The 131239-nt window shown below is 41.9% G+C and overlaps 3 protein-coding genes across 5 annotated transcripts; all 3 read right to left on the bottom strand.

Annotated features, from left to right (window-relative positions):
- Nucleotides 1-18277: 18277 nt before the first annotated feature.
- DUT (deoxyuridine triphosphatase) lies at nt 18278-32839 on the bottom strand. Of its 2 annotated transcripts, XM_065412363.1 has the most exons (7): nt 32581-32839; nt 31915-32047; nt 30758-30849; nt 27064-27108; nt 20053-20127; nt 19143-19213; nt 18278-18392 (listed from the first exon to the last, which is right to left on the bottom strand). In XM_065412363.1, exons 1-7 carry the CDS (start codon nt 32837-32839, stop codon nt 18336-18338), a joined length of 732 nt encoding a protein of 243 aa, XP_065268435.1. In that variant the 3' UTR covers nt 18278-18335. The 2 variants fall into 2 exon arrangements, with proteins under 2 accessions (XP_065268435.1, XP_065268436.1); XM_065412364.1 differs by lacking the exon at nt 32581-32839 and having other exon boundaries at nt 31915-32098.
- A 6364-nt stretch (nt 32840-39203) lies between these two features.
- Nucleotides 39204-102560, bottom strand: SLC12A1 (solute carrier family 12 member 1). 2 transcript variants are annotated; one of them, XM_065412665.1, is made up of 26 exons: nt 102150-102560; nt 90927-91061; nt 90646-90721; nt 84613-84708; nt 82950-83089; nt 82472-82582; nt 81169-81280; nt 80521-80645; nt 76765-76849; nt 74653-74804; nt 73878-73985; nt 73215-73338; nt 71654-71755; nt 68912-69067; nt 66757-66856; nt 66555-66666; nt 64414-64554; nt 62294-62400; nt 61108-61190; nt 56767-56910; nt 53777-53908; nt 53153-53264; nt 49408-49494; nt 46557-46692; nt 43537-43604; nt 39204-39339 (listed from the first exon to the last, which is right to left on the bottom strand). In XM_065412665.1, the coding sequence occupies exons 1-26, from the start codon at nt 102558-102560 to the stop codon at nt 39204-39206; spliced, it is 3291 nt and encodes a 1096-aa protein (XP_065268737.1). The 2 variants fall into 2 exon arrangements, with proteins under 2 accessions (XP_065268737.1, XP_065268738.1); XM_065412666.1 differs by lacking the exon at nt 84613-84708 and adding an exon at nt 83822-83917.
- A 6557-nt stretch (nt 102561-109117) lies between these two features.
- On the bottom strand, nt 109118-109366 carry CTXN2 (cortexin 2). Its single transcript, XM_065412743.1, has one exon. The coding sequence runs from the start codon at nt 109364-109366 to the stop codon at nt 109118-109120; it is 249 nt and encodes an 82-aa protein (XP_065268815.1).
- Between the last annotated feature and the right edge of the window lie 21873 nt (nt 109367-131239).

The following is a 131239-nucleotide window of genomic DNA, read 5'->3' as shown; positions in this document are numbered from 1 at the left end:
TATTCTGGGACACCCACCTAAAATTCCTGATCTGGTTGCCCCTGTCTGTCTTTTGTGCAGGGCTCAGACCCCAGTAGGCATACTTGGAAAACGCCTAATGGATTGGGCCCCACTAGAGAGACAGGCAGGAAAAAGTCTAGTGTGTGAACCCCACTGGGGCGTAGGCTGAGCAGCTCAGGCCCATCAAGACTTAGGCCGTTTTGTACATTCCTGTTGGCAGGCACTGAGGCAGCTAGGGAATTTTACTGGGAGGCACTAAGACATCTATGGCATTTAGGCTCACACAGGGTTAGGCAGCAGCTGAGTAGGGTTTTGAGGATCTCGGTGGTGCCTAATTGTTGATTCAGGTGCCTAATGTGGCAGTTAGGCACCTAAGTCCCTTTGTGGATCTAACCCTGCAGGGTGTAATGTGGCTTTTAGCCTGAGCTGTCAGTAGGGTGTAACACAGAGCCATGTTGCCCCAGTGGGAGCTCTGGGAGGCAGGTTTGAAACACCCAGGCTGTCACATAGGGTGTGCTTGCTACTCCCCTGTAGGGATGCCTGTAAGGCTGACCTGCTCTGTCAGGGATCCTTGGGTCTAGAACATGCTTCCTGGCTTGGTTCCTCAGAGCCCACGTTAGAGACCCTGCAAAGATCCACCTGTTTTCCAGGCTCTTCCTCTGGCAAAAAGCAGCCAGCCTATGGGGAAGGATGTCCATCACAGCAGCCACATAAGTGGGCAGGAAAGGGTGGGCTCTGTTTAATGCAACTAGAGAATGAGAGGCACAAATGATATTCCAAAATGTATATAGTATATTTTGGGCACCTGAATTAAATGAACCTTGTTGATAACTCTGGAATCTATAGGTAACCATGGGGGATGCATACAGGAAATATACCCTAAAAGCCACCTGAAAGCATGCAGCCTTTCAGCAGCCCTTGTGGCCCTAAGTACCCTGCCTGATTATAACTGACTTCTGACTATTACCAAGCTTTCATTGACCCCCATCACAAGCAATGCTCCTACCTGTTCCTGCAGAATGGGAGTGAGGTGATGTTGAAAAGATCACTCTTGCCTTTGTTCAGTATGAGTCAGTTATTTTGGGGGAGACCCTCCCCAGAACATGCTTTCTCCATTGACTGAATACATTGGGCTATAGAAGCAAACCTAGCGACCCTTTTCAGATGAACAAAGATTACCTAGTGTAGTGAATGTAAAACTACACTGCTGGAACTAAATCCTTCATGGATGAATATGCAAATTAAGCTGAGAAAAGCCTGATGTGATTGCAATACATGTAGCCTACCAGACCCTAGGCAGCATTTGTCAGTTATGCCAGCTTTCTTAGATAAGATTTTGTAGGTGAGGATTTGGGAGACTGCTTCAGAAGAAGAACTGTACAAAATAGATCAGTAACCCTAACTGTAAGCAAGCAGCCTTCTTTAGGGCACATGGGCTGCAGCACATTGGCTAGTATGTTTCATTGCTTGGTCTATGCATGATGTAGAAGATTTTATGTGGTACAGCTTGTGTGGATTAGGTGGAGTTTGATACTACAAAAGGTTGAGACATGGAAGTTTGTTATACGCAGCTGGCTGGAAGGTGTATGTAGCAAATCTGATGTAATGAAGGATGCTGCTAATGTGCCCAAGATTTCAAGATGATGAAGAAAAGGTAAGTAAGCCCTGCTGTTTCCAAACCAGAGCAGCTGATGTAGCCAGAGTCCCAGATCTGCAGCTGAGCTAGGTCATTCATAGACTAGTAGGGATGAGTGAACAGCAACTGTAATGGTTTGAAACCTGGATTCAGCAGTAGCTATAAGAAATCCAGAGCTTAAGAAGTGAGGTTCATTGATTGCCTCTAGCATGGAGTGAGTCAGCAGGTGGGGAAGAAGGAGCTGTGCTCCTTAAATGTGAATTGAGTCAGCCTCTCACTCCACATGCAGAAAACAAAAGTGAGAAGGAACAATACCTGACATCAGTCTAATGCTCTGCCAACCCCCCAAAGTAAGGCCATGCAATGTGTGGTCTTACATGCTAGTCTTATCTTGACCTATGCTTCCCAGTGGCAGCCACACAGATGGTACATAACCTCACTGACTGATTTCAGGGCCTTGCAAGGTTTAGATACAACAGGCGAGTTAAAGACACTGGAACCCTTCACCGTGAATTACCTTTTGTTTTGTACTGTACATGACTGTCAGACCATTTGTCTCACTGGGATTTAATATTTGCATGTGTTGATATCTAAAGTACTTCAGCAATAAAGAACAAATCACCCTTCCCAGGAAATTACTCATACTACAGCTTCACCATCCTTAGTGAGTCAATTTGAGGCTAGCCCAGTAATATGATAGCCATGCATTATGTAGTTATGGGAACTCTGGTTTCTGGAACAGACTGAGGTTCCCAAGCTCAGCCCCAACAATACTAGGGTGGGTCATCCATGTAACGAACTCGGGGTAGAGAACAGGCTGTGAGGCTGCAGTATCTAGCACATTCTGAGAGCCTTCACAGCTGCAATATTGCACTGAGGTAAGCTTGAAAATGACTTCTCTTTAAGCACAACACACACAAAAATGCCGTAAGGAATAGAGAAATGGTGAAACATACAGAACTACATCTATGCCAGGCACTCAGTTGGAAACAAACTGACTCAACATGGTTCCAGGTCACAGTGCGTTTTACTACCAGTTTTGCAGGTGGCTATTACCTATTGTTGATTTAACTAGAGAGAATGTATTTGTATGATTCAACTGCACTTTCTATACCATCGTACAAAGAAACCAAAACTCTTTGCCTAGGATAGAGGGAGAATGTTTTACAGAACTGAATATAGCTGAGGGGACAAAATTATTTCAGTGTTCAGAAGAAGGATGACTGAGGTATCATGGGATAGAATGTGAAAGAGTATCGGAGGGGTAGCCATGTTAGTCTGAATCTGTAAAAGGCAACAGAGGGTCCTGTGGCACCTTTAAGAGTAACAGAAGTATTGGGAGCATAAGCTTTCGTGGGTAAGAATCTCACTTCTTCAGATGCAAGTCAATGTGAAAGAGGTTAGCCCTGGCATAAGGCACTGTGAAGGAATGGTGCCCACAGACACAACTTAGTCCAGGATGCAGAAAGTGTTGAGATACCATCATCAAAATCTCAACCTCAATGTGTCTTTCAAGACTGAAGGCATAGGTGCTGAAACTAGTAGTGTGGGCACCCCCGGCTTGACGTCTTTTCCATTATATACTGTACACAGTTTACAGTTTGGTTCAATGGCTCTCAGCACCCCCACTATAAAAATTGTTCCAGCACGCCTGACTGAAGGAGGTTAAAGGACCCGCTCTGAGGTTTTATACCTGTTACCAAAGGCTCAGTCATGCAGTCTTTACTCAAGCAAAACTTCCATTTATTCCAATGGGAGTTTTGCCTGAATAAAGCACTGCAGGATTTAGCACCAAGCATCACATTCAATCAACCAAGAATCCCCATGTCAAGACACAGTCCTGTTTCCACTGAAGTCAATGGCAAACTCCAAATGATTTCAATTACAGCTAAATCAGGGCCTCTCCATAGGGGGGGAAGGATTTCACCCCTTGAAGCCAATGGCAAAATCCCATTGACTCCAGTGGAGCCAGGATTTCACCTGCAATTCTTTTGAAAACACTAATGCCCTCCATACTAATTTAAGAGTCTACAGATCTGTCATTCTGTCTTTTTACAGTGACCTGGTTTCAACTTCGCCCTTCCAGCTGCCTCAGTAATTTACAGGGACAAAAATCAGGTTGCAATAGAGCAATACAAAGCTCACTGAAGTCCTAAGAATAATGTGAAATTAAAATGACACAAATATGGCAAATTCTAGCCTGCCTTAAGTACTTTTGCCACCTATTAGCTTCAGTACAGTGGCTGAGTATAGGCTTAGGCAGAATATTCCCCTAAACCTTCATTGCAAGAAGGCTTCTCCATTCAGCAGCCATTTTGAAGCAGACAGAAAGGTTTGGAATCTAAGCCATGCAGTGTTTTGTTGTGTTTTCCTGAATACCAAAAGACAGCTATATTTTTCCATACAAGTAGTTCAAAAGTTAGACAAGTGCTCTGATACTCTGAAAGGCCTCATTTTCTAACCTTTAGTTTGCCATTAAAGAATATCTACATTTAAAACCACCTGGCTTTCCCATCTTAGCTTACGCTACCTTTCACCTTTTACATTGCAGCAATATGTGGCTTTAATGTAATGCTCATTTCCATAAGTAAATGAGACATATTTCAAATGTATTTCACATAAGAGATGTACAACTGTATCCAAAATTGTTGTATCAAACAAGTATCTTTCAGAGCCAACCCTCTTGCAATTGGAAGGCTCTTAGAAGCTTTGTTTTTATAGTGTATGAAGCAGCAATGGGATCCACTTGTTAGTTAATCATCTGATTAAACCAGGGACACCCAGATTTGCCCAACTGAAGTCTATATTGGGGAATTAAGAAAATCTTGATGGCCAGGGATCACATGTGCATAAAAGAGACCAGATGTAGCCACTCTCATCAGGAACTCAAAGGCATGGCCTACGGAGACATGTAGCGCTTGTGTTGTGCTTCATGCTAGGATCAGTCAGAGCCCAAAGGGAAGAAACTCCTGCTCAGTGACTGAGAGGCTGATGCTGGAGGGGTGGGCACGAGGTCAACTTGTTGTTGATAAGCTGAGCATTTCTTACTGATAACGGTGCTGGAATGGTTTCTGGGTGAATTCCTGCCTCCAGTGCAAAGGGAGCAGGGGAGGTCTCCCTGTGAGACAAGGGGTGGGAGTAGGGAAATAACTACCATTGAGTGGAGCGCCCACCCAGCATCCAAATAGCATATTGGGAAATGAACATGTTCAGCACTTGAGCACTGTATCTCCCATCCAGGGCAAATCTTTCTTCTCCAATGTAATACGTTGATAACAATTGCAGAGTGTACAGTTTCTACAGGGGGAAGAGAGAGCTTCAGGAAATGCAGATTCCTGGGGCTAAGGGGTTTTCTGAGACATTCAGCAGTGTGGGCTGTTATGCACTAGGAGAGCATTGGCACTCTCTTTACCTGTCAGCTCATACCAAAGTTACTCATCAGGGTTATTAACTGTGCCATATTCGAAAGCAAACCTTGACTGATGTTTCCAGTAAAGCAGCAGTATTGTGAACGGGAACAGGGCCTTCAGGCATGAAAATCATTTAAAAGATCTGTTAGGTCCGGATTGTTCCCTGTTCTTCTACTTTGTCTTGTCTGGCTTTAAATGCACCAAGCCAAGGGGTTTCCACTACTTCCCTCAGGAAGCTATTACAGAGGCTACTTGTTGTCACCATTAGGGATAACAAACTTGATTCTGTGAAATAATAAAAGTAAACTGTTTAATTCAGGTGGACAGAAAATAGGTGAAGGACCCTAGTCTTATGACTGTACTGTATCTCAAATTTAACCTTTTTATTTTTGCATTCAGATCATATGAGGCTAACAATGTCCCACCCCACAGCTGTCTCTTTCAATAATTATTCCTTGGACATAGTTATAAGTCATCCGGCAGCAGCAAGCAGCACATAAAACCCCCCAGACAATTGCATTTAATTTGGCTAATGCTCAGAATTTGCCCTGTCACATGTACTATTCTCTCTGACTCTAACTCCCTTTAACTGTGCCAAAGTTCTTTGGCTATTAGTAATGGGATGTCCTCGAAACCTACTGAAAAATAATCACTCCGGCATGTTTCTGAGGTGAATAAAAAACACTTAACAGATGTTTACTGACGAGATGTTTACAATGAAATATCCCTTCTGCTTTGTCCAGCTATTAAGACAACTAATTTTATCTGTCAGGAGCTCTACAACTACACCGTTAAAAACCCTTAAAATTGCTCATATTTAAAGAGCAAAGTGAATGAGGCAGCTATATAGTTAAGGCTCCCAAGAGTTTCCATTCTAACCCCCCCCCCCCCCTCTTCAGACCCTCTCTTCATTCCATCACCATAATTTTCTGTAACTTTAATCTTTTCCAATGAAATTTTCCAGACCTAGTCTTTGTATAAAGGTGTGTGTGTGTGTTGGGGGGGAGGGGAACAAGGAGAGAAATTTGAATGAATATGGGTCAATTATTTTTGAGCCTGGAGAGACAAAGAAATACACTTTCCATGTTACAGAAATAAAACAAACCACTCTTTGAGCTTTTTTTTTTTTTAACATCTCTAGAGTCAAAGTATCCAAGGTAAATAAATAAGAGTCGTTGAGTGATCGAGTGAGAACTGATATTGGTTTGGCTGTTATCACACACTGAAAATTGTTCTGGGCATGTGCAGTAACTTTAACAATACAGTGCCATACTTTTAAGTTCCACAGCTATAGAAGGCCACCATGAGTATCCTTGGGTAACTATCATAGCTAAGAACGGGAGGTGCACACTGAATGAGGCAGTATCCCGGAGAAAGGGTATAGTTGGAACCATGAATATCTTGTAACGTGCATTGTGGGACCTTGGCTTCTTCCACTTTGCTCTTTAAATATGAGCAATTTTAAAGAGTTTGGGAGGTTTTTTGGAGGGGGGGGATTGTATGATGCAAAAGCAACGTGGCAGGAATCCTCTTGCCCATTGGGCATCTGGGGCTATTTACTCACACAAGTGGTCCTATTGACTTCTGACAGGACTACTTGTGACTAGATTACTCATGTATTTGCAGGTTAGGCTATTGATTGTAGCATGAATAGCTAGATGGTTGGCAGAGGGCAATGTCAGGCTGGCTCTAGGCCAGTGTTTCCCAAACTTGGGACGCCGCTTGTGTAGGGAAAGCCCCTGGCGGGCCGGGCCGGTTTGTTTACCTGCTGCGTCCGCAGGTCCGGCCGTTCGCTGCTCCAGGCCAATGGGAGCTGCTGGAAGCGGCGCGGGCCGAGGGACTTACTGGCCGCCGCTTCCAGCAGCTCCCATTGGCCTGGAGCAGCGAACGGCCGGACCTGCGGACGCAGCAGGTAAACAAACCGGCCCGGCCCGCCAGGGGCTTTCCCTACACAAGCGGCATCCCAAGTTTGGGAAATGCTGCTCTAGGCACTTACAGCTTCTGTGGCTGCAGGAAGACTCCAGTTCCCAGGGTGCCTTCAGTGGTAGCAGGGATACAATTCCCTGATCTTTTAGCCAGAAACGACCTGTGCCTGCCGTTGTGGATGGGGGGTAGAGCAAGGGCAGCCGGCTTCAGCAGTGTTACTGACCGTGCTCAGTACAATCCAAGCAGCAAATCTGGGGGGCCACGTGACCCTGCATCCTCAGCCCTGCCCTCCCATCCCCCTCCCGTCCCCCCCCATCCCCGCATGCATCACCTCTGCCTTTAGCAGTTGAGTCTCTTTATCAGAGTCCACACAGGGCTCCGTGTGCCCTAGGTCCAGGCCAGGCAATATGACGACAAGAATGGGTCACCAACAGTCTCAGGCCAGTGAGACCCCTATGGTGGAATTTCTTAAAGGGTTGGACTTGAAGAGACAACCAGGCTATTAAACTAAAGGAGGCCCAACAGAAATGTTATCCTTGTGCCCTTCTATTGGACTGCCCTTTGGAGAACACAATTAAGGTGAAATGTGTGTGTTTCTGATCACCTTTTTCTAATTCCCACTATAATATGTGCACCTAATTTATAAGCACCTTTTCCTTTCCACAAGCCCTAGTAAAGCCTGAAGATTCCTCTTCTGTTTATTAGAAAGGAGTATGTTTTATGGGCATCTACCAACTAATTATTCAAGAATAGCATCTGAAGCACCTATGACTGCCTTCTCGCTCATGTGTCATCTGGCATGATAAAAAAATAAAAGGTTTGGTGAACCAAGACACAGTGATTGAGAAACAGATTGTGTAAGGTTGGTAGGCATGTGGGAGGGTGATGCTATTATAGGACACTATCTAGATATGGTACTTTTTAAATACATATACTGGTTTATAACTTTCTGTTTGTACAGTCACTATAGTGTTTTGTTTGGATTTTGGTTGTGGAGCAATTTATAATAAATGCAAACCATGTTCCCAACCTCATAGTTAAATGCCCATACCGGACCAAGTTACTATCATTCTAGACAGCACTACGCCAGTCAGCTAGCTCCAGTTTTACAGTACATTGTTACATCTATTTCTACCCTGCAGCTATGGTGCATGTGATGCTTTCCAAATTCTCTGTTCTAATAATAGCAGGCATACCAGTTCAGTAGATGTGGACTTTCTTTACATGTAAGCAATTTTTATTGGAATGTAGCTTTACTAGCAAAAAGTTTTTAGCTGAGTTTATTTTGTACTACACCATAATTGAACTATAAAAGAAACAACTGAGAACTATAAAAGAGACAACTGACTTATCAAGACAACTGAGAAAATCAAATGCTATTTTAACACATGCAAAAAGGATCTCAGATTTAACATTTATTATTATTTAGTGAAAAAAAATTAGCAAAAGCCCACAACCCATTTGTTTGCTTAGACACAGCAATATTAATCTAAAACATTAAACTTTCCCCCACTTAGGCTGAGCCTCTTCTTAATACTTCTAGCAAGAAACAGAAAAATAACTACCTCTATGCAAACCAGTTACATGCGTAGCTCCCACTGTTCTGTGTTCATCATAACTTCATACATATTTGTATTTTCTTCTCAAATGTCTGCCCTTAGAATTAATATTTCAGGATATTTTGGTAGCAGGTACTGTATATGCAATTCTTTAAAAAAATGAGGTAATTGCGATACAAACCAACTATCAAGAAATGAAACAATCTCAATCTCACTAATCACTTGCATGCTCTAAAAATATATACCTTTGAACATGAACTCTTAACATTTGAATGGCAAATTTAAGCAGTAGGGTATATAAGGAATCCCATTTATTATTAGATTCTCTATTAGTCTAGCCCATCAATATCTTTCAAGTAAACCGTTAGCAGCAGAAAAACTCAGATTAAAAAAAGCAGTTGGCAATCGTATGTAAATAGGAACACACTTGAAAAATCCACTCTTCTGTGGTGAATAGGAAACTTTTTCCTAGGAAAGTGAGATTAATTCTGCAGAATCTTAAATTTCATTAAGAAAAAAGCTGCTAGTCCTCATGGCTGCAAAGAAAACCTTCTAAATGTGAACCAAATGCAAACTGATGCAGTGAAGTCTTTCCCCAGTCAGCAGACACACAGCTCCAGTGCTTCTGTTGCTGCTCAGAACTTTCCCAAGATAGAGCAGTGAAAATTGGGAGCTTAAATTCATAACTTTGCTAGACACTAAAAATCATGATCTTAATAAAGACATTGGATTTATGGCTTATTACAACAATCTGTAACCCACATACTCCCCTTTTAGTCCTACTACTACAGAGGTGTTAATGGGCCACTTCTCCTTGAATGTCCCTGAGACTATATGCTAACTACTTATGCTAAACTATCTGTTCAATCTTGAATTTAGCTGTAACACTTTTAGTACCTTTCCTAGTCCTGAGGAAAGCCTATGTGTGGCTAGAAAGTTTGTCTCTCTCACCAACAGAAGTTGGTCCAATAAAAGATATTACCTCCCCTACTTTGTCTCTTGACTGATGTTAGTCAGATTCATTCTGTTGGTACTTAGGAAAGCTATGAGCAATGGCAGGGGAAGGCATTAGGGAGGAGCACTCAAAAACAGAGGCTATGTAAAAGTAGACAAGTATAGAAGGCACTCACACCATAGCCAGGAAACTCTGGTCTACAGGGCAGAAGGGAGGGAGAGACTATGCCAGGGGTCGGCAACGTTCGGCACGCGGCTCGCCAGGGTAAGCACCCTGGCCGGCCGGGCCAGTTTTATTTGCCTGCTGACGCAGCAGGTTCGGCCGATCGCGGCCCCCACTGGCCGCGGTTCGCCGTCCCGGGCCAATGGGGGCGGCGAGAAGCGGCGCGGGCGAGCGATGTGCTGGCCACGGCTTCTCGCCGCCCCCATTGGCCCGGGACGGCGAACCGCGGCCAGTGGGGGCCGCGATCGGCCGAACCTGCCGCGTCAGCTGGTAAATAAAATTGGCCCGGCCCGCCAGGGTGCTTACCCTGGCGAGCCGCGTGCCGAACGTTGCCGACCCCTGGACTATGCTTTCACCTTTCCAGCAGCCAGGGAAATTTGAAGCCCCCTTCAAAACCATCAGACTTCTACTGACAAGAAGCTGATATGAAAGATGGAGTGCCTTGAGTTTAGTTCTGGGACAGTATCTTAATAGAAAGACCAGCACTTTCCTCCTTCCCAGATAACGATTTGGCTTCACTTGACTGTTGCCTGTAGACAGGGAATCCACTCAGTTTTTCCTAAGAAATTTTAGATTTTTTTTTTCTTCCCCACAAAAAGTCAGTTTTGGATGGAAAAAACAAAATGAAAACTGAAAGATGTTTGGTTTTCATTTTTTGTTTTGTTTTGTTTTTTTGTTTAAAACATAGAAAATTTTGAATGAAACAAATTTTCTAGAGTCCCTTGTAGTCTAAAAATAAATTTGGATGGTATGGTTTCAACCTACTCTACCCATCACCTTTAAATAAAGCAATGGGTGGTAAATATCAAATAGAAACAGAAATGCAAACAAGATGCTGCTGCTATTTGGGGGAGATGGTCAGTTGTATCAGTCCTGTAGAGTGGTAGAGGAGCTGTTAGTTTATTTGTATTGTTATCGGTGTGGCTTGGCATGTTCTCTCTTGATATCCTTACTCTCCTGGAAGCCCAACAAAAATAGACCTAGAGAAGATGATCCCCTTATACAAGCAAAAAGGGCTTGAATAGTCCTGGGATTAAAACCAAGATGATGATGTGGACCCAGAAAAGGAAGTCCCACTCCATCCATCCTGACATAGTTGTCCCTCCTCCTCCTGTCAAGGGATGGTAGTGAACTCTAAATTGCCAGACCTGACTTCCTACCTTTGTTGCATCTCCTTCCTCTTTAATAAGTTTTGATATGTTGGCTCTGTCCAACCCGGGGAACAAGGGCTCCAGCTGAAACTTTATACCTAACCTCCCTTTCACAAAAGCTGTTCCCACCTTTCTTTGACTAGTGCCAGCCTGCTTATCCCTGACCCTGACACACCCCTTTCACAAAAGGGAGGAGGGGAAAACCTCTTATTTCTCCCAGGCCAACTTTTAATGGCCTGAACAGTAGCACCACTTGAAGCTTGGCTGATTGCAGCAGTACTCCCACAGGGAGATATGGGAAGCTTTGTTTTCTTTTAATGGGAAGGCATAAACAATGGGTTCCCCTAACAAGGATTGTTTCTATCCTGGAGGGAAAGAGGCTATAATCCATCTGCTGAAAAACACCGTGCAAGCTAGCACAATCCTGCATTGATTGCAGGGATGTTTTGGTCAGTCTTTAGGTGCAGTAGCAGAGCTGCATGGCATATTATGCTTACTGCCTTGCTCGCTAGAAACTGCATACACAATCAACTTAGTTGCAAAGGAAAGGGAAAGGTTTTCATCCAAGTAGGGCACATGGTTATTTTGTCTTGGACAGTTGGAGACAACCTTTCTGACTGGCTAGGAATCTGTAAACCACAAAATGCTCATGTTAAAAGAATCTGGCCCAAGTTTCTTCTTTTATGAATGTTTGGTTTTCTTGCTTCCCTTTTTCAAACTTTATTGTAATCAACATTAAGCAAGATAAATATTTGCTTCAGTTCAAACATATCCGCTTTAATTGCTAACAGGGCTATAAACAATATTTATTATGGTACACAAGAAAACCTAAACAGGTGTTAACATTTAAGTACAGAATCCATAATTAGATGTTAGTCTTGTAACATCATTGAAAAGTCATCAAAACCTACTGAGAAAAATAACAGGTACCTGTACAGCTAATGCACCTTTATTCTTTCTTAAGTTCTTTAAGTATTAAAATTAAGCAGTTACTATTTGGTTGGGGATTTTAAATTACAGACTCAATTTGTCAAATATTCAGATCAGACTGCTTAATCAGCTGTGGGTGGTTGTTTCCTAACTGATACATGTTATAATGGAGCGAGGGGGTAAGGGGTATCATAAATTCAGTTGTAAAACACTAAATAAGCACACAATTAATGAAATAGCAGTTTCAAAGTAAATAAAATGAAAAACTACATTAATTCGGTTCAAAATTAGGGTCAGATCCTGTGGCCTTTAGTCATGCAATGAGCCTTTTACCCAGCAGTAGTCCCAGGCTTGTATTGTGCAGAATTGGATCTTTATGGAGGAAGAGGTTGCGAAATACTTGCTAGCGAGGCAAGGGCCTTTTGTGCCAATTCTATAAATCAATAAGTTAGTACAGTCTGTCCTATATATTCAGAGATTGGGCATCTTATATAACTAGTTACAAAATTATCCCATTTTTAGCTCTGATCCTTTCGTATGGAAGTGCAATCATGTACAATAAGGTGGAATAATTATGCTGATAATTATTCAAAAACTACAATGACCCGAAAAGTGGGCACTTTTCTTTTTTAGGCAGAGACCATGCGGCACTGAAGCAAGCATTCACTTTTCTTGCACTTAAGGTCACAAACTTATGTAAGTCAAAAATGTTGGGCCTGCCAAAAACATCATGCTGCACTCTCCCAAATAAAAGGACACTGTTATTCTTACAAGGAAAGGTTTGACAGGACAGGAAGTAGGCAGGGTCAGAGAAGTTTACTTAATACTGAAACTTATTTAACCATCTTGAAGCCAAAATACAATGGCAGTTTAAAACAAACAAAAGACAGATGCAGAGTACCTGTAAACTATTACAGGAATTCCAGCCAATATAAAACCTGGAGAACCTTCCTAAAAATTCCCATAATTCTGCCATGTTACTGTATGTCATCTGCACTTTACTAAGTGAAGTGTTAAGTATTTTTTAAATTTATGTTCAGAACTCACAGCAAAAGGCAGCCAAATTAGACAGCCCAATAAAGAGTTCAACAGGCTCAAAACTAGCATACATTATAATGCAATCATTAAGTAAATTGCATTTCCACTGAAAGTAGGGGATTGGGGAAGGGAGGAGAGAGAGAATATGAAAGATAGAAAAAATGTTGCTGTTACAATTTTTCCATTTTTTGTTTTTGTGGTTGTTGTTGTTGAATCACAGCAGGAGAGCAAAGCCACAGGCTTCTCTACTGTTCTTGTATGCCAGGAGGGATTATGCAAACACCCAAATCTTATTTAAATTATAGTCATTGTTCCCTTTTTAAATGGTCATACTTTTGCCTGCTTTCACTCAAATATTGCTGCATCTTGCTTTCTGCCAGCACAGCCCCATTGGGAGTCATCCACTCTTAATTATAGATGAACAATTTGAAAAATATCTTGCAAAAAAAGATACAGGATGGAAAAGCAAACTTTAAGTGCCACCTAGTGGCTAATTTATTGAAAACATTTGAAAGGGCCAAAAATAATTCCGAGACCTGAAGAAGAGCTCTGTGTAAGCTCTAAAGCTTGTCTCTCTCACTAACAGAAGTTGGTCCAATAAGAGCAATTCTCTCCCCACCTTGCCTCTCTAATATGCTGGAACCAACACGGCTACAACGATTCTGCATACAAAAATAATTCTGAGCATACCCCAGGGCAATGCATTTGTTATATCTATGCTTGGGCTGTGGAGGCTGTGTTCAGATTCACAGCTAGGCTACAGGATTCAGTATGGTGTGGAATAAGCTGAAGGGCTTGGATTCAATGGTATCAATGATTTATAAGCAGTCCTTGTAAGATTTTTGGCCCCGAAATGTAGATATTGAATGGTGGAACTCTCATGGCAATAATCTGTTCCTTCAGGAGTTTCACATCTTGTAAAAATATTTATTGTTTCAAGCTGTCAGCTGCATTTCAATTCAAACTAGAAAACAGTCTCCTGGGAGTAAAATCACAGGTATGGATTTGGAGCCAAGCATCTGAATTCAAAAGCCACCCTGCCCATGCAGATTGATTAGGGTTTGGATTTGAGGTTCAGTTTTCATCCAACTCTAGTTATAACAAGATCATTTCTTAAACAGGACACCAGATCTTATTGTCGTAATTGAAATTGTTGTAATTTCCCTTTCCTTTCCCTGAGGGAAGGGTCTTCATTGACAGTGAGAATTCCCATCAATCTTTACTTTTCTCTCCATGAAGGCACCAGATCCCACTTATTCATGCTGAAGAGCCCTGGTGAAGGAGCCATCCCATCTTTGCCTGCTTTGTATTCATCCCTAGGTGTCCACATCAAACATCTTTCTCCCCTCTGGGGATACAGCACTCCCTCTAAAGCAGTCCCAATGGTTGATGTTTTAAACTAAATCAAGTTCAGACTAAACTTGCTGAAGGGAGACGGGGAAAAATTTTCATCCCGCATAAACATTTTGATTTAAGTGATTTTATTGTGAATTAAGCAAGCGAGCCTCCGATTTCTTGGCACCTTTCACCTTTGCTCCTCTCCCATCCCCACTTAGCAGGCCTTGCCTACTTAACACTTTGAACTTGGGCCCTGAAAGCACTTAAAATTGAAGTAATTTATTTTCCTCATAGATCAGCCATCCTGTAGTAGGTATGGCAGATTTCAAACAACCTGTCCACTGCCCTAATTTGGAAAAACTACTAGCTAGGTGAAAGTAACAGCTATTCAGAACAGTCCTTAGCTTCTCCTGAACTGTGGTGGCCAAACACATGGAACTACACAAACTAGTTTCATAAACTTGTACAGCTAGTTTCGGTCACTACAGACCGAAAACCAGGTTTCAGCTGATGTAACAGCAACACAGCAAGCAAGCACCACTGTGCTGTCCAGCCTCTTGTTCTTTTTGAAAAGCTAATTTGTACTTAATTTGAATGGTTTCAAAGAAAACATGTTGACAATAGCATTTATATAGACGGTTGTGATGCAAAAGCCATCCCCCATTAGTTTTGTTCAATCAGGGCAGTAAATGTATTTATCATTAAAATGGGATTCAATCTGTACACTAACATTTTTAAAACACTTGCTCCCACACATCCCAGATTTTTAAACTGGCTTGTAAGGCCCCTTTTCCTCATTGGCCTAGGTTCATGTCCCTGCTCTGGTGGGAATAATATTTACATAAATACAAACCAAAGCTGGTTAGCAAGGTGGGGTGGGAAATGAATCCAGCTGAACACTGCATGGCCAGACTGGAAAGACTCAGAACAGCTATTCTGAAAGGCACTCTCCTTGATCCTTGCAGGATTTCAGTCAGAAATTCCAATGGGATTTAATGGCCAGTTTCACCACTAACTCTTGTTCTGTGTTGTCTGTGTGTAGTGTTGGAGGCTCAGCTGGATGGCAAGTTACAATATGGCCCCATAGCAAGTCATAAAGAGGAAACGTAGATTACAACAGAAGGGCAGAACCTCTGTGTCAGCGTTCTTAAATCTATGGGCCTCACAGTGCAGTTGGTAGAGAGGGGATGTGACAGTGCCAGCAAACCCTTCTCCCAGGTGGGAAGAGATTTACTTCAAAAACAGTAACTATTTTTATTAACTTTTCCCCTTCCTTGAAGGGAGCCTGTAGGCCTTAATCTACAGTTAGTGGGCCTTCTACAGTAAATGTTAAGCCTACAATTCATTATTTTGCAGTTAAATTGTTTATTCTATGGTTCTTTGGGTTACAGAAGTTAGGTGCTTATAAGAAGTAACTCTCCTCTTCACAAGAGAATAAAGTTTTGCCATTCAAAACTATAATATTGAACCAGATACACAGCTCCAAAGCCATGGTGGGGGATGGGGACTCTCAGTAAGTGACTCCAGTTGAAGAGTTCTCCTCAGCACTGTGGTTTGATTCACACAGGGAGGAATTCAGTTTGTCATGAACTAAAAGGCAGTGTAATTTCCCTTTGAAGTGGGTGGACTTTTCCCCAGATCCTTATTGGCATGAGTCCTGCAGCTTCACTTCAGCTACATACTGACTTTTCTGAATAGGTAGTGAGAAATGGACTATGGAAGTAAAACATTTCAAGTTTTTCTGATCCTCTGCCAAGGATTCACAATGGTCCACATATGTAGGGAGTTGTTTTACAGTATGTGCATAACCAACCACCTCTATAAAATATCATAGTTATTGCATACACCCTTTCTTGTTCATGAGATTACACTCTAAAGCTGTTTTTCTACTGAGAGTAGGCTCACTAAACTCCCCCCTCTCCTTTAACATTTGCAATATTTTAGGTATTCCTCGATGAACAGGAAATGCTGTATGTAATGGGATCACTTATCTAAAAGTACAATAGCAATCATTTATATTTGTAAGTTCTATCCTAAAACAGAACCTGCCTTCACAAGCTTTGACAAGTGCAGCTGCTTTAGCAGGTCACAAAGGACAAGATAACCAAGCGGTCTTGGACCTCACTTTCTAACCGTTGTAAAGAGCAGGGCTAGCACTTTAACATGGATTCAAAAGTAGGTCACTGAGAAATGCCCTCCTCAAACTGTCTCCTCAGAAATGGGCTATTTCATGGTGAGCCAACTTCTAAGGCCTTCGTGATCAAATACCTTAAGCGTGTTGCAGAAATAAAAAGCAGTCACTACAGCTAGATGTACATCAGAAAGTTCTCTATCCTGGCCAACCACAGAACTCTGGTCACTTGGTATTTAGGTTCCAAATTCCAACAGACACTAGGACAACTACAAGATGCAAGAGATGAGTGGCATTTGAATACTGAGAAATTGGCATGGATAACAGTGCCATATACAATACTAAGAGTCTGGATCTTCAGCATTATATGATTTAAACCTAGAAGAGACAGGACTAAAAGCACTTGAGCCACAAAGCTTGAGACAGGAAGGTCTACATTAGTGCTTACTTGGATATAACTTAAGTTGCTCAGGGGTGTGGAAAAAGCCACGCCCCTGAGCAATGTAAGTTACGCTGATGTAAGCATTGGTGTGGCCAGCACTATGTCAGCGGGAGAAGCTCTCCCACTGACATAGCTACGATCGCTCAGGGAGGTGGAGTAATTCTGCAGACAGGAGAGCTCTCTTCCATTGGCAGTGTGTGTGCACTAGCAGCGCTGGCTGTAATAATTCTAGTGTAGACCTGTAGAGGAACATACACTCATCATAATCCTATAGACCCCTTACCTTTCTCAGCAATGGGAAGTTGTAAAGTACAGACATCCTTAAATGAAAGTTTCCACAGATCTGCAACGTTCGCTTAAAAACTCTTTTCTTATTATTGATGTGCAATACAATACAGGCAATTGCAGGAAAGTTAATCAGTTCTTCCTCTGGGTAAAGTTTTTTTTTTTTTTTTTTTTTTTTTTTTTTTAAGATTTCCTCAACTCTTCTAGCCATTTTACAGAAAAGACTACTTCACGTTCCTTCCTCCTTACCCCTTTTTTTAGTGCATGCTCCTTCGCCTGTATGTTAATAGATCAGTTAAGCTATAGATCTCCTACACTAAAAAATAATCAGGTTTGGGATAGACTCCAAAACAATGTTCTGCTAATTGGTGGAATGACTGTTACCTAAAAGACTACTCTGGATGGACCATTCCAGTAATGATTCAGAGTCCCCTTTCTGTGAAGTATTTATTCACACTTCACCCTGTATGAACTGATTTTGTTGACATGGCAATTCTGTTCTTTGCATGTACTGAAGCCACCTATAGGTGAAGGATTGTATTTACAGATCAAACTGCAACTAAACAAACCTTGTTTGTTGGATGTTGAATGACAGTTTGTCATCTTTACAACATTTGAGGATCATATTTCTCCAACATAACTGTCTTTTGAACATTATACTGAAGTCTCACAGGCTTATTTACATGAAAGACTTGAGTGTTTAAGCATCTTTTCAATGTCTCATTATAATTTGAGAAGGTCACATTTTTACCAGAAAGACAGACTGACCGGACTGCAGAAGTACTGATTCATTGACAAGTTTTGTATTAAGCAGTCTTTACACCAGGCAGTATCTGGGCATAAGATAAATTGTTAGTTTCCAAAAAAGAGAGTTATGTTTTTCTTTAATCTGCTGCAAGATAGCTTCACACACTTTTCTCTTGCAAAAGACTACTTATCTGAAGATGTCAGAAAATCTAGCTTGCACAAAGGTGAATGTAATTAGTACCATTAAACCTCTATCTCAATAGAAACACTGGTTCAGGATCTTAGGAGTTAACAAAAAATACTTTGTCAAATCTCTTGTGCAGATTTCTCTGTACTGCAAGCCAGCATGCTGTTCAACATCACTTGCTATCAGTTTGGAACTGGACAAGAGGGCAGAGATTTGTAGACGCTTGTATAATGCTTGAGTTATGAGTCCCTTACTTTCACAGATCCTAAAATCCCAACTCCCCTTTTTGAAACAATTCTTGAAAGACTGTTTACAAAAAGAACCTTTAATCAATAAAATCCAAATACAGTAAGAATTTATTACATCTAACATCTCTCTTCAATTCTGGCCAGTGGAACCGAAGCCACCTGTACCACGTTCAGTGTCATCCAGAACCTGAAAGAGATTAATAAGGTTAGCTTTTTAAAAACTTATGCTTGTAATATATACTCATTTGTTTCTTGCATACTCTTCATCTTCCCCACAGAAAAATCAGTACATTTTCTTTTATAGAGGAGATCTTTATTGCACAAGCATAAATAAGCTTCAATTTTTCAAGCTAAAATTAAGTTCAGGAGTCAACAGAACACACTTTAAAATATATTTTTACAATATCTTACGTGTCCAAAATAAAGATATGTCAGTCTGCCATGTTTTCAATAGTTTAAAACTGTAAATTGCTCATCTCCAAGAAAATTGCATCTATCTCTTCAGTTTATTTCTTTAAAGTGGTTGTTTCAGGATGGGATTATCAGCCCATTCCTTTTCTTGCATTGACATGGGCAAACTGCATTGGTTGTCATAAATTATAGAACTGTAAGCAGACATGTCTACAAACTGAAATTATTCCAGATTTCTAGTAAACACCAAAGTTTGTTTGTAATTCTTATATTTAAGAATCACTGATTTTCAACTCTTCACATCCCCGACCTCCCTAACAGGCTTGTAAAGACTTAGAATTAAGTGTTAAACTGCAGACATTTTCCTTTTTAATTCAAACAATGATAAAAATTTACATGTTGTTATAGGCAGCAACGGAAGTAAATAACTTTTTGAAAAGCCCAATTGTTCTCTGAATTTTGAGAGATTAAATACAGCTCTTCCATACACTCAGACTAATGCAAGTGTTTCATTCCAGTAACTTACTTGAACTTCCTCCAGCTCAGGATAGAAGATGCGTTCACAGATCAGCTGAGCAATTCTGTCTCCTTTTTTAACTTAAGAGAAGTTAATAGGTTATTTTTTTAAAACAAGCCCAATACAACTTTAACCTCCATATTTAAGACTCCCATAAGACATTGTGGCATTAGCATTAAATTTGAAATTTAAATTATGTAGGCATCTGTAGCAATTTGAGTTCAAATTTCTGAGCATAACCTGCATTTTAAGCAAGACTAAAACTCACTCAACTACCCACTAATCACTAAATTTAGTTTAATAACGCCAGACACAAGTTTTCCAGAAAAATATTTATTAACTTTTTGCAGACTATGCATAAAGTGCTCCCTTTTTGAAATGCAACCCTGGTTTCCTCACCTTTCATTGAATTTCTCTAGATAGATAACAACTGTCCCCAGAATCAAAATATATTCTGATTACATCTAGGAGCACAGGGGAAGTAGAATAGTAAAGTATTGGAGGGGTGGACATCTTTGTGTTTGTGGGGAGGGAAAGGGGAAGGTCTTCATCATTCCTAACTATTGTCCCAGTTGGGTCCATTAAACTGGGACTCCTCTCCTGGTGAACCATAGGGAAATTTGCCCAATGAAACAATTGCCACTGGGCAGAGCTACTAGCTCAGTCCTGGAGCTACAAGTCTTTCCATGCCACCTGATCTATTGAGAGCAGAAGACTTCATGGTTGCCTGTTGCAAGGCATGGATGAGGACTTAGTTGATTTTCCATATGTTTACTGGTCGAGGAGGGAGGCATATTCTTAACCTTGGGTGAACAGTTAAGGATTATTTTTTCCTTAGGGAATACGCAAATATCAAGTTTAGGTGGCTGACTGCAACCTGCAACCTCAAATACAGATTTTCCCCCAATCTAACACTTACCTTCAAAATCTTCCTTGCCGAAATTAAAAAGTACAACACCAACATTTCCTCTGTAATCTTCATCAATGACCCCAGCTGTAATAAAGGGAGTAATTCAGAACTGTATCTACAATTGATGGAGAGATGTTAATATCATGGAAGAAAATAATTCATGAAATACTAAGTTAGATTAGTAGTTTCACTTAATGTGCTGAAATGTATCCATCCATCCTCTAAAGAGAATAGATATTAAAATACTGGAATATCCAAATGCAAGTCTAATTTGCAATGATTACGAACTAAAAAGACCCCATCGCATTTTTCTAGAGTATTATTTCTAAAATTTAACCTGCATATTTCAACAAGCATTTAATACCGCTGTTAAGTTATATGATGGTTTCTTTTGGCTATCCCATATATAAGATTAAACAAATTTAGCTGAGAAAGGGACTGCATCAAATTGGTTGTCTAGAACAATAGATTTCTTCTGGATTTAAAATTGACATTATTGATGGGAAACGTAGTCTGGCTGTCATATATGAAGTTAAAAATATGATTGGCTATCTTATATTCTTAGCCTTACTGAAGTTCTTTTTTAAATAGAGCATCAGCTAATGCGGAGCATTTTCTGAATGGAAGCAATATGGTAGGAGGGTTGAAAGCACATACAGTCCACACAAATAAGCTTCAAAATACTTACTAAAAATCATTAAGGCCCAGATATTTAAAGGTATTTAGGTGTTGCTGCACTCAGCATAGCAGTGCATAACTGATTTAAGAGCCTAAATCCCATCAACTGCCAATGGGTGCGGCAACAGCTAAGTACCTTATCTGACCAAGTATCTGACCTAAGCATCTGAACTATTTAATTAAGACATTTATTGTCAAAGTGTTTCTGTTCAGCTAGAAGTACATTTTTTTCCTGTCCCAGCATGTGAACTAGATATTGCTACTTATTACAAAGACTGAGAATGGAACTTGCTAATTTAGCATAATCAGAGCTAGTTTTACTTTCAAAAGTAATATACAAAATACTCTTTAGTGGTTCAACTTTGCGTATTGATGGATTACTACAGTCCTAGTATTTTTTAAAAGCTCAGTCATCCTCTAAAGTTTTAAGTACAATGGAGATTTAGACAGCCTGCTTAGATATATACATACAAAAATCTAAATTTAGTGCTGCTCTTTGGTTAAAGTTTGTGTCGGAAATCCGTAGAAGAGAAGAATCCTGGCAATTTCAAACATTCTAATTAAAGCATTAACTCCCATACACTTAAATAAATTCTCTTCCCATGTAATGCCGAAGCTATGCTTGCAATGCTGGTTTAGGTCACACTACAGCAGAGTAGTTACTACTAGTTTACTTTCTAAATCGGTCAGTACTGGTATTATTTTCTGGGAAAACAGACAATTCATACAGCTCTGCATACATGACCCTCAGGCCTATTCTAGCAATAAAAAGTGGCACTCTTCTGTATTGTGCATACTGGAGACTAATTAACTCTGTAGTGAAGTTCATGTTATTCTAAGAGTCTGGTTATATAGACAAAACCACTGTGGTTTTTAAAAAAATGGTCTTAATTGTGAATCTGATTATTCTAAAATAAATACCACCAGCCTCTAACAAAAATTGAGTCAAAGTGGGGAAAAAAGTGAAAATAAGATTAATTGGCTATTTAGGAATCTGCAGTAAACTAAAAATAAAGTTACGTTTAGTGACATTCACCTTTTGCTTTACAAAGAAAAGTTGAGAGGGTCAGCAATGCGCCTTAGTGCTCATAAAAATAAACTAGTTAAACTCAGGAATAATGAGTAGGGAGGAAACTAGTGCCACCGCATTAACTAAGATGGCTGGGACCATCAGCTAGACCTCTCTCCCCGTAGCATCCTAACAGGGATGGTGGAACAAAGTCACAATAGTTAAGGGGCAGGTCTCCAGCTAACGTAAGCTGGCATAGCCCCATTGAGTTAAGCCCCTTTAACGGTTTGTAAAGTGAAATGCCAGAGTCATCATTTTACTTTTTACAGTTACTTTACTGTAGGTTAAGTTTTAAATTCAGAGTTGTTATAAATTGTTGTTTTATTTAGTGACAGACTCCAATTTTTGTTGGGAGGAGCAGTGGAGATAGAATGATTAAATAGAGGCACCCATAATTACACATGGGTAAAGACAGGGTTTGAGGGGTAAGAACTATCACAATGTTAGTGTAAGAGCCACCTACAAATCTGCAAAATTTGATGCAGGTATTCGGACTTGGCAGAGCCTAATAAATTGTTTGTGCTGATCCAATTGCAGGACTAGCAAAAGGCTGGTAACAGTAAGTACTCATCTGCTGGTACACACTAGAACATATGGGTCTTGAGAAAGAATTGATGTTCAAGGCCCTGGAGGAGGCAAAGGAAGGCTCTGTATGGATTAGGAAGTCCTTTCCAAATGCAGCAAGCAATGTGGAAGAAGGTACAAAAGCTAGCATGTTGGAGGCTGATTTACACTAGTTGAGGAAGTTCTGGCCTGAAGTCTTTCCTTTACCTTTTACTGGCTGGGCCTTTGAAAGTAGGAAAGCTTCATAATGCTGCTTCAGTAACCCCATCTCAGACTAGTACTGTAGCTTAGTCACTATGACATGCTGAAAATGTTTGCTGTAAAGTTGCCATCCAAATATTTTCCTTAAAGAACAGGCTCCTGCTTTTTCTGATCACCCCCTCAAATGTTGCCATGGAGATTTGGCATTGATGTGCCATCTCCATTTCACCACTTCCCCGAAACAAACAGCACATGTAACACAAAATAGCCTCCGAGTACTGTTTCTTGCTGAGTTAACATTTAACAAACACAGCTTAGGTCTGTTTAATAGATACTCCAACACCTGGCTCCCTAGTACCCAAACTTAAAAACAGGTATCTTGTTCCCAAGTTCTATACACCAATGTGCATGTGCAACTCCAGATGAAGTCCACAGGACTTGAATGCATATTTTAAGTAATGTTCCAAAAACATCAAATTCAGTCACAGCAAGTTTACCTACACAGAAGGTAGTATTAGTAAACTAGTAGAAACCCTTCCTGAAGATGACTAGACTTGCCTTTCATAAAAGGTGTTATGCACCATTTCTCTCAGTCATAATCCACCCCATTTACTGATTCATTAAGTCTTAACATCAAGACCCAGATTATCATATCCACCTATACAGTCAGAATTCCCAGGTTACACAGAAGTGCTGCCTATGAGCATCATCTGCTCCCTTCTCTCAGAAACTTCTCTACAGGATTGTTCGATAAGGGTGAAGCATTGAACCAACCACCCTCCATGACAGTCTGTATAGTCTTATGTGATTTCTACACAGAAGTAGAGTGCTTGCAGCAGAATTAACTGCCACTGGGTCTCTTCAAGCAGCACCAGAGGACTCAGCCAGTGACAGCATGATTCCATGTACTGACTGAGGAAACGGGAAGGAGATCCACCCTATCTGGGGACACCATCACACCAATCCCCCAGGCCCTGAGTTTGGAGGTTTTACTCCCTGTAGTCAGAGCTCTCTTCAAACTCCTACTTAAGGGGAATTTCCTGATTTTTTTTTTTTTTTTTTTTAAATAAGATAGCTTCGCTATTCAGTCCCTCTTGTCTTCTGCGGGTGGGGAAGAGAAAACTATCCTCCCCATGAGTTAAAGGCTACATCTGATAAAAGCCAAGTTAAGAGGGGGAGTTCAGGCACAGAAATCTGTCAAAACCAGTCCTACTAGTAAAAGAATAAACCACTGAAATTATCATTACACTAGATAGAACCAGTTTCATGATTTACCACCACCTCCTAGGGTGAAATTATGAACTAGACAGAGGTTATAATGATTCTGTAGCCTGATAGGATATCTTTTTTTAATAGAGCCAAGAATCAAACTCAGGCTATGCAGTGTGTGTGAAAAGTTCTCTTTTTCAGGATGGAATAGAGAAAGATGACTTCTGCCCTGAAAGCATACATGCTATAGGCTGGATCTGCCCTTGGAACCTAAATCTAAGATGTGATAAGCAAAATGATTTTGGAATATGCTGCAGCTAACCTAGTGCTGTGCAGAATGAAGTGGCAAAAATGCTGTCAAAGCTATGCTAGTTTCAAGCTCCATTAGAAACACAGCAGGGTAAGGGTTTGCCAAATAGAAAAAGGGTTGGTAAGGAAAGAATTTAAGGAGTATTCCAATAGTGGGGGTTTTTTTTTTTTTTTTTTAAAGTGCACCACTGAGACTGACCTCCATTTGGTGTTCAAACTACATTGTCCGTATCACAAAATGTAAAGTACTTGGGGCAGGAACCTAAAACATCCTCTGTTCTGTATAAGAGGCACTCCATTTAAGTAATTGGTATGGATTAACAGGAGGTAGCAGGGCAGAAGTTTGCTCTGCTTAAGGTTAACATAACAGACCTCTTGGGATTCTATTATTCAAAAACATCAAGTTACAACAGTTATACACTCTCTTGAACACTAGGACACTTTTCTGCATGATCTACTTTGGGTGGAAAGCATCTAAATCATTACTGGAAAAATCATGCATTGGAACTGGCACAGTGAAATACTGACTTCATGCAAAAGCCCTTACTCTGTCGAGACTCTGGCATGTCACTTGTTGGAAAACCATCCACGCCTAGCAGATGTGGATTCTGAACAGAATCCTGCATGCTCAGTTTTTTCCCCAGGCCCCTTATTTACAGCTTGGGACCGCTGACAATACATTTGTATTGAAATAAAACATTTCTCTGCTATGTCAAGTGTGCTTATGCGAGACACTGAGATCCAAGAAAACATCTGTCTTATTTTTCATAAGAGGCACCCTATCAACTGTCATGATTATTTTCACTTATGTTGAACTGTCACCTTTTTCGAATGCTGAACACAAAAGTTAAACATAAGATTACAGTTAAAGCACTCAATTCAGAAAATACCAAAGTTACTCTACCCCCACTCTTACCCCTGTGTATATGCACTGATAGAAAAGAATTGTGATCATGTAATAAGACTACAACCTTAGATGCATAGATCTTATTCTACAATACACTATGTATACCAGATACTCCAGGAAAATATTTCAGTCACATCTTGTCCCGGTTCCTTTTGTTCGATCAGACACATATAAAGAGAAGAGAGCTGTCCTGAGGTCAACATAGGATTCCCCAGAAGGAAAATCCCCTATGACATTAGGCTGGCATAGTGAATATATCAGGGGTAGAGCCAGCCCTGAATAAGTTCCAGTGATCCTCAGCTGGTTTACAGGGTCTGTAAGATGTTCTAAGTTATACTGGGAGTGGTTTCAGCTTTGGCTCCAGGATCAGGGGAGGGAAACAAATGGCTTAGATCCATCTTCCCCACCTTCATGGGTCCTGTGCTGGCTGAAGGATCTGGATCTTCATATATAATGACTTGTATTGAGTGTGATTGATGGGAAGGTGGACCAGCTGGAGCTTCCCTATAACCTACTTATTTTACGTATCCTATCTACTGCTATAAGGGAGCTTGTCTGGCAAGTATCTGTAATTACAACTGATATAGATTCAGAGGAAAGTATCACATAGCCTCACTATTATTCAAAACCACTCTGATTTTACTAGATTTATACAAAGGTTGAATAATGAGCGGAGTCTAAAATTTAAGTTACCATTCTTTTTCCAAACCATTTTTTCCTAGAATAATAAAGCAGAAATCTTATCTTTCAAATTTGCCTCTGGGATTCCTTATCATTATTTCCCACCAAGTTTTGATTAATAAGATGTAAAACCATAGTATCCTTTACTACGTCAAAGCTAAGTCATCTTAATTAGCCATTTTCTGATTGTGAAGAACTAGATATGGAAATATATATAAAATTTTCCTTTGCTTATACTGTTAATACTCAGAAATAATGATTTCTTATACCCATTAAAAATTATATGCCAACAACCTTTAAATATTAATTTTTTTGTAAGGGTGAAAATGGGCAAAGAAAAAGATTAATAGTCAAATGGAGGAAACTGGCTGTAGAAATGAGTTACTCTTGAAGCCAATATTTTGGTTCTTATAATTAATACTAAGTAGCCGCTAAATAACATGTTTAAGACTATTTCCAAGGCATAAAAAGAAGACATGGAGTACAAAGAACAGCAATAAAAGGATGACTAACAGAAGCAAGGACAGTCACAATTAAGTCTGAAATTCTGGGATGATGTTTATAGCTTTGTGTTAAAGTTCAGGGCAGAAAAATAAATAGATAGGGAAGAATGAAACAATTAGTTTTAATCCAAGAAAACAGAAACAATAGGGGATTCAGATCTAACAGGAAAAGTAGTCAATAGTTAGCTGAGTGTGCAAAACAACAAGCCCTTTTAGAAAGTTTGAGTCTTACTGAACAAGACAGAAAAATACAAGAACAACAAGGAAAAAAATCATCCCTAGTACTTACCTACAGTTTACAGTAAACCCCAGAACTGCAAGAGGTTATGAAAAGGTCTAAAGTCAACCCTACTGTAAATGAGTTCATGGCAGAGTTGAATTTGGCCCCAATGCTTTATCTAAACTTGAGAGATACAGAGGAACATATGTTGTACTTAGTTCAATTATCATCATCATTTGGCTGATGAATGTTTGTTAAACAGGCATTTGGCCCATTAAGCACTGGCTACATCAGGCATTACTTCAGAGAGAATGTTATTTGGTTACTATTTTCTGTATCTGAAAAAAAATCAATATGCAGATTAGAAAAGAATTATGGCTTTACTGGAGCCCAAAAATGTGACCTAAACTTTCTTCTTACCAGTCCAAATCAATCTGAAAGACTGGTAAGAAAATGAAAACCTTAATTAAACACGATTCAGTTCAAAATAGAGTTTGGTAACTTAGATACTGGTATATGATTCAAAATCTTAAATCACAGTTTCCATTTATTTTAACGAAGCCCATAAAAGTAATGTTATTAATGAAGCTGAGTTGTCACTTTATAGTTTTAGTATCTACATTTCACTTTGAGACATAGAATAAAGATTTACAGACTGTGAAAGAAACAAACATCTTACCACCAACATCTATGAAGTGTTTTGCAGCTAATCCAGAACGTGGGGCTAGAAAATGAAAAACATTTTTCAAAGTTTAAGAAACCTTCTGAAAATGAATTTTAGTATGTATTCTATGCACGATAGAATCAGTAAGTCCCACCACCAAAAACTCTGACCTAGCTCCTACAAAATGTACAGCAAGTGTCATTACATGGCTGCAATAAGTGACAATATCAACTTGTCACAGGCTACAGTAAGATTGCAGGTTAAGTGAATTGGGTGTATGATTATTTAGAGTAGCTGAAATGCATTGTTTTACCTTGAAACAGCACTAAAAGAAAGGTTGTTCAGACTGTGGCCATTTATATTACTCCTTGGCCCTTCTTCACGTTACCGTTGAAACACCTGTTCCATAGTAATCACCACAAAGAATTCAGGTATAGTGCAATGCACTCTATTTACACAAAACAACAATACACCTAGCTCACTTAAAACTGCAATTCTGGTGTAGCCTGCAACCTATTAACAGATTTTAAATGACAGTTGCTAATGCAAGTTAATTGTTGCTAAGGCTTTACTTCAAGCTGCTTTACTATGGGGATTACATGTTACCTTACTAGCTTTATCTATTTCCAAAAAGATTTTAAATTGGCTGAAGATGAGAGAAATGTACAATCTCCTTTTTTGGAGAATTTTAGTAGTAAACAGTGATGGAAACACTGTCATTTTCTTAATTTGGGATGGTTGCTGGTCCTTTATTATTTCATTGAATATTTGAATACACTACATTTAGAACCCAGGACAGGCTTCCCCCTTTACCACTTGTAAATTTAAGTACACATAATAATTACAAAGAATGAGAAGTAGTAGCACAAGCCTAAGAAGTACCTCAATTCTTACCTGGAGGAACCACCACTAAAGAATATAGTTGAGACTACAGCCATTTTATCCTTGGCCTTTCTTGAGATTACCAAGAAGAGGAAACTAGTGCCAATTGTAGAAGTTGTTTTTGTGATAAGACAATCATTATTGAAGTACTTATAACCCTCCACAACGTAGTATCAAAGCACCTCAAGTATTTAAAAACAGATACAGCCTTTTCCACCCAGCCTGTGGAAGAAATGGCTTGATTAGTTTATATGAGTTTTCTATGTCTAGAACTTGGTGGGGAATCTAAATCAGGGAGCTTTTCATTTAGTTCTGAAAGAGACCATGTTCCAATAGGAACTTGACTAAAATACCATTTAAGTTTTCATAAGCCGGCCAACAGCAATCTGAGTTATTTCCACTAGGGCAGGGGTCTCAAACTCAATTTACCTTAGGGCCAGTGCCAGTCCTCAAATCCTCCTAGCAGGCCAATAATGTCACTGAAGATGGTGTTCAGAAAAGAAAACGTTTATATTGTATTTTTTACTTCAAATTTCTTAGAAATAATAAAACCGTCATACAACTTTATACAATTCTTCACCTGCCAGAGAGTTTAGTGTTTGCCAGACACCTGGCAACATTTCAGTTCTGTCAGTTTATTGATGTCTAGCCTCAGTGACTGAGCAGTTGAAACCTTCAGGCTTGCAGCAAGGTGTGCATCAGATAGTTGTGTTCGGTATTTTGACTTGTTTATATTCAGTGTGGGAAAAAAGTGATGCTGCCTCCACGGCTGCCTCTGCCCGACAACTAATGATGCTGCCTCTGCCCCGCAACTAATGATGCTGCCTCCATGGCTGACTCCACCCGGCAACTAGTGATGGTATCTCTGTCCCTCTCCCCCAGCCAATGGGAGCTGCAGGGGCAGCACCTGTAGACATTGCCGGTAGCGCAGAGGTGGGCAAACTACGCCTTGCGGGCCACATCCGGCCCGCGGGATCGTTCTGCCCGGCTCCTGAGCTCCCGGCCAGGGAGACTACTCCGCGGCCCCTCCCCTTCAGCCATGCAGCCGCGCAGGCAGCGCTCTGACCTGCCGCTCCTGCCGGGCTGCGCAGCTTGTGCCCGCCCACCTCCCAGGCTTTCCAATAAGCCAGTCCTGCCACTCTGAGCGGCATGGTAAGGGGGCGGGGAGTTGGATAAGGGGCAGTAGGTCCTGGGGGTAGTCAGGGAACAGGGGTTGGATAGGGGACGGTTAGGGACAGGGAGCAGTTGGAGGTGGTGGAGGTTGGGGGGGCAGTTAGGGGACAGGGGGTTGGATAGGCATGGGAGTGCCTGGGGGCCTGTCAGTGGGCGGGGGTGTGGATGGGGTTCGGGGCAGTCAGGGTGGTTGGATAGGGGGTGGGGCCCAGGGGGTGGTTAGGGGACAGGGAGCAGTTGGATGGGGTGGAGGTTCGGGGGGGGGGGCGCGCATCAGGGGACAGGGAATGGGGTTGTTGGATAGGCATGGGAGTGCCTGGGGGCCTGTCAGTGGGCGGGGGTGTGGATAGGGTTCGGGGCAGTCAGGGGACGGGGAGGTGGGGGGTTGGATAGGGGGCGGGGCTCAGGGGGTGGTTAGGGGACAGGGAGCAGTTGGATGGAGTGGAGGTTCGGGGGGGGGGGGGTGTCAGGGGACAGGGAATGGGGTTGTGGGATAGGCATAGGAGTCCTGGGGGGGCCTGTCAGTGGGTGGGGCTGTGGATAGGGTTCAGGGCAGTCAGGTGATGCGGGGGGACGGGGGGGGGTTGGATAGGGGGCGGGGTCCCAGGGGGTGGTCCCAGGACAAGGAGCGGGGGGGATTGGATGGGTTGGGGGCTATGAGGGCAGGCAGTCAGGGGGCAGGAAGTGGGAGGATAGGGGGTGGGGGCCAGGCTGTTTGGGGCATCACAGACTTCTCTACCTGGCTCTCCATACCATTTTGCAACCCCGATGTGGCCCTCGGGCCAAAAAGCTTGCCCACCCCTGCGGTAGCGTGTCTGCATGCGTCTCTCCTCCGCGAGCCGCAGTGGGGAGGTTCTCGGGCCGCAGACGTTGAGACCCCGTGCACTAGGGTGTGCTAATTAAGTTGTACTCTACTTTGATAAGAATATTGGGGGAAAAAACCTTAAGAGATTTAAAATATTTTAACCAGATCAGCTGCTTTGTCCTACAGCTACTACACATCACTATGCAGTAGAAAAATCCAAAAATTTTCATATATGTAGGTTCTATAATACTTCAAACAAGTTATACACATTTTTATTAGCAAAGTATTTTACATAGTTTATTATGAGTCATCCATCAAATCTTCAAATATTTTCACCAAAAGATGTGGTAATAGGTAAGCACCATGTTACCTAATTGGAGTACCAGATTAAAGATAATTTAAATTAAGTCACAATCAATGGGCTGTAGTTAAAAAGGAGTCCAGTAAGGTGCAGTCTATAAAGAGGAATTACACCATTTAACCACATTCACTTCTCCAAAGATTTTACTTTAATGGGTACAACCCTCCTGTGCAGTCACTCAAACTAGCTTAAGAGCATCCTTGCAAAGGAATGGCACCCATTTAACTAAATCAATATAGAAACAGACTTGGCTAAATGGTACAATTTCTGCATGTAGACTAAGCCTCAGGGCAAGTGAACCTGTTTCAATGAAGTATCAGGAGGTAGCTGTGTTAATCTGTATCCACAAAAACAACAAGGAGTCCGGTAGCACCTTAAAGACTAATAGATTTATTTGGGCATAAGCTTTCGTGGGTAAAAAACCCCCACTTCTTCAGATGCATGTTGTTTTTGTTTCAATGAAGCTTTTCTACAGTCTGCTAACTTACCTACTCTTCCATAACATCCAGAAGGGAGGGAGATCTGAATGTCAGTTTTCACTATGGCCTTTTCCATAGCAGGAATCACATAGTGATAGGCACTAAATAAAACAAACATGTCAACAATTACTTTAAATGTTTTGGGTACTTTCTTCTTTGTAATAGAATGACTAAATAGAGGCACCCATAATTACACATGGTAAAGACAGGGTTTGAGGGGTAAGAACTATCACAATGTCAGTGTAAGAGCCACCTACAAATCTGCAAAATTTGATGCAGATATTTGGACTTGGCAGAGCCTAATACATTGTTTGTGCTGATCCAGTTGCAAGACTAGCAAAAAGCTGGTAACAGTAATTACAGTGACCTCATCTGCTGGTACATGCTAGGACATGTGGGTCTTGAGAAAGAATTGATGTTCAAGGCCTCGGAGGAGGCAAAGGAAGGCTCTGTAAGCATTAGGAAGTCCTTTCCAAATGCAGCAAGCAGTGTGGAAGAAGGTACAAAAGCTAGCATGTTGGAGACAAAGCAATGGTAAGGTGAGCAAAGGGTTAGGGCAAGAGGAAGCCCGTAGGAAGCCAATGAAAGGATTCAAAATGCAGCGTGACCTAGCCAAAGAGGAAGATGCAGGCTGCTGCACGCTGGGTGCACTGGAGGAGAGTAGAAAGGGGAAAAGAGAGGGACCAACGTGGAGGGGCTGGAGAAGTGATGAGAGTGGGACCAACGTGGAGGGGCTGGAGAAGTGATGAGAGTGGGGCCGCCCTCGCGGGCAAACCCCTGCAGACACACTTATTGCGACGTGAGGGGCTCGTTTCCCTGTCGCTGCAGCCAGCGTGTCTACACAGAGCACAGCGCTGGGTTAGCTCACCCGGCTGGTGTCTCGCGCCACGCTCCTAGGCCAACGAGCCCTACAACGGAGGGAGGCCGCAGACCCCAGCGCCGCTGAGCAGGGGCTCTGCGGGCCCGCGACAGGGGAAGCGGGAGATGGGGGCGAGCTCCGCAGGGCGCATGGCAGCCACTCACCCTCTACCCAGGAGAGGCTGCTCCGCTCACCGGGCGCGCCCTCGGGGCTGTTGAGTCCTAGCCGGGGGGCCTACGGGGGCTGATCCCCGGGGCAGCAAGGGCGGCGGGCTCTCGGGCAGGGCTCGGAGCGGGCCGCCCCTCACCTGTATAGGTCGTAGCCAGCTGCGCGGGCCGAGCCCCGGGACGGGGCGGACGCGTTCTCGGAGAGCTTGGCGAAGCGGAGCCGCAGGTCAGGCTCCGAGGCCTTGAGCCTCTTGCTGGGGGACACGGCGGGGTCTGCTCCGGAGCACGGCATGGGGAGAGCGGGTGATGGAGACAGAGTTGAGCGAAGGGGAAGCGCTGGCGTTTCCCGCCCGCGCCATCCGAACCGTTACCACGCCCCGGCCCGGCCCATGAGGCGGAGTCAGGTCCGTCCCCAGCACAGAATGGGCTCTCCCGGCCCCACCCCTTGAGCCGGCGCGCCCCGCCCCTACCCAGGAGAGGAGCCCTCTGGGGCCGGGCTCGTCGCCCGGCTCTCGGGATTGCTGCTGGGCTCCCAGTCAGGGACCTCGTCGCCTCTCTCATGGGCTGTGGCCAGGCCGGAAGCTCCACAGGGACACCCCGCCAGCCGCGCGTCCTGCAGCACCGGAGCCCTGCTATTCTCCCGCCCCTGTACAACGTGCCATCTTCTTCCCCTCCCCAACCACCACCCGGGCCTGCAGCACCGGAGCCCTGCCATCTTCCCACCACCCTGCCGCCGCCCCCCATAACCACCGCCCGGCCCTGTAGCACGGGAGTCCTGCAACGCAGCCCTGCCATTTTCTCCCCACCGCCGTGCAAAACCTCTACCCCGCCCCTCAGAGCCTGCCGCACTGGAACCTGCAACTCCCCCGGCCCGGCAGCATCGGCGCCCTGCAACCCCCGCCTTGGTCCTGCAAAACCAGGCTGCAACTCGCTTCCGCACCCCGGGCCGTACTGCCCCTCTCCGGATTGTGCTGCGGCGCCAGGGTTAATATCTCCGCAGCCCCTCGCTCCCCTCCCCTTACTGTGTCTGCGGAGGAGCTGCCCGAGGAGGCGCTTGGCCAGCATGGCGCCTGCTGCAGCTCGGGTGAGGGGGGAACTAGCTGCTTAACAGCCGCAAAGGCCGGGCTGTCTTGTGCCTGGCTGTAGGCCTCGCTTGGCGCACGCAGCCGCCCCCGGTAATCACCGGCCAGTGCAGTGATTGCAGGCGCTGCCTGCAAAGGGACCGCTTTGTACCCACCCCAAAGGCATCACCTCGGCTGTGGTCTCCGCTCATGAGCTGGAGGGAGGTGGGAGCCGCCCAGGAAAACTCAGGGTGCTGCAGGTAGCGGGGTCGGCTTGTTCGGTAGGCAGCTTCCGCTCCTGCACAGGGCAACTGTGAGGTACAGCGTCTCAGGTGAGATGTAGAACTAATGTCATGGGTCAGCAAAGATCCCGTGGTACTTTCCACAGGGATCAAACAATATCTCTAGTGTGCTGGCTGAAATTCACAGTGAATAATTACTTGTATGGTCCTCTAGTGCTTCACTGTGGTAGGCAGGTATCTCCAGAGAGGGGGAGCTGAGATAGAGACATTTAGGTCACTTAGGTAAGTGAGGAGATATCTGTGGTACAATCAGGAATTACAGCTTTCTGGCATGAACCCTAGTCCAGCACCTTAACCACAAGATCATCTCTTCAATTCATTATACAGTAGTAAACCAGAATCAGCTAGAAGTCCTTGATAACACTGTCACTTCTAGTTTACATAATTCTGGAAACATTTTAAAGATAAAACAAAACACTCTCTGTCAGATGAAGGCAAAAAAACCCCTCTCACCCATAAGAACCTCCAAATCCAGTCTGCAAGAAAAAAATATGATCAGTGACGAACTCCTTGATTTTCATGAAGAGGATCATATACTTCCACTACCACTTTAACCTAGTCATCTTGTTTCTGCTTAAGTATAACATTGTTTGATTCTACCAGCACATTTGGATGCACTTTTTTCACCATGCTCTGTAAAATAATACCTCCTTATATTCATACATAATATTCCCCTAGATCGGGGTGGCCAACCTGAGCCTGAGAGGGAGCCAGAATTTACCAATGTACATTGCCAAAGAGCCACAGTAATAAGTCAGCAGCCCCCCCATCGGCTCCCCACCCCTGCTGCCAGTGCCTCCCACCCAGCAGCAGCCCCGCTGATCAGCACCTCCCCCTCCGTCCCCCGCACCTCCTGATCAGCAGTTTTGTGGCGTGCAGGAGGCGAAGGAAGGAACGAGGGCACAGCACGCTCAGGAGGGGGTGAGAAGGGGTGGAGTGGAGGCAGGGCCTGTGGCAGAGCCAGGAGTTGAGCAGTGAGCCCCCCCCAGCACATTGGAAAGTTGGCGCCTGTAGCTCCAGCTCTGGAGTCGGTGCCTATACAAAAACAACAAGGAGTCTGGTGGCACCTTAAAGACTAACTGCCACCAGACTCCTTGTTATTTTTGTAGATACAGACTAACACGGCTACCCCCTGATACTTGCCTATACAAGGAGCTGCATATTAACTTCTGAAGAGCCGCATGTGGCTCCGGAGTAGGGTGACCAGATGTTTTTATAGGGACAGTCCTGATTTTTGGGGCTTTTTCTTATATAGGCACCTATTACCCCCCACCCCCGTCCTGATTTTTCACACTTACTGTCTGGTCACCCTACTCTGGAGCCACAGGTTGGCCACCCCTGCCCTAGATCAAATTTACGCATACAAAACTACACACCCACTTTTACACGTGCATTCTTTTGTGCACAGAGTCAGAGCTTTGGGCTAAAAATGGAGTCTTCTAAATTTTTGTCTAACAAAGCTTCCACTTACGGATTTGATTAAAGATATTTCAGTAAAAATCAAAAGATATAAATGGGACTGTGTGTTGCATTTTTTAAAATGCAGCCACAAGGCATCCGTTGGTGGCAGAACTATTGCTATTCGCTTTAACCCAGTCATGGAAAATACATTTTTGTATATGCTTGATTTGAGGTTTGTTTGTTACTGGTATTAGATACTTTCTGTTTCACAAGTGTTGCGCTGTTTTTGCATGAGGAGGAGTGGTGAATATTATAGCCCACTATACAGAAAATGTTAAAATACAATACTTTAGATTTATTTTTTTTTTTTTTACAAAGGTATGTATACTGAGGAAAAGGGTAAATTAAATCTATTTAGAAGATTAGCAGTCTAGGTTTTTCTGTAGCTAACCCCAATTGATTGCTTTCACAAACAGACCTGTACAATACCCTCTAATTAACACAGCAACGGACTATTTTATAAATAGTCTGTCCCCCATTTTGAATTCTTCTTCACCAAGGAGTCACCGAAAAGAGATAAAAAGATAGCAGGAAAGACTTCCTAACTGTAAGAACAGTAGGACAATGGAACAGACTACCTAGGAAGGTTGTGGAGGTTTTCAAAAGAAGGCTAGCATCTGTCTGGAATGATTTAGAACAACAAATCCTGCATCTTGGCAGGGAGTTAGACTAGATGACCTTGCAGTCCTTTCAAACCCTATGATTCATGTGAAATCTTAAAATCACGTGAAAGTGAAAAGAGCATAAGGAAAAGGGGTAAATACAGAAAGAGAGAGAATGAATGTTGTAGAAGTGTGCATACTCTTTCCAGCTTATGGACTCTCAAGTTATAAAATAAATAGCAAGTAGTGAAACTAAATCTTTGTCTAATTAGGCATTTTCTAGTCCTCCCTTTCATACCATGAGGGAAAAGAGGAAATGCTACTCCTGGGGGAATTCTGTGCCACTGCACACTGCCAGAGAGGTGCTGCAGTTACGCCTTTTGCCCACCATGGGCTGCTGTGGTGCCAGAACAGAAGGCAGTCAGCCCTGGAGAAGCTGTGTTCCTCATAGTGCCTTGCCTGCCGGGCCAGGTGAGAGGCACAGGATGTGGGAGGGGGCACAAGGGGCTGCTCATGGGTCACATAGACAGGTTCAGAAGGGCAAGTTTGGGGGACAGACTGGTATGAGCTGAATGGGAGTCAGGGTGCAGAGACACGGGGAAGGGTGTGGCTGAGTGGGGGTGCAGGGACACGGGGCAGGGGATGCAGGGACACATGGGAACAGGAGGGGGTGACTGAGAGGGGGTGCAGTGATACATGGGGATGGGGGAGGAGGGGTGGCTGAATGGGATTACAGGGACACATGGGGGGACTGGGCAAATGTGCCTAATTGAATGGGAGAGGCTAGGGATCAGCCAGAGTCTGCATGAAGGTTCCCCGACTCCCTAACAATGCCTCTTCCCCTCCCCCCAAGAAAAACAACTGTTCCATACTTCTCCCACTCACACCCACCAATCCTCCAGGTTCACTCCCAAGCTCCTTCCCAGCAATTACTTCCCTCACCCTCAGCTCCTCCATTACCCCTGACTCTCCCAAGCCCTTGCAGTGCTTCTGAGGGGTGCAGGAAATACATTTCTGTATTGTAGTTTAAATGAATTATTACTCAGAGTTTTGTATTAATATGCCTAGTAAGGAACCTATTTGTCAAAAAACATTTCCTGAATCTTCTTTTGTTGTCTCTATTGCTACAGACATACCTGCTGACAGATATTTTGAAATAAATTACCAAAATAATTGAAACTGGTATGATTATATTGTATTATTTTGACAACTAAACTGTGCAGAATTTTGCAGAATTTTAAAATATTGTGCTCAGAATTTTTAATTTTGGGGCGCATAATTCCCCCACAAGTAAAATGCTTGCATACTTGTCTTTTCAAGTGTCATTTGTAATTAATTAAAGTTACTATAGAGACAAGATGGGTGAGGTAATATCTTTCATTGGACCAACTTCTGTTGGTGAGAGAGGCATGCTTTTGAGTTTACACAGATCTCTTTTCCCTGACCATTGTGTGTTCTGTAATCTGGGGGACATGGCTCCTTCTGGGGTGTCTGAGCCTCTCTCCATGTGAGCTGGGATCTGGGGGAGGGCTGAAGGTAATGCAAATTTAAACATCTGCAGTCCAGAAAACCAATAGTTAAAGTACAAACACCCCAGGAGGTGAGGGGGCAGGACTGGCCATAGTGTGTGTGGGTCAGGGGCCTGGTTTAAAAGGGGTGAACTGGGTGAGCCTGGGGCATGGGTGAGGAAGCCTGGCTGAAGCAGGGGCAGGAGTTGCAGCTGCAAGTGAGTACTGGGAGTGAGGGGTCCAGCTCAGGGTGCTGCTCAGGCTACATAACCAAGGTAACGTGTGTGTAGCCCTCCAGTAAGCTGCTGGCTGTGTTGTGTACACAGCAGCAGAAGGTAGGAAACAGCAAGGAGCAACATCTTACATGTTAATGGCTGCTACAGTGGCCACTAATAGCTTAATGGGAAGGGGAGGGCGAGCTGAAAATGTTGGGAGTCGGGGGCTACATGTTGCAAGGAATGGTGGGGAAAGGGGGTAAAGAAGGAATGAGATACACCAGTCTTCTCACATGCTTAAAGTTACTGTAACCAACATGTTATGAAGCTGGGACATAGACCATGGATGAAATTTCTCTCTCCGGTCCTGTTAGCAGATACACACTGCAAACATTTCAAAGTATGACCATTATCCCCAGTCCACTGTAACAAAATGTACAGGAGCAGCACTTAAGAATCACATAGCAACCATGTAGCCAAGGGCAAAGACCACTGGCCTGGAACTATTCTTAGCTCTGCCACTGGCCTGCTGGGTGACCTTGGGTGACTTGCTATGCCTCAGTTTCCCATCTGTAACATTCTTTGAGATCTACTGATGAAAAGCACTATATAAAAGCTAGGTCTTTTGATTATTACCTAACCACAGTAGCATATCAGCTGCAAACCCAGGTGAAAATTACAAATGCCTAAATGAGCACTAACTCCTACCAACAAACATTTCCCTTTCTGTTTAAAAAACAAGGAAATTAAATGGCAATACCTTCATTAATGCAGAGTTAAGGTTGCCCAGCAATAGCTTGTGCCCTTTCAGAATGTCAAGTTCAGAAAACTCAGACTTTAGAAAATGAGGAACTACAGAGCTAAGGTGTATGTCCATGTAACCTTAACTCTGCCCTCTTTGAGTGATGCCTCAATATGCCCATACTCATGCACTGCTTTAAAGTGGGAAGTGATTGTTAAATTTCACAAGTGTGGTATTCTGTCAGCAGAGTAGGCTAAGTGTTTGAGTGTAGGGCAGGTGCAGGTAGCTCCTTTTCTTTACAATGAAAAGACACAGTGCAAGGATGTGTGATAAGGGGTTTGGGGTCATTTGTTTAACTATACCTTTTAGTAATTTGTAGTTTAAATATTAATTATACATATATTCTCTCTCTAATGGAAATAAGAGCTTATTTTTAATGATAATGCATGAGATCATATAGTACTGTAATATTCCAGAATATACTATAAAAAGAACATGACACACAGATAGTTTAGTGGACTTCAATTATTTATTTCAGGTTAAAATGTTTAACAGATGTTCTTTAGAAAGCCTAGCAATTAAAGGAATAATCTCTTTTGACCAGGAAAATTAAGACATTCAACTAAAGAGTAAATGTTATGTTTATTTTATTATAAGTTGTTTTGCAATTTACCAAATCAGTATAAAATGTGATCCTCTAAATCATATGAGAGTATACATTTGGGAAAACCACAATGTTCATAACAAATCTTAACAGAATGTTACTTCACTATTTCATTAACTTCACTTTGAAATCTATTTCATAACCATATGTGATTATTGCAATTATAAATTTAATTTGGTTCCATACAATAGTTTTAAAATTCATGATCAGCTATTATAATTTAGAAACTAATTTTCCATAAATCTAACTTTTCTGTTTGTCAGTTAGTTGGTTAGAAACTGTTTGCAAATAATGTCTTATGAGTAACTGGCAAATATATTTGGTAGGTGTCTAAGATAGATGCATACATTCAAAGAGACAGCATATGTGTTTGGACATAGTACATTTTTATATAGTCAGTAATTTGAGAAATGATATAATTGGGAAAGGCAGCTTAAACAGACTATTTTAAGGTATATATCTATATTACATTAAATTATCATTTTTAGTCAAATGCAGTGAAACTTTAGAGATATTGACAATATGATGTTATTGTCATTCTTCATGTATAGGAATCAGCAGCGATGTCAGCACAGTTCTGAAAGTAGTGTTTGTTTAAATAATTTCTGCCCCTCCTGTTAACTGTCTCTTCAGTAACAAAGCCCAAAGCATTTTAGATTCTATATAAATAGTATCTGTCACCAAAAATTTAAAAAGCTATGTGGCACATAGTTGTTTCTTTAAAAACAGGATATTTATGATTTGGAGGACATTCTCCATCAGCAGGTAAAATTCTGTGTCTAAACTACTCAATAGTGTCTCTTTAGTATGGCTTTGTCTTTAAAAATACCTGTGTTGAAATCAAACATACTGTATTCTAGGTATTTATATTTTTCTAGGAGTAAAAAGTTAGTACATTTTTGTGGTTGCCCCTGACCAGTAAGATTGGAGGCAGGTTCTTTGAGAGAATTTCTAACCAAGCCATATACAGGTGATCAGACACTACTCCTTTTCTTGCCACTGGCAAGCTCCTGTTGAAGTAAAAAGAGGAGTAACATTAATGTTATAAATATAGGGTAAACCTGATAATATGCTTTTCAATAAATACAGTCTTGAGTAGAAAACTATAACCAATCTACTTAAAACAACCATACAGCCTAAGCATGAACATTCAAAATGTTAATCTTATAATATATGGGGTCAAGTATCAGAGGGGTAGCCGTGTTAGTCTGAATCTGTAAAAAGCAACAGAGGGTCCTGTGGCACCTTTAAGACTAACAGAAGTATTGGAGCATAAGCTTTCGTGGGTGAATGCCCACTTCATCAGACATAACTAATGGAAATTTCCAGAGGCAGGTATAAATCAGTATGGAGATAACGAGGTTAGTTCAATCAGGGAGGGTGAGGTGCTCTGCTAGCAGTTGAGGTGTGAACACCAAGGGAGGAGAAACTGCTTCTGTAGTTGGATAGCCATTCACAGTCTTTGTTTAATCCTGATCTGATGGTGTCAAATTTGCAAATGAACTGGAGCTCAGCAGTTTCTCTTTGGAGTCTGGTCCTGAAGGTTTTTTTGCTGTAAGATGGCTACCTTTACATCTGCTATAGTGTGGCCAGGGAGGTTGAAGTGTTCTCCTACAGGTTTTTGTATATTGCCATTCCTGATATCTGACTTGTGTCCATTTATCCTCTTGCGTAGTGACTGTCCAGTTTGGCCAATGTACATAGCAGAGGGGCATTGCTGGCACATGATGGCATATATAACATTGGTGGACGTGCAGGTGAATGAGCCGGTGATGTTGTAGCTGATCTGGTTAGGTCCTGTGATGGTGTTGCTGGTGTAGATATGTGGGCAGAGTTGGCATCGAGGTTTGTTGCATGGGTTGGTTCCTGAGTTAGAGTTGTTATGGTGTGGTGCGTGGTTGCTGGTGAGAATATGCTTAAGGTTGGCGGGTTGTCTGTGGGCGAGGACTGGCCTACCTCCCAAGGTCTGTGAAAGTGAGGGATCATTGTCCAGGATGGGTTGTAGATCACTGATGATGCGTTGGAGAGGTTTAAGCTGAGGACTGTAGGTGATGGCCAGTGGAGTTCTGTTGGTTTCTTTTTTGGGCCTGTCTTGTAGCAGGAGGCTTCTGGGTACACGTCTGGCTCTGTTGATTTGTTTCTTTATTTCCTTGTGTGGGTATCGTAGTTTTGAGAATGCTTGGTGAAGATCTTGTAGGTGTTGGTCTCTGTCTGAGGGGTTGGAGCAGATGCGGTTGTACCTCAGCGCTTGGCTGTAGACGATGGATCGTGTGGTGTGTCCGGGGTGGAAGCTGGAGGCATGAAGGTAGGTGTAGCGGTCGGTGGGTTTTCGGTATAGGGTGGTGTTAACGTGGCCATCGCTTATTTGTACTGTGGTGTCTAGGAAGAGTACAAATAAGCGATGGCCTTGGGAGGCAGGCCAGTCCTCGCCCACAGACAACCCGCCAACCTTAAGCATATTCTCACCAGCAACCACGCACCGCACCATAACAACTCTAACTCAGGAACCAACCCATGCAACAAACCTTGATGCCAACTCTGCCCACATATCTACACCAGCAACACCATCACAGGACCTAATCAGATCAGCTACAACATCACCGGCTCATTCACCTGCACGTCCACCAATGTTATATATGCCATCATGTGCCAGCAATGCCCCTCTGCTATGTACATTGGCCAAACTGGACAGTCACTACGCAAGAGGATAAATGGACACAAGTCAGATATCAGGAATGGCAATATACAAAAACCTGTAGGAGAACACTTCAACCTCCCTGGCCACACTATAGCAGATGTAAAGGTAGCCATCTTACAGCAAAAAAACTTCAGGACCAGACTCCAAAGAGAAACTGCTGAGCGCCAGTTCATTTGCAAATTTGACACCATCAGATCAGGATTAAACAAAGACTGTGAATGGCTATCCAACTACAGAAGCAGTTTCTCCTCCCTTGGTGTTCACACCTCAACTGCTAGCAGAGCACCTCACCCTCCCTGATTGAACTAACCTCGTTATCTCCATACTGATTTATACCTGCCTCTGGAAATTTCCATTAGTTGCGTCTGATGAAGTGGGCATTCACCCACGAAAGCTTATGCTCCAATACTTCTGTTAATCTTAAAGGTGCCACAGGACCCTCTGTTGCTTTTTACATAATATATGGGGTTTCTCTTAGGCCCTGATCCTGAATCACTTACATATGTATTTAGTTTTACTAATGTGAGTAATCCCAATGAAATCAATGGGGCTGCTCATGATAGTAAAGTTAAGCATATAAAGTTAAGTGTTTGCAGGATTGGGGTAATAGAAATCACAAATTAGTTATATGTCTAGCTTGATAAGAATCAGAGGAGAGAAAATATAAAACTGATAAGTCATACATTCCATCTGCTTTGTATCAATCAAGGTCTGCTCTAAATTATTTTATGATAGTTTATTCCTGAGAGATCTGGGTTGTTACAATATAGAGTAATTTTCCATATACCTGTATACTGCAAATGCAGTTTCTGCCTCCAGGAGATTGTGTTAGTAGCAGAGTCAGAGAGGCTTATCAAAACAAAACAGTAACTGAAGCTTATTCAAGCACTTAAAGTGTGGTTCTGCTCTAAAAAGTGGCTCTCTTAAAAATAGCTTCGTGGTTCCATGTGTATTGGTTATTCTATTTGTCAAGTAACCATTTTTTCTAATTGCCATTCCTGCACAATGATCAACCTGGACCCTAAAAGTACATATTTCTGATTCTTAGATCCTCACCTAAAGATTCTTCAATCCAAATTATACCCCGAGTAAAACCTTGGCAATTCCTTCTCTGGGGGAATTCTGTGCCAGTGCACACGCGCAAAATTTATGTCCCCTGCAGATTTCTGTGCTTCCCCGCAGAAATATGACCTTCTGACGGGGAAGCCACAAGAGCGGCAGAAAGGTAAATCACTGTGGTGCAGGGGGCGGGACTGGGGAAGACCTGGCTCCCTACCCTGCGCCGGGATCAGCTGCTAGTCCTGGCTGGGCTGGAGAGGATGGGACTTCCTCTTCCCTTGCACAGCATCTGGGGCTGGGTCAGACCCACCCCGAGATTTCTCCCCCAGCTGCAGGAAGCTCTGCAAACTCTCCCGCCACTCCTGCCTCCTGTACCCATCACTCTTCAGCTGCAGGGGAAGGATCCCTGTACAGGGAGCTGCTCCCCCATCCACCCAACCCCCGTGCATCCAGAACCCCTCATACCCAGACCCTCTCGCTGATCCTCACCTCCCCCCCACCCTCAGAACCCCCCATGATGAGCCCCACTCCCCCTGCACCTGGACCACCCTGACAAACCACCCGCACCCAGATCCCTACCCCACTGAGCCCCAATCAGCCGCACCTGGATCCCCACCCCACTGAGCCCCATTCCCAAGCATCTGGACCCTGCACCTGGCATGGAGGAGGGGTGTTTCTGGGGCAGGCCCAGTCCTTGCTCTGTGTCAGGGTTGGGTGCAGCCTCACCACTGAGTCCGTGTCTGGGGTGGGGGGAGCTGCACAGTGATCTCCCACCTCTGTGCAGCCAGTGGCCAGTGCTCCCCAATGCCATGCTGGAGCCTCCACATTTATTTGGCAAATAAAATTTGCAGAATTTTAAAATACTGTGCTCAGAATTTTTAATTTTTAGGCGCAGAATGCCCTCAGGAGTAAATTCCATTGTCCTCACTGGGTTTCCCCTGGGAAAAACAGATTGGTCCTGCAATTTGAACCTAGCTAACAATTCTGGTTATGAAGCATAAACCAAAAGAAGAATTCTCTCTCTCTGATATCAGTTGACTTCGCAATGTTAACAATAGTAAGAAGATTTATTTTTGCCACGATAGTAAGCAGATACAACTCTGCATATGCAGAGAGTAAATTTGTTGGGTAGGAAGATGCCATTTTCATATAATTCTTTTTCAGAGTAGAACCTCATTTTAAGATGCAAAGAACTGTTAACTAAGAGTGAGCTTCAGCTTCGTCTGGAGAACCAGCATGAGGCTTGTGCGCTGCTTAAGTCCCACAAAAGTCCTCAAAATAAGCTTAAAAGGGACTTAAATGATACATAGCCCTTGTGCTGGACCTCTGGACAGAAGTGAATTTCACTCTGAGTGAATTAACATACATCTTTCTGTTGCTTGTATCCAAAAAAAAATACCTATATACAGGTTAACTTATTCATTTTCTGAGTTAAAATTGTGCAACTTACAGGACAATGAGATTAGCAGCCCTAGAGTGTTCCTGTAAGAGTTCATTCAAACGGACCTGACGGTAACTCTGGGGGGGGAAATTAGATTCCATTAGACAATACAGTTTCCTGGGTGTGGAAATTACTCTATGTGTTTGAGACAGAATGTACCCCCTGTATTCACACCCTACACACTATTGTAATAATCTTTGTACAAAGTATGCCTTCTAAGGTATCTTTCAAAAACTCATCATTTGCTGATCAGTATCATCCTGATAAAATATGTGTGGCAACATTGCATGTGAAATTATAAGATTCCACTGTATGGTGTTATTAACACATGTTCCAAACTGAGGTTGGCAAACAGGTCTATCTTAAACAAAGGAATGGGTGCTCTGCTTAATTTGCATTTAGGCAGTAAACAGAGTCATCAAGCAGGAAGGGAAACAAAAGAAGCTCAATCAGATGAGGAAAAAGCAGGGAACATCCTTCCACATAGACTTTTTGTCTGCTGTTACCCAGCTGGAAATGTTTTTCAAGAAGGGGACTGAAACTATAAATAGGAGGGACAAATGCCCCAAGGGACACCTCTCTCTCTCCCTGCCCATCACATTCACTGCACCTGAAGCAACAGAGGAAGCCTTTGTTGGACTCTGAGAGAGAAGGGATCCTGATTTAAGATGCTTGGTCAGTACAACTGCTGAAAGCATGTGGTGAGAAAATTTTGCTTTGAATTTAAAATAGTTTGTTAAATTAGGCACCAGTAGTGTTTTATCTTTATTTCTCTTGTAACCAGTTCTGATGTTTATGCCTCATTACTTGCATTCACTTAAAATGTATCTCTTTGTAGTTGTTGAACTTGTTTTATTGTTTTATCTAATCCATTGTGTTTAAATTGAAGTATCTGGGAAACTCCATTGGGGTGGCAAGTTGTGTGCATATTATTTCTATTAAAGAAATAACAGACTTAATATAACTTGTATTCTCCAGGAGGCGGCTGGACAATACAGGACATACATTTCTGGGGGGAATCTAAGACTGAGGGGGTGTTGGAGTCACCCTGCAGTATAACCAAGGCTGGGGAGAGCCAGAGTGTAACCCAACTGTGGATGACAGGCTGCAGTTGCACAATGACACTCAGGGTGTGGCTTGCATGCTGGCAGGCTGTTTGTGAGCAGCCCAGGTGGGAACTCCTTCAGCAAGGCATCCAGGGTTGCAGGGCAGGGGACACAGGTGCTCATTAGTCTGGATTGTATCCTTGTATGTCACAGTGGTAACATACCAGAGCTTGAGAAGCCACGGGTTATTTTGGTCAAATATTTGACTATGGATTATGGCTGTCATATATTTCTTTGACTTTGGATTATGGCAGTAGATTACTTATTATGGCTGTTTGGGGAAACTGCTGTCTGTAGTTGCAGTTTAATTTGTTACTACATTTAATTTGTCAGGTGCCATCTCAATGGGTATAAAAATAAGAACATATAAGAACTTAAGAACGGCCATACTGGGTCAGACCAAAGATCCATCTAGCCCAGTATCCTGTCTTCCGACAGTAGCCAATGCTAAGTGCCCCAGAGGGAATGAACAGAACAGATCCATTCCTTGTTGCCCATTCCCAACTTCTGGCAAACAGAGGCTAGGGACACCATCCCTGCCCATCCTGGCTAATAGCCATTGCTGGACCTATCCTTGATGAATTTATCTAGTTCTTTTTTGAACCCTGTTATAATCTTGGCCTTCAGAACATCCTCTGGCAAGGAGTTCCACAGGTTGACTGTGCATTGTGTGAAAAATTATTATGTAAATAAATAAGCCACCTTGCAACCTAGTGGAGGTTATTCATTTTACTAAAACTTTCTAGGGGACTGATCATAATATATAAAAAGTAAAAATATTATAGTTGTTTCATGTATTTTTATGGACTATAACCACTTGCATTCATGAATACTATATTGAGGTTCAACCAGGATTATATCAAAGTCAGACTGAGTTTCCAAAGGCTTCCAAAACACAACACACATAATAGAGAAGAAAAGAACAGGGAAGTCTAATGTCAATTGATGCCTAACGCCTAATAGGTTTTAAGTTGGGACATCTGTACAGGTGTGAATTTCACCTACAAGGAGTTTGATATATCCTCCTCATCCTAATACACCTGTCCAATTCTCTAGAGAAAGGAAAAATAAATAAACTATGGTTCATATCAATCTGCTTTTAAGGAATATTCCGTCTCAATTTGAAATCTTGCCCTCAATTTAATCCTGTGTATAATGAATAAGAATCACCATAATTTAGTTAAGCATTTAATCCCATGTATGATACCTTAAAGTGCCACTGGTATCTGAATAACTACTATTATTTTCCTCTCTGATTTTAATCCTGGTTCTAATCTTGGTCAGAGAATTTCAACTTTTGATTAACCCCTGAGGATGAGGGGGGAAAAAACTTCATGCAGTAAACCTAAACTTTGTTGTTGCTGTTCTTATTTCTATGAGTGGCCCTGCAGTTTCATATTGCTTATTGGTTCAAATAGGTTTTTATTCAATCATTTGGGTCTTATGTTAATAACTAAGAGCCCAAGCCACAAAGTCTGGATTTGGATAATAAAGTTTCCCAAGTTTAGGGGTGTTTAGATCTAAAGTTCCAGTTTAGGTCCTTCTCTAAATACTTCAATAAGTTCTTTCCTCTCCTCTAAATATATAGACCTCCTCTCTTCAGCCTGCCCTCGTAGCTAAAAACCTCCATTCTTTTGCTTCATGTAGCAATCCTGCTCTTGGCCTTCCCTGAATGAGTGTATAGCTGCAGAAGTAAACGTTTAAAGCCACACTGAGTACTCTAGATAGTCTTTTCCGGATCTTTGTACAAAGGAAAAATAACTTTTCTTATGATATGTACAATACAAACCCAATTCTTAAAAAATCAAATGCTGACACATAGTTAACATATATATCAAATTCTTAGCTGATATTTCAGATTTGTTCCCTAGTTTCTTTAGCTAGCTAGCCAGCAATATATAATAAAGTTAGGCAAAGATTTACCTTCTCCTTGAATGCTTCCAGCTCTGCATCCGTAATTTTCCATGGAGTCTCTCTTTTTAATTTCTCAGCAGTTGTTAAATCTTTGCAGCTTTCATGGAGGCGATATGGTTCAATCATCTCTTCAAAGAATTTCCAGCTGAAACAAGAATTATGAAAGAGGCCTCCCAGCAGGGTACTAACTCATTATTTCACAGATGATTTAGGTAAGGCAGGTCCCTACTGACTGCAGAATTGCAGCTGAATGACATGCAACATCTTTAAACATTTGGGGCCAAATTGTGCCCTCAGATACATCTGTGCAACCCCACTAAAATGAGTTTATATGGGTATAACCAAGAGCTACTTTTGGCCCACTATCTCTACAATGAATTTACAGCAAGCATTGGTGTCCTTGTAACATAGCCTATTTAAGATGCTGAAATGTTTTCATTGTAAGCCCAAACTGGAAAGTATTAGTTACTAAGGCTGCATCTACACTAGAAGCACTATAGCAGCGCAGCTGCACTGCCATAGCGCTTCTGGTGAAGATGCTCTAAGCTGACAGGAGCAAGCTCTCCCTTCGGCTTAATTATGCCACCTCCCACGAGAGGCTATAGCTATGTCAACAGGAGACGCTCTCCTATCTACACCATTGCTTAGGTTGGTATAACTTACATTGCTCAGGGGTGTGGATTATTCACAGCCCTGAGTGACGTAAGTTATACCGAAGTAAGTTCTAGTGTAGACAAGGTCTACGTTTAATAAAGAATGCAGGACATTATGCCACCACTGAACACGCATAAACATTTTTCAGAGTTCTGAAGTGTTAGAAGTCACCTGAATGATCAGTATACAGCTTTAATTAAATTAATAGCTAGTCTGTGTACGTGTACCCTAGTCTGTGTATGTTTACCCTAATGACAGGTGGAAAGAAGTTTTACGGCTAAGGCTCTGGAGTGGGACTGAGGGATCTGGGTTCAGTTCCCAACTCTGCTATAGATTTCCTGTGTGACTTTGAACATACCTCAATTTCTCTGTGCCTCAGTTCCCATATGTAAAATAGGGTTAATAATACCTCCTATCTTGCAGGGGAGTTGGAAAAATATATTCATAAACAACTGTGAGTTATTTTGATACTACTGTACTTGCAGGCCGATCGATATAGATAATTTTATCATTTTCAGCAGCAATTTCAGAGCTTAATCCTGCCTGTAATCCATGTGCACATCTCTTAATAAAATCAAGGGGATATGCACACAGGTTCAGGGAGAAATATGGCACTATTGCAGGTGTCCAGTCATGATATGCATTTATTCTAAGTTATAAATAATGCTGAGCTTTCAAATGCATTTGCTCATGTGAATGCCAAATGTATTTCTGTTTGATTCCTTTGCAAATGTACTTTTGGAAGATCATTACTCAGTTAACATGGGAAAGAAGAAAAGAATAATGCTCTTCACCATTCTGGGTATAATTAAGAAGAAAATACTGACTGTGGAATCAGAAAGGGGATGAATAATTTAAATAGCTTTGCTGATTTTTCAGAAATATAGTTATCAAATAGTAAATACTTTATATGTCCATAAGAGTATAATACTCTTCATTTCTATAGTGTCTCCCATCCAGTGACTGTATAAGCACTAATGAAACAAGATAAGTATTGTTATCACCATTTTACAAATAGAGAAATGGAGGTACAGAGAGATTAAGTGATTTGCCCATGGTTGTACCTGAAGTTCAAGATGATGGGTATGTGGAACAGAAAGAAAGAAGTATGGTATCAGAGAAGCATGGAGAATAGGCTGGAGAGCAGAAGGAGGTACGAGTAAACTGTGAAATTTCACAGAGGACCTTGAAGAACAAGGGAGAGATTTTGTACTGGATTCTGATGGGGGGAGGTAGATCCTTCTCTGAGTATAGGTGAGGAAATGCTCTATTTAGGATAGATTTACCTTGGGAAAGTTGGGACTTAGTTTGACTTTGACGGAGGACTTACAGGGTCTACTCACTTTGGGGAAGGTTCAACAGAAATCCAGAGGTAGTAGTTTGTTTTAGAAGAGAGGAGGCACGTTTACCTGCTGAATGGGGATTAGCTACAACAGGTTCTGAAATAGAGGATTTCTATTACCCTGCAGGCAACAGAAGGGTGGTCATCTAAGGCAGCAAAATAGAAGGCTAGAAAATGTGAAGTGGCTGTGAGGGCCGGTAGTTTTCTAGTTTGCCAGGGACAGCAAAATGTTTAATGCTGGCATAGCTCTCAGAATATCTCTGGCCAAGGCACTCAAAGATGGAATTTTTTGAATATTACCCATTCTTCAGTCCTCGCTTGACTTATCTAGAGAATAAATGTACCTAGCTTTTAAAAAAATATGTGTTATGCCTTCATTATATTTGAGTGATAGGAGAGAGTGGTAATGTCCTTCTCTAGGGAAAGGATGGACATGTGTGTGTTCGGCCTGAAAGATGGTAAGCTACTGAATGCCTGAGCAAGGTAAAACCCAGGGGACTCTGAAAGTCTGAGGGGAAGATGCATCTTCAAGAGCTGCAGTGAAATCTGATGAATAGCATGATGAAGTCAAGGCCATGGAAACAAAAACGGATATGAAAAGCAATTATAAAATGATCCCTGTTAAATTCAGTGGCTCGTAACTGTGGGTCTCTAATTAGTCTTTGTATTAAAATAAAATCTTATCATTACAACATAAAGTGGAGGGCCGTTTGTAGTACCAACCTTTGTATTGTGATTTTTAAAAGACTTTTTTTTTTAGTGCTCTTGCTTTCATCCTTTGAAAATTTTTATAATCAGTATAAAAGAAACAACTCCCAGATAAAGAACTGCAGTGAAATAATGGGTTTTGGAAATGTTTCTTACCTCTCTTTGTTGGGTTTCATATTGATGTTGCCAATGATCTTAATATCAGCATATTTTATTCTGAATTTGCTTAGAAGTGAAGTCATCCTGAAAACAAAGGGGAGAACACTTCATCACTGCATTTTTAAGTACCTCAGATCAAAGAGTACTCGTAAATGAGTTAAGTCATCAAAAGCAATCGTCTAGTATTTTAACTTTAACTATATGACAAGTGAATTTATCTGAAATGCTTTAGTTAGTGTTTCTGTTTTCAATTACAGAATTTTATAGATAAACTATAAACTAGGGGTCTGGCTATACTGGAAACGCTACAGTGCCGCTGTAGCACTGAAGGGTAGACATTTACTACAGTGATGGAAAGGATTCTTCTGTCACTGTAGTAAATCAACCTCTTCGAGAGGCGGTAGCTGGGTTGATGGAAGAATTCTGGGGTTAGGTTGGCTTTACTACTAATTATTTCACATGTAATTTTTCACAGCCCTGAGCGATGTAGTTAAGCTGACCTAATTTTGTAGAGTAGACCAGCCCTAAGTTATTCTTAGCGGAAGATCAGTGGGAATTGCATAAAGATACAGAAAGCAGGGGCAGCAGACAAAGGGAAGTATGTTTACACTTTAGGGGAAACATTGGTTCTTTGATCAAATATTTTAAAAGATTAAATTCCAAAAGATCTGTCATATACAAAGAAATATAGGAGAGAATTCTCTCTTCCAGTTGACAGTACAGACCTCTATCATCAGAGTTATCAACAGAATTTATGTGCATTGAATAAATACAGCACAATTGTACTGATTGGAGAGGAGAATTTGGCCCACAGGCTTGATAAGTAGTATTTGGAATTTTATCAATCTGTGCACTCATGTGGTCCCACTACTATAGTATCTGAGCACTTCCCAAAAAATTAAAAATAGAAAAACAATGTATATATCTCTTTCTTCCTTTCCAGCCTGTAGGAGAAATAGCTTGATTATTTTACAGGTTTTATTTGTGTGCACTGTTTGAGGGTTAGCCAAGTCCGATATTGGTTTTGCATTTAGTTCCGAAATTGCCTACTTCTACAGTAGTAGTCAGGGAGTGGTTGCAGTGATTCACTTTCTAGATTCCTTGCTTTCTTTTCTATAACTAATTTTTGGAATTTGGCAGGATCCAAGAGTTTCCTAGGGCAGATCATTGTGGTGATTTCTTCTTGCCTGAGAGGAGAGATTTTATTTCCACTTGAAGGAGGAAGTTATCTGAACAGGATTGAGGAGGAGCATTTCTTGCAGCTTATGTCTACATCTAGTCCAGGATATGGCTGGCTGCTGGAGGTGGGTGCAGAGATTAACTGTGAGAATGCTAAAGTGGAGAGTTTGGTTTGTGGTATAGTATCAAAAGTGTTGTCTGTGTTGATGTTGAAGTCTCCTCAGATGATAAATCTTTTAAACTTTATCACCATGTCAGGCAATGTCTCTTTCAGCTCCTTTGGAAAGCTTTTTAGTGTTTGATAGATGAGTAGGATGCTGAGGTTAGTTGCATCTCTGGATTCACAGATTAAATGGGCATAAACCAAGGATTTGTTTCAAATGATGATGTCCCTGTATTTAAGGTCACAAGGAATAGAATGACCAATTTGCCTCCAAGTTAATCTTACCTGGGTATGGGTATAGAGAATGAGGTAAACTCATGTTGAGTCTGCAATGTCAGTCATCCACACAGACTAGGTCAGGTGACTTGTCAATGATAAAATGGTAGTCAGTGAAGACCTTATTGACCACAGAGATTACACTGATCAGCCTGAGCATTGTTGTTCTGGCATTTGTAGAAACAGTGGTGGCAATAAAAATACCTGAATCTGACCATTGGTTAGTAAAGCTACTAAGTTCTGACATACCCATAATGAAGCCAAAACATCTTGCTTCAGCTCTAAATGAAATTGATTGTTTTCTGTGCAAAGTCAAAATCCAGAAGCCAATTGCTAGTCTGAGTAGCTAGGCCAGACATTGCATGATGGCTGTGGGGGGAAGGAATCCTTCCTTTCAGGCAGCGGAGAAACTACAGAGCCATTCTGCATGGTTTATACCAACTCAATGACTGGAATACCCTCCACAGATATGTATGTGGCCTTTTTTACACAGGTGTGGGAAGCTTGGCAGGATCTACAGAGCTCAGTGCCACACTGGGGAGAGAGGTTTCACAGCCCCACTCCATGGAACTTCATCCATGCCCTTGTGGAATGTCACCTATTCAAGTCCTCATAAGAGAATGCAACCAAACCACAGAGCAGCCTTGTCATGGCTAATTTCCAACTCATGCAATTATATCCTTCCTACTTAAATTCCCCTTGTAGTGATAATTTGATAGTTATTCTTCACTTCCTGTCCTAACCAGTTGCCTAGTGATGCTCTGTTGTGTTAAACAGTTACTGAATTCCATTCCAAATTGGCTGCTTTGGAAAGAATGGTGTTATATAAATGATGATTATAATGAGCTTACATTAGCAACTTTGTTTTGCACATGGATGGAAAGCAGACTATAGCTCAGAGGTCTAGAAAGTTTTAAAACTAAATGACTTGGTTTTCAGCTCTTAAAAGTTTGCACTTGCTAATCACATTTTTGTGGGCTGTCTGTCTATAGCAGTGGTTTTCAAACTTCGGGTTGCAACCCAGTACTGCCTTACTCAGCACCCAGGAACCCTGGCAGCCGACCAGTAAAAACTAGTAGTCCCTACCTGTTCTGACACCGCGCTGCGCCCCGGAAGCGGCCAGCAGCAGGTCCGGCTCCTAGGCAGGGGGGCACGGGGCTCCGCGCACAGCCACCACCCCGAGCACTGGCTTCGCACTCCCATTGGCCGGGCTGGGGGGGAGGTGGTGCCTGCGGGCAAGAGCCGCACGGAGCCACTTGCGCGCCTCCACCTAGGAGCTGGACCTGCTGCTGGCCGCTTCTAGGGCACAGCACGGTCCGTGGTGACAGGACAGGCGGGAAGCCTGCCTCTGCACCCCGGCTGCACCTCTGACCGGGAGCCGCCGGAGGTAAGCCTGCGCCCCAACTCCACATCCCAATCCCCTGCCCCAGCCCTGAGCCCCCCCCCACAACCCAGAGCCTCCTCCTGCACCCCAAACCCCTCATCCCTGGCCCCACCCCAGAGCCTGCACCCAGAGCCTTGACCCCCCTCCCGCACCCTAACCCCCTGCACCAGCCCAGAGCCCTCTCCCACACCCTGAACCCCTAATTCCTGGCCCCACCCTGCAGCCCTCACCCCTGCAGCCTTGAGTCCCCTCCCACACCCTAAACCCCTCATCCCCAGCTCCATTGGGTCACGGACATCAACAATTTTCTTCAAGTGGATCGCCAGAAAAAAAGTTTGAAAACCACTGGTCTATAGCATGTGCATCTAGGAGGCTTCATATGCAGTTTCATTTGTTAACTAGTCAAAATCATGTCGACCCTATAGAACACAATGATTTTCCCATTACAGACTAAAGAGTGTCATTCTCTAAGGAGGGAACATGACCTATTAGTGAGAGAATATGTGGGGTGTGATCTTCCTATGCTAGTCATCATCTATATTTAAGATTAATGACCCCTAAGGCCCTTGTCAAGTGCTAGACATCTCTATATGAAATATACTTTTATTACTGTTCAAAATAAAGCAAGCTGGACCTGCTCAGAAATGCTAAGGTTACTAGTAGAGGAGACTATATACAAATAATATTCATAAGCAATCAAAACATTTTAAACAGTAGTGGGGGAAAATAGGTAAATTTACGCTAGTTTCTCATCTTCGATCCGGTTGATCTTTCCTCCAATGAAGATCCTTAATTTACAATCCTTCCACTTTTTCCTCATAGTCAGAATATAGGGAATTAGGAGTGTTAAACCTGGATAAACATATTAAATCACAAGGAGATCAAATGAGTATCTTGTGTGGTAAAAATCATAGGCACTGACTCCGTGAGTGCTCGGGTGCTGTAGCACCCATGGGGAAAAAATAGCTGTTTGGTGTGGGCAGGAGGCACTGGGGTGAGGGGGTGGAACGGGGGAAGGAAGAGGCGGAGCAAGGGTGGGGCCTTGGGGGAAGGGGCAGAGCGGGGCAGGAAGAGACGGAGCAAGGGTGGGGCCTTCGGAGAAGGGGCAAAGTGGGGACGTGCCTCGTGGCAGAGCAGGGGTGGAGCACCCACCCAGAAAAATGAAAGTCAGCGCTTGTGGTAAAAATAAAGCCGCCTCCTTTTCTTTGTAGTGACATACACAAATTTATCTTAAAATATTTAAGCCATGTAAAAAATAACCTACATAATGTAAGTGTTATCATTTTATATAAATCCCCAAGTATGCATTTATATTTGGCAACGCAAAAATCTTTCTCCCTGTGGTGTCCTTTTCAATCTCTTACCTCCATCATCAAACAGCCACCAAACATCAATTGTTCCTTTCCCTTGTTTCTTTTTAAACTGATTGCTGGCTTCTAGCAGCCTCTGATTGAATTCACCCACATGCATAGACTGGATTGTGTTAATGCTGCTGTCTGAAATGAGAAAGAAAACTGTGTATCTTCTTTTCTTTTGAGAACTGAAGCAAAGCAACTTTCTGATAAATCTGCTTTCTGGAAACAAGGAGGAAAAAAACCCCATCATCTGGGTGAAATTTTTCTTCTTCCTGTTTCTTTTTGGGAATTGGAACCCTTTGGACAAAATAATGAAATGTCTCTTAGGGAATCAAAAATGATTAGTGAAATTTTGTCTAATCTCATAATAGTTTATATTATCTTTTACATTAAACAAAAAATATAAGCTAGTTTTTAAATGTGGGGTTATAAAGCAATGAATTAATTTCAGATCATGGCATAAGGTGGTATTTTATTCACCATTAATTATTATATAGATAACGTATTGAAATGATTCAGGCCCCAAACCTACAAACATTTATGCATGTGCTTAAATGTATTCACATAAGCAAAGCCAGAAAACCCCAGAAAACATTAGGAGACATCTTCATTGACATAGTGAAAGCGTTCAGTTCAGTATCTCACAAAGGCATGGTATGGTGCTTTCTGTCAGTGAGGGGGATCACATGTGATATGACTCCTGTTTGATTGTCACCACATGAGCTTGCTTTGACTTTCAGACTTAAAGTCAGCATGTGCGTAAATGCTTACAGGATGTTTGCTTTAGTGTCATTTTGGGGCATGCTTTCAGTTATATCTGTTGGAGGTACATGGATTGTCTTGGTAACATGGTTCTGAGGCCTCAATCCTGAAAACCCTTACTGCACAAATAAATCATCTTCTGAACCTTAATATGTCAGCACACACCACTTCCATAGGTACCAACTGGAACTGCAGTGCATGAGCAAATTTGCTCTGGTGTTAGTTTTTATGATATCGGGACCTTACTGCATCAAATTGTAACAGCTGTAAAAGGGAGCAGGTTTCTATGGATGAGATACCCATTTTAGAATAGGTTATCATTGAAACATAGGCAGATAGGAACTGTTTTGAAAATGTAAGGAATAACAATTATTTTTACCTTTTATATCACAGACATATTAATGTGTTGCAAAATATAGAATCTTCCATAAAATACATTAGAGGGCTTGCTAAAGGGAGACATGGACAACTAACTAGATATAGAGAAGGTTGAGGTGGGGCAAAGACCTAAAGACCTTCTGGGCAATTTCCCCATGTAGACAAGCCCTAAGGGTAGGAGGAAAATGTAAGCATGGGACATATATAATGCCCTGGAAGGTCTTTGTGTTAATTTAAAAATATGATTTGCTTCTTGTTGCAATGTTGGTTCTGTCTAAAAATGTACATTTTTGTCTATATACTAACAATATTTTTCCCATTCCATCATTCTTTGAAGCCAGTGACTTTATTACAGTTATCTTCCAATGATTTCAAAGAGACAGTGTCAGAGCAATATTTAAAGTGGAGCAGACAGGCTTCTTTATAGGTTTTGCTCTGATGTATTAGGTTCAGAAGATGCTTTGTGCAGTCTTCGAGTGTTCCTAGAGTTTTGACAAGATAATTCTAAAACAATTATCAGCTTTCCTGTGTAGTATGGCATCTATGTTGGGAGTTCTAACATCTCCAGGGAGAATATATTTATAAACAAAATGGGAAGACAGGGATATTTACTAATATAGTGTATTTTCATATTTCTGTTTGAAAAGTGTGCAGAGCAAAAGTGTGCAATATGTATTTCCTAATAGAGCTGACCAGAAAATAGAAATCCCTTCCTGCAGAAAATTTCAATTTTCTTAAAAGGGCAGTTTCTGTCAAAATGATTTTCCAGTGCAAAATTCCCAACCAGCTCTATTTTCTTTCTGAACTGAACAGAAAAGGGTAGTTGAAGCATGTTATATTTTGTAGCATTTGTTATGAGAGGGAATTCTATTCTAACATGCAAAATTAACTGAGCACTGCCAAGTAAAGAATTAATGACATTTTCTGCTATTAGTCTGTGATATCTTCTTGATATCTCTGGGAGTTTAGTGTATAGATAGACTATAGTCTCTGTAGTAGAAAATTCAAAAAAATATTTTTATGAATGCAAAAATGGTTTTGGATGGGTCATTATCAGACCCTAACAATTGTGAAATGAGAATTTTCATTCAGTAAACCTTTTGCTGTAGATTTACTATATTTCTCATATGGGTTTGTTTACATCCCATATAAATTTTAATAGTCTAGATCCTACCACACTATACTACTTACAGTCCATTTTATTCGTTTCATAACATGTTGTATGTTTGCTTTCAGTGCTTATGCATACATTTGTTCACTCCTTTAGTATGACCGTGTACCCACAACATAGAATGATGGCCATTTTTATTATGTATTTTTCATGCACACATTGTGTTTTTGTGTACAATAGAGAATTTGAGTTTGATTGTTCCCTGAATTCTGTGCGCAGTTCAACATTTTTATAAAATTTCAGAAAAAATGACCCCAATATAAGAAAAGAACTTGTTGATCTGTGTTTGTTCAAACATTTAGTAGCCATACCCAATGCTATCAATTAGATTAAAAGTAAAAAAACAAAGCCAAGCATTTCATCTGAAAAATGACAGAAGAAATTAGTTCTGTCATATCAGGTAACATCTTGTACCAGCAGAGATCACTATATCTCATTACATAGTTATCTCAACTAATATATTTATGTTCAGGTGGCGGGGGAATGTAGTACCAGAAGCCAAGTCCACAGCACTCTCCTACTCCATTGGCACATTTCCCTAACGTGTTGTCTGAATTAAATGGCAGCTCCGTTAGCTAAAGTCAAAGGATGCCATTGTACCTTAGAAACTTTTCTCTAGAATGAAGGTATAGCTGTGTCTCAGTGAAAGTGTTATTAAAGTGTCCTTTTATGTCATTTACAAGCTTACCTTTTTTGGTTACATGCTTGGTAATATTGAACTTTCTGGCTTTGCCAAACAATCCACGGATACCATGACTTTCTTCTTCAAATTCATTGTCTTGAATGGTAGCTTCTAGTGCCAGCCTCTCCTGCTCTAACTTCTCTAATTCCTCTGTTAATTGAAAGCAACACTGGAAACTAGTAACACAATAATTTACAGTTTAATTTAAACTGTTGATGGTAATAACATTGAGAGTTATAATTATCTGTTATGATTATTAGTATACACTGTAAAAGTATTGGGATATGGACAATTTTTGTGAAATGGTTTTCCTAGTAGGTGGCAGGAAACTCAATTAATCTGTGAAAGCTATAGTTCAGGGTGCACCATACTCATCCATAGAGATTGCATTGCTATCAAGTGTTACTCCGTTCCTCTCTATCTTTAGTTTGCTAGTCCACCAGATCAGAAATAGCAGTATCACTGTACTTTATAGTAAGATAATACTTTGGGTTTTTTTTCTTTCAAGGATATCAAAGCACTTTATAAAAGCTGATTTTGTCCAGATTGGGAAACCAAGGCACAGAAGTAGTAAGTGATTTGCTCCAGGTGTCACACTGAGTTATAGAGTTTAAGGCCAGAAGGGACGACCAGATCATCTAGTTTTACCTCCTGTATATCACACACCACCACCACTACCCAGCACCTGCACACTAAACCCAACAACCGAAATTAGACTAAAGCATTACAGCCCACAGGAGACTAGACTATTACGTGCCAGAGGCAGAGAATAGGAGGGGCTGACTGAGGTCACTAACTAACGTCCCAGTGCACAGTCCTCTGAAGTGAATGGAGTCTTCTCATTAACTTCAGTAGGCTGTGGATCAGACTCTAAATTGTGAACAGGATCCAGTTGCCTAATTCTCAGTCCCCTACAGTAATCACAAGAGCAGACTGCCTCCTATTTTGAGATGCTCATAAATATTTGAGTACTTACACTGAATATGTGACCACCGTATATATTGAAAATATTACAGTACTTTATCTTGTGTTGATGCATTTTGAAATGCTTGCTGCAGAGACAGAAGAGTCAGCTAAACTATTCTGTATATATAATAATATAAAAAATCCCTTCTGTCTTGGAGAAAATGAGCTTTTCTCTAAGGAAAAGTGGCAACCACTGCTATTGAATTTATTATGGTGAGGCACTAGTTAATATGATGTAAGCACTGGTCCATAGTAAGCTTTTTTTTTAATAAAGAAAGGTGTTTTCATTGGAGTGAGACATGGTACAAAAGTAATCTTCCTTGGCTGGTAAATTACCTGTGTATATATATAAAAAATCATCTGCGGCCACTAGAGTTTATTAGCTCTGTTGGTGCTCTGAATTGCTAAAATTTTCTTTAAATTAGACTCCAGTATGATAGCATAGTGCCTGTGTTTATTAGGACATGATGATAACCACTGACATACACTTACTCAAAACTAAAGATTCAGTTATTCTTTTAAACATAATGCTGTAGTGAATGTAATAGAACACGGTGTTTCTTTTCCCGCTTCCTACCCTAATATGTTTGTATGGTAAGTATCATCTGCTTCAAAAGCGTTCTCATTGTTGGCTTTTTTTAGGGTCAATTGTAATTTCTAGTTGTATTTATATTTCTTTGACAATTTGCACCCTGATAAACTAAAGTAAATGTTCAGAGTTGGTATTCATCACTATTACATTGGAGTCTTATAAAATGTGCTTTCCCAGAGAGGTTTGAAATAGGAGTCAATTCTTAACTGTTTCCCAGTCAAGTAATCGAAGTGTTAGGGATATCAACAGGGAAGACCACAGAGGCTGATTTGGAATTTAACAGTGTGTTTGGAAGTGGAGTGCTCATCTGCTCTAGTTTCTTAAAAGGAAGTTCTGGAATCTCTTAATCCTCAATGATCTTAAAGGTGACTTGCTGTTGAGCGTTACAAAATTAGCTTGCCCACTAAGGAAGATGGGCTTTAGTTTTGTGGTTTCTTGCATAGAAGATTCTGCTATTCCACATGTCTCCCTTAGGTATAATGACTGCATTTTGGTATGTGTACCAACAGGATACTGCAGGGAGAAATGAGAAAGGCAAACTTCCAGCAGGTGGCAGCAAAGAGTCATCATTCTGTTTTATGATTAACTCATATACCTATTTTTGTATTAGATTTATTCCACTTCATGTACAGTAGAAAAAGAAAAATACTTCATTTTGTGTACAGTGGCTTAATCGCCATAGCTTGGTCGGATGTTTCTCCTTCAGTGGACTAACTCTCAGTGGGAGAATAATTCTATTGAAATCCTGAGGGTTCTTCTGGTGGGGTTTCATTTGGTATTCTCCTCTCAAAGTGTCCTTGGGAGGCAGTGAGATGCCTACAAACCCTCCACATCCCAAGGATGAAAAGAGAAAGTGATGGCAACTGTGTGGATCCAGGAAACCCCTCTACTAGAAGAACCCCGCCACCCCATGTCCACTAGAACTGTGCCCTGTCCCCTTTGTAAAGGGGAATTGCAGCTGCAATAGGGAGTTGGTGCTCTATATAGATGCACTAACTTTGTGTGGATTTTGCAGCTGAAATCTATTGTGACACAGAGTAGCACAGACAGGATTTAGAGAGTGGTAGCTCCCACAAGTCCCAGCAATGTCAGTCTTGGGGAGCTGCCCTATAGAGGCTCCAAGAGCAGGGAGGGAACATACGTTGGAGCCACCAGTCACCCTAGTTGTGCCTGATTTTACTACTTCAATCCATGGCAAGGAGGGGGTGAAGCAGTGTGCAGGACCTCTGACCAGTTCTAAGGCCCACCCTTGAAGGCCTTTCTCAGGGCAATACAGTAACTCCTCACTTAAAGTCGTCCCGGTTAACATTGTTTCGTTGCTGATCAACTAGAGAACATGCTCATTTAAAGTTGCGCAATGCTCCCTTATAACATTGTTTGGCAGTTGCTTGCTTTGTCCACCGCTTGCAGAAAGAGCAGCCCTTTGGAGCTAGCTGGTGGGGGTTTGGAACCAGGGTAGACCAGCAGCCCCCCCATCAGCTCCCCGCTCCCCTAAGTTTCCTGTGCAGCAGCTGCCCAGCAGGCTATCAGTTGCCAGCAGTTCAGCTGTCCCTCCCCCCACTGCCATGTGCTGCTCCTGCCCTCCGCTTTGGAGCTGCTCCCGGGAGCCTCCTGCTTGCTGTGCAGGGGGGGAGAGGGAGGCTAATGTCAGGGTGTGCCCCTGCTTATCCCATCTACATAGAGCAGGGGGGATGGGACACGACAGGGCTCAGGACAGAGGGAGCTTGCTGGCAGCAGCTGCTGTCTCAACTTGCTGATCTACTTAAAAAGGCAATGTACTTAGAGTGGGGTCAGCGTACTTAAAGGGGCCATGCACGTCTCTCTCACACGGTGTGTGTCTCTGTCTCTGTCTGCCATGCTGTCTCCCATCTCTCCATTTGTGCTGCCTTGTAGAGAGTGAGGCTACATTAACAACAATGTGTTAATCCTTGAGGGCTCAGCCGAGTGCTAGTTCATCATTTAGCAGTAAGGCATTCCCTGTGAAATATCCCACCCACTTCCACCCTCTGACTCCACTACCTCAACCAAGCTTCAGAATCATCATTGCTGTGTACAGTATTAAATTGTTTGTTTAAAACTTATACTGTGTGTGTGTGTGTGTGTGTGTGTATATATATATATATAGTCTTTTGTCTGGTGAAAAAAATTTCCCTGGAACCTAACCCCCCCATTTACATAATTCTTATGGGGAAATTGGATTCGCTTAATATCATTTCACTTAAAGTCACATTTTTCAGGAACATAACTACAACGTTAAGCAAGGAGTTACTGTACTTGCATTGACTTCTGTGGGAGCTCTGCCACAGTAAGGATATTGGCCAGGACTACACGCTTACAAGTAAGAGGCAGTAGGTAGCTGTGTTGCCCCAGGAGAAGGACAGGAACCAGACTATGATTCTGAGAGTCACAGTCTCATCCCTTGGACCAGGGGGATTCGAGAAGTAATCTGTGCCAGACTTTTACTAGCACAACTTACTTCCCCCTTTGGGCAGTTGTCTGAAACTGTTTTTAGCTCTTTATTTGGGAATGACTAGATTTCAAGCTGACAGTGGACCTTTAATTTTTTTTCACTAACATGGAGAAAATGGTGTGATGCTCCAGCAGTTACACATATTTTATTGATTCTCAACTTCTGGATATCTTACATTAAGGTGTAGGTTAACAAGTCATTGAGCAGGACTTCAGCAGATTGATATGTTTGGAAACCAGTGGGAAAATGAGAGTTTAAAAAAGAAGCATACCTTAATAATAGAAGTTAAGTGCAATTCCATTATTCCATCACTACATACCTTGAACCTGGAGGACTTGAGATATATCAAAGCCTTGGCTAATTCTGACAATAACCACGCCAAGCTCAAAATCAAATGCATCGCTGAAAACAAAAATAAAATGATTATGGGCACTTTCTCACCAGTCGTGTTGTGGTTAAAAAAAATTGGGTAAGCTAACCCAAACTAAACTCGATATTCACCTAAACTCCATTTACCCACATTTACCCTTACCTACACTACTGCCTTACCCCATAGGTGTCACTTAGAGCTGCCTAACTTAAAGACATTCAGAGAAATGTTAATGCTTGGTATGAAGCATTGTGGGCCACACACTGCCCTGCAATGGCTAAATCCACCAGAGGTGAAATGTGGCCAAAACTAAGCAAATGTGAATTTGCAGGGTTCCAGTGACCTCCCACTCTCAAGACAGAGGAGTTGGTGCTTGTGAGAAACAAAGAGATTATCCCTGAGGTGGACCTTCCTCTCACATTTGCCTCTAAGCTCCCCCTTGGCAGCTTCTTTAGGAGTTGTGCCACCCTTGAGTGGCTCCTCCATGATAGTGCCCCATTCCATCCCTGCTGAGCATCAGGAGACGTGGAGTGGGTTTTACTGCTGGCTGAACCAGCAGTCGCTCGTGGGCAGATTTGCAGCTGGAAATTCAGACGGTGTTGGGAGCAGCACACTTCAGAGTGGCTACACCCTGGCCATCACCCAACCCACAAAGCTGCTGAGCCTCAACCACATGATTCTTGAAGGCAGGGGCTTCCATAGTGCTTTGGGCCTACAAGGAGAATGCCGTTATTCTCTCTTATCCACCAAGCATGTATTTGGGGTTAATTTTTCCCCATACCAGTCCACAGAAAAGAAGAAAATGTAGTCCTACAAAACTGAGAACTGTGCAGCTTCCTTATGCAGCTTTGTCAAACCACCTCCGCTGTGGCAGTGATGAGCCAGGCGTTGCCTGATGTGCCACAGTGGGGCTGATTTTGTCTTCTGAACATACATCCTTTAGGAACTAGGTTGAGCATATTTTCATTGATGAGCTCAGATCTCCAGAGGTGAAAAGCTAGAGCACCAGCCCAGCTAGCTGTTCATACTTTCAGTTTTACTTACTAGAAATATTTTACATGATCTTTTCTTTTTAGAAATGCAAAATAATTTGAGTCCACAGAAAATATTATGATGAAACTGAACCATGACTTACTGTATAACACCCACGTAGTTTTCAATTTGCACAGCAGACGCATCCCGCCAGTCTGTTTTAAATCCCAACACCAAGGTATTTGGTCTCATCCTACCCAAACCTGAGGCCTAGTGATATCAAAATACTGCATGAAAAGGTGCATACACACAGGCTGTTGCTGTAAATTAGAAGTAATGGCAAAAGATAACTGAAGTAATGTTCTGGAGATTCTTAAGATTTGATTGCATTTTGTGAATGTCCTTCATGCCTGTACCCAAGCAGAAAGTAGAAAGATTAGGTCTACATTATTCTGGTCATAAATGGTTTTTAGATGAAAGAAATGTAGTTTTGCTAATTTAGCATTCATTTGCATTTCTTCTGACATGCTCTCATGAAAATGGTTCAGTAACTGAAAACCAAGATCCAGTTCATGCTGCTGTTTGTGTGCTCATTCTAACATAACAGCATCACGCTTCTGTCTGGCTTGTAACATAAAGTAAATCAACTAGATCTTCAAGTCCCTTTAAGGACTTGAAGCACTCAGAGGGAGGAGGAGTGGCAGTCCTTTGTTTAAAAACAAATTCTTTGCTTTAGTTTAGGAGTTCTCGCCATGCCCCTGAGGAGATGATCCAAAAGTAGCTGAGTACACCTTATATGTAAATAATAATTTGGAAATACACAGGAAGAATAGGAGATTTGGCAAGATGTAACATCAGACCAGGCTTCTTCCAATAAGATGTTCACAGCAGTTTTTAGGTAGAGATGGGTCTGAGTGCTAAAAGTTGGGTCCAAATTTAAGAGGGGACCAGATCTAGCTTCAAGCTTCCCCATGGTTCCAGTTAATCTAATTTGATTAAGTATGAGTGCAGACTAAAAAATGCAATATGTTAGGAATATTTTCTTAGGATATACAAATATATTAGCTCTTGAGGTATTGCATTTGCATATTTTTATTGCTAACAAAAGGGAAATGGATAGAGCTATGGGAAATTGTTTTTGTGAGTTGTACTGACACATTCATATTGTACACATTTAAATGAATAGCTTGTCTGCAAAACAATTTCATACTGATTTCTCCAGGATAATCTACTGGTGGTGTGGCCACCTTCCCAAACTGCTGAAAGGGAAGTGTTTATTTGAACTCATGTACTTGATTTTGATCATGACATTTTAAAAGAGATGGAAGAAGAAAAGATCATCAGGAATAATAGTTATTAGAAACAACAAAAAGAACTGCTGCTTGGCAAGCTGTTTTGTACACAAACTCAAGATAAAGTCTCTTCATTGAGCTTTAATACAACAGAAAGATGTATTAACACATTGCTACATTAATACATCATCTCACTCACCTCTGCTGTCCATTCAGCAAACATAATAAAACCCATAATATGCTACCAGTGGGTGGCTGTTATCAGAGAACTGACAAAAAGTCTTTTGGGTGTCCATGCTCTTGTAGTGAGGTTCACAGGGTGTTTTGCACATGAGAATGGTGAGATTCCTTCCCCATGTTTTGCCTCCAGACGTACATGTTTGCACACATGCATGTGAAAGCGAAGGAAATGGGGAATCTAAAAGTGGTACCAGGTTAGCCTCTGACAAGGCTATCTTCAGTGAAGTTAGGTTAATTTTAATGGACTGTTTATAAGCAATCTGGAATATGTTTGGAGTGATAGGGAAATGTTTCAGGCAGTGAGTTTTTATTAATCGAGATGGGCTTCACTGTGTTTGCAAAATTGATATATATAAAATGATAAAAAATATTTCCTGTGATATGAAATACAAAAACATTCTCAAGTGTCTAATATACTGCCTAATACCAACAAGCAGAACTCATTTGCAGTGCACTAAGTGCAGGCACAGACATTTGTATGGTGCCCTAAAGGCACCTCTATTTTCATAATCGGGCCTCATTCATTTAGGATAGAATCAGCCAGCTTTGTTTCTCAGTTCCATAGCCTGGAACCAAATCTGTTCATGAAGTAGACTATACTACAAAGAGAGGTATCCTCAGGACACCCTCTACATTTATAACATATTATCCCTTATATACAAGACCTTTTAACAAGTAAACAGTAATGCTTGACGTACAGGGAAACTTTGATGTAATACTCTTGTACGCATTTTGTAAATAAAAAGCTTACTTGAAGGAGACTTTTGACTCCATCTCTAAAGCTGTCAGCTGCCACTGCAGCGTAAAATGCTTTTCTTTTGTTCTTTGTAAGCCAGGCCTGCTTTTTTGCCATGCCACTGTTCATCTCTTTAACACACAGCTTGCGCAGTCCCTGTGGGATACAGTAAAATATTAGTAAGAAGACTTTGTTTTATACATCGCACTGTGATTTTGAAGGAGTTACCTAGTCTGCTGTATGGGGGAATGGAGGGAGTCAGAAAAATACATTTCCAAAAAGAATCCATGGAGATTCAATGCTTGTAAAAGAACCATGCTGGTAACGTAATTCACATTCTGTTCAAGAGGACAGAGGCTGTTAATGCTACTTGAATATAGTGATTCTGACAGAAAGAAAGACTACTCTGAATTGTAACATCTTAGAACAATATTGTGATGAAGTATCTCTGAGTGAATAAACTCCCTACCTGACATGACTGCATAAGCAACCCTACAGGAAGGCTCAACAGATCTTAGGCAGTCATTAAATGCCTATCTTCTGACAGTAAGGGCAAACTAGACCTTACCCAACTGGACACACAAACTCCTTTGTTACTGTGTCTTTACAGTGATCATCTGATAGCTTAATTGGGTAAAATCCAACAGTTACAATATTTATAGGCATTATGGGATTCCCACTGACAACACAGAGCTGTTTTTATCACCAGGTTATTTCTACAGTTATACAAATCACAGTGGTTCATTGTGTCACACTTTTATTACCCACTAAACTAAATTTAGCTTAAATTGTTAGAGAAGAAAAAACAACAAAAATGCTTGCGCTAGCACAACCAACTTGTGTTTTATAGGCAGAAATGAAATCTCCTAAGGTTATATGAAAACCAGTAATAATACAGGAAAACGCCTAATAAGAAAACTTGCTGAAGGCATGCTATGTGAAGTTGTCTAGTCTGCACCCACGGCCATTAATGGCAAACTCCCATTAACTTCAGTGATGCAGTATCAGGGCCATATACTCATATAGGACTTGTCTACATAGTGTGTTAGTCCTCGCTAGAGAGGTGTAAATTCTCATGCTCACTACATGTTGCATACTAACTGGCCCATGTGGCACCTGCTGCCGTGAACTGTAAGTTCCCTGGTGTAATACTGTTTGAAATGGGACTACATTGACATACACTGGGGAACTCTCGGTGTGTGGTGGCAGGGTCCATGTGGACCAATTGTTGCACAACACACTAGTGCGCACTAGAATTTACACCCCTCTAGTGCAGACTAAGGCACCATGCAGAGAAGCCCAAAGACTTGCTTGGGTTGGAATGGAGCTTATCTAGGTCTTCTAGTCCACCCTTCTGCATTTTGGTAGCATTGATTTAATAATTACTACAGTAACACTAGGAAAAGGGTGCATTATCTGGACTTGACTAGCTCTAACAAGGATAATTCCATAACCCCTTTTGTAGCTTGTTCCACTATTCAGTTTTTATTACAGTTAAAAAGTTTGTCCTAACATTTAAACTACACTTTTCACTGCTGCAATATAAGCTCAATATTAAATGATCCCTATAATCTTTACTGCATCTTTTCCCTGCACATAGTTGTAGCTACTTATCATATAATAACAAAAAGATGTACTTAGGTAGCTCCTTTCTTTATAAGATTTTGGAGCAGAATCCCTTTCCCCCACAAGCTGGAAGAGTATTGCTATTATAATATTATAGATGGGGAAACGGAGGCACCGAGCAGCAAAGGTCAGCACAGCATATCAGTAGCAGAGCTGGGACTAGAACTTGGGTATTTTGACTCCTGTGCTCTATTTCCAAAATCATGCTGGTTCCTTGACCCCACACTTTCTCTAACTGTGGCTTATCCAATTTTTTAAATCTTTCCTTGTAACTCTAATTTTTCCAAACCTTCTCTCATTTTTGGTTGGTCTACTCTGAACTCTGACACACATCTCAATGACGCATTAGCCAGCAGGCTCCAAATCAGCTGACAGCCTTCTTGTCAAGACTCATGACAAAATTCATTGACATGCTCTACTCACCAGCATCAATGGGAGCATTGTGTGCCAAATGAGTGGAGAATGGAGCTTTGCAGTGCACACGGGAGAATTTTGCTCTTAATTTTTAGGTTCACATACATAGACCCTACCGTATATACTTGGCAGCAGATGCAGAGACCATTGTTCTTTGTGAATGAATGTGTGATGTCTAACAGAGCAGGTCTTGTCATGGGTCCTCCTGTTAATACTATGCACTGGGGTCTGGAGGAAGGAATAAAAGGTTACAGTTAACTGGGAATCTATCTATCGAACTCCAGACTGAGCCATTCACTGCTTCCCTGCAAACCTTACCTGAAGTTTTTCACATGATCTTCTACAGCAGTTAATTCCAGTGCACTGTCTAATGCATTAACATAGTAAAGAGCCTGTGCAGATGAGCCCCAATTTACCTCTGTGTATGACAAAGAAAAACATTGCATATTAAACCATGTTTTTTTTCTAAGTGGTGTAACAGATGTCAGCATCATCTTCTCGATAAGCCATGGCACACTGAATTCTATCATGCTCTCAGCCACATAAATGTTGGGGTAGGGGTGCGTGATGCAAATACAAACAAACAAACAAATAAATCCTGCCTCGTTTTTTGTGTGAAAAGCATAGGGAATGTTCTTCCTCTGCTTAAGAGATGTTTTGCTCTCTGTTCCATTAACTTTCTTCCCTTCTCCCACGTATAAAATGGACACCTCTGAGTAATGCAGTTATTTGATGTGATATTTCAGCAGAGGAAATGAAGCCGTTAGGAAGGCACATTACTAGCCCCAATGAGCTAAAAACCACATGCTTTCAAAGAAGAAAATTGAAGGTACGGTGCCTCACTTACTGAGACATGCCAGCCAACCACAAGCTAGTTTGCCTTGCTATTGCATGCATACTGTTGCAACCTCTTTATAGTGCATGGTGCCTGAGAGCTAAAGAATACTGTCATGGTTAAGGAACATTTGTATAACAATATAACATGCCATTGTCCTTTCTCCCTAGTCCTAACAGCCAACCCTCTGGATCCCCTCACTCTTCACGGGTGTGCACTGGGCATGACAAAAATCCCGCTCCATTCTGTTCTCTTTGGTTCTGCATTTCCCTGTGCATGTCACTAGGACTTCTGGGAGTCATAGTCTGTGGTTCTTTGTACTGCAATAAGCTGAGCTGGTCTAGGATTCTTTCCTGGTACTTGTTCATCCTTCTAGGCATTGGAGGACTATCAGCACTCCGGTGATATAGCCTACATCCCCATTGGAAAGTGGGTGGGTAACCAACCTGAGTGAAAGAGGAACCCAGGCTGTAACCCACACCCAGGTTGAAAGCACCACAAACTCCAGTGAGAGGGTCTTGTGTGTGACAGCAAGGGGGAGTAAGGGCGACACTAAGGTAAGTAGCCCAGTTAACTCTGTTGTGAAGAAATACCCTGAAAGTAGTGACCATTCCGATTTAAGACTCCAAATAGGGGTGTAGCAGATTAGCCACTTCTGGATTAAAAAGCTGAAATAACAGCTTGGTTACTTTGCGCAGGTGAGTCTGCTAAGACCAGCTGAGCTAGACTGCTAGTTGCAAATGCCTGATAAAGAGGTGTGTGTTTGGGGGCAGAGAGGAGCTGTTTCTTAAAAAGCTCCCTCAGAAGTTTCTCCCCAGAGGTGGTTCTAGCAGCAGAAGGGGCTGGCTGAGAGGACCAGATGAAAGCTGCAGCCTGAAAGGAAGGATTAGACTTTTGATCTAGGAATGAGTAACAGAGTTTATACCTCTTAACAAGAGCTGGAGTTTGTGATTAGGGTATCTCCTTTCTGCTTCCAAAAGGGCTGGATTAAGTGTGCCACAGGGAAAGGACCTTTATTAGGGCGCTATGTTTTGGAAATTTTAAAGTAGTATTCTTGTGATTTCTTAGTTATACATTTTTATACCCACTTGTCCCAAATTCTCTACTACCTTTGGGCCTTTTCTGCACACACAAGTTACATTGGTTTAACTTGAATCAGATTTAAAAAATGGTTTAATGAAACCCATGCAAACCTCTGTGTGAATACTCTAATACCTGTTTATGCTAAATTTATATCAGTTCAGATTGCACCTGTATATAAGCCAGGTTCAAATTGATTTCAGAGCATCCACACACGAATGTACATCTGCTTAACTGAATTGGTTTTAAATCATATCTTAAGTTAAACTGGTGCAACGAACTTTGTGTATAAACCAGGCCTTGGGCTAGCCTTGGGCTGCTTGCAATACCCACAATACAGTGCGGTTTTGCCTTAAGCAATCTGTAGAATGGGATTTCTCTGTTATTCATTGTGTGCTGTCCATAGTGCCTGGGGCCTCCAGTCCTCCTTATGGCAGAAGTTATGTTGAAAAAGGAATGACCATAGGGCCTAGGCAGTAGCCTTAGGGATGACTACAACAACCACAATTAACTGCATATCATGAACAAAAAAACAATAAACAACTTTTCCAGTCTCACCTGGCTTCTTGTATGTCACATAAATATAGAGGAAAAGCTCAATGGCATAAGTGATGAGAGCTGCCCACCAGTTGATGACAAACATGACACCACAGCACAGCATGGCTCCAAAAAGTGACACCCACATGTTGTAATACTTGAATGCAGGTCTCCAGCCTATTTAAATTAGAATCAGAAAAATCAGAGATGGAAAAGGTGGAAGGTATATTCGCACTGCCTGCAGATGGAAATAAGTGTGCTGTAAAAGGGCTCTTGTAAGTATTTGATATAGTTTTGTATGCAAAAGGATGAAGACTGTGTTGAGACCTCTTGGATATTCAGACCATTGGGGTCTCTGAAGTCCCTCCCCCTGGCTACTGCAGGATTGTTCCCTACAGTACCTCTTCGATGGCTTTGTCCAGTTTGGTTTTAAACAGCCAGTGCATTTACATGCTTTTGCTAAATCATAGATCACTGATTCAGAACTGAAAATGAATTTTTCTATAACTGCAGGTAATAGGTTATTGTCTCCTTTTTGATGCATTTATATAACTCTTATTAATGTTAATGGGAGTTACACACGCTCCAAGAGGAGAATATATCCCGATATTGTAAGTGCTCCTGCCTTTTAAACTTAGAAATCATTTGGGATCACTGAAAAAAAAATGCAAATGACTTTAAAAAGATATTATTCCTGCTGCTCTTGAGCTGTGATATTGAATACTTCCCCTGCTAGCAATTAAAATGATGAGTCAAAGGGTGAACCTCCACGGTTTGTGGGTCTCTACCAGGTGTTCTTCAGAACAGATTCTTTGGCGAGGGAAAAACACTAAAGATATAAAGAGGTCCCCAGTACCCTAACATGGATCACCATAATAATGATGGAATGAGAAGGCACCACTGTGAAGAAATTTACTGTCCTGCAGCCTTGCAATTAGGAACATCTATCACTGTGAATTGACAGGAGCCAAAGAAATTAGCCAAAGGAAGCAAGGAAAATAAGGGGAAAAAATTGCTATGGTTTTATATGAAATGTTAAGTAGTTACAGAATCATGACTGATGCACACATGAAGAGCACAGAGGTAATTTGTACTGAGCTCTATGGCAGCACAGAGCAGATCTGCATTTGTTCAGCTCTGCAGATAATTAGCAGAAGTGCTTATTTTTTCTGCCCTCTGAACAACTGGCAACATGCAGACTTGTGGGAAGGGACTTGATATATATGTTTATGCCGCCACTGTGGCTTCTTTCACACTGGAAATAAAGAGTGTATTTCTCTGCTGTTTGAAATGAATAATTGATTTGCAGCAGCGGAAAATTGCCTTTACTGCCGGTCAAAAAGGGCATCGTTCAGATGATTCTCCTTATTTCTGGCTGTCAACCTTTCATTCATGAAAATAAAGAGGATTACTCTGCCCCTGGTGCTACAAATATACCTGGATGCTCCCCTGTTGCATAGAACTGGAGAGAGGTCCTTCATCCTCTTCACTCTCCTCCCCCATCCAGGACTTCCAGTGGTACAGACTAGTCAGGGGTCAGAGCTCGGACCAAAACATTAAGCAGGGGCCTCATGGATCCCAGTCATCCATGTGGAGGGATTCTCTGAATTTCTCTACAACCCTGCTACTAGCTATGGCAGGCCCACTAGCTATGCTGCCACTGTTTTGTTGGTTCATTGCTGCTCTATGTAACCCACTATAGGGGCTGCCATTTCCAATAATAGTCTTACTGTTATTAATAACTTACTACAAAATGCCCTGCAGAGCTTCTGCATTTATTGGGGAGAAGATCATGCTACTTGATGTGGCTTTTTCCCTCCCCCACATTCCTGGCCTACCCACTTTCCCCCGTTGGATGATGGGCCACATGGAGTTTTGCAAAGGGGGAGGTGGAAGTGATTATGTAGCCGGGAAAGCATCTCATGTAGCAGCTTTTACCCTCCACTGGATTCCACCACAGCTTTTCCCATTGTTTTGCTCCCTTCCATACTGTGCAGCTGCAGGGAGCATAAAGGTATATATTTCCAGAGCCAAATTACAGTTTGAGAAAGAACCATTAGTCTTAACTTGTAGAGATAAGTCACAGTCTTCAGTGGGAGCATGGTCAGGCTGCACATTGTATATCTTATTTGTTTGCAGTGTTGTCTTAGCCACATTGATCCCAGGATATGAGAGAGACAAGGTGGGTGAGCTAATATCTTTTGTCTGACATTTTATTTTATGTTGTATTTATTATTTCTCTTCAGGTCTGGGAAAAAAGAGCTCTGTAGAGCTCGAACGCTTCTCTCTTTCACCAACAGACGTTGGTGCAATAAAAGATATGACCTCACCCTACTTGTCTCTATCATGTAGCTTAGTCATTTTACAGATGCTGGAACTTTCGCTGGACAGCAGCTAAATGTTAAGTTACCCTCAGAGGTGAAAGTAAGCCGGTACAGTCTAGTACGGCGTACCGGCAAGAGCCAGACTGGCTTCTCCGGCGGTAATTTAAAGAGCCCAGGGCTCCAGCCACTGCGTGGAGCCCCGCTGCCGGAGCTCCGGTGGTGCTTTAAAGGGCCTGGGGCTCCCTGCAGGGGCCGGAGCCCCAGGCCCTTAAATCTTGAAAGGCCCCACCTCTTCCGGTTGAGGCCACGCCTCGCTCAGGACTCCGGCATACCGGTAAGTCCTTTAAGTTACTTTCACCCCTGGTTACTCTTTTTATGCTGTTTTGATATCACAGACTGTGATGCCTACATTCAGTTCATAGTGGGCTCTAAAACTAACCTGGAGATTTTGCATATGATGCATGAAAACAGGAGAAGTTAATAAGCGCGTATGAAGCCAGGAAGAAGTTGGAGATGATGGGAGCAATGGTGTTCAGTTCAGCTGCAAGAAAGAAGCATAAGTTAGATTTCATGTGCATGTGTTTCTGTTGGCACTGGGGTTAGACAGCTGTTTCCTCAAAAAGCACTAATACTTGGATATTGGAGAAGTTCAAGTTACACTTCCAAAACCTGGGTATCTTTCCGGGGGCGAGGAGGGGAGCTAATTTAGGGCCAGATTGTGAAATCCTTACTCCTATTGGGTACTACATGACTCCACAAATGATATAATTGACTTTAATGACGCTACTTGTGATGTAAGGGACTATTCAATGGAAAGGAATCACAATCTGGCCTTTAATTTTGGTTTAAGTATTTTAAAAATGTAATTGAGCAGTTGATGCATGTCTTAAAAGCAAAAGGGTGATGGTGAATTTATTTTCTTTGCTTTTTAAGAGACATTCTAAAACAACACGTCACACAGCTTGAATTTGAAGTCTTATAAAATTAACTTCAAAAATTCCAGACATCCCAAACTGCTGCTAATAATGATCAAATAAATACTGGAAAGCAATAGTGGGAATCTCCAAGGACCACTGCTGTGAGCTTGTGCAGAAGTCAGTGGGACTTTTCTGTGTGGAAGGTTTGCAAAATCAGTTTGGTTTGTATAGTACTTAAAAGAGATTTGAAATTAATGCCAAATGGAAAGTGTATGAAGAAGTGTCTGTGCCAGATTTCCTAAGGTGATGAGCATGTACCTCTCCCATTGAAATCAATTGGAGCCGTGGGTGTTTAGCACCTTTGAAAATAACACCATAATGACAGTAATAACAAATTGCCATAGTTCACTTATGTTTCCTGTTCACATTATGGGCCTGGTCCTACTTCATCTGAGGATAAAGGAATTTTTGCCATTGCTTTCAGTGGGAGTATAATCAAGCCCCATACAATTTCTTAACCAGTTTATAGATTTCTCTGGCCTGGAGCTAAATATTAAAATATCTGATTTATACAATTTCAGTATTACTTTTGCTTCTCACTATAACTTAATACTGGCACCTCTAAAGTGGATGTTAATGTCTCACCTATTCCTTGTACAGCAAACATTTCATCAATGGATTCAGTTAAGATTCTTTTGCCCTGAGTGTTTGCTTTGAGGATTTGATAGAAGGAGGTCAGTGGCCAAAATAACAAATGTTCTTGCCTTGAGCCACAGTTAGGTGGGTCAAGAGTAATGTGTGGCCAGAACTAGCTCAACCATTGGTTGGTGAGCACACCAATTAGCAACTGTGTTTAATTAATGATTTAAGAATAGGATGCATTAATAACCAGTGGCAACGTAAAATGCTTTCTGCACTCGTTGCACTTTTTACTTTCTTGCAAAATGAAATGAATTAAAAACACATTAAATTAAATGCCAAGATGGAGAGGGATTCAATAGTAGATATTTTTATGAAAATGAATTTAAATTCTCAGTTATTTGTTTCTAAATTATAGCAAGCAATTGGAACAAATATACAAACCAATCAGAATGAATGCCATAGCAATAATGAAAGTCAGAACGTATCCTCTGAGTGGTTCGTTGTTCTTCCCATGTCCTTTAGCAAAGAAGTGGAGTGCTTTGTAGATGTTATCCTTGCAAAGAGCCTGGGAGATAAATCAGAATTTAATAGTACTTTTTGCATTAGAAAAAGTTATTTCATACTAGGGAAAGCTGACCCAAAATGACACATGCTCTAGTAAGAAATAATTGTATCTATCTATTTCAAAGATGTTTATCATCATGATATCTAAGCACTGAAATAAGGTGATAATCAACCCCCTAGAGTACAGTAGCTAAATAAAATCAGTGATGCTTAACACTCACTCTGTGTGTTACAGACACTTACCAGATAAGTCTCACAAGACCCATGAGAGGTAGTTAAATGGGGGAAACTGAGGCACAAATTAGTGACCTGTCTAAATCACACAGCAAGTCTGTAGCAGAGCTGGGATTTAAACGCAGGAACCCCACAGCTCTTGCCTCTCAATCCCATGCTCAGATTAGTATGCCATGCCTCTTCCGATAGTAAAATAAGACCTTTCTAAAATATTTGATATCACTGCTGGGAAGAAGATATAGTTCAGCTAATTACATATCTTGGGAGCAAAGTAGGGTAGAAGGAAATTGATGCTCTTTATTGTACCTGGAAAACCTTGGGTGCACTGACAAGTGAGGCTAGAGCTGATGAGAGGGTCGCAGAAAAGATTCCTGCAGTGATTAGAGGACCAAAGCCGGAAACCATGCTCATAACCTTTAGAAGCAACAAAAGTAAAGAACTGTCAGGCTCGTGAATAGGATACACCTATCCATCATAGCTATTTATAGGGTCGCAGTTACCAAAGTACCTCAGCACCTCATCTGTATTTATTTGCAAAACCCCCCGTGAGGTAAGGAAATAACATTATCTCCGTTTACAGTTTGGAAACTGAGGCACAGAAAGACTAAGAGCCAAATCTTTAAAGGTATTTAGGTGCCTAACTCCCATTACAATCAGCATAAAACCTTAACAGTGACCTCAGCAACTTTAAGGCAAAATAACTTCTCAAATGTATGGAATGTGTGGCAGTCAGGTGTTCTGATCTCCTGATATAGAAGCAGCTAAGGTCACTTAAGGCTTTTCGCTAGAGTGTCAGTTTCATGATGCAGGGGCATGGACTGCTTTTTAGTATCTTTTGGAGGTAAAGCTAAAAAGCCTTATGGAGTGTTGTAGGCAATGTGAAAGTGGCAAGCAATGCAGGAGACTTATCTCTTTGTAGTTTATTTCTATGGTTTTCAGGTTTTGAGTTAGGGGCGTGTGTCTTGATGCAGCCTTAACTGTCAGTAAATAAAGTTTGTGGGTTTATATATGTGTGTGTATCGTTGTGTGTGCTTGTATTGTTTATGATTTTGCACATTATATAAATAAAACACGTTAAAACCTGGAAATTGTTCATCAGCCCATAATGACATTCCTGGGCTTTACAGCTGGAAAAGTCATAGCCAAGGGTACAGGCAGAGGATCCATTACAGTTCATTCCAGATACAACTGTGTCATTGATGTTCCCAGTAGCATCACGTACAACACACGCAGCTGGGGAAAAAACAGCATGTGATTATTTCCCTTTCTTGTGACAACAGAAGAATGTCCCCCCCATACTTTGGAGCTTAGCCTGCATGGACTGCTTCAGTTTTATCCCACAGAGTATTGCTTTTCAGTAGGATAAGTTCACTTCTCTGGATTGTGAACTTGGCCAGTGGGGGAGAAGGGGACTGCCTTACTCATGGGAGTGGAACACTAGGTAATTTGGCGATCAGCAGAAAATTATCTGAATTAACTTGGAATTGATGTAGTGAAGTAAAAGGTCCATCTATGGCCCTTCTAAAACTACCAGTATTCAAAGACAATCATGTTGCCAAACAGTTTAGGGTCTGAGCATACATTTCTTGCCTAACCAAGGTTCCCACTGGCTTCATAGGTCCGGATCCTCAGCTGCTGTTTAAAACATTGTAGCTCCATTGAAGTCAATAGAGTTATACTGATTTACCTGGGCTGAGAATTTGGTCCAAAGTCTCTTTGTTACTAATGATATTTATGTTCACTCTCTTTTTGTTTGTTCCCCCCAGAAGAAGGAAGAAACACATGAAGTGAACTTATGGAGCTCTGATCTCAACAGCTTTAGCTGCTAATGTGAAAGTTTATACAGTTTTTTCAAACATATCCAAACAAAAATGGTTTAAGGATCCCAAAATGCCATTCTATATGTAGCAAGCCAATCTACAAACTGAACAGAAATGACCACATCCACCACTGAAATGTAGCCCCCTCTGGGGTTGAAGTGCAGCAACTGCTTAACAGAACAGAGCCACATTACACAGGTTTAAAGCAGATTTTGCTTTCTGAATTCTGAAACTGAAATTGCAGGGGGAATGCAGGTACACAGAATGCAGTTACCAGAGTTTGAATATGGCTAGGGCAAGAGGTACAGCACATCTACTTTTGCATAAAGTACCAACACCCAGAATGTTGGAAGACTTTTCTTTTCTCTCTCCTTTGAAAGGAAGTTTCCCACAGAGCCCTAGTACATGCTAGGGCACATATTCAGAGGGGAAGAGTGCCACTTACTAAATTGTTTCTTGCAGGAGGGATAGCTCAGTGGTTTGAGCATTGGCCTGCTAAACTCAGGGTTGTGAGCTCAGTCTTTGAGGGGGCCATTTAGGGAACTGGGGTAAAAATCTGTCTCGGGATTGGTCCTGCTTTGAGCAGGAGGGTGGACTAGATGACCTCCTGCGGGCCCTTCCAACCCTGATATTCTATGATTAGTTGCTGAAGCACTGTTAAAGTGGAAAGAAACCTTTATTTCTTGATCAAAGATTAATTGCACCCTTTGTAATAAGAATTTAATTGGATGTTTGTCTTACACAGATGATGCCTGCAGTACAAGCCTGTGTTCTATCCTGTGTCTGTTTTGTTGAACTGTCATTTCCAAACTCCAGTGCCATAGGACACCTTGTGGCCTAACATTTCTTCTTCGGGGAATTAATTGATTTTTTCCTGTCTTGAGATGTGAAGATTCAGAGTTTGCATGTAACTCTGTCACTTGTGTGTGCAGTAATGCCAGCAGGAGAGCAGCTGGAGGCCACTTGGAGAACTTTCATGTGACAGAGGAGCAAAATCATGAGCACATTGATTTGTGGTACTTCTCCTACCCTTTACTACCAAACCAGTTTGTTCTTATGTACTGTACATGGATGGTCTTTGTTGCTGAATCATTTGGCATTGTGGAGTTTCTTTATAATATAAAAAGAATCTCTCTACCCATACGTAAGCTCACATTTGCTCAAATTCCACCCAGATGCCACATGGAGATTTTTGTTTTTGTTGAATGGTTTGTTTTGTTTTTTAAATACTATAAAGCCAAAACAGCTGTCTTACTATATAGCAAATCCTCCAGATCAAAAGTGATGATGAGGTTGACCATTCATATGCATATACAGCTCTAAACCTACTTAACTATATTAATTGTGACACAAAACAGATGTTCACTACTTACCTACACATATTGCAACTCCTAGGTAGGCAACAGTTGTAATCAGAATGGCCAACATTGTTCCTTTGGGTATAGCAGCTTGTGGGTCCTTAAAAATTGTAATTGCAAAAATTGCTGTGAGTCCTTTATATATTTGTAAATTAAGAGTTTGTACTGTGATTACTTACAAGTTAGCAAGTTTTGGTGCTGCCACTTTGTGATATGAAAATATTTTGGGGAGGGAGAAATTGTTACCAGTTAGATCTGTACAAGGAACTCACTCTCCAGCATGCGGGTGGAGTCAGACACTTCTGTGGCACCATCCCTCTCCCCTGAGTGCTGCAAAGGAGGCACTGCAGGTCCAGAACTCCATTTAGGGCAGTGCCACACTGTGAGACTCCCTAGCTGTACATTTAGTGTAACTTAAAGTCCCCTTTGCACCAACACAACAGTGGCCCTTAATCTCCTGCTTTAAGCACTCACCCAAACTACCCATCTCATTGTACAATTCAGTTAGCCAGTAAGGGTACGTCTATACTTACCTCCGGGTTCGGCGGTAAGCAATCGATCTTCTGGGATTGATTTATCGCGTCTTGTCTAGACGCGATAAATCGATCCCGGAAGTGCTCGCCGTCGACACTGGTACTCCTGCTCCGCGAGAGGAGTACGCGGAGTCGACAGGGGAGCCTGCCTGCCGCGTGTGGACCCGCGGTAAGTACCTTGTAGTTCGAACTAAGATACAAGTTGCGTATCTTAGTTCGAACTGGGGGGTTAGTGTGGACCAGCCCTAAGATTAGGGTAAACAGTCATTTTGAAAGAAAGACACTACTATTACTGTTGGAAACTCATAATCCTGAGTTATGTCCAAAGTGAGCTCCTACCTTTCAGGTTGCTTTTACTTTTACATTAGATCAGGGGTTCTCAAACTGGGGGTCGGGACCCCTCAGGGGGTCGTGAGGTTATTACATGGGGGGTCACGAGCTGTCAGCCTCCACCCCAAACCCCGCTTTGCCTCCAGCATTTATAATGGTGTTAAATATATAAAAAGTGTTTTTGATTTATAAGGGGGGTCGCACTCAGAGGCTTGCTGTGCAAAAGGGGTTGCCAGTAAAAAAGTTTGAGACCCACTGCATTAGATTATTCAGGAAAAGTCTGCTGTGTGTTATTGCTGGGAGAGGCAAGTGTGTTGGGTCAGCATTTCTTTTATAAACTGTAACTGAAAACTATATCAGCACTGTTCATGCTTCGGTGGATAAAGGGCTCTAAGACATTCCATTATTAATTATGATTTTTAGGAGATTTTAATACCGTAAAAAATTCTTGCGGGCGATAACTTGGTATATACTTGTTCAGCCTAGAAAGCAATTTTTTGTTAGTTTTCTTTTTAAATTGGTTTAGTGAGGATTTTTTTTTATTTACTTAAAGAATTTGTTTTTCCAAATGAAATTTAGCAAGTCATTGTGTGTAATGTGGATGAATGACTTAATATGTTAACTTTTAACATTATCAAACAAGAATTAATGTAGTAAAGTTTCACTGGGCTAAAAATCCCCAAACAAATCACTTCAGTTGCATATGAATCTTTAACCTTCAGTCTTTATGGCTTTTAACGCATGCCATCCCAGTGTTCATGTGTCAAGTAGCCATTGTATAGGTGGGATCTTATGCTGCAATCTTAAAACACTAACTAGAAGGACATTTTCTCAATATGCCATCACCCTTTCAGGGTCTGAGCTAAAGCCCTTGAAGTCAAAGCAGACTCTCACGGACATCAATGAATTTTGGATCAAGCCCTTCTTGAATGAATGAATGACTGCCTGTTTCAGAGACATGACCTTATAATGGTTTGCTACAAACTTTAGAGGCAGTTTAGTTTGTCTACTTCTAAATTTTAAACTATAGCTTATGTTGTGTTTCAGGTTTCTCTTTAGGCTCGTTAATTTCATTAGATCGCTCTTGATGCATCTAAGCATGGACAGTGGGGGATTCCCAATGTGGATGGGGGCTATGGAAGCATCCATACAGCCAGGGCCTCTGTAGGGCTGATGTGGAGTGGGAATGTTATGTGTCCCACCAATCAATTCACTCCCCACCCTGTCCTAGTTCCTGAGTGGTTCCCGAGATCTGTGGAGAGAACTCCACATTGTCTGGGAAGGAAGAGATGCTGCTGTGGAAGCTCTACTGAGATATTTGTGATTCCTTTCACATTAGTGGCCTGCCAGGCAAAGGCCTAAATCAAAGCAGCTGCTTTTCTTGTGGACACTAGGTTTGATGAAATAATGGGGATTCTCTCAGCTGGGATGAGAAGGGCCTGGTTCAGTCTCAACAGAATGCTCCCAGTCTAAAATCATGTAAAAAAAGAAATCCATCACAAATGCTATTGGCTGGACGCTATCATGCTTACTCCTATTGAGTAGCATCTGGCTTCAAAAGCAGCCCCAGTAAAACAAAGGCAACCCAAGCTTTTGGAGCAGAGACCCTGGTCGGGAGGGGAGGTTCGCCTTCCTCTGAAGCATGGGGCACAGGTCATTTGTTGGTTTAAACTAGAGTAAATGGTGGATTCTCTATAACTTGAAATCTTTAGCTCAAGATTTGAGGCCGTCAGTAATTCAGTCAGAGGGTATGGGCCTATTGGAGGAGTGGGCAGGTGAGCTTCCGTGGCCTTCAATGTGCCGGAGGACAGACAAGATGATCTTGATGGTCTCTTCAGGCCTTAAAGATGATGAGTCTACGACACTGCTCAGTGTGAGTAAGGGTGACACAACTGGCCCTTACATCGAACTGGACCAGTTCGTGGATGTTTTGCAAATACTTGCGTATCAAATCAATTTGACTGGAGTTGAGCACTTTAACAGTCATACATCCACAAAACCAGACTGCATGATAAGGCTCAAGAACTTTATTTAACATTTAATTTATGGGTGTCCCACCCACTAGAATATTTGGGAGACCATTTTTATAACTCAAATTCTAAATCCAAACAACTGATGCTTCACAAATACTCCACAGACGGTCGTTGGTTTGTTTCTGATATTCTTTGAATATTACTGAGTACTGAATAGCTTCACAAGTATTGTGACTGTTTCATCAGGTGCTTCACAAAGCCAGAAAAGCCCCGATTTTTTGTATTTCGCAAGTACGATTCAATCCGCTATAATATTACGTATCAGTAAATAGCTAATATAAAGCCATAAAAACTAGATGGCACTCATAGTTAAAGCTAAAACCAAATCCTTGATTTACCAGTTTGCTTAAATATTGGAAACATTTAATTGAAAATTTAGTGACTGAAAAGTTAGTGACCTAAAATAATTTATATTGGTTGCAAGGGTAAAGAGGAAACACTTAAGGGTCTGGTCTCCTATTGGTTTTACCAAAAAACTCTTTTTTTCACATGAGCTTTCCATTTCCTTGTTTTTATGGGTGTAAACTTGAGTTTTATGGTATACTTTTCAGTCTGATATAAGGGGAATTAGCGAAGCAATTGTAATGGAATTATACAGCTAATTTCCATAATGGATCTGTTAATGTTATGTTATTTTGGGTTATTGAAACACCTAATTTAAATTAAGTAATTTTTAATACATAGCTGTATTACGTTAAAAGGAAAACGGGAACTGATGTGCTTAGATAATAAAACACATTTAAAAATGAAAATTTTGCCTCATGGAATTATTTGTGTGTTGAAACTGAATATAGTGTTGATTAATAATTTTGTATCTTATTCATCCTTGCCCTTCCGTAGCCTAACCAGTATTATGAAGTAAATAAAATCCATACCTCCAGATCTCCTGAGATATTGGCCCCTGCGAGAATGCCAGTAGCTGCTGGGAAAAAAATGGCAAAGACCGAGAAAAATCCTTCACCTCTGAAATCTGGTCCAAAATTTTCTGCAAATATTGAGGCTGCAAATACAAATTAAAATTAAACATATCACCAAGACTTGATTCTGAAGTGACATGATGAAGTAGGTAAATGAACTAGCCCTTCTCCTCTGGAAGACTGGGTTCCAATCTGTTTTAGCTCATAAGTGAGGTGAATTTGATCATCTCACTCTAGTTTGCTACAGTGCACATGTCTCCAGATCACAGAACTACAGCTCAGTAATGAAATAACAGGCGTGTTCCAGGTTCAGATTAAAATAGACAAAACCATGTGCCCACATATAAATGGCTCAAACCGCTACTGCCAGTGTGTCAGCTTCAGAGGCATTCACAGGTTCAAAAATAAAAATGGACTCAAACCAGTCACCCAGAAATATATTTTTTAAAAAAAATGGGTTCCCTTAGTTTACATGCTCATTTATATTTGGATAAAAGAGCCTGATCTTATAGCATTTATCAACGGGAATTTTGCAGAACTAAAGGCTGCAGGACTGGGCCGAAAATATTAATTTATTTTATATTATTTGGTCATAGCAACACTTGCCTTGGTAATTAAAAAAGCCTCTGGCCTTCTTTTCGTTGCTGGTCGGAATGACTGTCCCAATGAAGAAATTTGCAATGGCAATAAGAAGAATGACCAGAAGAATTACTTGAGCCTGTTAACAGAGACAAAAGCATTTTACTAGTGGACTCTTTTTTGTTTTGAATATGGTGGTAATTATGTATGTAGTGGTATTTATGTATTACTTATGATGTATTTCAAATTTCTGCAATATTAGAACACACTCAGCCACTGCTTGGGCAGATGATTCAATAATCAAGATGACTAAATAGACAAACTGCCTTAAGTTCTATGACAATAACGAATATTTTGTAACAAGGAATGGATATGAAATATAGAAAGTTATGACTCCTGCTTTATATTGTAGTTTGCTTCCTTTACAAGAAAAGGAAAAATGAAACAGCTGATGGATAAATATTTAGATTAAAACATTTTATATTGTTTGTTTAGTTTCAGGGCGTTGTTACATCATGGGTATTATATGTCTAATTGACCACTCTTACAAGTAGCTCTAAATTCCCCTCACAGCAGAACATAAAGATAAGGTTGCTATTCTGGATCTGATTTTGACAGGTACATTCCAGTCTCTTAGCTGTAACATTTCCTTTATTTTATGGGTGTTTTCCCATTAATAAACGTGACTGAGATTTTTAACATTCAAACAGTAGACAGGAAGGCATGAATCCTTAGAGGGTAATGAATGGATAGCAATATAACGACCCACTTTGGGGCCAGTATCCTACACAGAGTAGCATGGCTAGACTGTGTATTATTTTTATTATTTTTCTATAGAGCTATAAAAAAAATACCTAAGGCTATAGATGATCCTGCCATAAATTACAAAAACAAATAAAATTAAACTGCCTGCAGAACACAAAACTCGTCTTCCCCCACAAATTTCGGTGTGAGGAAAAGAGGGAGCCTGCGGCCTAACTCTGCTTCCACTGACATCAATAGCTAACTCTCATTGACTTCAAAGGGAGCTGGGAAGCTAATGTTGAGTACTTTTGAAATTCCCACCTGTCATATCATAGAATATCAGGGTTGGAAGAGACCTCAGGAGGTCATCTAGTCCAACCCCCTGCTCAAAGCAGGACCAATCCCCAGACAGATCTTTGCTCCCAGATCCCTGAATGGCCCCCTCAAGGATTGAACTCACAACCCTGGGTTTAGCAGGCCAATGCTCAAACCACGTAGATCTCAACCCCCAAACCCTTGTTTTATGCTTATATAACACGTTCTGCAGTGTAATAATACTTATTTATACATAACTTTTAAAGCTTACCTTTGCTTCCCATTCCATACCAGCCATAGAAATGCCTAAAAGAACAACTACAGTAATGGAGCCTATTATTCTGATGTCATTGGATTCATCCACCATCAATGCACCACTGCTCTGGAAAGGGTAAGAACACAGTGTATATGATCAGCTGGATAAATCAGACAACCAGGTAAAATAGAATGGGATGCGTAAATTAGCTTAAACAGTTTCAGGGGTTAATGATTTCCTGTGCTAGTTGGGCCTTAGTAGTTGAGACTACTGGTTGACTAATTAGGAACCTATTCCCTTTAGTGATTTTGGAGCTCTTGTAGCACTGTAAAAAACGCTTCTGATATAAGTTAGAAGTGATGGGAAATCTTATTAAGTAGGATTCGTGGTCCATTTAGAGAGATCTAAATAAGAGCCAAAAACTGAAGCAGTTAGAAAAGTTGACAGAATTCCCTGGTTTAACCACATGCTATAAATATACTTTCATATTTACCTTAAGAAGCTCTACAACAGTTTCAGCAAATCCAACTACATACATGGCTACTGCTACAGCATTGGCAAAGGCAAAGATAAGTCCGATTGAGCCTCCAAATTCAGGTCCTAAACTTCTTGAGATAAGATAGTAAGCACCACCTGCCAACAGAAGAGACTGTTGCTTTAACATAATTCAGCTATTGCCAGATCTTGCTTGCCTTACTCATGTGAGCCATACCACTAGGAGTTTTGTTTTTTGCTTGAGGATTTGCCCTATTAATAGAAGGAGCAAATTTGCATGTGGATGGGCCCAGAAAAAAGTTTGCAAAAATTCAGCTTTTGGAACTTACTGTAGAATTTCAAATATTAAGTATTGAAAATGACTAGCTATTGGAATCATTAATATCTTTTTAGCATGTATTATTTGGTATGCAAACCAGCCACTAATGGTATATAATTAAAACACAGATGCTAGAAAGAAAACATCACCGCTGAAAGGATTTTTCCTTACCTGGGTCCTCCCGTTGTCAGCGTAAAAATTCATTCGCCAAGATACAAACATGCACAATACAGTCCTTAAATAGTCCACAGAGTTAAGCCATAAAGTCTTTAAAGTTTTTGCATTTCTACATAGGTGGAACCTCAGTCAATCAATTAAATAGTTCCTTCTATCATAATGAACCATAGTGTTTAATGTCAGAATGTTTTAAAATCTCCTGAAGAGACATGTTGTTATTTGGAGTTATCTCAGTAAAAGAGATCACCCAAAACTTTTATATTTTGATTTCTCTTTGCTTTACTGTACTGAGCTAACACCATTACAATCTCTCCATTTTATTCTAAATCATCCCTGCAGATTTCCATATTTTCCATATAGTTATATTTACGTACCTCCTCTTACTACTCCATTAGTGCAAATGGCAGACATTGAGATACCTGTTAATGTTGTTACTACCACACTCAGCATAATAGCCATGATTCCAAGACCTGAAAAATCCCAAAAAGAATATATTCAACCTAAATACCTGCTCAGCACTTGAATCCTGTAGTTAGAAATCACCATCATCCACTGTGGGGGAAACACCCGGTGTACCTTCAAGACCCTGAAATGCACTAAACTTTTAGATACAAGTTTCATGAAGTACCTGAAATGTACTAGACTTTGGTATTGCACCAAGAGTAATCACTTATGTTCCAAGAAGCACCTGAAATGTAAAAGGATTTTATAAGGAAATGTACAGGAAGTGATAAAAGTTAATGTATCCATCAATCTGCATCAGCCTTTAAGCTAAAGGAATGAGGCTCGTAATATTCACTCTCTCCAAGGAAATGCAACCTGAAATGCTCTGAATAAGAATGATCTATTAAAAGAGTAAGAACAAAAGAACTCCAGGACAAAGTGGAATCCATTCCTCCTCCAGTCTCAGACAGGAACATCTGAAACGTACTTTACAAACTGAAGTGAAACTGGGATTTATTAAAATGACAACTCAAACATTCTAAAATTGTGGATAGTGTTGGCTAGATGTATTACCTGCTGATTCATCTGGGTTCTAGGTGTCCAGTTTGGTTTATCCTTAGTGGTGGTGGTATTTTAGGGAATACGACCTCTGGTTTCTCTCATAAGAATATAATTAAACCTTTTTGAGTCTTGAGAACATAAGAAACCCTAAAGATTTTACCTCCACGGACAAACCCATTAGTTGCTATTGCAGAAGTTGACAACCCAGTAATTGAGGTTACTGTGGTGGCAAGAAGAATTATGACAACTCCAAGACCTGTCAGTAATGAAAAGATAAAATATTTTATTTGTGATCCATATTCCTCTAAATCATTTAAATTAAACTTTCAAACTAGAATCAGAGCTCTGAACTGAAATGATAGTTTGTAGACCACTCATGGTCTGTGGAGCAATTCCAGCAGGTCCATGTAGCTACTTCTATCACAATAGCAAAGCATCCATCAGTCTTCAAGCAGTGATGTTTTCTGACAGAAGTAGTCCAGTCATGGACTCTCTTATGATCTCCAGAGACTTTCTTGAAACTAATAAAAATAATAATAAAAAAGCAATTCTCTGCATGGGTGCCACATGTCTTTCTTTGATCCACCCCCTTGTTACTACAAAAATTAAGCAACCAAGCAATGTTATAATGTCTTTTTTTCTTGTGTAGATGGTTGGAGTAAACATGCTATAAGCATTTTAGAGAGCCATATTTCAGTCATGGGGTTAAAACATGGATCTTGAACAAGTTCTTGTATAGGGAAAAACAAAAAAAAAGTTATAATTTGGTTTCCATTTTATTCTTCTTTGGTTCTCATACTGCGCCCATCACCAAGTGATTGGTCATAACATTAGTACACAAATATGCACCTTTGTCAGGTGTCTGCTATACATTTAGCCTTGATCAACGGTTCTCAAACTGTGGGTCGGGACCCCAAAGTGGGTCACAGCCCCATTTTAATGGGGTCGCCAAGGCTGGCTTAGACTTGCTGGGGCCTGGGGCTGAAGCCCGAGCCCCACCTCCCGAGGCCAAAGCCCGAGGACTTCAGCCCTGGGCAGCGGGGCTCAGGTTACAGGCTCCCTGTCTGGGGCTGAAGCCTTTGGGAAGGGTTGGGTTGGGATTAGGAGGGGATGTGGCTCTGAGAGAATCTTCATTTTAACAAGAGGACCAGAAAAGGTAAACTTTGAGATCCATTTGTTTAACTAAAATTCAACATACTGTGGAATTACGTGTAACTAATTAAATACCTGGGGGTTTATTTTAGTAAAAGGTGAACCTTGAAAGGTTCCGAGGTTCTTTACAGTTCAGATAGTTTGCGTGTTTTACTGGACCTTATCCATACAGCGCAGTTCTCTTAACTCTGCAAAACTGGACTAGAAAGCTCATGAGAATAGGGCTTCTTCTGAGGTTTTCCTTCCAAACTACTTTCCTGCTTCTAGTCAGGCAAGAAATATTATAACAGCTTTTCTCTTATTTTGTTGCTTTTACTTCCTGTGGCGTATTGGAAACTGATTAAAAATGACAAACTTTCACTTTAAGTGTCAGTGATTCCCTGCTCCTGCTTGGAGGCTCTGAAGGAAGCCATGTGATCTGGATTATCTGAGTCAGTAGCGGACAGCCAGGCTGGAAGGAACCAGCTTAAAGCCATGTGGGGTGAGCTGTGCCTTGCTACCTTAGAGAGCAGTCTATTTTCTCTCTCTCTTGGGTTCTTGTGTGTTATCATTCTGAATTTTAAGAAATACGGTAGTATTAAGTTGCAACCTTCCAGCAAGAGTATTTCTGTTTTCATCTAATTTCTCTGTGTGAAATCTTAATTGTATCTGAACTTCTTCACGCTTCCCTACTTCAGCATTTCCTGCCTCAGTAACTCTATTGCTCCCATTAGGTATGTGCATTTTCATTTTAAAATGGAAGCATAAACTTAGCCTGTAGCAGTAAATATTGGCCATGGTTTGTCAGAACTGAAACATGGATACTGTAACTAGCAAACCGTTAGCGGTACTACAATGTATGGACTTATCTGCCCTAGTTCTACCTGCTGGCTTCATTTCAGATCAGATAGCTGACTTCATTTCATATTATTATAGGTATCTAATCCCCAAACAAATGTTCTTTGTTTCTAAAATGATAGCCATGTTATCACAGCACACTAAGGCAGAGCAACATCGTGCAGGAGATATAAGTGATATATAGCATGAAGTTAGATATTTTAAATGATAAATCACACTTATACTATTGACTTGTGAGTTTTAATTTTAACCTAGGATGCACCTATTTGGTATACACTTCTGTATACAAAGTCAGTTCCTTGGGCCATATCCTATCATAGTCTGCACACAAAAGTCCCACTGAATCCAATGGGTGTTTTTCACCCTGGTGAATGGCAGGCCACGATCTGACTTTTTAATAAATTGTTAACTCATTAAATTGAATAATTCAGAGACATCACTCTCAAAATAGATTGAACGTTTTCCCTGTAATTTGTATAAAGTACCTTCCAGAGCTTTTCAATTACATTTTGATAACATACTTTATCAAAACAAATGTGCTAAACAGGGCTATATATTCTGCTCATTAGACAATTGATGTGTCTGTTTGGACAGAATTTGTTACCAATCCAGAAAAAAAGGAAATATTCAACAGGCACAATGCAAGAGATAAATGAACTAGGCAAAACAAAACACTACAAATATTATTCATTTCATTATTATATGGTAACATTTTGGGCAATATTTTCTAATGGCCCAAACTTGGCCCCTCTTCTCACCTCTGCCTAACTACAAGGTTTGGGGGAGCTGCAAAATGGCAGGTGCAAATTAACAGGATGGTTTTGGAAATGTAACCCTCTCAGTAGCAGTTTTAACTACTCTTTTCATAGTTGATAAATTCTTATGATTAGAGAACCTTGTCTCAACCTGTTTTTTCCTCTTTAACAGCTTGTACCCAAGACAACTTAGCAAGAAAAGGGTTTGCTCTCTACTCCCTTCTAATGATTGGGATATAAATGGGGCCCAGATGGTAGCTTCACTGACTCATTTAACTTCCATGTTAGCAGCAGTGCCCAGTGAAATCCCCAAGCCATGGTGGTGATGAGCTTCATCTCTACTCTCCTTAAATAACTTGTCTTGGGACATAATGCTCATTGCTTATAGGATATTCAGAAAATACATTGGGAGATTATTCAAACAGAATTCAGTGTCCCATTTTAAAAATGAAACTGACCTGCTTTACGTACAAGATGTAATTTAAATAAAACAACAACAAACCAATAAACAGTAAGAAGGGAGGGTTTGATTATTAGTGAATTACAACTGTAAAATTAAATGTGAAACCAGGGCCATTGTAACTGCTGTTGTGCAAAGTAATGATAAGATCTGATTAAAGTTTATATTGAAACCCAGACGTATGGATGTTAAATAAATTGCATTAAAATGAATTACTCTTGCCTATGGCTATTCTCACACCTCAAAACAAAGTAATGCTTCTTGATGATCTCAATAAGTTACTAAACTGCCCTTAAAAAAGTAATTTTGCATGAAACCCTGGAGCAAAGTCTTGGCAATGTTAAGATGCAGAGTTTTCATGGCAAGGCATACACTTATGTGTACCCTGTGGCTGCAAACCCTCATTTGGTATGCATCATAAAATCAGCAAACACCCTTTTGTCAGGGCCAGGCAGAGTACTGGAGCCAAATATGGAACATTGTAAAAATATGCAGAGTTCTTCCATTTTCTTTCAGGAACTTTCTTGCCTTTTCAACCTTATGTCTGAGTATGTTTATGTTCTTTTTTCAGAAGACCTGTTACACAGAGGTTTCCTAATTGCAAATTCAGGGCTCAATCTAGCAATCCTCACTCAAGCAAAACTTCCGTGATGCCAATGGGAGTTTTGCCTGAGATGAGATTTCAGCCCTTGAAAAGTCTTGAGGGGGTGCGTGGAGCTGAGGTTTTGTTTCAGCCCAGAGATCCATCCACGTTTGGATTCTGAATCACCTCAGAGATCAGGCATGGTCAGATCCCCGATCCAAAGTTTTGGTTCAAGTTCCTCTCTAATACCAATTTATATTGAGAGAAAACCAGTAGAACAACAATTGAAAATACCTGCTATTGATATTTTGGAGACTGCAGATTACTGCTGTCATTATTTGTATTCTATTAGTGCCTGTGTGCCTCGGTCAAGGCCCCATTGTTCTAAGCACTGTACAAACACAGAACAAAAAGAGAGACCTGTCCTGAAAAGCTTACTTATATCAAGTAAATCTGTGCATGATCTGCACCAGACACTGAAAGTGACAGAGGAGGAGAGAGACTTGGCTTTGTGGGTTGATCACAGGATGACTATGAGCCACCAGTGTGATGTGGCTATGAAGAAGGCAAATGCAATCCTAGGGTGTATTAGGAGAAGCATTTCCAACAGAGCTAGAGAAGTATTAATGCCATTGTACAAGGCACTGGTAATATTCCACATCAGGTCTTATGTACAGTTCTGGTCACCCATGTTCAGGAAAGATTAATTTAAACTGGAACAGGAACAGAGGAGATCTACTAGGACAATCAGGGGAATGGAGGGCCTGTCTTTTGAGAGGAGACTGGAAGTGCTTGGCTTGATTAGCCTAGCAAAGAGAAGGCTGAGAGGAGATTACGATTGTTCTCTATAAATACATTAGGAAGTAAATACCAGGGAGGGTGAAGAGTTGTTTAAGCTAAAAAGGCACAAGAACGTATGGATATAAATTGGCCATGAGCCAGCGCAGGCTGCAAATTAGAGGAAGGGGATGGTGTTCTGGTACAGCCTCCCAATAGGAGCTGTGGGGGGCAAACAACTTAATGAGTTTGAGAGAGTTGGACAAATGTGAGTGCAGTTGTATGACAGGGCTGCTTATGATGGTGGGGGGCAGGGCTCAACAGCCCTGGGGCTCACTTCTGCTTTATGTCTTATGTTCCAAAAGGTCTTTCTTCAGGGTGCCAGCTGGCCGCCGGCAGGGGTCAGGAAGGATTTCTTCTCCAACCCCAATATATTCTGGGAGGGCTTTTTTTTACCTCGTTCCTCTGAAGCATCAGGGATGGCCATGGCTGGAGATGAGACATAGGATGATGTGGGCCTGGTGTCTGAGGTGGCATCAAGCCGTCTCTCTCTCAGGCGCTTGGCCGGCTGCTTCTTGTTCACATGCTCAGGGTCTAACGATTGCCACATGTGGAGTTGGGAAGAAATTGGCCTTTCTCTGCAGCGTGTGGGTGTAGGTCACTTGCCAGGATTATCTGGGTGTATCTCAATCATTTCCCTGGCATTGCAGGGGCCTCAGGCACTGGTGCACCTGCGTCCCTGCTATTCTCTTGTCTGTGCACATAATAGTCTAGTCTCCCGTGAGCTGTAATACTTTAGTTTCATTTTGGTTGTTCAGTTGTTGGGTTTAGTGTGCTGTTGCTGGGTGGTGTTGGTGGCCTGCAATGTACAGGAGATCAGACTAAATGATCTGATGATGCCTTCCGGCCTTAAACTCTGTGATGCTATGATTTTACATTCCTGAATAAAAGCCTGATACTGCAAGATGCTGAAGACTCTGTGAGTTGGTGAGATGAGCACACTCATCTCCCATTGACTTCAGTGGGGGTTAGAGCACTCATTACCATGCATGACTGAGCCCTCAGGGTCCAACTCCCACTGAAGTTGGTGAGTCATTACATTACATTCAGTGGGAGTTGGATAGGATGCAGACACAATGAAAAAGAAACGGTCCTGCACCACAAAATGTACTTTGTTAATTTATCTGAAAAGCTTAGTTGAGTTTTATTAAAATATTTCCTGGTGCCACTAGTATCTGGTTCTGTATTGTAGTTAAAAATAGTGTGTGAATGACAGTTTGGGTTCATGGATTAGCAAAGTGTGAAGTAGAAAGGTCAACTGTGCATGAGTATACATATTATAAATTGGCTTCAGTCATGAAGTTGAGAGCTGTTAAGGGTTTTAAAAACAAATTTCACCAAAGATGGGGGTTGTTATATGTTTGTGTATATAGTTGACACCACATCCCTCTAAGCAGTAATTTGGCTGGGAGTCTGGAAAATTCCAGTAGCTCTTATACCCTAGCAAGCAAACACTTGGAAGACCAAAGTTAGTGCAACATGCAAACTCAAATTTCAGATTAAATATTAATTGTAATCATGTGTAGTTTCTACCCTTTATTCTTTATGCTGTTGAAAAAAAATACATACCAATTCCAGCTTGACCTACAATCCAGGACAGTCGAATGAAAAGCATCACACCCCAGATATTCAACATGCATCTCACCTAAGTTTTAAACAAATAATCTTGCATCACTATAAAATTACAAACAGTATTATGAAACTTGATAAGGTGCATTGCAGAAAACGAGTAGGCTTTTTAAAAGCAGCAAACAACACCCCCCTTTTTTAAGGTAATTGATAATTGCTGATATATTAATTTTTGTAAGATACAGATATTTTTCTGGTAGGAAGGTTTAGGTTTCTCTCACCAGCACACCTTTCACCCATCCAAACTTCACAAATCCTCCTTTGCTTTCTTCTTCCTTGTTGGCTGTTGCTTCATCTCCTGGAGTGCCATCTCCATTAGTAACTCTCTCGATTGAACCGGGGTTCACTGCTATGTTCTAAAAGATCACACAAAAAACAAATATATTCTGTACAGTTGATAAACAATATACCACGAGGATGACAACTAGCTACATAAGGAACACATGAAAAATAGGGATCCAAAATAAAAGTGTATTTTGCTTTTTTTTTTTTTTTTTTGGAAGAGAATGTTATCCTCTTACTCACACTAAATAGTAGCTGAACTACTCAAGGTATAATCAGAATGAGTAAGTGTATCATAGTCTGGACTTAAATACTGTCTATGTGTGTGTATGGGTAAGCGTTAACAGTATACAGCATATATACCATACTTATATGTTTGTATAGCACATAGCACACTGAGGTCCTGACCCTGGTTGACCTCTAAATGCTACTGAAATGTAAATTATTGTTATTAATAATAAAAATAAAATATATTTTATATAACATAAGAAGTAGTGCTGGCTAAAGAAACTAGAATTTGCTGACTACTACTTGGCAAATAAATTATTTTATGAATGTCACCATTTTTCATCAGATAATACTGTCACCAAATACATCTCTACCCCAATATAACACGACATGATATAGCATGAATTCGGATATAATGTGGTAAAGCAGCGCTCCGGGGGGGCAGGGCTGCGCACTCTGGCGGATCAAAGCAAGTTTGATATAACGCGGTTTCACCTATAACGCAGTGAGATTTTTTGGCTCCCGAGGACAGCGTTATATCGGGATAGAGATGTATATCTTTGCAGAATTTGACCAACTCTGTAGCTTAAGTTCTCTTTAGTGAGAATGTTATTTGATGAACAGCAGCAAAAATGCATCAAATAATACACTAAATGAATAACCTGTTCTACTGTTTATCTAGCTTTAATAGAAGTATAAGCATACAGGGTCAAGTATTGGCATGCTGGCGCCATAACCACATGCCAAATGCGGCGTTCATGTGTGCTCACATCCTGGCTTTGAAAAGCCTTCTCCCTACACACGGAGGAATGGCTGAACCAACATCCCAAAGTTTTGGGAAAGTTCAGATCTGGATGCAGACTTAGATCTGTCCCTGTCCCTCTAATGGGACAACCAAAAACCCCAGTGTCCCTCCTCTCAGCTTTTGAGAAAGTTCAGCTCCAGGGCTACAGCTTGCAGTTCGGGTAGGAATAAATTGTTTCAGAGGATTGCACCTTGCAGCCATTGGTGGGTCAGAGAGTACCTGTGGACTAACACAGAGACCATGTCCCTGACCTCTGAATTATGCTTCATTGCTCCCTTCTGGGTTTCATCATATGAAGTTTCTGGGAGAATCAGCATAAAGGCAAACAACATCCAGGTGCAGGCTAGGCCCTGTGTGAAGAAAGATACATAGCCCATTGGGGTGAGTGAGAGGGTCAGGGAGATGGAGGAAGCTGGTAGTTCAGGGAACTCAGTGCTTTTCAGGATTTGGTGGGGTATGAAGACATTTCCAGAGCGGGTAACTATGCAAAGAGTGGAGGGAGAAGGGTAACATACTAGGGCATAGACATAGCTGGGTTCCCAATTAATGTGTCAAGTTGTGTGCATGTAGGAGATAGGAAATCTCCATTTATTTCTTCTACATCCTTCTATGTCCAAATAAGGAGGAGAGGATGGAAGATGATAAAATACAGGTAGGATATGATGAGAAACAGTCAAAAGAAAAAAAGTCCCATTCAATTACATCATGTAATGGCAGACAGCTAAAAAGTGACAAGTTTTTGAAGTGCTTGTATACCAGTGCTAAAAGTCTAAATAGTAAGATGGGTGAACTAGAGTGCCTTGTATTAAATGAGGATATTGATATAATAAGCATCACAGAAGCGTGGTGGAATGAGGATAATCAATGGGACACAGTAATACCAGGGTAGAAAATATATCAGAAGGACAGAACAGGTCATGCTGGTGGGGAAGCGGCACTATATGTGAAAGAAAGCATAGAATCAAATAAAGTAAAAAGCTTAAATGAACCAAACTGTACCATAGAATCCCTATGGATAATAATTCTATGCTTGATTAATAAGAATATAGCAGTAGGGATATATTACAGACCACCTGACCAGGATGGTGATAATAACAGGAGTACTTGTGGCACCTTAGAGACTAACAAATTTATTAGAGCATAAGCTTTCGTGGGCTACAACCCACTTCTTCGGATGCATATCGTGGGTTGTAGCCCACGAAAGCTTATGCTCTAATAAATTTGTTAGTCTCTAAGGTGCCACAAGTACTCCTGTTATTTTTGCGGATACAGACTAACACGGCTGCTACTCTGAAACCTGTCTTTAGGATGGTGATAGTGACTGTGAAATGCTCAGGAAGATTAGAGAGGCCATTAAAATAAAAAACTCAATAATAATGGGGGATTTCAACTATCCCCATATTGACTGGGTACATGTCACCTCAGGAAGGGATGCTGAGATAAAGTTTCTTGACACCTTAAATGACTGCTTCTTGGAGCAGCTAGTCCTGGAACCCTCAAGAGGAGAGGCAATTCTTGATTTGGTCCTAAGTGGAGCACAGTTTCAGCTCCAAGAGGTGAATATAGCTGGACCGCTTGGTAATAGTGACCATAATATAATTCAATTTAACATCCTTGTGACGGGGAAAACACCATCACGGCCCAACACTATAGCATTTCATTTCAGAAAGGGGAACTACACAAAAATGAGGAGGTTAGTGAAACAGAAATTAAAAGGTACAGTACCAAAAGTAAAATCCCTGCAAGCTGCATGGAAACTTTTTAAAGACACCATAATAGAGGCTCAAATTGAATGTATACCCCAAATTAAAAAACATAGGAAGAGAACCAAAAAAGAGCCACAGTGGCTAAACAATAAAGTAAAAGAAGCAGTGAGAGGCAAAAAGGCATCCTTTAAAAAGTGAAAGTTAAATCCTAATGCGGAAAATAGAATGGAGCATAAACTCTGGCAAATGAAGTGTAAAAATATAATTAGGAAGGCCAAAAAATAATTTGAAGAACAGCTAGCCAAAGACTCAAAAAGTAATAGCAATATTTTTTTAAGTACATCAGAAGCAGGAAGCCTTCTAAACAACCAGTGAGGCCACTGGACGATCAAGATGCTAAAGGAGCACTCAAGGGTGATAAGGCCAGTGCAGAGAAACTAAATTAATTCTTTGCATTGGTCTTCACGGTTGAGGATGTGAGGGAGATTCCCAAACCTGAGCCATTTTTTATAGCTGACAAATCTGAGGAACTGTCCCAGATTGAGGTGTCGTTAGAGGAGGTTTTGGAACAAATTGATAAACCTAACAGTAATAAGTCACGAGGACCAGATGGTATTAACCCAAGAGTTCTGAAGGAACTCAAATGTGAAATTGCAGGACTACTAACTGTCGGCTGTAAATCAGCTTCTGTACCAAATGCCTGGAGGATAGCTAATGTGACGCCAATTTTTAACAAGGGCTCCAGAGGTGACCCCGGCAACTACAGGCTGGTAAGCCTGACTTCAGTACCAGGCAAACTGGTTAACACTAAAGAACAAAATTGTCAGACACATAGATGAACATAATTTGTTGGGGAATAGTCAACATGGTTTTTGTAAAGGGAAATCATGCCTCACCAATCCACTAGAATTCTTTGAGGGGGTCAACAAGCATGTGGACAAAGGAAATCCAGTTGATATAGTGTATTTAGATTTTCAGAAAGCCTTTGACAAGGTCCCTCACCAAAGGCTCTTAAGCAAAGTAAGCAGTCCTGGGATAAGTGGGAAGGTCCTGTCATGGATTGGTAACTGGTTAAAAGATAGGAAACAAAGGGTAAGAATAAACGGTCAGTTTGCAGAATGGAGAGGTAAATAGTGGTGTCCCCCAAGTCTGTACTGGGCCCAGTCCCATTCAACATATTCATAAATGAGCTGGAAAAAAGGGTGAACAGTGAGGTGGCAAAATTTACAGATGATACAAAACTACTCAAGTTAGTTAAGTCCCAGGCAGACTGTGAAGAGCTACAAAAGGATCTTTCACAACTGGGTGACTGGGCAACAAAGTGGCAGATGAAATTCAATGTTGATAAATGCAAAATAATGCACATTGGAAAACATAATCCCAACTATACATATAAAATGATGGGGTCTAGATTAGCTGTTACCACTCAAGACAGAGATCTTAGAGTCATTGTGGATAGTTCTCTGAAAACATCCACTCAATGTGCAGCAGCAGTCAAAAAAGCGAACAGAATGTTGGGAATCATTAAGAAAGGGATAGATAATAAGACAAAAAATATCATATTGCCTCTATATAAATCCATGATACGCCCACATCTTGAATACTGCATGCAGATGTGGTCACCCCATCTCAAAAAAGATATATTGGCCTTGGAAAAGGTTCAGAAAAGGGCAACAAAAATTATTAGGAGTTTGGAACAGCTGCCGTATGAGGAGAGATTAATAAGACTGGGACTTTTCAGCTTGGAAAAGAGAAGACTAAGGGGGGATATGATAGAGGTCTATAAAATCATGACTGGTGTGGAGAAAGTAAATAAGGAAGTGTTATTTACTCTTTCTCAGAACACAAGAACTAGGGGCCACCAAATGAAATTAATAGGTAGCAGGTTTAAAACAAACAAAAGCAAGTATTTTTTCACACAACGCACAGTCAACCTGTGGAACTCCTTGCCAGAGGATATTGTGAAGGCCAAGATTATAACAGGGTTCAAAAAAGAACTAGATAAGTTCATCAAGGATAGGTCCAGCAATGGCTATTAGCCAGGTGGGCAGGGATGGTGTCCCTAACCTCTGTTTCCCAGAAGCTGGGAATGGGCAACAGGGGATGGATCACTTGATGATTACCTGTTCTCTTCATTTCCTCTGGGGCACCTGGCATTGGCCACTGTCAGAAGACAGGATACTGGGCTAGATGGACCTTTGGTCTGACCCAGTAAGGCCGTTCTTATGTTCTTAAGAAGGCCATTGAGGTGAAGAAATCATGGTCCCTTGCTAGGAAGGAGAAAAGTAGGGGGAGGTGTCAGAGACTGGAGCTTTGTGCTGCCACTCTATTGGCAGCTGTCTAGGGTAGGTTCCCGCCAACACCCGCCTAGTTATGTTTCATATTGTCAGCTGGCATGTGCATGCCCAAACAGGATTTGACCTGTAGTGTACACATATATGTATTAATGTAGAAATATATAATATATAAGATTTTACTGTATGTGTAATTAAAACTGTGAAGAACCTGCTTTAATGTGATAACATCACAGGAACATAATTCATTACAATCATTATAACAGTAACAGCAACAATCATTATCACACATCTTACAAAATCAGGCACATCTACTTACAATGACCCTCATACAACATTAAGTGTACCATAAAGCAGAAGCATCTCTTCTTATGAAAGGCAATGTATTCCAGGGGATAGGCTACCTGTCTGGGACATAGGAGAACTGGATTCTATTTCTGGATCTGCCATTCACTCAGTGTGTGATATTGAGCAAAGTCAAAATTTCTGAAAGTGGCCTCTAATTTTGGCCATTTCAGTTTTTTAGAGTCCAGCTTGAGAGATATGTTGCCTTATTTTCAAAGGTGCTGAGCACCCATAACACCAAGTCAATGGGAATTAAGTATGCTTGTTGTGTAGAAAATATGGGCTTAGTTCTGACCTCAGATACACAAACAGTAGATAGCTTTGCTGCATACACAGCTGCATATCAGACCTGATGTTCTATATTCTCCTCCTGGTGCTACCTACCATCTTATCTGATGAAGAAGAACAATGCTGAACTTCTTTGGAGAGAATTTATCTCCTTAAGCGCATCTGTGGGTGGGATTTTCAAAACTACCCATGTGATTTAGGAGCACAAATCTCATTGTGCTCCCAAGTCACTTGAGCACCTTTGAAAAATCTCACCCAAGATGATAGCGGCTACATTCACTCAAAATACAGTCAATTATTAAGGAGAGGCCAGGAGGATTAGCAGCCATAATATTGTCTCATGAATTTTTGTTTATTGCACATTCATGGGATCAAGTCGTCAAAGACAAAAAATAAAAGGTTTTCATTGCCACTCAAAACTAGTTGTTTCTTACATACATCAAATTAATTTGTGCTTTCACATTCCATTACCGTAAATTATGGTCCTAAACCTTCCATGTTGCATTTTAAATTGGAGTGCTTTAGGGAATGATTATTTATTTACCAAATGGCTTTACCTGGGCAATTCATGCATTAAGGGTAAGGAGTAAAGGTGACAGAACATTTCAAGAAGTCATCCAAATCCAAAGTTATTGCTGGTTTAAACATTTTCCCTTCTTCATTTCAGAACGTTTCAGCTTTAGTATCTTGTGTGGCTAGTAACGATGAGCTCATCCAAACTACATAATAAGTGTGGCGAACAGCCAAGGAGATGAAGGAAGGTTACATTATTTTTTATGGTGGGATAACTGTTAGCCCCAAGCAATTCTCACCCACTACCAGCTGTGAAATAGTTCTTACAAAATATATCGTTAACTATAATTGGCATTTTGGAGCTTAATACGAGCTAAAAATGACACATCTTGTTAAAAGATTACACACGTTTGACTGCAGTAGTGAAGGAGCTGGATCTCAGAAGTTCCTCTCAGCCTGCTTAAATTCTGGCATCAAAAAAACTATACATTTAAAAAAATGTATTAAACATGAATGTTTTATCTTCTGATGTTAAACCAGCATCAAAGCACAATGGAAAGGCTTATGTGGGACTCAGACAGTTGGAGTCACAAAATATGTTGCTTCTAGCCACCAGCAATGGGCTCAGACAGGCTAGTTATGTTTGACAACTTTGTCTGGTTTTGTTGTTTGAATCTAGTTTTCTCCTAGTGAGATGTGCTTACCTCCATGTGAACTGCACTGAGAAAAAAGGGAGATAGTATTTAATGCACCAGACAGGTATGGCATACACTGCATCAAACACTAGCAATGGTGCAGGATTACAGGGCTTTATATGGTACATTGTGTGGGGTTTGCATAAATGGTCATATGAATCACAAGCCCAGGTTTAATGTATTTAAAGGCCACCATCCTTCTTCAAACCGTCAAATGCACAGCTAGGACTGCTAGTGGAACCCACACCACTCAGTGTGACGCTCTGTTCCCCTCTAGTGTAGGCTAGGCCACATATAGAGGTTGATGAGCCTACTACAGCGGCGTCTAGCAGGAGCAACGCCAGGCTGTGCATAATGCAGAATTCTTCCTCCGACCTGTGGATGATCAGCCATGGAAACTAGTTTGCCATGGCTGCTACTTCATCCTTCAAAACCCCCATTAGGTGTTTTTAAGCAACAGGTTGACTCACATAAGTTCCTGCTACACTGTGGTTTGCAGGGAGCTACCACAGGGCTGGGCTCCACTGCTTGCAAGGATGGATGGGCATACCTTGTGCAAGCTCTTTAAGTCCTACCTCCCTCTCACACAGTGTAACAGCAACATGTTTGGGGGGTGGAGGGCAGAACCAAAGTCAATAGCAAAACTCCAATTGATTTAACTGGGAGTTAGAGCAGGCCCATTGTGTAATTTAGAGTCATTATAATGCTAACTGAAAAAGTCCCATTGAAATCAAGTCCTTGCTTGTTTTCTCAAACTGCATGGGGAATGGTTGAGAAAATCTGAAAATCACACACCTTTAAGAGGTCTTAAGATAGACACTGCAAAACTGAGACTCCCCTGCCCCCAATCACTAGTAATTTTTGCAATTCTTGGCCTGAGTTCCTCTGCACAGGAACTACTTTTCATAATCATTCTGCTAGTGCCAACTGTAGTCTAAAGCAGTGGTGGGTAACCTGCGGGACGTCAGGGTAATCCACTGGCGGGCCACGAGACAGTGTTTACATTAACCTTCCACAGGCACGGCCTCCCGCAGCTCCCAGTGGCTGCGGTTCGCAGGTTGTCCACCACTGGTCTAGAGCTTACATGGAGTTGTTCCACATAAAGGGAATGAAATGTGATTATTTCACTAATAATCAGTTACTATAACAATTCCATAATATCCCATGTGCACTAAAAACACTGTGACAATTAAAATTACTGCGCTTGCATAGTGCTTGCTATCCTAACCTGTCATGCAATTACATCTAATTTATTTATTTTTCTAAATACCAAAATTGCCTTCTCTATGTTCTTATCCTGTGTTCTCCAGTGTTTCAGGTTAAGATCTCAGAACACTTTACAAACATTGATACCTTAGACCTCACAGTACTTGCTTCAGGTCCAGTTAAATATTAATATCCCCATTTTACGGATGGCGTAATTAAGCCCCAGGGAACTTGTGACTTGCCTACGTCATACAGTGAATCAGTGGAAGAGCCAGGATTACAGCCCAGAAATCCTGACTGCTAGTGCTGTGTGTCAACAGCTAGAATATGCCTCCTTCTCCCCAGGTAGTCATGACCTGCAAAACCTTATGTTAAAAAAGTAATGTTATGAAGCTTCTGAAATGAGCCAGACAGTTCTTGCTTTGACCTTCGCTCACTAAAAAAACCCTCAAAGGACAAAAAACTAAACAGCTAAAGTTCAGCTACATTCTGTAAACAAAAACAGATACCCAAACTGAAAAGCTGTCCAGCAGCAAACCTCAGACTGAATTAGGTTATAAAGGTCAAGACTTAACCCCCTGGACACCAGGGTTTCATTGTGCTACTTCACATGCACTAGTATCATTCATTTATATAATACAAGAAGCTTATCTGAACATGGAGGGCCAGATTCCTCACTGCCTTGTCCTTTGAGTTTTCACTTGTACATCTGCAAAGTGAGTGGAGCTACCAAATTGGAATTCTCCACTCATTTACACCAGGGATAGTGTTTTATACCCACTTGGCATTCATGTTGCGTAGCTGTAAGTGACCACACAAGGGACCTGATTCTCATTTACATTAAGGCCACTTTACACAGCTCAGGCAGGGGCCTTATTGTAAATGGGAGTCCCAATGTGGGAGATGGGGGGGAGAATCAGGCCCTGATTTTCCAAATGGTTAACTTTAGGCTTGATTTCAGTACTTCTGATTGATCCTTCCTAGGATGGGTGAACCTCAAGAGGTTTGTAGTTTGAACTACATTTGAATCAGCATCCAAAAGTCTAACGCTTATCCAAATTATTCAGACCTCACAAATATGCAAAACTGAGTTGGAAATGTAATGAGAGCAGGCTTTCTCTGGAGACTTCTGCTTCCACATTTGGCCAGTAATAGAGGAGGAACCGTTTTTTTCTCACTGTATTTTGGCACTTCTAGTCCCAGCTGGAAACTAGACATGAACCCCCTTCTCCTGCCTCTTCCCTAAGACACATCTGAACAGTTTAGAATCTCAGGGGGGGAAATGGTTTGACTTCCACTCTAAAAAAGGGGTGAAGGTTAGATCTCAGCAATGCTTTATATAGAAAACTTGTCACCATGGTTTGGGGGTAAGAGGATTCTCATTTTATCCAAATCAGTTGAACCATCCCTAATAATTTCTTCCAGTAGGTTTTCAATTACTTTGTTTAACTGTTGCAAAGAAGAACTATATAGAGGGCTTGATCTAGTAGTCTTTGTCCACCCAAAACTCTCAGTGAAGTTGTATTTTATACCTACTCTTCGCTCACTTTATATGTGTGTGACTACGGAGCAAGGCAGTGAAGAATCAGGCCCCCGGCATTCCATTAAGTTTTTTTTTTTTTATAGAAATGAATTACACTGGTGCACATAAAGTAGCACAGACATTTGTGAAACCCTGCTATTCAGAGGGTTGGTCTTGACCATTACAATGTGATTCAGTCTGAGACTTGCTGTTATAAATTTTTCAAATACAGTACACTTAAGGGGAATTTTGAGAGTGCAGGGAATCAGACCTAGACAATGCATTTCTGGTGAATCGTTGTGGGAAAAGTAGGTGCAGAGGGCAACAGAAATGAGGATTCTGATGACAAAGGGCCTGTTTCTTGTTAATTAATGATCAATTTACCAGGGTGGCTGTGCAGATAAAATGGAGCATGCATTGAGTGACTGCTGGAGGGGAAGTTCTGTTCATTAGACCCATCAATCTTGTGGGTCAGTGGTAAACTCTCCTATTCATTCAGTTAATCAAAACTAGGGCCACAATCCCCCTAGAAAGGAGAGGGGAAATAACCCCAACTCTAGAAAATCGTTTAAAGCAGTTTAGGTATCTCATTTGTCAAGAGCAGCTGTTCTCTGTGGTTCCAACTAGTTTTCTGTAAGTCTGTCTTGCCTCTATACTTCCACGGTCACATCACCATAGTATATGAGTGAATTCTAAACAACTCTTTTGCACTGGGCAGTAAAAAAGGATTTAGCCAAATGATTTCTGAATAAATAGTTGATAGACGATCATCAAGTGGTGCCTCTCAGACCCTCCCAAAAATCATTGTTACAATAAACAATGAGGGCCAAAGTCATCCCTAGTGTGAATCCATTGATATCAGTGGGTAACCAGTGCCCTAAGGATGAATTTGTCCCCAAGAATTGTCTGTTAACATATACCTCTTTAAAGCAAATACTTTCAGAACCAACACACATTCTTTTATGTGTTTGAAACTCATCTTAATTTACATCTTGTCACCTTTTCTTACAATTTGGTAGCTTTTGTTCATAGCTCAAATGGGTAAAGCTTTGTATTGCTGACTAGTTGATAATGGTATTTATTATACATTATAAAACTTTAATACAACAGTTATTACCAGATTATTGAATGAACACAACAAACTAATCAGTAGAACTCTAGTTATGATCAGGTGTTAGATTAAAGGTTAGAATAGACACTTTCATATTTGATTTAGGTTAAATTATGGCTTAAGTTGCTACTTCTACACATTTAACTGTAAGTCAAACATAAAATGAATCCTGTGGTTTTATAGCTGTAGACAAGAAATAGGCATATTTTCCTACTGATTGAGTACATTCATTATTTTCAACCAGATACAAACCTGTTAAACAAAAATCTTTGCTCCTAGCACAATACAGAACAGAGAACATCCTGCAGGTACAAGTCTAAATAAGGGAAGTATTTAGTTATACTTTTTCTCTTGCACGGGGTTCACAAGATAAGGGGCTGGATATGTTAATAAACAAAATCAGCCTGGAAATCTAATGGAAAGTGTTTGTATCATTCCTTTCAACTTACCTTTGCCAGTTGTTCATGAATTTCTAACAAGCTTGGTCTGTTCATTTTGGCCCCACTGATGCTGCCAGTATTTCGATAATAATCAATGTTAGGAACTGCATCCACTGTATTATGGCCAAAGGTTTTTAGGTAATATGTGTTATTATGAGTATCATAGGGATGTAAATTTCCATCCGATTTAACAGTATCCCCATTTTGAAGAAAATTTTCATATAATGCTCTATTTCCAGGCCTGTGACTGATCCTGTGTCTGCCATGTGCTTCTTCAGTAAATGATGTTTCTTCATAATGTGGAGGATCGGCATCCTCTTGGGGTGTTGCATTATTGTCATGGCTTTCGTTAATTACATTAACTTGAAACCTATTTGGACTTGGGTCCAAGAATACATTTGGAGAATTATTCATTGACATCTTCAGGGATGTTATGTGCTTAGGTCACCAATCTTTCTATTCTTCTGTAGTTGGAGGTAGTGTTGCTTTATCTGCAATAAGACAATAATGCTGTTGCATTTGAAAGATCTTGGTTCTTAATCTAGCAAAGTTCAATGGAGACTTTCTTGAAGTGTTCACTCCTAAGTATTCTTCTTAAGGTTGTCCTGCATGACTCTGTCATCAAAAGCATAAGTAAAACTTTTCTATATTTAATTAACTTACACAGTAATGTAACTCTTCCATGATTTCTTAAAAAACCCTGTGAGACAGCAGCCTTATAACTTTTTACAAACAGGGTCTGATCCAAAGTCTGAGTCAATGTGTAATCAATAGGAGTCTTGCTATTTATCTCAACGGGCTTCGATCAGGCCCTAAATAGGCTAACACTATACTTAAAAGTAACTTTCCTGAGTATATTATCTTTTCAGGGACTAAACGTAGTACTTCTCTGAATAATGTACAGCCCAATGGTTTATTGGAGATGAAAGGAATGCAACATCTAGCCAAGAAGGATGGAATTCACCAGAGATCCTGCACATGGTATTTACCACTGCACATTGGTTGATTTCACCCATAGTGCAGAAGTAAATTGACATGACTCTTCAAAAAATCCAATGTTTTTTTAAATTAATTGTAATATATTAGACTATTAAAAATAAAACAAATAAGTCTTTACAATTTTCAGTAGTTCCAAAATGGGAAATAATTTATGAGTAGGTGACTGAAGCACTGAAAACTATACATTTTAGATGTATCTAGGAGTAATGTCACATAAAGGAATAAATGTTAGAAAACTGAAATATATAAAAACATGTTTTTACTAAATTGTAATGAATATGTCCAAATAACTAAAGCAAAATGACAGTTATTTATTACTGAAATATATATTAGCAATAGTTTTAGGCAATACAAGATTCAAAGAATAATTTTACAGACCTGATCTTGCATTCCTTGTGTCCCCAAATACCCATTTAAGACCATTTGAAATAAATAGTGGCAGATGGTTAGAACTAAATGTGTGAGGGATGCAGAACTGCCCCCCGCTCCCTAAAAAAGGAAAAAAGGGTATATATAAGGCCCAGTCCTGCAAATGGTTAAGCTTTCAGGATTGGGTCCAAGGAGAACAAGCTGTCAAGTTAGATGACTCTGAAATGGCATGTATTACAAATTATTTGTGATCTACTAAATCCTGTGCCAGACCAATATGAGGCTTGAAATAATGCATATATTGATAACTACATTCAGTAACTAAAGAAATGTGATTTTACAACCCTGTGTAGAACAATTCAGTAAAAGTCCAATCCTGTCCCTGTTGAGCTCATGCTGGGTCTTGGGCCCTTTTGAAAATATATCTGATAGCAGGAAATTTTGGAGAAAAAACATGCAATATTATAAAAGGATTATACCAACTGAACATCAGGTAAATAAATAAACCCATTAGAAGAATAAACTGAGAATTGAAAGACAAATTAACCATATCTATTGATAGATCTACATATGCCTACCTATATAAAATATCAAATAATCACACAGGGGAATTATAACTTGAAGAGCCCCTTAGCCAAATACACTCAAACCTCATTATGAGACTTAGCTATAGCACTTGAATGCAAATCAGATGCAGATTCCGTGAGTCCCATCTACTCTCGCTCTCTGTTTCTGTATATAGAATATCCTGCTGTAAACTCTCATCACAGCAAAATTTCTTTATAACCCTCTAGATATTGGTTTTTCAAAGCAAGCTGTTCTTTTCTGCTTAATGTTTTGTGAACTCCACCAGAAACAAGAAGTTCCTTCTTTCAGCTTCTTTGTTTGGTACTATTTTTCTTGGTCACCTCTGATCCATATTACATTTGTTATGTTATTGATTGGTAATCTCTGAGCATAGATTGTATGCTTTTCCCCTTAGCATAAAAATCTTTAATATAAAAAGAGTGCACGGCAATGAAATAGTTTCTTACATAAGGGCCACCTCCTGATCCTACTAAAGTCAATAACAGTGTTGCTGCTGACTTCAGTAAAAAAACAGATTTGGTCCTAACTCTGTACTTGTAGACTCTGGGTGAAATCCTGGTGCTTTGAAGTCAATGGGAATTTTGCCATTGGCTTCAGTGGACCCATAATTTCACCTTCCAAGTTTACTTCTATGGTAAGTGTTTCTGCCACTAGGAAAATAAAAGTCTCTTACCTTTCTGCTGCCTTTGCAAATAATGATTTTTTTTTTGCAGTAGATTTCCAGAGGTCTGTTAGATGCTGTTATTTGCCATTAAATTTAGTATTATTAGTATTATTGTATTATGCATAAGTTAACAAGCTTACACTATTCAGGACAGTTTAATTTACCTCTCAGTCCCGTGCTGTAGTGAAGGGCAATCAGCCTCTTATTTACTTCTGTATATAGACTGTCCTTCTCACTTATGCAGCATGGTTTTTACCTCATTGGCTAATTCTTTCTTCTGTGCAAAATATCAAGTGACTCACCCAACCCCTGTCTTTGACACATGCTCTAAAACGCTCCTAAATGACTGATTTAGAGGGACATTCTAGCTTGTTAAATATCAACTAGTAAATGAACCTGTTAATTCTTGGAAGGAACCTGTTAATTCTTGGAAAAACTGTGACTGCATGTCATAGGAGGAAAATAGGTTGGTTTGTTTTTCTTTAGAATTTATAAAATATAGCTACAGGCTTCTAGGCAGCTGTATCAGTTACTGTCCCATAATTAAGGATCTGCTTATGTGCACTTGCATGTCAGTATGTCCTTCCTGTTTATTTCCTTTTAGATTGTGGATCATTTCATTTTAGATTTTTTTTTCTTTGATACCTTAGGGGATGGGGAAGAGATACAATAAGAGGTGGCTGAATTTACATTGAAATTTCTAAAACTCCACGACTGGAAATCTGATTTTAGCAGATCGCATTTGGAAGTTGAACAGTGAGTCCAGCAAGTAGTCCCATTAAAGTCAATGGAAAAGACTCATGGAATAAGATACTACTCATTATTACTGTGGTTATTTATTTTTTGTATTATGGTAGTTCCTAGAGGGCTCACTCACAGTTTAAATGTGTTTAGCTTTAAGCACTTGAGTGACACCATTGGCTTGATTGGGACTGCTCATGTGCATAAAGTTAAATATCAGAGACGCCTTTGCAGGACTGGAGTCTGTATAGACACAGAGTGAGAGAAAGGCGGTATTATGATCTCTGTTTTAAAGATGGGGAATAGAAGCACACAGAGAGTAAGTGACTTGCCCAGGGTCTCACTGGGAATGTGGCACAGCTGGGAATTGAATCTGGATCTCCTGAATCCCCATCCAGTGCCTTAACCACAAGTCCGTCCATCTCAACAGTGCATGTAGCAGAATTGGGCCAAGTACTTATATCATTTGAAATGAGCATGTTTATTTGTTCACAAACTACTCTGACTTTGCAATGGTGTGTTTGTAGGATCTGCCAGCTACATAATTATCAGTAAACTCTCCTCTTGGGATTGAAACTCATGCCTATTGGGCGTAGTGCTTGAGCTTGAGCCTCCAGATGGGGTGAAGTTCAGCCTGTGTGAGTGATGTGCCTATCACCACATCTGAGACTTGGACAGTGGCACTATCCAGGGAGTTAATATAAAGCTTCATGCTGAAGAAAGCATAGCCTAGCAGTCCGAGTATAGGTCTGGGTGCCAGGTACTCTGGCACTCTAAGCTTAGCTTTGGACAGGTCTTTGAAAAGGGTTTGGGAATTGTGTTTAAAAAACCAAAGTTTGATGGGGTCACACTTTGCTGGCACTATGTTTAAAATCATGGCCTTGCTCAGCTCCTTGCTTCGGCTATAACACATTTTAGAAAACCGGTTAGCCCCATCAACATCCCCTATCAACACTGTTAAAAACTGGTTTAGCTGGAAGCATGTTTATGCATAATCCTGAATTCATTTAGATCCCCAGCATAGATGAGACCACTGACTCTCCTTGTGACCTTGATGAGGTCATTTAACCTTCCTGTCTCCGTGCCTTGGTTTCCCCATCAGTAAATTGGGGATAAGAATACATGAGAGGAGAATCAGGCTGTGTGTGAACTTTTTTGAGTCTATCTCTGTTAAAAATCTTGCCCTGTATTTTTGAGGAAAGCCTTTTGAAAAGTTCCAGCTTGTGCACTCCTTCTTGTAGGCTTGAGTTTTTCCTTTTGAGGGAGAAACAACTAATGTTGCTCTGTAATCAAAATGGAATTTAGTATATGGCTATAACAAAATATTGTAAAGTCAACGAACTAAGTACAGTTCATGGACCAGAGCAAAAATGAAATAGTACATTATTTCTTGTTACCAAGATGAAAAGGATAATTATGAGCATGTGTACACTGTGCTAAAGCTCTGCACTGGATAATTTTGCACGGTAGATACTTGATTTATGTTTGAATTAAAACCAAAATAAATAGAGTATATTCGAGCTATGTGGCCTCAAAGGTTTCTCACACTGGAACCTAAGCCATTTAAATGCTACATGTTCCAGGTCACAGCTTTTTACATTGTACACTTTGGAGAGTGGATGGAGAAGACCACCAAAAAGAGTCAGTACCGCCACTACTGTTCTCTTTCTTGCTATTAGCCTCAGGCATGATGTTCATGGCTTTTCCCATATAATCCAGTGTCTTTCCCCGTGAATGGCATTTTGCTTATCCAAGTTCCCTTCACTGCCACTTATCTAGCAGATATGGCATGTGGCACAATATGGATTTTGCTGAATTACTGTAAAACAAACAATCACTACAACTCATCTTCTTGTCTCTGCATCTCTTAGCACGCGTAGCTGTATAGTGAGAGTGACAATGCCTAAACAGAAGTCTGATTCCAAGTTTCTCAAAAGTGGAATCGAATTACTGTCAAGTTCTGACACTCTCACACGGCAGCTATTTGTGCTAAGGGGTGACCTTGAGGTGTTACTACTCAGCTTCTGTTTTTTCTCTGTGTTACCTCTTCTGTCTTACTAGGACCCTCTGCCACAGAATTCCTCAGAGTGACACTCCAAATCCAATCCAATGGTAGGACCAGATCCTGGCCCCTGATTTGCCCCTTTGCACCACTCTGGTAGTGCAAAGAGACTGAAAAACTGTCCTGCCCTGCCTGTTGGGGCTTTTCTAGCATGGGGGGGAATCACTGAATGGTGCACAACTGGCAGAAACAGGTCTAGGTTCCATCCTCTTTTGATCCACTGGTATAGAGAGACTTGCAGAGTGCCTCTGTACTCTGGCAATCCCCAGCTGGTATTATGGCCACTGGGGGCTGTTACCATCCAACACAAGTTAGAGCAGCAAAGGCCGTTCCAACTTCTGCCAAGAGCTGAACCAGTCCCCAGGGGAGCACAAAGGTGCTGCAAAGATAGCTATACACCCCTTTAGGTCCCACTCTGAGCACAGCTCAACTAGACTTGAGGAATGGGTCCTTAACTAATATTTGCTTTTTTCTCTTCCCCTCTCCTCATCTCTGTGAATCTCTCTTTATCAGGCTCAGAATGACTTTGCTTTCTGATGCGAGCTACTAACCAATTTTCAGCTGTATGAGGATGTGGGGATGGAATTAGAGGCTCTGGTTGGATTTTTGAGCTGGGCATGTGTCTTGCAATGCTGAGTGTACCATATATCTTATGTATAGCAACCAAACCATCTTTAATTACATTTAACTCCCACCCCCATCCCAATAACTCTTCCTTGGCCATCTAAGAATTTGATTAGAGCAGGAGAAGGGAAGTTTTGTTTCAGCAAGTGTAAACAGTTTTCTCAGACTGGGAGCAAGAAACAGCCCTACACGTTGTTCTGAAAAGACTGTGGAAACACTGGATATAGTAGCAGCAGCACCATGCTCCTCTCACATGGATTTAGCCAATGTGACAGCACCTCCAGGTGTTCGAGGGTGGGACTTTCATTAGTGACTGCAATAACCATTAGCACTTACGTTGGTTTTTCTGTTCTCTTAGTAACTGAAAACAAGAGTTTCCACATGCAGACACATGAGTACTTGCAGGCTTCTCCCCTTGTGCTGTGATCCTGTTGTGCTGTTTAATCTTGCAAACTAAGCTGGTCCAGTACATTGGGCTGATTCAGTTTTTGCATATGAGGTCTCCAAGGTCAGTTTCTGGACTTAAAGAAATCATGTTGGGTGAGTTGGGAGTTACTATTCAAAAATATTTCACACCCATTTGTCACTGATGTGATGTTGTGGCATGAATTCTGCCTATGAAGAGACAGGTGACAGGTCTGGTTCTCAAGAGATTTCTCTGCCACTCCTCCTCACTGAATGTTTAGTGAATCATCTCCCTAAAGTCTTTCTTTGACATTAGCTGTTTCTTACCCACAGCTCCACAAAAGGCGAATTCCCAAAATAAAAGCAGCATGAAATGCTTTTATGATTCTGCAACAAATATTTATTTAACAAAACGGATGCCACCATCATATCTTCAAAACATAGGTTTATAGTACAAATATATCAGTACTAGGTTTTCAAAATGAAATCAACATCAAAAGTAAGGCAGGATACTCTTTTGAGTTTTCATGCAAGAGCATATTCAAACGTTCCTTTATCAAGACCCTCGACTTCATCTTCCCAAGTGGAAGATGGCATGCTACTATAGGGGTCCAGTAAGATTTTGAAGCATCTAATAATAAGTAGTCCCAAGAAAACACACAGAATCCCTACGAAGGCAAAGCCAGTTTTTTGCTCTAAAGTCAGTGAGAAGGCAGACACTTCGCTGACACTCATGCTGGCTGAAGCGTTGCTGCAGTAGCTACTGCTCATCATTGGGCGTCACATACTGGTGAGTCTTCGGGATTTTCACTCGTATTCCTTCTTTGCCTGTACACAAAAGTGGAGTCAGTTTGGTTATGGCCAAATGTAACATAGACCTCTGAGCTATTATCAGCATAAAAAAACAAAAACTGCATGGGCATTAATAGTGAAAGTACATTTTTGTGCACCCAAATCAGCCTGGCAACACTGTCATTAGAAATTGGTAGTCAAACAAAAGCTAGTTGGAGTTGCTAATCCTGACAATGACAATGAAAAACGGATCATTTACTTGCTTGTCCCCCCCCACCCAAAATAGCAAACTACTGGCCGGAGCATGTGAAATTTTGCAAGGCTGCTTTAAATGGCATTTTATCAGATTGGGCAAAATCCTGCCAATCTTCATCAGGTCAGAGCTTGCAAGGCCTCCATGTGCAGAGTTAAATGGGAAACTTATGCTGGAGAGCTTGCACTATCAGTATCTGAGTCCTTAATCTGGTGAAACACCCATTGACTTCAATGAGCATTTCACCCGAGTCAGACTGATGGATTGGGCCCATGTATTTTAGCCTAGAACTCTAACTGCAATAAACCAAACGTACAGAATGAAAATGTCATTTTTATATAATAGTGTTGGGCATCTTATTGTTTGGGCTCCATTTTCAGACAAATGCATGTATTTGCATGCCTAAAAATGCTTGTAAAAATGACCGGCTGAACATTTAACTTCTCACTAATCATGTGTATGTGTAAGTAGTGTTAAATGCAAGCTAATGTGCTTGTGTAGTTGCGTACTTGCTTTTCTGAATACCACCTGCCCTATGCGATTGTCACTCATTAGTGCATAAACATTATTAGAGTCTGGGTGGGGCACAGACTGTCAAAAGTTACATTCAGATTTGCCGGCTGAGCCATGTGCCAGCTCCCAAGGGTACAAAGTGTATATGTCCCCACCAAACTGAAATTAGAAATCCCTACACCCATTAGTGTATGCGGAAAGGTTAATGGAAGAAGTGAGAATACAAATCTTTTTCCTTTCCCTCATTATGCTCTTCTCGTCACCATTATTTTCCCTTTTAAAATATTGCTGTTCCCCAAGACACTGATTTAGGAGCCTTAAAACAGCTTCCTCATTCAAAGCATCATTTATAAGCAGTACACAAAGGGCCCAATCCTGCATTCGTGGCACTTTAAAAACATCCACTGACTTCACTGGCAGTTTGGGCGGGAGAGTGCAAGGAATGCAGAAGGGCCCAAAATACACAGGGCCAAATTATGGTTTGCCCTTGCATGAGTGCAGTAGTCTGGGAAGAGCGTGCAGGGAACCCTTTCTCCTTTCTAGTGCACTCACGCTGGAGGTAGCCCATGCTGGGATTTGTGCTCCCTTACTGTGGGTGGGGGGAGTGAGGAGGGGCTCGCTAGCCCATGTAGTGACAGTAGAGGCTGCAAAGAGGATGTGGCCAAGTGGGCTAGGGAACATGGCCAGGGCCCCACCCATACACACCAGCTGATGACTTGAGACTGCTGCAGGACTGAGCACACATTCCACCATTTTTAGAGGTGTCCAAGTGACATTTCTGAACATGGTTTCTCCTGTGCTCTTGGGAGCAATACGCCTGCCTTAGCCTTACATGGGCATTATGTTCCAGCCACTTCCACTCAGGTGCCACACCCGCCTCATCACCACTGCCACAATTCAGCAGACTTCAAGGTGTCAGAGCATGATAGGTGATCTACAAAGGGAAAAGAAATTGGACTCCCCCCCTTTTTTATTGGCTTCTTTATAATGATAAAGAAGGCCAAAGAGGTTTTTCTTCTCTTCATAATTTTTGTCTGCTTGGTTTCCTGTTAGAAACGGATATCCTGCCTACCCTGACGACTCTATGGACAACTAGAGAACTGGTAGGATTATAACATAGCAAGTACCAAGGGGGGGGGAATCATTTTTAGGCTGATTATTTGTTTTTGTTGGCTGTTGTTAACACCTATTTAACTAAAACACTTGGGGAAAACATTCCTTGTGTTCAACACCCTTCCTTCAAGGAAGCTCCCATTACAAATTTCAAAGTCATCCCAGAAATCTTCTAGCTGAAAAACAAACAGCAGCCAGTAAAAGATTCTTGTTTGGATCCTCTCTTTTCCTCCTGATAACCTCCATTTTTCTTTATATAGATCATAAAGAACCAAAATTAAAAAACAGCCAAAAACAGGGAGGGGAGAAGAGAAAAGGGCAGAAACCAAACCTATTTTTTTCTTTTGCAGCTTCCGTTTAACTTACTCCATAATAAGGAGTAAGGATAAAACGAAAGGAAGGAAGGAAGGATACAGTTAAAAACTGTGGGCCGGATCTTTAGCTGATGTGAGTCAGCGTAGAGCTATTGACTTCATTGGAGTTACACTGGTTTATACCCATTGGATTTGGCCCTACAACCTGCGCCTGTTTTAAGGTTTGGAAAATGTTGGTTTAAGCACCTCACCACCACCCTCTCTTTCCTCTCCCTGACTCCCAGTCCAAACCTTTGCACGTTGTTCATTAGCAAAATTCATTCCTCTTACTTAGAGGCTTGTCCATCAGAACCATGAGATCTTTACTCCTGTTGAGTAATGTCCTGTTCTGTAATTTATGCCATTGAACCAAATGGTACAACTTGTGGCATGTGGTGCTACTTGGTGAGAGACAAGGTGCCAGTATATGGCCTGAAGTAACCAAAAATAATGTCAAGAGCAATTGAATGACAATAATTGATATCTATATGAAGAAAACAAATGAAATAGATGAAACCACCTGATTCACCCGTTTTCATGTAAGGCACGTATCCAGTTTTTCCAGGAGGTTTAACAGCTGCAGAGATTGGAGAGTAAAATCACAGAATTCTCAAATTGTTGCCCAAATCAGTTATATGTAACAGGATCCAGACAAGAAGAAAGTTCTCCTTCCAGGAGTCCAAGGACACTGGGAAATTAAAAAATGAAAGGCTTATACTGGGAAATGATTTGTACACTAAAGCAAGAAGACATAGTGCCAGAAAATAAAGTACACCCATAAAAGACACAGAAGTCTCTGAGACAAACTATAGCCCAGGCTCTGCAATTGGGTCTGCAGGAGGGGGCCACTTGTGCCTATGTGAAGCCCATAGAAATCAGTGGGGCTCTGCTTGGGTGCAGAGGTCTGTGCCCCCAACTCCCAGAGGAGCATAAACTCCCAATCTTGCAGTCTTACTCAGGCAAAATTCTCTCCCATTGGAGTCAATGGGAGTTTTGCCTGAGAAACGAGTGCAGAAGCAGGTTCCAAGATAAGATACAGTTTACAAACCAAACCAAACCAGGAAGTAACACCATTTATTTTAATGAGGTAGGATGATCACATAATTCAGGAATGAAGAAGAGACACATAAGACCTGTGTTAAAGCACCAATAGGAGTATTATGCCCTGGAACCTATGGCTTAATTAATAGGGTTAGACCAATATTTGGGCTGATTTCTCACACGGACTAGGAAACAGGCATTGCTATTGGTCCTTGCATGCTTGCTCTACTAAACTTTTGCTATTAGCCCACACTGATATTATTTTATTTATTTATTATTCAGTTCATCATCACTGGCAATTATGGGTCAAATCTTCAGCATGCAAAGCCTGAGTAAATTGACAGGGAGTACAAGGAAATGCATACAGGGCTGAGGAACAGAATTCTTGGCCCCAACCTGCAGTAGTGGGGTGGAACGGCTCTGTGGGTGCCATTGGCTATATGGAGTAATAGTGTATATTTCTTGTGCAGGGGCCTTGGGCCTGTCAATCCATATTGTGTCTCTCTGTTGAGCGCTGAGCTCTCCTTCTCCCCATCCTGAGCAGCAGAGATGTAGTATTTCCACTGCATTTCAGGCCTTGCATACTCACAGATTGGAGTGGAGAATTTTGTCCTAAATATATACCATATAAAGGTAAGATTTTACTTGTTTGGGGGAATGGGATATGTTTACATTGTAAATCTGTTTACAGATTGGCGACTGAGGGCTGCAGCCAGCAGTTATGCATACATAATGTCATCTGCTCTAGAGTATGTCTGAAATCACGAGCAAAAAGACCATGAATGCTAGAGGGCCCTAATCCAACAAAGTATGTAGGTAACCACTGGTTCAGAGATCAGGGGCATGCATTATAGGAACTAGAACTTGTAGGGTCCATTTGTCAGGAGGTGCCACCAAACCTATCCCTATTGGTACAGTTTCTACAGTTTGCTTCCATGCAGTTTCACTCGACTGCCCCTCAAATTGGGAGAGGGGAGAAGCAAGGATCCCTGAATAGCCTGCTGTGGTGGAAAAGACCATCTGATGCCCCTTCAAGACCAGAAAGGAGGCCACCAGGAAGCAGGAGTGGTACAAATGCCTCACTCCTATAGATGACAAAGGTAAGTAGAGGGTGGGAAGCAGCTGGGTGTTGCTGGATAAATGGCGCTAAGGAGGTCAAAAGATGGTAGTGAGCACCGTATAGAAGCCTAGATAAATAGGTAGATAAATTGGAGTGCCTAAGATTATTGTAACAGCATCTACCCATATCCACCAAATGTTTGTGGACCCAGGCTGATGTTTAAAGTTTCATTAGAATCCAACCCTGATTATGGGTGGTTTGAGGGTTTCGATATGAACTTTTTGTGCAACCCTAGTTACCCACCCTCACATTTCCAGACTTTAGAAAAAGAAAGTGTCAACAGTAATTCCAGACATTCTCGGGAAAGGGTCTGAGAAGTCTGACCACAGCCTCCATAGGTTGCTGATTACAAGACTTCCTCAAGAGTCTTCCTCGCATGCTGGATATTATCCTTACCCTCAAAAACAAACAGGTTTTGTTGTAAAGATCACCATGTAAGGGCCCAATCTGGGGAGGTGCTGAGTACACTTAAGTCCCACTGAAGTCATCAGGAGTTGAGAAGACTCAGATCCTTGCATGATCAAGCCCGGGTTGACTAAGAATTCACATTACATATTACAACCTAGGTTAAAAAACTAATTGTGCTTAATGAGTTTCAGGTGACTCCTGTAAATCACAAGTTTCACCTAATAGTAATAAAAAGTCATTCCTGCTGCCATGGTACTCAGATAGTTATCATTCAGGAAGTACTGGAAGTTGCATGGCTGAAGCAGTGGTGCAGTGACCCCATCATTCTGATGATGCTTCAAATGGCCTGGATTCTAGATTAATGCTTCTAAGAATTTTTAAAGGCATTTAGGTTCCTAAAGATGCTGACAGGCACCTAGTGGGATTTTCAAAAGCACTTAGGTGCCTGTATGCATCTTTATATATCTAAATATCTTTAAAAACCTGGCTCTGGAGGAGTGGCCCTTCAGGGTGGTACCATTGCTGTAGCAGGAATTTGAAGGCAGTAATGAAGGGAGAGGATTAGTGATGGGTACACCTCAAAAAGTTCTCTCCAGTTTCCATGAATTTGGAAGTTTATCCAAACCATCTGGACCATCTGAGATGACAACACTGGTCTGGAAATGTCACAAGAACAGCTCTGTGACTGCAGAGCCAACCTCACTTCAGTTAATATGCATACTGCATCCCTAAATCATTGCAGGAAAGTCAGCCTCTTCTTCCCACCCTATCCAGCCAGCAGGTCACGATCCCAAACCTGGCACTCAAGAGAGTCTTATGCAGGGAGCCCAATGCCATGCTGCCCAGCACTGTTTGGTATCAGAAGGGTGTAATTAACCATTCTGAGAGTGTAGTAGGGCCAGGTGTGGCCTGCAGTATGTAAGCACAGGACATACTGCATCTTTTTGGAGCAGCAGTAAATTCCAGTCCACTGTGCATTCCCCTGCAAATCTGAGCCAGCAAGAGATTGCCACCTCCACCCCTCAAATATACAAAGTATTGTAAAGATAAGATTTTCCTAGTAAATGTACAATACCTAGAGTATCCATTTGGTGGTAGATCCTGTGCTCTGTAATGCACTTTTTATTCTTATGAACTAGGGATGTCTGGATAAGTGAGAAACAGAATAGGAAAAAAAAAAGATTCAGTGTCATCATCCTTGGACTTGTGAACATAAAATAATGCAGTACACTGGCTATGAGCATGTAGTATAATTGTACCATAAGATATGGAGTATCTGCAAGGCAACTGTTGATATACAGTTATATCTATAGCTTTCACTTTTCTTTGACATCCTTTTGCACCAGGACACTTATGTATTTACAAAAACATAGATTTCAGTCTATAATCATTTACGGCAAATTTCAAGGAGCAGTATTGAAAAAAAACATTTAATTTCTGTAAAAACTACCTGCTTTGTCTTACCCTAACAGAGGCTTTCTCTGAGAATATCCCTTACCTGGCCATAATACAGTCATTATATGCATTATTAAAAGCAAATCTACAGCATAGCTAGGAAATCATAACTAAACAGCATAGCAAACTCAAGATATCCTGCAGAATTTAAACAGACAAAACCAGTGCAATTCTCCAGCCAAGATGTGCACAGCTCCCCACCCTTCTTGTTTTCTAACTAGACAGAGAAGCATCTTTATCGAATGAAAACCTAGCAATACAAACCCCGTTCTTCCTTGTCCCCTCTCCCCATGCTGATGAACTGCCGAAGTTGCAGTGGCTCACAGTGTAGGTTCTCAAGCTGTTGAAAGCTCAGGATTGAGCCTATGGCTGTTGGGATTCTCCCTTGTGGCCACAAACCCAGTGAGACTCCCCAAGCTACACATCCCCAGCAACCCCCTCCGGAGGCTCTAGGGGTCATCGATGGGCGTTTCTTCAGACGGATGGACGCATCGCTCGGGGACTCCTCTCCAAACACTTGGGTGAAGATGCGGTTGGAAATTCTCGAACTGGGTTAAAAAAAAAGAAAGAAAGAAAAAGAAAAAACCCTTTCGGATGATTCAGCCCCGCTTCCCTCCAACCCCCCCCCCCCCTCTACCGACTGAACTGAAGAAGTATGGAAACTTCCTGCAAAATACTACGTGAGAGGCATCAGCAAATCTTTGCTGCACACCCATCCAGATGCTGCAGCAGCCGCAAGAGCGGCTGCCCAGCGATTTCTGCCTTGGCTCACCGGAGCCTGCAGCTACCTTCCCTCCTGAAACCCAAGGTTCTGGGACATGGCATCTGGAGGCACAGCCTCCAGCAGCACAGCAGCACCTCTGTTGAGGTGTCAGAGGGGTCCTTACCGTGCAAGCAACAATGTCACACAGACAAGGGTTTTCTCACAGGCTGGTTTTCAAGCAGAGCAAGTGAAAGCGGGGAGGCGGGATTTGAAATTGACTAAGGTGTTCTGTGACTATCTGCACTAAATTGCATATTTCCAGAACAATGCGGGGGCTCTCGCCTTTCATTCTGTGTGGGCTATCTGAATTATTTAGGTCGGTTAATTTAGCCCTCGGGTGCAGTTTGGTTAAGTAGGCAGCGCGGGTATATAATCAGTGCACTGCTAACATCCTAGCCGCATCAGCCCTGGATCTCCCGAGGGAGCGGTCACGACTTTCGATCTCACGCTTTCTACCATCTAGTGATTAATGAGACCGGAAGAGCCATGTTAAATACCCCGGGTCCAAATCCTGCTCTCCTGTAAGCAACTGGTGTGGAGTAAACGAGCAAGATGTAGGCATGCAGCCCATAACATTCAACTGGTTTCTGTGAGGTCCGGGGGTGAGCTGAAGGATGGTCTCGTCTTATTTTGTGTCTACCTCTGGCATTGCCAGCACCCCTTCTCTCAGCAGTTTAATAATAAATAATTATTAATAATAATCATGTCCAGGAGCTGTCATTAGTGCTGAAGCTTCTTTGCCGAGTTTGTGCCTAAGTTACATATGTCTTGTAGATCTCTGTTTGCAAATATAAATTTAAAAAATAAGGATTCCACTTGCCATATTAGAAGGTGGTATTAACATGTATGTAGCTACCGGATGAAGAATTATTTTTAAGTTGTTTTAACTTTAATATATTATGTTTTAATATATTACATTTAAAAAAAAACCCGCTCAGGCACATTTTAACCAATTATTCCATTTCCATGCATTCCAGTAATTAAGCACTGCATTGGAAATTCATACTGATTTCAGTGGCACAGGACTGGTATCCAAGTAAGTATCAAGGATGACAAGGTTTGCAGTTACATTGGCTAGCTGTACACCTCAGGTATGTGCTGAAACACAAGGTTCAAGGGTAAAGACAGGGGAAGTCCTGGTATAAATGCATATCTTGAAAGGTTTTTTAATTGCTTTAATTAAAATAGAGTTTTAACTATTGTTAAATAAATACAATAAATATAATTTGTGAAGTTATTTTTTCTGAGAAAATGGGGGGAAGGTTTTTTCCTGCTGTGTATTGCTATGTTTACATATTAATCTTTTTTCCAGTGTTTGTACAGCACCTAGCACAATGGGGGGGGGGTCCTAAGATTTTGGGCCCTCTCACAGGGCCGGTGCAACCACTAGGCGAACTAGGCGGTCACCTAGGGTGCCAAGTGGTTGGGGGTGTCCAAGATTTTTCCTCCCTCCCCTCCCTTCCCCTCACACAGAGTGCGGTGTGGCTGATTGGGCGCCTGGCCTGATTTAGCCGCTCCCATTGGCCTCCAGCAGGCAGAGTCCCTCCCCTACTCCCCCCCTCCCCTTGCCTCAGTGTCGCGTCGCCAGCACACTGTGGGAGAGGGGCTGTGTGCTCTGCAGCCTGTTTGTTTTGGCTCCACGTGGAGTCAGCGGCTGGAGCGGCATGGTGGTAAGGGGAATCCCAGGGGGGTTGTCAGGGGGCGGGGGGAGAGTTGGATGGGTCGGGAGTTCTGGGGGGATCTCTCAGGAGGCGGGGAGTGGTTGGATGGGGCGTGGGAGTCCCGGGGCAGGGGTGTGGATAAGGGTTGGGGCAGCCAGGGGTCAGGTAGGGGGTAGGGTCCTAGGGGGGCAGATAGGGTGGGGGGTCTCAGGAGGGGGCAGTCAGGGGACAAGGAACAGGGAGGCTTAGGTAGGGGGTGAGGTCCTGGGGGGCAGGTAGGGGCAGGGGTCCCAGGAGGGGGCAGCCAGGGGACAAGGGGCGGGGGGGGTTGGGCATTCTGAGGGGGGTGGGAAGTGGGAGGGAGTGGATGTGGGTGGGGCTCTCCCCCCGTTCTCTTTTTTGATTGTTAAAATATGGTAACCCTAAAAAAGCGGTGCCCTGGCTCGGCAGGGAGGAGCCGCCTTCCGGAGGCACCGGAGAGCCAGAGTGTCGGCTTGCGGGGGTGGCGAGCCCCAGCCATGGAAGAGCCGGCGCGGCACAGGGGGGCAGCAGCCCTGCAAAGGCAGCGGCACCGCTAGCGGGGAGCAGCCGTGCCCCCTGCCCTTGCTGCCCAGGCTGCGGCCGGCGCCCCGCCCCCCCTCGGGGGCTCCTGCAGGCTGCAGCAGTTGCATGTGGTTGGCGGCCCCTGTGCGCCCCCCGGCTCTCCCCTCGCCGTGCTCAGGCTCTGCAGCTCCCAGGCATGTGAGCTACCGGAGCGCAGGGCCCTGAGCCTACTCTGGGAGGGGCAGCGGCAATGGCGGCTCACACTCCCAGGAGCCGCAGAGCCCGAGCGTGGCGGGGGGAGCCGGGAGGCGCACGGGAGCTGCTGCCCGCATGCATCCACTGCAGGAGCCCCCAGAGGGGGCACCAGGTGGGTTGCAGCCCAGGCAGGCGCACCCCCCGGCTTACCCCTCACCGTGCTCGGGTTCTGCGGCTCCCTCCTGGAGCAAGCTCAGGGCCCTGTGCCCCGGCAGCGACTCACAGGCCCGGGAGCCGCAGAGCCCGAGCACAGCGAGGGGAAAGCCGGGGGGCGCATGGGGGGGCCTGCATGCGCTGCAGACTGTAGGAGACCCCGGGAGGGGAGTGCCCGGCCGCAGCCTGGGCAGGAGGGGCGGGGGGCGCGGCTGCTCCCCGCTAGCCGCACCACAGCTTTTGCAGGGCTGCTGCCCCCCTGCGCCGCACCGGCTCCTCCATGACTGGGGCTCGCCGCCCCCGCAAGCCGATGCTCTGGTTCTCCGGTGCCTCCAGAAGGCAGCTCCTCCCTGCCGAACTGCTGCAGCGGCCCAAGCCCGGCAAAGCCAGTGAGTGGACTCGGGGCGGGGACCGCCGGTGTGGGGTGGGGAGGGCTCATGGGGGGGCTGTGCACCCTCCAGGGGAGTTCAGGGGGCGGGGAGGGGGGAACCTGGTCTGGGGAGCAGCCCCTGGGCACAACTGGCCCCTGGGCAGGCTGGCCCCTGGGGTCTATAAAGGCTCGTTGGGATTTGCCCCTCAATGAACCGATGTGTGGGGGAAGAGGGGGGCGCAAGGTGGAAGTTTCCCCTAGGGCGCAAAATATCCTTGCACCAGCCCTGCCCTCTCATAATAGAAATGTTTACTACTACTACTAAAAATCTGTGTGATTGTTATCCTGTAATGGCCCTTCATGATCACAGAATGAACAATGTGTATTACGGAAAATGTTACATATATAAAATTATTTTTTAAAGGGATTATTATATGTAAAGACACTTGGTCCCTTTAAAAACAGATCCTTTCAAAGGATATGATGGGCCAGACTGTGCCTCCAAAATATACTCATGAAGGGGGCCTTCTGTGTGTGGTTCTCCCCTGCTGCCTCCGCAGCACCACCACCCTTTTTCTGGGACCCTGCAAAAGGCTCTCCATGAGTTAAGATTTGCATAGAGGAGAAATGGGAAGTCAGCAGGTTTAGGCTAGGCATTGGGAGGGTCCGCTTTATCTCCTCAACAGTTCAGCACCATTTACTAGGGAGAGGTAATACAGCTCCAGGCTCTTCTACTAAGCTCTGTTACCTCTTCTGTTGAACGTCTTGACACAGCAGAATCGTCCTTCAAGTGGGCCTTCAGATAGCTGGGGCCAGAGAAGGAGCTGATGGTATGGCTCCATTGGATGGAGCTGTGCTGGCTGCGAATCAGGGGAGGGGCAGGCCTGAGCCCAGGGCCGGCCGACAACATTTTGGCACCTGAGGCGGGGAGCTCAAATGACGCCCCCATGCCCCCTCGCTTGGGCCAATACTTTGAAAGGTCTCAATTCTGCCTTCTTCCAGTTCTACTCCACTCATGGTACTGCTCTGCTACCTACCCCAATAAAGGAGAACTAACAACTTAAAATGCCTTGTTCAAAAATTTTAAGTAATACTTAACTTTCAAACGCCTGAACAGCAAATGTAACTTTTCTTGTCTGCATAGTAAACACTGGCATTTTTATCTGTTTGAATAATCAAAGTGGTGCTTTCTTGGTTGCAAAGATTTGAACTGTTTCCTGAAGGTCCACAGTCTGGGCCAGCTCATGCTCTATTATTGAGATGGTTGCAAGTCCGACCAGCCTCTCCTGTGTCATTGTGGGTGTAGATGTGTTTTATTAACTTCAGCTTGGAGAAGCTGCATTCTCCACTGGCAACTGTTACAGGAAGTGTTAGAAGTATGCGCAGAGCAACAAAAGCATTTGGAAAGAGGGTGGTCATCTTATTTGTGCACATATATTCCAGAACAGCCTTTGGAGTTGATCCTGCTGAAATGTATCTTGAAAGGGCTTTCAGTTCATCACCTAAATCACTCGCATCAATATCGTGCATGTCATCATATGTCAACACTGTCTCTAGTGCCCTGCATTGCTGGTGTGGGTCTTCTTCAGGTAGAGTGAGGAGTTTTGGAATATCATACAACATCCCAAATATACTGCTGTGTTCCTTGAGCTGCATGAAACGTTCTTCAACTGACTGTATTGCACAATCTAGCACCTGGTTAAAGAATTCAACTTTGAATTGTTGTTTGGGGTCTCTTATGGGATTATCCCGTGCCTCGTAATCAAAATGTCTTCTTCTTCGGTGACTCTTGTATTCTTGAATGGGTGGGAAAATAGCTTCAGTGTGAAGTTCCTCTGCCAACTTCTGTGCATTCTTCAGAACGTTTTGAAGTCCCTCATTTGACCGGTAAGACTGTAGGAATGACTTTGCTTTGTCCAGTTCTTCCATTGCTCCAGATATATCAAGGTCAACACCTTGGAGTCTTTTGCTTACAACATTTACTTCAAACAGTATGTCATACCACAACACTAAGCCACACAGAAATTTGAAGTTATGTATGTTTCTGGTGATTCCATTTCCCTCTGCCACTGTTCTTCCATGAACAGTTCCTGTCATAGCATTATCCTCAATAATGGCAACTATGGCATCATCTGTCTTCCCAATTTGGTGTTTGACAAGCTTTATCGCCTCCACTCAACTTTCCCATCATGTGACACTCAATGGTTTCAGTGTCAGAGAGGATATTCCAGATGTTGCTTCAAAATTTGCCATCGATGAGTTGATGCAGAGAAAAATACATAGATGCTTTGAATTACATTAAAAAATTCAGCAGCCTCACTAGAAGCTGATGCTGCACCACTGACCACCAAGTGAATGAGAACTGCATGGGACAAAAAAAGCTTGAGGGTTTAACTCTCGGATCCGTGTCTGCCCTCCTCTGTTCTTTCCTCTCATGTTGGCACCATTATCATAGCCCTGACCTCTCATGTCAGCTATCGCAATTCCCGTATCTTCCAGCTTTTTAAGAAGCACATTTGTCATACCAGCTCCTGTAGTATCATCAATGTCAATAAGTTCTAGAAAATGCTCTCTGACAGTCACCATTGCAGGGACATTTTCACTAGGTTCTATTGTTGTTACAAAACGCACCATTAAAGTAATTTGTTCCATATGGCTGATGTCAGGTGTGCAGTCCAGAATAACAGTAATATCTTGCTGACTTCAGATCTGCCACAATCTTCTGTTTGACTTTTGTTGCCAGTAACTGTATAATCTCATTTTGAATTGTTTTTCCAAGGTAGTGGTGTGTGTACATTTTTTGGGTGGTGACTCTTCTTAGATGCTCCTGGAGTACAGTTTCAAACTCAGCCATCAGCTCCACAATTTTAAGGAAGTTTCCATTGTTTGGCACATACAGCTGATCTGAAGTGCCATGCAGTGCTAGGTTTTGGGTAGCAAGCATTCTCACAATGGCAATGAGCCTTTTCAGAACATTTTGCCAGTAAAGAGACTCTGATCCAATCTTCTCTTGATGCTGATCATCTATGGTGGCCTTTAACCTTAGTCTCATCTCAAGCTCTTTCCACCTAAGGAATGCTCTCTGGTGATTTGCTGCCTTCTCATGGCATACCAGATTTCTAGCCAGATTTTTCCAGTCCTTTGTTCCTGTAGAACCCAATGTGTCTGGAACATTAGACTGGAAGAGTTTGCAACAAAAACAGTATGCAGCATTCTGGGTTTTTGAGTACATAAGTCATGGCCGCTCCACTTGTCACCACTGAGGATTTCACGCCAGTAATGTGTTGGATGGAAACTTCTATTTTCATTGTCTTTGGGGAACATGAAGTTTTTCACTTGCTGTGACCCATGCAGTACAAGGAAGTCCCTCAGGCTACTGCTCAAGTGGGTCCACAGTCCTGGATCATCTAGACTTAAGGAACTAAACTCAGCAGCAGCTGTTTCTTGCGCCTCCACCACACTCTTCTCTGATCTACACTTTTCTTCAGGAATGTGCATGGTTACATCCATTTGAGATGGAGATATGGAAGCTACAGTAGCTGCCAGGTCACCTGCACTCTGACTAACTGGAAGATCAGGCATCTCCTCACCACTCACATCCTCACTGGGGCCGGAAGGCTCACCATGAACATTTGTGTCTATGTATCTCAGGAGAGCTCCTTCCTGCTTAAATAGAAAAGCTTCCTTTGCTTTCTTTCTTTTTCTGAATGCTGCCCCAGAGGGGCATTTTCTTCTTTCACTCATGACCTCTGTTCTGTTCCAGCTATAGTGGCTCTCAACACGCAATCAAAGGGGACAAATAAGCAGGCTGGTAGCAGGGCCTGAGTGAGGGAAGATATCAGTGTCTTAAGGGCTTAACTGGCTCCTACTACTTCAGTTGACTGCCTGTTTTCCTCAAGTGGGTTCAGGGAAGCAGCAGGAAACAGGAAGCTCCCTAGGAAGCTGTTGTTAATCAGTCCAGGCTCCTGGGGGTGCTAAAGAAGTACATAAGAGGCTCCTCCTCCACTCTCTCCCTGCAGCTCCTGCTGCTTTTTGTTATTCCCTCTCACCTTTTCTCCTGCCTGCCTGTTATGTCGCTTGTGCCCTCCTTCCTCCAGCACAGCACTCCACCATCTTTGTGCATCTATAGCAGAGAGAATACACATGCACCAGCAGCAGACACAATTTTCTACACTCTGGGTCCTAGTGGCGCCCCCCCACAGTCTGGCACCTGAGGTGGCCGCCTCAGTTTGCCTCATGGTAAGGCCAGCCCTGCCTGAGCCATTTTGGCGGTAGCCAGCCTCTATGTGGATGGCTCTTGCCTCCTGGAGATCTTCAAGTTCCATAGTGTTATAGGTGTGGAAGTGCCGTTCATTCACCCTTGCCTCCTCTTGGAATGATTTTGGGAAATCCTCATGCTGTTTTCCTCCCCTCAGGTGCCCTCCTGTAAGAATGGATGCTGAGGCCAATCATTTAAAAATTGGAACTATTCTCTTCACACTTATACTATTACAGGCTTGAGTATCCTGATCTTGTAACTGGTTCTTGAAACTGGCACTTGCAGTTCTATTTCAAACATTTCCCCCCACTGCATTTTTATCTGTTTGACTTCCATTTTTCATGGAAACCAAACTAGAGAAGCAGTGGGTAGCCAGCAGCTGAGAATGAGAGCTGCTGGTTGTCAGTAGTAGTGCTGTTTTTTTAAATTCCCAGTGTAGTCCAAAGTGTTGTACTTTAGAATGGAAAAACAATGAAAGATGAAAATAAATGAAGCCACCACTTCCCCCCTTGGGTTGGAGTAGTGAATTCTTGGATTGCAAACTGGTTAACTGTGTTTGGTATGCTAGATACCTGAACAGATGGAACCTTCATCACCCCTCATTTTCCATTTTCCATCAGGCTGAATTTCTACTGAATTCAGCAATATAACCCCCATTAGCTTAATTTAGAGTTTGCACTGATTTGACCCTAGATTGCTTTCCTAAAGAGGATTAAGGGTACATTGGAAATGGATCCCTTGAATAGGAATTGAAATTTTATACTCATCTAGTAATTTAGTATTTTGATCTTTGCAGATTTCATCAGGCAAAATTAAGGTTGGTTAGGTGGTGCAAAGCAGGTGGGGTGGGAATGAGTGGCAGTGGGAAGCTAGCTATATATATATATATATATATATATATATATATATATATATATATATATATATATATATATAAATCCATGGTACACCCACATCTTGAATACTGCTTGCAGATGTGGTTGCCCCATCTCAAAAAAGATATATTGGACTTGGAAAAGGTTCAGAAAAGGGCAACAAAAATGATTAGGGGTATGTGTGATGCTCTGTACCTCGGGGGAACATCCTGCATCCCCATGTTCATCCTTATAATATGATTGTGTGGTATCCAGTGCAAAGTTTGTCATGTCTGGTGTCTTCAGAAGGCTCATGATGCACTGAGCATTGTTGTTATAGTAATGTTATAGGTTGTAATTTCATGTGTATAGTTATGATGCTGAAAATGTGTCCTAATGGTTTAAAACAAGCCTAGGCAAAAACTCTCCAAGAGCAGAGGCCCAGGCAAAACTCTCCAAGAGCAGAGGGGCAGTTCACACCTCATCAGGGCATGTATGGGGCAAACCCAGCCCAGCCTCACAGGAACAAAGGACACTGGCCTAGGCAGCAACAAAGGATCTGTTGGACTCTTAAGTGAGTCACCCTCCTTCCCTTGGTCAGTTTGGGACTACGATGAGGTAATGCTCACCTGACTCTGAAGGGGGGGGGCAAAGTCAAGAGGGAAGAAAGGACATGATAAAAGGGAGAGATGTTTGCCATGCTCTCTCTCTCTTCCACCTCCATCTATAGAGACCACCAACAAGCGACTGAAGCGCTGATCAAAGGGGAGAACCTGGCTGAAGGGCAACCTGCCAGCCTGTGGTTAGAAGCATCTAAGTTTGTAAGGGCACTGAAAGTGTTAAGATCAGCTTAGAATACATTTTGCTTTTATTTCATTTGACCAAATCTGACTTGTTGTGCTTTGATTTATAATCACTTAAAATCTATCTTTTGTAGTTAATAAATTCGTTTGTTAATCCTACCTGAAGCAGTGCATTTGGTTTGAAGCATGTCATGGACTCCCCTTGGGATAACAAGCCTGGTACGTATCAATTTCTTTGTTAATTGACAAAGTCATATAAGCTTGCAGCGTACAGTGGGCATAACTGGACATTGTAAGACGGAGGTTCCTAGGGTTGTGTCTGGGACCAGAGCTTTGGCTAGTGTCATTCGGTTGCAGAATCCAAGCAGTGGCTGGCCAAGAATGCTCACTCACGTAGCTGGGAGCAGCTTACATGCCAGAGGCTGTGCGTGAACAGCCCAGGAGTGGGGGTTCTCACAGCGGAGCAGGGTAAGGCTGGCTCCCAGAGTTGAGGATTGGAGTGATCTAGCAGATCACTGGTCCAGATAACACCAGGGGAACGCCACAGTATGGAATGTCTGCCGTATGAGGAGAGATTATGAAGACTTGGACTTTTCAGCTTAGAAAAGAGACAACTAAGGGGGGGATATGATAGAGGTCTATAAAATCATGACTGGTGTGGAAAAAGTAAATAAGGAAGTGTTATTTAGTCCTTCTCATAACACAAGAACTAGGGGCCACCAAATGAAATTAATAGGCAGCAGGTTTAAAATAAACAAAAGGAAGTATTTTTTCACACAATGCACAGTCAACCTGTGGAACTCCTTCAGAGGATGTTGTGAAGGCCAAGATTATAACAGGGTTCAAAAAAGAACTAGATAAGTTCATCAAGGATAGGTCCAGCAATGGCTATTAGCCAGGATGGGCAGGGATGGTGTCCCTAACCTCTGTTTCCCAGAAGCTGGGAATGGGCGACAGGGGATGGATCACTTGATGATTACCTGTTTTGTTCATTCCCTCTGGGGCACCTGGCATTGGCCACTGTCGGAAGACAGGATTGTGACGGTGCACTCCATATGATGTTATGAAAATATGCTAATGAGTGTGAATATAATGTAACTGGAATATGCTTCATGCAAAAGGTCTCTTGTAAGGTATCATTACAAAGCTTATAATTTACTGATTATGTTAATCCTATTTGTATAAATATATCATTCTTGTATCTGAAACTAGAAATATGAAATATAACTCTGAGGTCCTATTGTAATTATGCAAAGTGTGGGCCATTAATAGTGGCTTGGAATCTTGATGGCTCCCATTAACCAGGACAATTGGTTGTAAATGGCTCTGTTTACTTGTAAGTCTTCCTGTATACCTGAGTGCTAGCAAGTGGGTAATGAAGTCTTACAGTGACATGTGATCATGTCACCTGAACTGGAAGTGGAATCCATCTTTAACCTGGTGCTTTTCCATTTAGAAGGAGGGGTGGGAACCCAGAGAGGGACAAAGGACTCCCGCCTTGTGCAAAAGATATATAAGGGGGAGGAACAGAACAAAGGGGGCTGCAGTTATGAGAAATCCCCTACCTACCACCTGAGATGGAACCAGGGGAAAGAATTGGGCCCAGACTAGAAGGAGGCTAGTCTGTCAAAGAAGCTTATTGGAGCATCTTTGTGGGTGAGATTTACTTGCATTTAGTTTCCTACTGTATTAGGCTTAGACATGTGTGTTTTAATTTATTTTGTTTGGTAATTTACTTTGTTCTGTCTGTTATTACTTGGAACCACTTAAATCCTAATTAACCTAGAGTATGTATTAATACCTGGGGAGGAGGGGGAGGAAAGGGCTGTGCATAGCGCTCTATCAGTGTTATAGAGGGCGAACAATTTATGAGTTTACCCCTGTATAAGCTTTATACAGGGTAAAACAGATTTATTTGGGGTTTGGACCGCATTGGGAGCTGGGTATCTGAGTGCTGGAGACAGGAGCACTTCTTAAGCTGTTTTCAGTTAAGCCTGCAGCTTGTGGGGGACGTGGTTCAGACTTGGATCTGTGTTTGCAGCAGGCAAGTGTGTCTGGCTCAAACAAGGCAAGGTACTGAAGTCCCAAGCTGCCGGGGAAAACGGGCTCAGAGGTAGTCCCAGCACATCAGGTGGCAGTCCTAAGGAGGTTTCTGTGACCCAACCCGTCACAAGGATACTGGGCTAGATGGACCTTTGGTCTGACCCATTATGGCCATTCTTATGTTTTTATGTCACTGTTTATTTTCAGACTTTTTAATGTTTAGTTATAGAACTGTAAAGAAAATGTAACTTCTTTGAGAGGTAACCAAGCTTCACTACTACACACTTGCAAACTTAATATTTTAATAGCTTTTTAAAAATCCCATTTTTTAATGATTGCCAGAAATTTAAATTGAGTTGGTGCATAAGATCAATGGATGGAGCCCTGTTCTGAAAGATCTGACATTGATCAATCAGGGTTCCCGTCCTACAGCTTTCAGCAAATCTATAGGAGGTGTGTGTAGGGTGATATATGAGGGGAAGTGGACAACGGAAAGGAATGAACATGTTGATGGAGAAAGGCTTTTATCCACATAGCAAACCTGAAATGCTAAATTATTTATATCTAGAAATTGTTAATGTTTAAAGTTTTAACAATGATATACCACTCCATCTCACCCTGTTCCTCTCTATGCCTCCAGCAACCCCCTTCACTTCTCCTCCATGTCCCCTCAGGACACTGTACACCAAGATCTCAAATGATCCATTTCTGAGTAAGAAATATAAGGCAGCAAAGTTTCAGACACAGGAAAACTAATCTGGAAGTAGAGAGAAATAAATAAAAGATTTCCTAGACTTTAACGCCCCTATCTTAGGCACGTATGTAATTATACACATGAGTAGTCAAACTGATCTCAGTGGGACACTTCATGTCCTAAAAGTTATGCACATGCTTAAGTGTTTTGCATAAGTGCATAAATAATCTGTAAAATGCCAAATAGGGAGACCTTCTCCACCAAACAACCACGCACATTCCACCCAAAAAAAAAGCCTGAGGCCTGGTCTATGCTAAGAATTTGCTTTGGAATAGCCACGTCTCTTGGGGTGTGAAAAATCCACTCCTCTGAGAGACGTAGCTATACCGTCCTAACCCCTGGCATAGACGGCAATAGGTCGATGGAAGAATTCTTCTGTCAACCTAGCTACTGCCTCTTGGGGAGGTGGATTACCTATACCAACAGGAGAACCTCTTCCATCTGCATAGGAAGTGTCTACACTGAAGCACTACAGTGGTGCAGCATTTTTCAGCATAGAGATACCCTGAGTAAAAGTTTAGCAAACCCAGGCTCTGCTGGACCAATCAGAGACCATACACTGAGAAAGTCCTACCTCCTAGCCCAGGCCCTAACTTAGTGGTCCCGAAACTTTTTACCTAACATCCCCCATTACCGCTGTCCACCCCTCCTGAAGCCGCGGTTGGAAGCTGGGGCCGGGAGTAGGGCCACGGTCGGGGCCGCGGTTGGGGGCAGAACCACAGTTGGGGCAGAGCCTGAGCCAAGAGTGGAGTCGCGACTGGGACCTGGGGATGGGGCTGGAGCAGAGCTGAGGGACGAGTGGGGCTGGGTGACGCTCCCTCCCCACCCCCTGTGGAGGCTGGCCTGGATCCCGCTGCACACCTCTGAACGTTCCTCTGTACCCCCTATGGGGGTAAGCCCCACAGTTTGGGGACCACTGCCCTAACTGATATATCTGGGAACTGTCAATTTAAGTGTCCCAACGGATGTCCCTGCTGTGTTAAAACATGAAGAGAGAGTCCATATCCAATTTAGTAGGGTTTCATCAAAGCTTAATGGATCAAAACCCAGACCTTGACTTATACCTGGGAATGAACTAAAAGCCAGAGCAGACTCTGGGACATATAGTCATGTACAAGAACCAGCACTATTGTTTGAAAACTCAGAAGGAGGCTAGAGAGAGAAAAACAATGAATCCTGATGAAGTCTTTTATTCTTTAAAACAAAAAGACAAACTGGAAAAATGCTAAAATGGCAAGGAAGACAGCTGGAAGCAATCGGCAGCACATATAAAGGTATAAAGCTCAGTGATATTAGTAGGTTTCAGTTCTGTATTTGTTATACTGCTGCTGTGTTCCTTGTGGGAGATTTCTGCTAACAAACAACCCTCTGCAGTTTGTCCCTTCCAATGTTTGGCATTTTGGCCCTCAAAAATATAAACATCCCAATTTTTGCAGGTTGGGGGGGAGAAACCTTTGTTTAATAGGAGGCAGTGGGGTTGGGGGAGGATCATATTCCGTCTTACCTCAAACTCACATAACTTGTGTATACCAAAGTTTGTAGTGTAGACATGGCATTATTCCTGTACAGGAAGAGGAATTAGCTATACTGGTGCATCAGTGTTATGGGTTGTACTGATATAACTATATCAGTAAAAAATCACACCTCTAACAAAAATAGTTATACCAGTGCAAAATCTGTATATAGACCAGGCCAAAGACACATACTGCCATAAATGATGGCATGGTGGGGGCAAGACAGTAGAGCCAGTAGAACGCTCTCAACATGCGTACACAGGTCTAAAGTTTAGACTCTAAACCTCCGTGTAGGAAGTACGCAAGAATCTTAGCTGTTACTAGAGCATATGGGCCATGAAGTGGCAGAGGAGTCATCCCTTAGCCACTTTGCACCAATGCACTATGTTTGGGGTATAGGACTCCCTTTTCCTCAACATTTTTTAGATCCCTTGTACAAAACCCATTTATGCAGAGGTTTCCGTACTTGGTCCAATAATATAAAGGTATGAATTACTCCCTTTCATCTCAGTAGCGTGATAGCTCTAAAACATATTGACAACAATTTACAGACAATATTAACTAGTTCATTACTGATCATTATAGCAGAAACATCCAGCTATTATGCAGCTGTAGGTAAAGCTTGAATAGAATGTTATCATTCCTTCCATTTAGCCCCTGGGCAGAATGCACTTAGCCCTACCTGCCTAATCTTAGGCCTGGTCTATATGGGGGTGGGATGGGGGGGGGGCCTCGATCTAAGTTACGCAACTTCAGCTACACGATCTAAGTTACGCAACTTCAGCTACATGAATAACGTAGCTGAAGTCGACGTGCTTAGATCTACTTACTGCGGTAAGTTGACGGTTGATGCTCTCCCGTTGACTCCGCCTGCGCTTCTCATCCTGGTGGAGTACCAGATTCGATGGGAGAGACTAGACTAGACATGATAAATCAACCCCCGCTGGATCGATTGCTGCCCATCGATCCAGCGGGTAATGTAGACAAGCCCTTAGCTTTTGATGTGCCTGGTGTAGACTTAAAATTTAGGTCAACATAGCTACTGCGCTCAGGGGCATGAAAATCCACAACCTGAGCACCGTAGTTATGCCGACCTAACCCCTGGGGTAGAAGCAGCTAGACTGATGGCAGAATGCTTCTATTGAGCTAGCTACCATTGCTTAAGGAGGTCGTGTTCCCACAGCAATGGAAAAACCCCTTCTGTCGCTGTAGCCCGTTTACACCAGGGGGTTATGCTGGCATGGCTACAGTTCCATAGCTATGCTGCTGTAGTCCCTATAGTGTAGACATAGCCTGAGACTAGACTTTTAGGAGATTTCTTAAAATCTCAGGATTTCCTCCAAAATCTCCGTAGGATTGTCAAGGCTGGTGGTGTCATAACATGAAAATATAGGGCAAAAGAGAGTCCCACAAAGAAGATAGATCCTGAGCTCTAGAATGGTCTAGATTCACCATAGGGCATATAATATTCTTCCTCATTTAAAAAATGCTGAGATACCAGACTGGTGACTCCTTTATAAATTTCTAAGTTAAATCCCAAATCATTTGCTGTTAATATTTTTTCAAATGATCTGGAGAAAATAGGATGAAATGGATGGGCAGAGGGAGTCAATCTATGTTGAAAGGAA

This window comes from Emys orbicularis, chromosome 10 (assembly GCF_028017835.1).
Source record: "Emys orbicularis isolate rEmyOrb1 chromosome 10, rEmyOrb1.hap1, whole genome shotgun sequence".
In the NCBI taxonomy this organism is placed as follows: domain Eukaryota; kingdom Metazoa; phylum Chordata; order Testudines; family Emydidae; genus Emys; species Emys orbicularis.
The sequence above is the reverse complement of the archived record's forward strand: the minus strand, read 5'-3'. Positions and strand labels throughout refer to the sequence as shown.

Coding starts and splice junctions, on each gene's coding strand:
- CTXN2 (XM_065412743.1), bottom strand. CDS start 109,366: ATGATGAGCAGTAGCTACTGCAGCAACGCTTCAGCCAGCATGAGTGTC.
- DUT (XM_065412363.1), bottom strand. CDS start 32,839: ATGCTGGCCAAGCGCCTCCTCGGGCAGCTCCTCCGCAGACACAGTAAG. Junction 20,128..27,063: donor ACACTTCATAGATGTTGGTG/GTAAGATGTTTG, acceptor CCTTTATTACAG/CTGGGGTCATTGATGAAGAT. Junction 19,214..20,052: donor CGGCAAGGAAGATTTTGAAG/GTAAGTGTTAGA, acceptor ACTTCTCTTAAG/TTAAAAAAGGAGACAGAATT.
- SLC12A1 (XM_065412665.1), bottom strand. CDS start 102,560: ATGTCAATGAATAATTCTCCAAATGTATTCTTGGACCCAAGTCCAAAT. Junction 66,857..68,911: donor TGTGACATACAAGAAGCCAG/GTGAGACTGGAA, acceptor TGTCATACACAG/AGGTAAATTGGGGCTCATCT. Junction 53,909..56,766: donor CAAGCATGTAACCAAAAAAG/GTAAGCTTGTAA, acceptor TTCTCATTTCAG/ACAGCAGCATTAACACAATC.